Raw genomic sequence first — 144,179 nt, 5'->3', positions numbered from 1 at the left:
TGCGACGCCTCCACCTCCGACGTTGCTGTGAGGTGGAGGCCCTCAGTGGTGACGTCGGTGTACTACACCTCATCCCACTGCCTGTTGATCAATGTGGTGTCTGTCCCCGGTGGTTAAACTGCAGTATGACACTCTTCTAGCCTATAATGTATTACAAAGGGATGTGTTCTTACTATTACTGGCTATCAGCTTTTCGGATGTCCCCATGACCACAAGTCACCTCTAGGTTCATGAGTACATATAGCAAAGTAAGATCAGAGACACAAAGTACAATTATTTAAATACAAAAGCATATCAATAAGTGATATAAATAAAAATTCTATACATATATAGAATATATATAATATTTCTAAAAATATATATTACAGAGTTGCAGGTATTATCCATATTAAATAACACTAAATTATCAATGGGAATAATAATGATAAAATATATTGTTTTTTAAAAATTTCTAAAACAAATATTAAAAATATTAAAAATATTAAAAACTGGAAAAAGGTATTGCTTTGAAGCATGGACGGTAAATTACATGTGTATAGATATATATTAATTAAAAATATATATATTACTGTGCTGGTTCGAATTGAAGTGGGTGCCCTTCATTATGCATGAACCAATCCAAATCTATGATCATGACGGGTAGCCCAGTTGTTTGGCCACCTTTATAAAAACATAACTCATCATCATACTAAATATGTATATACACATGTCTCAAATATACTGCACATCATTTAAGCATTGCTAATGAAACAGTTCACGTCCAGTTCTATGTTCAAGCCCCTCGGAAACTGGCTTTTTAAGAGGAAGATCCATTGAGTTTCGCACTGCGATAGATCTCTCACCCTATTTGAGCCTCTCCATGAAGGGTGAACATAGTCAATACCACAGAATTGGGCTAGCGTGGGGTCTTGGTTATGTTTTTCCTTAAAGTGGACTGACACACTGTGGTAATCGAAGCCTTTCTTTATATTAGCCAAGTGTTCAGCCACGCGTATTCGCAGTAACCGCTTTGTTCTCCCCACATAAAGTAGCCCACAGGGGCACCAGATCAGGTACACTACGTGAGAGGAGTTACACGTGATGAATTCTTTAATAGAGAAAATCTTCCCATCACTACTCGTCACCTGTTGTTTCCCTCTATTGCTTATCTGCACAGTTCTACAACAGATACATTTCCTACACGAGTAGAACCCCTTAAAATCTATTCTGAGGCCCTGTTGTTCTGGGGGGTCTAAAATCTTACGGACCACCTTATCGCCAAAATTGGGAGCCCTCCTATAAATAAATTGAGGTTGACTCGGAAGTATTTCAGCAAAATGCCTATCCTTCCCTAAAATGTGCCAATGGTTTTTGAAAATGGCCTCTACCTCCCTGTATTGTGCATGGAATCCAGAGAGGAACCCCCATTGGTGTTGATTATTCTTTGGCTTTTCTAACTTCTTCTCCAAGCATTTTTCTCTAGGGATAGCAGCGATATCTTCAATCATGGTATCCAACGCTGGCTCATCATATCCCTTCTGTATAAATTTATTCTTCAGTATTTGTGCTTGCGAGAGGTAGTCAGTGGCATCTGAACAGTTTCGCCGAACCCTTAAAAATTGTCCCTTAGGGATATTTTTAATCCATGCTGGATGGTGTCCACTATTAATGGACAAATAACTGTTCCGATCCGTAGACTTAAAAAATACTTTAGTTTTTAGTTTATTTGTTTCTCTTTGAATGGTGACATCCAAGAAATTTACAGTATTTTCACTAATTGTATATTCCAATTTAATGTTGTTGGAATTATTATTGAGTTCTTCCAGAAACTGAAGTGCTTCTTGTTGTGATCCTTCCCATATAAATAGAATATCGTCTATAAATCTCCGATAAAATAGTAATTGGGGTCTCCGGTTATGAAAAACATGCCTGTCCTCCCACTCCGCCATGAACAGGTTGGCGAGGCTGGGGGCAAATTTAGCCCCCATAGCCACGCCAACCTGCTGGGAGAAGAAGGAGCCATCAAACCAGAAATAGTTATGGGACATGCAGAACTCTAAGGCCCCATACACACGAGAGGATTTATCCGCAGATACGGTCCAGCGGACCGTATCCGCGGATAAATCCTCTCGAGGATTTCAGAAGATTTCTATGCGATGGCGTGTACACACCATCGCATTGAAATCCGCGCTGAAATCCTCTGGCGATGACGTGTCGCGCCGTCGCCGCTATTATGACGCGGCGACGGCGCGACGCTGTCATATAAGGAATTCCACGCATGCGTCAAATCATTACGACGCGTGCGGGGAATCCCTTTAGACGGATGGATTCGGTGAGTCTGTACAGACGAGCGGATCCATCCGTTGGAATGGATTCCAGCAGATGGATTTGTTGTGCATGTCAGCAAATATCCGATCTGCTGGAATCCATCCCAGAGGAGATTTCTCCGCGGAAACAGATCCGCTGGCGTGTACACACCATAGGATCTATCCGCTGAAACCCATTTGCTGGGATTTATCTGCGGATGGATTCTATCGTGTGTATGGGGCCTCATACATGTCCCATAAATCTCTTCTGAGTGTGCGGTATGTCGTCCCTCCTGCTAAGTGCCCAATTCAACGCCAGAGCAGCATCATCATGCTGAATAATGGTATAAAGTGACGCTACGTCAGCTGTCACCAAATAGATTTCTCTTTTAGGCTTGATGCACACTTTATCCAGGGACTGTAGCAGGTCAGTAGTATCTTTCAGATACGCCTTGGTTGTACACACACTCAGTTGGAGAAATTTGTCAAGATATTCTCCCAATCTGGCTGTGACTGATCCAATCCCGTTAACTATTGGTCGGGCAGGTGGGATGGTTTCATTTTTATGGATCTTTGGCAAAGTATAGATCACCGGTATCCTACATGCTGAAGGTGCTAAGTACTTTTTCTCTTTAAGACTCAAAGCTCCAGTGTGATACCCCCAATCTACCAACGCATCCAGTTGTACCTTATAAGGTTCAGTGGGGTCTGATGGTAATTTTTTGTATGTAGAAGTATCACTCAACATATTGGACAATTGGGTACAGTAGAACTCCTTATCTAGGACTACCACCCCTCCCCCTTTGTCCGCTGGTCGGATCACAACATCCTTCTTATCCTCCAAAGATTCAATGCCTTCTTTAATATAGCGGGGGTTCACCCCCTTTTTCAGAGGTAATTCCTCAATATCTTTGAGTACCAGCTGTTTAAAAACCTCTATAAAATGATTATTGGAAATCTGGGGATTGAATAAGGATTTATTCTTAAGTCCACTGTCTACTTTCGTTGCCACAATGGTGCTATTCATAGAGGACGTTACAGGATGGCTCAGGAAGTATTTTTTTTAGATTTAGAGTCCTGATGAATTTATGTGTGTCTATATAGACATCAAATTTGTTCATTGTTCTTCTAGGAGCACATTTCAAACCCGTAGTGAGGACATTGAGCTCTTTCGGGTTCAGCGTTGCCTTACTCAGGTTGTATATTCCTATGTTTCCACTTCCCTCATTCGTTTTCTGGGATTGTTTTCTTCGGCCTGCCCTGCATCCACGTCTTCTCTTTGATACGTTTCTGGTTCTCTTTGTGGAAATTTTGGGATGACATGCTTGTCTCCTCCCTTGTTGTTCCTGGTCTGTGAGTTCCTCCTCGGAGTCCCTCCCCTCCATCCCCTCCCCCGATGTCCTAAAAAAGGCTGTTGAGAATAATAACCATTATTATAATCCTCTGCCAAGGGTTGGAATCTATTGCCCATATGTCCATATTCTGGTCCTGGGTAATATCCTAGAGGGGGCGGATGATGGGACCAATGTTGGTAATTCTGGTGTGGAGGATAATCATACTGATCTTTCCTTCCATAGAATTGTGGGGTCCGAGGGGACTGATACTGGTGACCATATTGTTGTCCATTTCTATCCTGTCTTGAAGGTCCAGGTGAAGCCTGCTGGGAGACATTATTGATCTTTTTTACCTATGTTCGTCCCACTTCCTCGAGCTTGATTAGATGAGCTCCGATCAAGCTTTGGTTTTTTATTATTATTGGTGCTCTGTTTAGTAGCATCCTTCTTGGGTATGACATCCAGGATTCTTGACGATTGTTGTGAATCCACAATGGCTTCCTCATCAATATCAGTATTAGTGATTCCTGTGCTTTGCCAAGCATATATTCTATTATTTTTGAAGTCCTCAGAATCCCGATTGAATTTTTTAACTTTCCTTTTCTGTGTTTCTCTATCAACTTTTTCCAGTTTCTTTTTCATATTGACATTAAAATCCTTTATTAAACTAGTCTCCTTGATTGGTTCCAATTTCTTTTGTAAAACCTGAATTTTTTCATTCAATAGAGATAGTTTAATTTCTTTCCTTTTAAGAACTAAATTCTGCAACTCTTTCCCTACCCTATTGAAAAAACTTAACCATTCGGTCATGTACTTAGGGCTCTTTCACACGTCCGTTCCGTTCGTCCGTTTTTTGGACGTCCGTTAACGGACCGCAATGCTTCCCTATGGGCTAGCGTCCGTTAGCGGATGAGCATCCGCTAACGTCCGTTAGCATCCGTCTGCGTTCAGTTCCGTTTTTTTGGACGGAAGAAAACCCTATTTTTCTTCCGTCTAAAAAACGGAACGGACGGAAAACGGACGTTAACGGATGATCCGTTTATCATCCGTTCCGCTAACACCCGTTTTTCTATGTAAAAAGCCCCCCAAAAAAAAAAAAAAAAAACGGATGGAAAAACTGATGCAAAAACGGATGGAAAAACTGACGCAAAAACTGATGAAAAACTGACGAAAAACTGATGGAAAAACGGATCAACTGTGGTGACACCCCAAGACGGTTTAACCGACACTAGTGTCGGTTAAACCGTCTTGGGGTGTCACCTCCCACCTCAAGCTTCTGAAAATAAGTCCCTCTTTGTTATAGTGCTCAAAAGTGAACACGTCCCACCAGGCTTTCACCTGTTTTTCTAACAGGTTCTCTAAACTTTTTAGAGTTCCTGGGTAGTCTTCCTCACACTCTGCCATTTCCTGGTTGGTGGAGAAGACTGATTCTGCATTAATCTGTCTATTCGACAGAAAATTAATGGCTTCCATAGCAGCAGTGAGTAAAAGATTATATATATGGAAAAAGGGGGTGGAGATAAAGGCCGTCTACTGTGGCCACCCTCACTGCGCGTAGCTGGAGAATAAATGTGAACTATAGTGATATTAATAAAATAAATGAATAAATTATTAAATATACAAGAGCTGCTGCTATAAAAGTATGAATTCAAAAAATTGTTAATATGCAAATACTACAAGAGATGTTAGAGACTGCAGATATACTACAGGAGACGTTAGAGACTGCAGATATACTACAAGAGATGTTAGAGACTGCAGATATACTACAAGAGATGTTAGAGACTGCAGATATACTACAGGAGACATTAGAGACTGCAGATATACTACAGGAGACATTAGAGACTGCAGATATACTACAGGAGACGTTAGAGACTGCAGACATACTACAGGAGACGTTAGAGACTGCAGATATACTACAAGAGATTTTAGAGACTGCAGATATACTACAAGAGACGTTAGAGACTGCAGATATACTACAAGAGATTTTAGAGACTGCAGATATACTACAAGAGATGTTAGAGACTGCAGACATAGTACAGGAGACGTTAGAGACTGCAGATATACTACAAGAGACGTTAGAGACTGCAGACATAGTACAGGAGACGTTAGAGACTGCAGATATACTACAGGAGACGTTAGAGACTGCAGATATACTACAGGAGATGTTAGAGACTGCAGATATACTACAGGAGACGTTAGAGACTGCAGATATACTACAAGAGACGTTAGAGACTGCAGACATAGTACAGGAGACGTTAGAGACTGCAGATATACTACAGGAGACGTTAGAGACTGCAGATATACTACAGGAGACGTTAGAGACTGCAGATATACTACAGGAGACGTTAGAGACTGCAGATATACTACAGGAGACGTTAGAGACTGCAGATATACTACAGGAGACGTTAGAGACTGCAGATATACTACAGGAGATGTTAGAGACTGCAGACATACTACAGGAGACGTTGGAGACTGCAGATATACTACAGGAGACGTTGGAGACTGCAGATATACTACAGGAGACGTTAGAGACTGCAGACATAGTACAGGAGACGTTAGAGACTGCAGATATACTACAGGAGACGTTAGAGACTGCAGATATACTACAGGAGACGTTAGAGACTGCAGATATACTACAGGAGATGTTAGAGACTGCAGATATACTACAGGAGATGTTAGAGACTGCAGATATACTACAGGAGACGTTAGAGACTGCAGATATACTACAGGAGATGTTAGAGACTGCAGACATACTACAGGAGATGTTAGAGACTGCAGACATACTACAGGAGATGTTAGAGACTGCAGATATACTACAGGAGACGTTAGAGACTGCAGATATTCTACAGGAGATGTTAGAGACTGCAGATATACTACAGGAGACGTTAGAGACTGCAGATATACTACAGGAGACGTTAGAGACTGCAGATATACTACAGGAGATGTTAGAGACTGCAGACATACTACAGGAGACGTTGGAGACTATTGGCATGCTAGAGGTCATCATAGGCTTAAAACCTACAGTACAGACCAAAAGTTTGGACACCCCTTCTCAATCAAAGAGTTTTCTTTATTTTCACGACTATGAAAATTGTAGAGTCACACTGAAGGCATGAAAACTATGAAGGAACACATGTGGAATTCTACAGAACAAAAAAGTGTGACACAACTGAAAATATATTTCATATTCTAGGTTCTTCCACCTTTTGCAGAAGACACATCTCTAGAACTGGTAAGAGGAGACTGTGTGAATCCGGCCTTCATGGTAACAAGCAGAAGAGACTTGTTTGGGCTAAAGAACACAAGGGATGGACACACCACGGCAAGAACAGAGGCAAATTTGTACACAATTCAACAGGTCTGGGCACAACTATTGGCCCAGACATCCCTTAACCACTTCGTTACTGAGCCTGTTTTTCAGATTCGGTGTTTACGAGACTAAAACAGTTTTTTTTGCTAGAAAATTACTTAAAACCCCCAAACATTATATATATATATATTTTTTTTTCTAACACCCTAGAGAATAAAATGGCAGTCATTCCAATACTTTTTGTCACACCGTATTTGCGCAGCGGTCTTACAAGCGCACTTTTTTTGGAAAAAAAACACTTTTTTGAATTAAAAAATAAGACAACAATACATTTTTCCCAATTTTTTTATATATTGTGAAAGATAATGTTACGCCGAGTAAAATGATACCCAACATGTCACGCTTAAAAATTGCGCCCGCTCGTGGCATGGCGTCAAACTTTCACCCTTAAAAATCTCGATAGTTTAAAAAATTCTAGAGGTTGCATTTTTTGAGCTACAGAGTAGGCCTAGGGCTAGAATTATTGCTCTTGCTCTAACGATCGCGGCGATACCTCACTTGTGTGATTTGAACACCGTTTTCATATGCGGGCGCTACTCACGTAAGCGTTCGCTTCTGCGCGCGAGCTCGTCGGGACGGGTCGCTTTAAAAAAATGTTTTGTTTGTTTTCTTATTTATTTTTATTTATTTTATTACTTTTTACACTGAAAAAAAAAATGTGATCACTTTTATTCCTATTATAAGGAATGTAAACATCCCTTGTAATAGAAAAAAGCATGACAGGTCCTCTTAAATATGAGATCTGGGGTCAAAAAGACCTCAGATCTCATATTTAGACTAAAATGCAAGAAAAAAAAAAAGAATTTGGAAATTTTTTCAAATGACAAAAAAAAAATGTTTCTTTAAGAGGCTGGGCGGGACTGACGTTTTGACGTCACTTCCGCCCAGCAGAGCTATAGGGACGGGCGAAGGAGATTTTTCCTTCACTCGTAACCCCGCTCAGCTGCTGAACGGTCCCGATCTCCTCCGCCGCTACCGACGGCTCCAGGAAGGGGCGGAGGGCGCGGGAGAGCGGCGGGAGGGGGGGGGGCCCTCTCCCGCCACCGATAACGGCGATCTCGCGGCGAATCCGCCGCGGAGACCGCCGTTATCGTGTACAGGACCGTCGGCACTAAAGATGGATACCTCAGTTGTGGCAGCAGCTGCTGCCGTTACCGAGATATCAATCTTTAAAAACAGGACGTCTTTTGACTATGGGCTGGAAACCAAGTGGTTCAATTTGAAACGGCGCCCCCCATCTTTGGGAGCAGGGCGCTACACGTGGTATTGGTTTTTGTTGTTGGTGATGCGAAGGGAAAGTTGGGTGTCATCAGCGTAGGAGTGGTAGAGCAGGTCCTGTTTTCTGATGGTTTTGAGGAGCGGGCGGAGGTAGATGTTGAAGAGCGCGGGCGACGGGGGTGATCCTTGAGGGACTCCGCATGTCATTTTACGTGCGTTCCCGAAGTGAGAGCTCCTAGTTTCACTTCCTGGGATCGGTTCTCTAGGAAGGAAGCGAACCAGGGTAGATCTGAGTCTCCGGCTACCTCTGCGAGACGACTGAGCGGAGTTTTGTGGTCTACTGGACCTCGAGTGTGAAACGCGTTACCAACTAGCATCCGAACGAGAGGAAGTCATCGGGCCTTCAGAAAAAAAACTCAAGACCCACCTCTTCTGAAGGCTAAAGAAGGAAATGGATACCAAGCAACTTGAGGCGATTCAGTTGGCATTTATAGCGCTATACAAGTTATTCACTCACTGAGGTCCAGCGGGACCAGGAGCCCCGATTCTCCGCCGTCTGCGGCGTCGAGGGCGTCATCCCAGATTTTCAGAACAATGCAAGTCAAAGTCTGTGTGAAGTCATTGGGCTGAATGGATGTCAACACGAGAGTCTTGTTCCCACCATATGATGTGCCACCATTAAGCCTCATACACGCGATCGCGCTTCCAACTGACTTTTCCGTGGATCTTGCTCCGAAAGGGCGTTGCCCGTGAACTTGATATACCGTATTTACCGAGGTATTGCGCGCTCCCGCGTATAGCGCTCACCCCTAAACTTGATCTTGTGAAAAAAAGATTTTTTGTACTTACAGTTTTGGTGTCTTGCGCAGCGTCCATCGGCGGCCTCGTCGGGTCCGGCGTCCGTCTGCGGCTTCGGGTGTCCTCTTCGTCGGGTCCGGCGTCCTTCTGCGGCGTCCTCGCGTCCTCCCCGCTCGTTTCCCGCGCCGAGTTTGAATACTGCGCCGACATATACCGAGCGCAGTACACTCGTGTATCGTCGGGCAGGCTCGGCTACTCTCGTGGTGACGTCCTGTACGTCCAGGACGTCAGCGCGAGAGGCGCCGGAACTGCCCGAAGATACACGAGTGTACTGCGCTCGGTATATGCCGGCGCAGTATTCAGATTCAGCGCGGGAAGGCGGGTATCGGCGTATACCGCGCACCCACGATTTTGCCCTGATTTTCAGGGCAAAATAGTGCGCGGTATACGCCGATAAATACGGTACACGGTTTTCAGCCAACGAACACGAACGTATTGACGTAATAGACGTACTTCGTGTTTTTTTCAGCTCTTTAGCGCCACCCTTTGGGCAACTTCTGGTATTGTTGTGTGATCTTTAGCATTGGTTCCGAGCATGCGTGTTTGGACTTCAGTCTGATGGATCGGATTTGTTGCCGCAACACACGGTCGGATTGTCCGCAAAAACAGGTCTGTCGGAGGTTTGTAGTCCAAAAGTCTGATCCTGTGTACGGGTATTTATTGATCCTGCAAGGAAATGGAGCCAATCAGATAATGTCTCCGGCCTCTTCCTCCTGGACTTGGCCCTATTCCAACAGTCCAGCTGAGGAGGATTAACAGAGTCATAGGGGGTATATAGGAGATGTATAGATATATTGATCAGGAGATCTGGGTAGGTGTATATAGGAGATGTATAGATATATTGATCAGGAGATCTGGGTGGGTGTATATAGGAGATGTATAGATATATTGATCAGATCTGGGTAGGTGTATATAGGAGATGTATAGATATATTGATCAGATCTGGGTAGGTGTATATAGGAGATGTATAGATATATTGATCAGTAGATCTGGGTGGGTGTATATAGGGGGTTTATAGGAGATTTATAGATATATTGATCAGTAGATCTGGGTAGGTGTATATAGGAGATGTATAGATATATTGATAAGTAGATCTGGATGGGTGTATAGGGAGTATATAAGGGTATATAGGAGATGTATAAATATATTGATCAGGAGATCTGGATGGGTGTATATAGGAGATTTATAGATATATTGATCAGGAGATCTGAGTGGGTGTATATAGGGGGTGTATAGGAGATGTATAGATATATTGATCAGTAGATCTGGGTGGATGTGTAGGTGTATATAGGAGATGTATAGATATATTGATCAGTAGATCTGGGTGGGTGTATATAGGGGGTATATAGGAAATTTATAGATATATTGATCAGGAGATCTGAGTGGGTGTATATAGGAGATTTATAGATATATTGATCAGTAGATCTGGATGGGTGTATAGGAGTATATAGGGGGTGTATAGGAGATGTATAGATATATTGATCAGGAGATCTGGGTAGGTGTATATAGGAGATGTATAGATATATTGATCAGATCTGGGTAGGTGTATATAGGAGATGTATAGATATATTGATCAGATCTGGGTAGGTGTATATAGGAGATGTATAGATATATTGATCAGGAGATCTGGGTAGGTGTATATAGGAGATGTATAGATATATTGATCAGGAGATCTGGGTAGGTGTATATAAGAGATGTATAGATATATTGATCAGGAGATCTGGGTAGGTGTATATAGGAGATGTATAGATATATTGGGGTAGATTCAGGTAGCTTTTACGGCGGCGTATCTCCAGATATGCCGCCGTAATTTCAAATCTGCGCCGGCGTATCGTTACGCCGATTCTCAAAGGCAGATACGCTAATAAAATAGGCTTCCTCCGCCGACATAACTTGAATGCGGCGGCGTAGAATTGTGTGCAATATTACGTTGGTCGCTAGGGGCGCCTCCGTTGTTTTCGGCGTAGAATATGCAAATTACCTAGATACGCCGATTCACAAGCGTGCGTACGGCCGGCGCAATTTATTTACGTAGTTTATGTTAGGCTTTTTCGGCGTAAGGTTGTTCCTGCTATTAGGAGGCGCAGCGTTCCCACTTCGAAATTTGAATTTTTTACGTCGTTTGCGTAAGTCGTTCGCCAATAGGGCTGGACGTAATTTACCCTCACGTCGATACCAATATGTCGTTGCGGCGTACTTGGGAGCAGTGCACACTGGGATATGTACACGGACGGCGCATGCGCCGTTCGTAAAAAAACACGTCAATCGCGTCAGGTCATCACATATTAGCATAAAACACGCCCCCCTTCCACATTTGAATTAGGCGGGCTTACGCCGGCCCCATTTACGCTACGCCGCCGCAACTTACGGAGCAAGTGCTTTGTGAATACTGCACTTGATCCTGTAAGTTACGCAGGCGTAGCGTAAATACGATACGCTGCGCCGCCGTAAGAAGAAGCGCAGGTACATGAATCTACCCAATTGATCAGGAGATCTGGGTGGGTGTATATAGCGGGTGTATAGGAGATGTATAGATATATTGATCAGGAGATCTGGGTAGGCAGGTGCAGAATGAAGTAACCCCCGGGAGAGATGTCGGCCGCTGGAGCGGTGTAGAAGGATGGCTGCGGGGGCTTTGATCTGAGGTGAAGTGTTACATAGTGAGCTAGTATGTTATGCATACTAGCTCATTATGCCTTTGTCTTGCAGGTGGTGTTTTTTTTTTTTTTTTGAAAAGTGGGTTTACAACCACTTTAATATATATTGTCATTTTTCTATACTGAGTATTATAATCCAAATACATATGGTTATGCAATTGTATTTGTATTATAATTCTATGCATAGTACTATATTGGCTACATATTATTATTATTAGTGGCCCGGATTCAAGAAGCAATTGCCCCTGCGTAACCATAGGTTACACAGCGCAATTGCTTACTTGCCCCGGCGTTACGAATGCTCCTGATTCAGGAACATCGTAACGCCGACTGCAGCCTAAAATCTGCGTGGCATAAGGCTCTTATGCCGCGCATATCTTAGGCTGCATTCTTGCGATGGCCGCTAGGTGGCGTTCCCGTTGTGCTCAGTGTATAGTATGCAAATTGCATACTAATGCCGATTCACAACGTTGCGCGAGCCCTGCGTACGCAATTTACGTAGTTTGCGTACGTCGGGTTTCGCGTAAGGTTGCACATCCTAATAGCACGCGCAGCCAATGCTAAAGGATACCCGTTGTTCCCGCGTCGCGATATTTGAAATCTACGTCGTTTGCGTAAGTGATTCGTGAATGGCGCTGGACGCCATTCACGTTCACTTTGAAGCAAATGACGCCCTTGCGACGTCATTTGCCGCAATGCACGTCGGGAAAGTTTCCCGACGGAGCATGCGCTCTACGCTCGGCGCGGGAGCGCGCCTAATTTAAATGATTCCTGCCCCCTACAGGATCATTTACATTAGGCGCCCTTACGCAGGGCAAGTTTACACAGCGCACCTGCAATTTACGGAGCTACTGCTCCGTGAATCGCGGGGTAGCGCAGTAAATTTGCGGGGGCGCAGGGCAAAAACGCTGCCCTGCGCCTCCGTAAATAAGGGGCAAATCTACCTGAATCCGGGCCATTGTTTTTTCCCCAGAACATGTTACATTTCTCCTGGCGAGGTTGGCGCCGTCCCGCATTGCGACGAGCAGTGTGAGTCCGGCGCTGTGGTAGGAACGGGTTAAACGTTCGCCGTGGACAAAAGACAAGAAATAGTTTGTTGGTGAAGACACTTCCTCCCCGCTGACAGCTGCCGCTGGAGATCCGTCTCCAGGATCTTCTATAATTATCCGGAACAGGCCGGGGCCTCACATTGTTCTCTGCCTGTGAATGGACGAGTCTGTCCCACCGTACATCCTCTGTACACCGCCAGATCCCCCATCCCCCCCATCACCGGGGACCGTACATCCTCTGTACACCGCCAGATCCCCCATCCCCCCCATCACCGGGGACCGTACATCCTCTGTACACCGCCAGATCCCCCATCCCCCCCATCACCGGGGACCGTACATCCTCTGTACACCGCCAGATCCCCCATCACCGGGGACCGTACATCCTCTGTACACCGCCAGATCCCCCATCACGGGGACCGTACATCCTCTGTACACCGCCAGATCCCCCCATCACCCCATCACCGGGGACCGTACATCCTCTGTACACCGCCAGATCCCCCATCACCGGGGACCGTACATCCTCTGTACACCGCCAGATCCCCCATCCCCCCATCACCGGGGACCGTACATCCTCTGTACACCGCCAGATCCCCCATCCCCCCCATCACCGGGGACTGTACATCCTCTGTACACCGCCAGATCCCCCATCCCCCCCATCACCGGGGACCGTACATCCTCTGTACACCGCCAGATCCCCCATCCCCCCATCACCCGGGACCGTACATCCTCTGTACACCGCCAGATCCCCCATCCCCCCATCACCCGGGACCGTACATCCTCTGTACACCGCCAGATCCCCCATCCCCCCATCACTGGGGACCGTACATCCTCTGTACACCGCCAGATCCCCCATCCCCCCCATCACCGGGGACCGTACATCCTCTGTACACCGCCAGATCCCCCATCCCCCCCATCACCGGGGACCGTACATCCTCTGTACACCGCCAGATCCCCCATCCCCCCCCATCACCGGGGACCGTACATCCTCTGTACACCGCCAGATCCCCCATCCCCCCCCATCACCGGGGACCGTACATCCTCTGTACACCGCCAGATCCCCCATCCCCCCATCACCGGGGACCGTACATCCTCTGTACACCGCCAGATCCCCCATCCCCCCCATCACCGGGGACCGTACATCCTCTGTACACCGCCAGATCTCCCATCCCCCCCATCACCGGGGACAGTACATCCTCTGTACACCGCCAGATCCCCCATCCCCCCCATCACCGGGGACCGTACATCCTCTGTACACCGCCAGATCCCCCATCCCCCCATCACCGGGGACCGTACATCCTATGTACACCACCAGATCCCCCATCCCCCCATCACCGGGGACCGTACATCCTCTGTACACCGCCAGATCCCCCATCCCCCCATCACCGGGGACCGTACATCCTCTGTACACCGCCAGATCCCCCATCCCCCCCATCACCGGGGACCGTACATCCTCTGTACACTGCCAGATCCCCCATCCCCCCCCATCACCGGGGACCGTACATCCTCTGTACACCGCCAGATCCCCCATCCCCCCCATCACCGGGGACCGTACATCCTCTGTACACCGCCAGATCCCCCATCCCCCCCATCACCGGGGACCGTACATCCTCTGTACACCACCAGATCCCCCATCACCGGGGATCGTACATCCTCTGTACACCGCCAGATCCCCCCATCACCGGGGACCGTACATCCTCTGTACACCGCCAGATCCCCCATCACCGGGGACCGTACATCCTCTGTACACCGCCAGATCCCCCATCCCCCCCATCACCGGGGACCGTACATCCTCTGTACACCACCAGATCCCCCATCACCGGGGATCGTACATCCTCTGTACACCGCCAGATCCCCCCATCACCGGGGACCGTACATCCTCTGTACACCGCCAGATCCCCCATCCCCCCCATCACCGGGGACCGTACATCCTCTGTACACCGCCAGATCCCCCATCCCCCCCATCACCGGGGACCATACATCCTCTGTACACCGCCAGATCCCCCATCACCGGGGACCGTACATCCTCTGTACACCGCCAGATCCCCCATCCCCCCCCATCACCGGGGACCGTACATCCTCTGTACACCGCCAGATCCCCCATCACCCCCATCACCGGGGACCGTACATCCTCTGTACACCGCCAGATCCCCCATCCCCCCATCACCGGGGACCGTACATCCTCTGTACACCGCCAGATCCCCCATCCCCCCCATCACCGGGGACCGTACATCCTCTGTACACCGCCAGATCCCCCATCCCCCCATCACCGGGGACCGTACATCCTCTGTACACCACCAGATCCCCCATCCCCCCCATCACCGGGGACCGTACATCCTCTGTACACCGCCAGATCTCCCATCCCCCCCATCACCGGGGACCGTACATCCTCTGTACACCGCCAGATCCCCCATCACCGGGGACCGTACATCCTCTGTACACCGCCAGATCCCCCCCATCACCGGGGACCGTACATCCTCTGTATACCGCCAGATCCCCCATCACCGGGGACCGTACATCCTCTGTACACCGCCAGATCCCCCATCCCCCCATCACCGGGGACCGTACATCCTCTGTACACCGCCAGATCCCCCATCCCCCCCATCACCGGGGACCGTACATCCTCTGTACACCGCCAGATCCCCCATCCCCCCCATCACCGGGGACCGTACATCCTCTGTACACCGCCAGATCCCCCATCCCCCCATCACCGGGGACCGTACATCCTCTGTACACCGCCAGATCCCCCATCCCCCCCATCACCGGGGACCGTACATCCTCTGTACACCGCCAGATCCCCCATCCCCCCCATCACCGGGGACCGTACATCCTCTGTACACCGCCAGATCCCCCATCCCCCCCATCACCGGGGACCGTACATCCTCTGTACACCGCCAGATCCCCCATCCCCCCATCACCGGGGACCGTACATCCTCTGTACACCGCCAGATCCCCCATCCCCCCATCACCGGGGACCGTACATCCTCTGTACACCGCCAGATCCCCCATCCCCCCATCACCGGGGACCGTACATCCTCTGTACACCGCCAGATCCCCCATCACCCCCATCACCGGGGACCGTACATCCTCTGTACACCGCCAGATCCCCCATCCCCCCATCACCGGGGACCGTACATCCTCTGTACACCGCCAGATCCCCCATCCCCCCCATCACCGGGGACCGTACATCCTCTGTACACCGCCAGATCCCCCATCCCCCCCCATCACCGGGGACCGTACATCCTCTGTACACCGCCAGATCCCCCATCCCCCCATCACCGGGGACCGTACATCCTCTGTACACCGCCAGATCCCCCATCCCCCCCATCACCGGGGACCGTACATCCTCTGTACACCACCAGATCCCCCATCACCGGGGATCGTACATCCTCTGTACACCGCCAGATCCCCCCATCACCGGGGACCGTACATCCTCTGTACACCGCCAGATCCCCCCATCACCGGGGACCGTACATCCTCTGTACACCGCCAGATCCCCCCATCACCGGGGACCGTACATCCTCTGTACACCGCCAGATCCCCCATCTCCCCATCACCGGGGACCGTACATCCTCTGTACACCGCCAGATCCCCCATCCCCCCATCACCGGGGACTGTACATCCTCTGTACACCGCCAGATCCCCCATCCCCCCCATCACCGGGGACCGTACATCCTCTGTACACAACATGCATGTATATAGCTCTGACATATACCGCAGTGCTGTACAGAGATCACTGAGCCAATCACATCAGTGGCCCGGATTCAGCTAGATTTGCGCATTTATTACGGAGGCGCAGAGCAACGTTTTTGCCCTGCGCCCCCGCAATTTTTTTTTGCGCTGCCCTCGATTCACGGAGCAGAAGCTCCGTAAATTGCGCGGGCGCGCTGGCAAAATGCCCGGCGCAAGCGCGCGCAATTTAAATGATCCCGTAGGGGGCGGGAATCATTTAAATTAGGCGCGTTCCCGCGCCGAGCGTAGGGCGCATGCTCCGTCGGGAGACTTTCCCGACGTGCATTGCGGCAAATGACGTCGCAAGGACGTCATTTGCTTCAAAGTGAACGTGTACGGCGTCCAGCGCCATTCACGAATCACTTACGCAAAGTACGTAAAATTCAAATTTCGCGACGCGGGAACGACGGGTATACGTAACATGGGCTGCCCCTGCTATTAGAAGGAGCAGCCTTACGCAAAAAACGACGTACGGAAACAACGTAAATTGCGTACGCAGGGCTCGCGCAACGTTGTGAATCGGCGTTAGTATGCAATTTGCATACTCTACGCTGACCACAACGGGAACGCCACCTAGCGGCCACTGCAAGAATGCAGCCTAAGATATGCGGGCATAAGAGCCTTATGCCGCGCATATCTTAGGCTGCAGTCGGCGTAACAAGGTTCCTGAATCAGGAGCATTCGTTACGCCGGCGCAACTAAGCAATTGCGCTGTGTAACTATGGTTACGCAGGCGCAATTGCTTCTTGAATCCAGCCCAGTGTCTATACCAGAGGAGCTTACACTCTAATGTCCCCTCCCCCCACAGTCACACACTATTATTATTATTATACTACATCTCTATAGCTCTGACATAGACTGTGGCGTTGTACAGAGAACACATGGAGAGACGTGTGGTAGCGGCGCCCTCTGGCGGAAGGAGATATACGTTGCACAGCGCTGTGTGTATTGGAGATAGAGGCGGGCGGGCGCCCTCTGGTGGAGGGAATGGGCGTTGCAGGGTGAGGGGCCCCCGGGCGCTGAGTCAGAGCTGGTTGTACAGGAATGAGAGAGGGGCGGGGCGACCCGTCCCTGCCCCGCCCCTCCCAACCCCGCCCCTCACCGGAGAGACACACCGACCGAGGAGAGGAGGAGAGGAGGAGGGGAGCGGAGAGGTCGGTGATCGGGGCGGATCTGTGAGGGGAGAGGAACCGGGACAGGTGAGAGAGAGAGGAGTACTACTCCCTCCACTCAACTACTACTACACCCACCATCTACCCAACTACTATCTACTCCACTGCTACTACACCCACCCAACTACTACTACACCTACTCCACTACCATCTACACTACTACTCCCATCATCTACTACTACCCACACCATCTACTCAACTACTACTACACCTACTATCTACTCCACTGCTACTACACCCACCCAACTACTACTACACCTACTCCACTACTACTACACCCACCATCTACCCAACTACTCCCCCCCCACTATCTATTCTACTACTCCCACTATATACTCCACTACTACTACTCCTTCCATTACTACTACACCTACTATCTACTCCACTACTACCATCTACCCAACTACTACTACCCCCACTACTACTACTCCCACCATCTACTCCTTACACTACTACTACCCCCCCCCCCCACTATCTACTCCACTACTCCTCACCAATATCTACTTCACTACTACTCCCACCATCTACCCAACTCCCCCCCCACTATCTACTCTACTACTCCCCCCCCCAATATCTATTCCACCACTACTTCTATTACTCCCACCAACTACCCCCACTATCTACTCCACTACTACTACTCCCTCATCTACTCCACTACTACTTCCCCCACCATCCCTCAACTACTCTACTACTACTACTATGCCTCCATAAACCTAACTATCCCACCACTACTACTCCACCATGCCTCTCATCACCCCTCTACTCCACGTCTCCACCTCTAACTAGCTGACCATAAAGGTAACCACCCTACACCGCCCTCTAACTATACCCCACTAGACCCATCTACTACCCCACCATACCCTTCACTACATCTACACCACCATACCCTCCACTAGCAATCTTCTAGCCCACTATACTCCCAACTACCCCTTCATATTTTCAGCTACCCCCTCTAACCCCAACTCTCCCTCCACCATCCTCCATATTCTCAACTACCCCTCCATACCCCTAACTATGCCAACTACCCCTCCATACCCCTAACTATTCCAACTGCCCCTCCCATACCCCTAACTACCCCTCCCATACCCCTAACTACCCCTCCCATACCCCTAACTACCCCTCCCATACCCCTAACTACCCCTCCCATACCCCTAACTACCCCTCCCATACCCCTAACTACCCCTCCATACCCCTAACTATTCCAACTACCCTTCCATACCCCTAACTATTCCAACTACCCCTCCATACCCCTAACTATTCCAACTACCCCTCCTTACCCCTAACTACCCCCTCCATACCCCTAACTATCCCAACTGCCCCTCCATACCCCTAACTATTCCAACTACCCCTCCTTACCCCTAACTATTCCAACTACCCCTCCTTACCCCTAACTATCCCTACTACCCCTCCATACCCCTAACTATTCCAACTACCCCTCCTTACCCCTAACTATTCCAACTACCCCTCCATACCCCTAACTATTCCAACTACCCCTCCTTACCCCTAACTATTCCAACTACCCCTCCTTACCCCTAACTATTCCAACTACCCCTCCATACCCCTAACTATTCCTACTACCCCTCCATACCCCTAACTACCCCCTCCATACCCCTAACTATCCCAACTGCCCCTCCATACCCCTAACTATCCCAACTGCCCCTCCATACCCCTAACTATCCCAACTGCCCCTCCATACCCCTAACTATTCCAACTACCCCATCCATACCCCTAACTATCCCTCCATACCCCTAACTATTCCAACTACCCCTAACTATTCCAACTACCCCTCCATACCCCTAACTATTCCAACTACCCCTCCATACCCCTAACTATTCCAACTACCCCTCCATCCCCCTAACTATTCCAACTACCCCTCCATCCCCCTAACTATTCCAACTACCCCTCCATCCCCCTAACTATTCCAACTACCCCTCCATCCCCCTAACTATTGCAACTGCCCCTCCATCCCCCTAACTATTCCAACTACCCCTCCATACCCCTAACTATTCCAACTACCCCTCCATCCCCCTAACTATTCCAACTACCCCTCCATCCCCCTAACTATTCCAACTACCCCTCCATCCCCCTAACTATTCCAACTACCCCTCCATCCCCCTAACTATTCCAACTGCCCCTCCATCCCCCTAACTATTCCAACTGCCCCTCCATCCCCCTAACTATTCCAACTACCCCTCCATACCCCTAACTATTCCAACTACCCCTCCATCCCCCTAACTATCCCATCATACCCCTAACTATCCCAACTACCCCTCCATACCCCTAACTATTCCAACTACCCCTCCATCCCCCTAACTATTCCAACTACCCCCTCCATCCCCCTAACTATTCCAACTACCCCTCCATCCCCCTAACTATTCCAACTGCCCCTCCATCCCCCTAACTATTCCAACTGCCCCTCCATCCCCCTAACTATTCCAACTACCCCTCCATCCCCCTAACTATCCCAACTACCCCACCATACCCCTAACTATCCCACCATACCCCTAACTACCCCATCATACCCCTAACTATCCCAACTACCCCTCCTTACCCCTAACTATTCCAACTACCCCTCCTTACCCCTAACTATTCCAACTACCCCTCCTTACCCCTAACTATTCCAACTACCCCTCCTTACCCCTAACTATTCCAACTACCCCTCCTTACCCCTAACTATTTCAACTGCCCCTCCTTACCCCTAACTATTCCAACTGCCCCTCCATACCCCTAACTATTCCTACTACCCCTCCATACCCCTAACTATTCCACCTGCCCCTCCATACCCCTAACTATTCCAACTGCCCCTCCATACCCCTAACTATTCCAACTGCCCCTCCATACCCCTAACTATTCCAACTGCCCCTCCATACCCCTAACTATTCCAACTACCCCTCCATACCCCTAACTATTCCAACTGCCCCTCCATACCCCTAACTATTCCAACTGCCCCTCCATACCCCTAACTATTCCAACTGCCCCTCCATACCCCTAACTATCCCAACTACCCCTCCATACCCCTAACTATTCCAACTACCCCTCCTTAACCCTAACTATTCCTACTACCCCTCCATGCCCCTAACTATGCCAACTACCCCTCCATGCCCCTAACTATGCCAACTACCCCTCCATGCCCCTAACTATGCCAACTACCCCTCCATCCCCCTAACTATTCCAACTACCCCTCCATCCCCCTAACTATTCCAACTACCCCTCCATCCCCCTAACTATTCCAACTACCCCTCCATCCCCCTAACTATTCCAACTGCCCCTCCTTACCCCTAACTATTCCAACTGCCCCTCCTTACCCCTAACTATTCCAACTACCCCTCCATACCCCTAACTATCCCAACTACCCCTCCATCCCCCTAACTATTCCAACTACCCCTCCATACTCCTAACTATTCCAATTACCCCACAATGCCTGCCTCTGTATAACTTCCCCATTAACCCCTTCCTTCCTTGTACCCCTCCACTACCTCTGTATATACCCCCCTCCCTTTCCTATATGCCCCTCTCTGAGGTCCCTTCCCTGTACTTCCTGTGTATGACGGTGTCAGTACTGAGGACTGTCTGTACCGATCAGGGTGAAGCCTGCCTCGGAATTTCTCTGTTAGAGAATGAAAGTGAATGTGATTGGCTGTTGAGCAGGACTGACAGTTCTCACTTCACATTCCTCTGAGCAGTCAGTCGTCCTCCTGTAGGCCTGGAATCCGCTGGTGGGTTCAGTGACCCCCGGGACAATGTGTTGTAACTCTGGTGACCCCGTCTATCTCTTGGTGTCACACCCTACACGCCCTTCCACGCCTCCTCCTCACCCTCTGGCCAAATGTCCTGACATGTGTCTGCAGGGACGGGTCTGGTCTTGTCTGCCGAGCGCTTCCTGCCATCCCTGCCGCCGCTGCTTCTTAACTGTGTGTGACCCCAGAGGTGACAAAAACATCTGCTGGGACCATAAAACCATAGATCAGCGTGGCATGCTGGCGTCACTGCGACGGCACAGACTTGCCAATCCCTGTACTTATCAATAGGTCACTCTGTGCCATCCAGGTCTCATGATCAATACTGATCCTGTACCTACACACCAATATATAATCAATAAGGTCACACTGTGCCATCCAGGTCTAATGATCAATACTGATCCTGTACCTACACACCGATATATAATCAATAAGGTCACTGTGCCATCCAGGTCTAATGATCAATACTGATCCTGTACCTACACACCAATATATAATCAATAAGGTCACTCTGTGCCATCCAGGTCTGATGATCAATACTGATCCTGTACCTACACGCCAATATATAATCAATAAGGTCACTCTGTGCCATCCAGGTCTAATGATCAATACTGATTCTGTACCTACACACCAATATATAATCAATAAGGTCACTCTGTGCCATCCAGGTCTGATGATCAATACTGATCCTGTACCTACACGCCAATATATAATCAATAAGGTCACTCTGTGCCATCCAGGTCTAATGATCAATACTGATCCTGTACCTACACACCAATATATAATCAATAAGGTCACTCTGCGCCATCCAGGTCTAATGATCAATACTGATCCTGTACCTACACACCAATATATAATCAATAAGGTCACTCTGTGCCATCCAGGTCTAATGATCAATATTGATCCTGTACCCCAATATATTATCAATAAGGTCACTCTGCGCCATCCAGGTCTAATGATCAATACTGATCCTGTACCTACACACCAATATATTATCAATAATCCTTCTCTACCTGCCCACCCAGATCTATCTATCCATAAATCATCTATGCATACCTACCTACACAGATCTACTAATCAATAGATCAATACCCCTTCTGTACCTACCCACCCAGATCTATCAATAGATCAATAATCCTACCTGCCTATCCAGACCTGTTGATCAGTGTACTAGTACCCCCTATACCTGCAAACCTAGATCTATCAATCAATACGTTTCCTATACCAGCCACCCAAATCTACTAATCAATACCCCTTCTCTACCTGCCCACCCAGATCAATCCATAAATCATCTATACATACCTACCTACTCAGATCTACTAATCAATATCCCTTCTGTACCTGCCCACCCAGCACCTCGATCTGTAGCACCCACTTAAATCTATCAATCATTAGATCAATATACCAACCACTGAGATCTGCTAATCAATACACCTTATTTACCACCCACCCAGATCTATCAATCAATACACCTCCTATACATGTACATACAGACCGATCAATACATCCCCAGACCATCAATATGTCAATACACCTCCTATGCCAGATCAATCAATCTATCAATACTCCTTGTATAAAACCTTCTCAGATCTACCAATTAGGGTATCAATATATTAATACTCCTCTACCTTCCAACCGATATGTACCCATCAATATATCAATACATTCCCAATACCGGCACATCCAGATCTATCAATACACTTCCTATACTGCACCGATCAATATATCCTTATACCCACCAATATAAATCTACTGATATCCGTGTACCACCTGAACCCACCTACCCACCAGATCTACCAACCAACTACCCTGTCTAGATCCACCTACCCACCCAGATCTACCAACCAATGTATGAGTACCCCACCTACCCACCCAGATCTACCAACCAACTACCCCACCTGAACCCACCTACCCACCCAGATCTACCAACCAATGTATGACTACCCCACCTGGATCCACCTACCCACCCAGATCTACCAACCAATGTATGAGTACTCCAGCTACCCACCCAGATCTACCAACCAATGTATTAGTACCCCACCTGAACCCACCTACCCACCCAGATCTACCAACCAACTACCCCGTCTAGATCCACCTACCCACCCAGATCTACCAACCAATGTATTATGAACCCACCCACTTACCCAGATCTACCAACCAATGTATGAGTACCCCACCTGGATCCACCTACCCACCCAGATCTACCAACCTGCCTAGACCCACCTACTTACCCAGATTTACCAACCAATGTATGACTACCCTACCTAAACCCACCTACCCATCCAGATCTACCAACCAATATATGAATGACCCACCTACTTACCTAGATCTACCAACCAATGTATGACTACCCCACCTAGACCCACCTACCCACCCAGATCTACCAACCAATGTATGAGTACCCCACCTGGATCCACCTACCCACCCAGATCTACCAACCAATGTATGAATACCCCACCTAGACCCACCTACCGACCAAGATCTACCAACCAATGTATGAATACTCCACCTAGACCCACCTACCCACCAAGATCTACCAACCAATGTATGAGTACCCTACCTAGATCCTCCTACCCATCCAGATCTACCAACCAATGTATGAATACTCCACCTAAACCCACCGACTTACCCAGATCTACCAACCAATGTATGAATACTCCACCTAGACCCACCTACCCACCCAGATCTACCAACCAATGTATAAGTACCCCACCTGAACCCACCTACCCACCCAGATCTACCAACCAACTACCCCGTCTAGATCCACCTACCCACCCAGATCTACCAACCAATGTATTATGAACCCACCCACTTACCCAGATCTACCAACCAATGTATGAGTACCCCACCTGGATCCACCTACCCACCCAGATCTACCAACCTGCCTAGACCCACCTACTTACCCAGATTTACCAACCAATGTATGACTACCCTACCTAAACCCACCTACCCATCCAGATCTACCAACCAATATATGAATGACCCACCTACTTACCTAGATCTACCAACCAATGTATGACTACCCCACCTAGACCCACCTACCCACCCAGATCTACCAACCAATGTATGAATACTCCACCTAGACTCACCTACCCACCAAGATCTACCAACCAATGTATGAGTACCCCACCTGGATCCACCTACCCACCCAGATCTACCAACCAATGTATGAATACCCCACCTAGACCCACCTACCGACCAAGATCTACCAACCAATGTATGAATACTCCACCTAGACCCACCTACCCACCAAGATCTACCAACCAATGTATGAGTACCCTACCTAGATCCTCCTACCCACCCAGATCTACCAACCAATGTATGAATACTCCACCTAGACTCACCTACCCACCAAGATCTACCAACCAATGTATGAGTACCCCACCTGGATCCACCTACCCACCCAGATCTACCAACCAATGTATGAATACCCCACCTAGACCCACCTACCGACCAAGATCTACCAACCAATGTATGAATACTCCACCTAGACCCACCTACCCACCAAGATCTACCAACCAATGTATGAGTACCCTACCTAGATCCTCCTACCCATCCAGATCTACCAACCAATGTATGAATACTCCACCTAAACCCACCGACTTACCCAGATCTACCAACCAATGTATGAATGCCTGGCCTAGGCCAACTAACCACCTAGATCTACCAACCAACGTATGAATACTTGGCCTAAGCCCACCTAGATCTACCAACCAACGTATGAATACCTGGCCTAAGCCCACCTAGATCTACCAACCAATGTATGAATGCCTGGCCTAAGCCTACCTAGATCTACCAACCAATGTATGAATACTTGGCCTAAGCCCACCTAGATCTACCAACCAATGTATGAATACTTGGTCTAAGCCCACCTACCCACCTAGATCTACCAACCAATGTATGAATACTTGGCCTAAGCCCACCTAGATCTACCAACCAACGTATGAATACCTGGCCTAAGCCCACCTAGATCTACCAACCAACGTATGAATACTTGGCCTAAGCCCACCTAGATCTACCAACCAACGTATGAATACCTGGCCTAAGCCCACCTAGATCTACCAACCAATGTATGAATACCTGGCCTAAGCCCACCTAGATCTACCAACCAATGTATGAATACCTGGCCTAAGCCCACCTAGATCTACCAACCAATGTATAAATATTCCACCTAGACTCACCTGCCCACCCAGAACTACGAAGTATAAATACTTTGCCAAGGCCCACCTACTTACCCAGATGTACCTACCAATAAGTGAATACCCCACCTAGATCCACCCACCTTTATCAATTTACATCTCCCATACCTGCAGAATCAGATCTATAGATCATGTAAAATATTAATAAACCCCTCCCATGAGGAAGCAGTGAGGGGCAGAACAATACCAGAATTTTATGTGTTTTTATGCCCTCCGTGTTCTTATATCGCGATCAGTGTTGGTCATGTGACTGATGCCTGTATTTTATATTCCCCTTTCCCAGGTCAGTCTGTATGCCGCCACCCACTGGACCCCATAATGTAGGCTTAGGACGCCGGCCCTACCTTCCCGTGATGCTCCATCCGCCAATGGCCTGTCACCATCTGCAGAGATGACGGCTAGTGATCTGCGGGGGCGTGCCTTCTACTGCCGAGAATGGGTCTTACAGAGGCTTCAGCACTGTCTGGAGGGGCTGGGGGGAGCGCAGGCCCCCGGTATCATAATCACAGGGGCCCCTGGCGCAGGGAAGACGGCCTTGTCTACCGAGATCCTCTGGCCGTCTTCGGAGGCAGGGAAGAACTCTCGCCTTGGCCCCCGTGTCCTGGCACACCACTTCTGTCAGGCGCACACGCATTCCAGCTTGGACCCGCTGCACTTTATACACAGCCTGGCGCGCCAACTGCGCCACAGCCCGCTCATCAAAGGCTACCGGGGAGAGGCCGACGCCGATGCGTGTAAGGGTGATCTGACCGAGCTATTCAAAAGGTGAGGAAATGGTGCTCCCACCCCCGAGGTTCTCTAGTATATCTGTTGTAGGCTTTGTATCCCCACCTTCATCTGATCTGTCTATGTCTCTGTTAGCTTCGGACTGTGTGGCCCCAAAGGTTTTTTTTTAAGTAATCTACAATTTGTACAAAGTTTGGCCTCCACCTTTTTAGAATCTGTAGTCTCTCTGCTGGTACCTGTGGGTATGAAGTGTATTTGTTGTAGACTTTTTGGCCTTGTACTGTAGGGTTGGTAGTGTATCTTCTACTAACCGACTATATGGCCCCCTGAAATCTGTAAATTGTGTGGCAACGCCCCTGAGGGTCAGTAACCGCTATTATGTTGTGCACTTGCTATCTGTAGGGGGTATGATCCCATCCCAAAGACATGTAGTGTTTCTTATTTCTGTACACCCCACCCCTGAGAATCTGTATCTGTAAATTGTGTGGCAACGCCCCTGAGGGTCAGTAATGAAATCTCTATATTGTTGTGTATCTGCGGGCTGTATGATCTTACCCCTTAGAAATGCAGTGCAGCTTATTTCTGTAACTCCACCCCTGATCTGTAGTGTGCCTGTAAATTGTGTGGCACCTCCCCTGAGGGTCTATCTGTAGGCTGTATGATCCCATCCCAAACACATGCAGTGTATCTTATTTCTGTACCCCCCACCCCTGAGAATCTGTATCTGTAAATTGTGTGGCAACGCCCCTGAGGGTCAGTAACCACTATAATGTTGTGCACTTGCCATCTGTAGGGGGTATGATCCCATCCCAAAGACATGTAGTGTTTCTTATTTCTGTGACCCCCTCCACCCCTGAGAATCTGTATCTGTAAATTGTGTGGCAACGCCCCTGAGGGTCAGTAACCGCTATAATGTTGTGCACTTGCTATCTGTAGGGTGTATGATCCCATCCCAAGGACATGCAGTGTATCTTATTTCTGTGACCCCCCCCACCCCTGAGAATCTGTAAATTGTGTGGCAACGCCCCTGAGGGTCAGTAACCGCTATAATGTTGTGCACTTGCTATCTGTAGGGTGTATGATCCCATCCCAAGGACATGCAGTGTATCTTATTTCTGTGACCCCCCCCCCCCCACCCCTGAGAATCTCTAAATTGTGTGGCAACGCTCCTGAGGGTCAGTAACCGCTATAATGTTGTGCACTTGCTATCTGTAGGGTGTATGATCACATCCCAAAGACATGCAGTGTATCTTATTTCTGTAAATCCTTTGTCCCATCCCTGAGGATCTGTAGTCTACCTGTGAATAGTGTGGCACCTCCCCTGAGGGTCTATACTGAATTCTCTATAATGGTGTATATCGGCAGGTTGTATGATCCCACCACACAGATGTAGTGTATCTTGATTCTGTAACTCTTTGGCCCCACCCCTGAGGATCTGTAGTGTACCTGTGATCTGTAAATTGTGTGGCACCGTTTCTGAGGGTCAGTAATGAAGCCTCTATAATGTGTGTCTGCTGACTGTATAATCTCACCCCATGGTGACCTATCAGTGCTCATCAATCAGTGTGTGCCACCTATCAGTGCTCATCAATCGGTGCCAGCCATCAGTGTGTGCCACCTATCAGTGCTCATCAATCGGTGCCAGCCATCAGTGTGTGCCACCTATTAGTGCTGCATAATCAGTGCCACCTATCAATGCTCATCAATCGGTGCCAGCCATCAGTGTGTGCCACCTATCAGTGCTCATCAATCAGTGCCAGCCATCAGTGTGTGCCACCTATCAGTGCCCATCCATCAGTGCCACTGCCAACCATCAGTCCCGACTCCCAACCATCAGTCAGTGCCATCTTTTAGTGGCAGCCATCAGTGTGTCACTGTCACATGACATTAAAAATAAATATCGGTATTCGGTATCGGCGAGTACTTGGGGAAAAAAAGTATCGGTACTTGTCTTGTACCCGGTCTTACAAAAGTGGTATCGGGACAACCCTAGTCGTGTTCTCGGGTGACTGATGTGGAGACTCGTTCAGGAGAACCTCTGAGGTGATGTTTTGTAGCCGGATGTCCTTGCTGACACGTTTTGCTTCATGAAATGCAGGTGGCAGATCTTCCTGACGGAGGGCCTCATAATGGCTGGACGAGTCTCCGGACGTAATTTCTTGTGCCAGGTGGTGTTCAGTTCCTGGCATTATATATTGTTTCCGAGACGCCTCTGGGTATTGGTTTTGTTTTTGCTGCAAGTTGTTCCTTTTGTGACCCGTCTTGTTGCAGGGTGACCTTACTTACTTGTGTTGCCTTAGAGGAGCCGTCTTCCCTGAAGAGATACTGACGTAGAGTCTACATTTCCTGACACGTGGCCTCTCATAGGTGTTTCCTTCCATTGCAGGCTGCTCTTCCTTTATGTATTGCTTAGTGATCATTTAGCTGCATGAGAACTCCTTGCTGGATGGAGCTCAATTTACTGACATATTTCCTCATTGTAGGATAGTCCTCCATTTAGTGATGTGGCTTCCTTACTGGTTGGTTGATAGGTGTCCTCGTGGTGGGTGGCTTCTTAATTTACAGAGGTGTCATTGTTGCAGGCTGATCCTCCATTTATTGACATGGCTCTTTTGTAGGCTGGGTGATGGGTCTCCTCGTAGGTGGGTTCTTCATTTTACTGACCTGTCTTCATTGCAGGCCGGTCCTCCATTTATTGACATGGCTTATTTTCAAGCTGGGTAATAGGTGTCCTCATAGTAGGTCCTCTATTGACATGGCTCTTTTGTAGGCTGGGTGATGGGTGCCCTCATGGTGGGCGGGTCCTCTATTGACATGGCTCTTTTGTAGGCTGGGTGATAGGTGTCCTCATGGTGGGTCCTCTATTGACATGGCTCTTTTGCAGGCTGGGTGATGGGTGCCCTCATGGTGGGCGGGTCCTCTATTGACATGGCTCTTTTGTGGGCTGGGTGATAGGTGTCCTCATGGGCGGGTCCTCTATTAACATGGCTCTTTTGTGGGATGGGTGATAGGTGTCCTCATGGTAGGTCCTCTATTGACATGGCTCTTTTGTGGGCTGGGTGATAGGTGTCCTCGTGGTGGGCGGGTCCTCTATTAACATGGCTCTTTTGTGGGCTGGGTGATAGGTGCCCTCATGGTGGGCGGGTCCTCTATTGACATGGCTCTTTTGTAGGCTGGGTGATAGGTGCCCTCATGGTGGGCGGGTCCTCTATTGACATGGCTCTTTTGTGGGCTGGGTGATGGGTGCCCTCATGGTGGGCGGGTCCTCTATTGACATGGCTCTTTTGTGGGCTGGGTGATAGGTGCCCTCATGGTGGGCGGGTCCTCTATTGACATGGCTCTTTTGTGGGCTGGGTGATAGGTGCCCTCATGGTGGGCGGGTCCTCTATTGACATGTCTCTTTTGTAGGCTGGGTGATAGGTGCCCTCATGGTGGGCGGGTCCTCTATTGACATGGCTCTTTTGTGGGCTGGGTGATAGGTGCCCTTATAATGGGCAGGTCCTCTATTGACATGGATCATTTGTGGGCTGGGTGATGGGTGCCCTCATAATGGGCAGGTCCTCTATTGACATGGCTCTTTTGTAGGCTGGGTGATAGGTGCCCTCATGGTGGGCGGGTCCTCTATTGACATGGCTCTTTTGTGGGCTGGGTGATAGGTGCCCTTATAATGGGCAGGTCCTCTATTGACATGGATCATTTGTAGGCTGGGTGATAGGTGCCCTCATGGTAGGTCCTCTATTGACATGGCTCTTTTGTGGGCTGGGTGATAGGTGTCCTCATGGTGGGTCCTCTATTGACATGGCTCTTTTGCAGGCTGGGTGATAGGTGTCCTCATGGTGGGCGGGTCCTCTATTGACATGGCTCTTTTGTAGGCTGGGTGATAGGTGCCCTCATGGTGGGTGGGTCCTCTATTGACATGGCTCTTTTGTAGGCTGGGTGATAGGTGTCCTCATGGTAGGTCCTCTATTGACATGGCTCTTTTGTAGGCTGGGTGATAGGTGCCCTCATGGTGGGTGGGTCCTCTATTGACATGGATCATTTGTAGGCTGAGTGATAGGTGCCCTCATGGTAGGTCCTCTATTGACATGGCTCTTTTGTGGGCTGGGTGATAGGTGTCCTCATGGTGGGTCCTCTATTGACATGGCTCTTTTGTGGGCTGGGTGATAGGTGCCCTCATGGTGGGTCCTCTATTGACATGGCTCTTTTGTAGGCTGGGTGATAGGTGCCCTCATGGTGGGTCCTCTATTGACATGGCTCTTTTGCAGGCTGGGTGATAGGTGCCCTCATGGTGGGTCCTCTATTGACATGGCTCTTTTGCAGGCTGGGTGATAGGTGCCCTCATGGTGGGTCCTCTATTGACATGGCTCTTTTGCAGGCTGGGTGATAGGTGCCCTCATGGTGGGCGGGTCCTCTATTGACATGGCTCTTTTGCAGGCTGGGTGATAGGTGCCCTCATGGTGGGCGGGTCCTCTATTGACATGGCTCTTTTGCAGGCTGGGTGATGGGTGCCCTCATGGTGGGCGGGTCCTCTATTGACATGGCTCTTTTGTAGGATGGGTGATAGGTGCCCGCATGGTTGGTCCTCTATTGGCATGGCTCTTTTGTAGGCTGGGTGATAGGTGTCCTCATGGTAGGTCCTCTATTGACATGGCTCTTTTGCAGGCTGGGTGATGGGTCTCCTCCTAGGTGGGTTCTTCATTTATTGACCTATCTTCATTGCAGGCTGGTTCCTAATTTATTGACATGGCTCTTTTGTGGGCTGGGTCATAGGTGTCCTCATGGTGGGCGGGTCCTCTATTGACATGGCTCTTTTGTAGGCTGGGTGATAGGTGCCCTCATGGTGGGTGGGTCCTCTATTGACATGGCTCTTTTGTGGGCTGGGTGATAGGTGCCCTCATGGTGGGCGGGTCCTCTATTGACATGGCTCTTTTGTGGGCTGGGTGATAGGTGCCCTTATAATGGGCAGGTCCTCTATTGACATGGATCATTTGTAGGCTGGGTGATAGGTGCCCTCATGGTGGGTGGGTCCTCTATTGACATGGCTCTTTTGTGGGCTGGGTGATAGGTGCCCTCATGGTGGGCGGGTCCTCTATTGACATGGCTCTTTTGTGGGCTGGGTGATAGGTGCCCTTATAATGGGCAGGTCCTCTATTGACATGGATCATTTGTAGGCTGGGTGATAGGTGCCCTCATGGTAGGTCCTCTATTGACATGGCTCTTTTGTGGGCTGGGTGATAGGTGTCCTCATGGTGGGTCCTCTATTGACATGGCTCTTTTGCAGGCTGGGTGATAGGTGCCCTCATGGTGGGTCCTCTATTGACATGGCTCTTTTGTAGGCTGGGTGATAGGTGCCCTCATGGTGGGTCCTCTATTGACATGGCTCTTTTGCAGGCTGGTTGATAGGTGCCCTCATGGTGGGTCCTCTATTGACATGGCTCTTTTGCAGGCTGGGTGATAGGTGCCCTCATGGTGGGCGGGTCCTCTATTGACATGGCTCTTTTGCAGGCTGGGTGATAGGTGCCCTCATGGTGGGCGGGTCCTCTATTGACATGGCTCTTTTGTAGGATGGGTGATAGGTGCCCGCATGGTAGGTCCTCTATTGGCATGGCTCTTTTGTAGGCTGGGTGATAGGTGTCCTCATGGTAGGTCCTCTATTGACATGGCTCTTTTGCAGGCTGGGTGATGGGTCTCCTCCTAGGTGGGTTCTTCATTTATTGACCTATCTTCATTGCAGGCTGGTTCCTAATTTATTGACATGGCTCTTTTGTGGGCTGGGTCATAGGTGTCCTCATGGTGGGCGGGTCCTCTATTGACATGGCTCTTTTGTAGGCTGGGTGATAGGTGCCCTCATGGTGGGCGGGTCCTCTATTGACATGGCTCTTTTGTGGGCTGGGTGATAGGTGCCCTCATGGTGGGTGGGTCCTCTATTGACATGGCTCTTTTGCAGGCTGGGTGATAGGTGTCCTCATGGTGGGCGGGTCCTCTATTGACATGGCTCTTTTGTAGGCTGGGTGATAGGTGCCCTCATGGTGGGTGGGTCCTCTATTGACATGGCTCTTTTGTAGGCTGGGTGATAGGTGTCCTCATGGTAGGTCCTCTATTGACATGGCTCTTTTGGAGGCTGGGTGCTAGGTGTCCTCATGGTGGGCGGGTCCTCTATTGACATGGCTCTTTTGTAGGCTGGGTGATGGGTCTTCTCGTAGGTGGGTTCTTCATTTACTGACCTGTCTTCATTGCAGGCCGGTCCTCCATTTATTGACATGGCTTATTTTCAAGCTGGGTGATAGGTGTCCTCATGGTGGGTCCTCTATTGACATGGCTGTTTTGTAGGTTGGTTGATAGGTGTCCTCATGGTGGGCTGGTCTATTTACTGACGTGTTCTCATTGCAGGCTGGTTGATAGGCGTTCTCGTGGTGGGCTGGTCTATTTACTGACATGTGCTCTCATTGCAGGCTGGTCCTCTTGCCCCTGGCAGAGCTTCCTCCTCCTTCCCAGAACCTCTTGCTGCTGGTGGATTCGGTGGATGAGACGTGCTGCTGTTGTCGTTCAGATGGATTTGGGGCGGAGTCCAGCTGTACCATCGCGGAATTGCTGGCCAATCACCATGAGCTGTTCCCGCCATGGCTGCTGCTGGTGTGTACGGCGCGGAGGCAAAACAAGACCGTCACCAGGATGTTTACAGGTGAGCGCGGGGGAAATGTATCCCTGATGTATGCAAATCTCCCCAGACCTGACACGTAGTTCTAATGGACACTCCCCCCAGACACGTAGTTCTAATGGACACTCCCCCCAGACACGTAGTTCGAATAGACACTCCCCCCAGACACGTAGTTCGAATAGACACTCCCCCCAGACACGTAGTTCGAATAGACACTCCCCCCAGACACGTAGTTCTAATAGACACTCCCCCTAGACACGTAGTTCTTATAGACGCTCCCCCCCAGACACGTAGTTCTAATAGACACTCCCCCAAGACACATAGTTCTAATAGACACTCCCCCCCAGACACGTAGTTCGAATAGACACTCCCCCCAGACACGTAGTTCGAATAGACACTCCCCCCAGACACGTAGTTCGAATAGACACTCCCCCCAGACACGTAGTTCTAATAGACACTCCCCCTAGACACGTAGTTCTTATAGACGCTCCCCCCCAGACACGTAGTTCTAATAGACACTCCCCCAAGACACATAGTTCTAATAGACACTCCCCCAAGACACATAGTTCTAATAGACACTCCCCCCCAGACACGTAGTTCGAATAGACACTCCTCCCAGACACGTAGTTCTAATAGACACTCCCCCCAGACACGTAGTTCTAATAGACACTCCCCCCAGACACGTAGTTCTAATAGACACTCCCCCCAGACACGTAGTTTGAATAGACACTCCCCCCAGACACGTAGTTCTAATAGACACTCCCCCCAGACACGTAGTTCTAATAGACACTCCCCCCCCAGACACATAGTTCTAATAGACACTCCCCCCCAGACACGTAGTTCTAATAGACACTCCCCCCCAGACACGTAGTTCTTATAGACACTCCCCCCCAGACACGTAGTTCTAATAGACACTCCCCCCAGACACGTAGTTCTAATAGACACTCCCCCCAGACACGTAGTTCTAATAGACACTCCCCCCAGACACATAGTTCTAATAGACACTCCCCCCCAGACACGTAGTTTGAATAGACACTCCCCCCAGACACGTAGTTTGAATAGACACTGCCCCCCAGACACGTAGTTCTAATAGACACTCCCCCTAGACATGTAGCCATAGTACATCTATGACCTGTACTAGAGTGACCACACCCACTCTTCATACTGTATATACAGTAAGGAGGAGCAGCGTAGTCCCCCTACATACTCATCTCAGTAACATGTCCTCCGCCGCTTACCGGAGCCGTCGGCACAGCAGTATGTTTTTTGTTTTTTTTTCTCCTTGAGACAGATGACATCTTAACATTTCCTGCTGCAGTTTATCGTCCAGCATAGCCAAAGTCTCCTTTCTTTATTGCATGTATAAAATATTAGATCCCATTGATTACAGGATGTACACATGTCAAGGGTCTCCAAACTGTGGCCCTTTGCTTGCCTTTATGTGGCCCTTTGCTTGCCTTTATGTGGCCCTTTGCTTGCCTTTATGTGGCCCTTTGCTTGCCTTTATGTGGCTCTTTGCTTGCCTTTATGTGGCCCTTGGGGCACTACTCCTCCAAGTGACACCGAGGATGGGGCATCGTTTTTTATTCAGCCATTTTCTGCTCTCGCTGGCCACAGCCTGGCCCCCGCTAAAGCCTGAAGGACAGTAAATTGGCCCTTTGCTCAAAGTTTGGAGACCCCTGGTATAGGTGATGTAGTTTGCAGACCCCGTTGGTAAATCTTATCCTTTTTTTTTTTTTCTGCAGGTTTCCGCAGACTGTGCCTGGACGACCTCCGCAAAGCGCACATCGTACGCGACGTTCAGCAGTACATCCTGTGCCGCCTGGACTGCGAGGAGACCCTGCGGCAGCACCTGACCCTGGACACCGCCGAGATGCTTAACCAGCTTCACATAAAGAGCAACGGCTGCTTCCTGTACCTGAAACGCGTACTGGACGGAGTGTCCGAGGGCACCATCCTCCTCCGAGAGGTCCGCCATATCCCCGGCACTCTGAACGGGCTATACCTGTGGCTGTGCCAACGCCTGTTCTCCGGGCGCCAGTTCTGCCAGGTGCGGACGCTGCTGAATGGCGTCCTGGCGTCGCCATCTCCGATCTCGCCTTCCCAGCTGCACAGAGCCGTGTGGACCAAACAAATGAAAGGCTGGAGCACCGAGGACTTTAACAAGGTCTTGGAGTCTATCTCCCCCCTGCTTGGCCCGGCAGGGGTCTCTCGAAGCGGGCTGGTGCTCTTCCATCACAGCTTCTCAGAGTGGCTGCTGGACGTCAAGTACTGCACACAGAAGTATCTCTGCAGCATACCCGAGGGCCACAGTATGCTGGCCATGAGCTTATCAACAAGGGCACCCGACCTGTCCCCCACCGAGGTCCAACAACTCGCCAGGCACCTCTTGCTGTCTGATCTCCGAGGGCTGGACCCATCTCACCTGGCTCTATGGCTTTTGTGGACCAGGGTGCCCGTGTCGGACTGCCTGGCCTCGGACATTCCTCTAGAACTAGAAGTTTTGCAACTGCTGCTCTTGGCAAAATCCACAGTAGATGGAGTTTCGGCTGTAGAAGACTCCGGGGCTCTGAGAAGGACCCTGGAGCGTGGCGGCTCTATGGAAATGTTATTGGACGGTGGAAGCAGCCTCAACAAACAGGATCGAGCGGGACGGACCTTGCTGGCTGCAGCTGCCCATGCTGGGAACCTGGAAGTCGTGACCCTAATGATTTCCAGAGGAGCTAGTCTAGAGTCCACGGATGAAGATGGCCAAACTCCTCTAGGCCTGGCAGCTCACCAGGGCTACCTCTGGGTGGTTGAGATCCTTCTGCAACACGGTGCCCGTCATGATCACACGGACAGTCGGGGGTGGACTCCCCTGCGAGCTGCCTCTTGGGGAGGCCACACAGAGGTGGTGGAAGCACTTCTTGCTGCTGGAGCTCAGCCTGACATCTCTGGCTGTGACGGACGCACCGCACTCAGGGCAGCGGCCTGGGGAGGGCATGAGGGGCCCGCAAAGGCCCTGCTAAGAGCTGGAGCTGGGATAGACCAGGCTGATGTGGAGGGCAGGACTCCCCTCATGGCTGCCGCATATATGGGCCATCGCTCAGTGGCAGAACTCTTGCTGGAATCTGGGGCTAATGTGAATACATGTGATTTAGAGGGCCGGACTGCCCTTGCCGTAGCCTGCCTGTGCATGCCCTCTGGGAACACCTATCCGGAGATGGTATCTCTGCTTCTGGAACATGGTGCAAATCCAGAGCTGGAAGATAAAGAAGGGGTCACACCACTACTGGTGGCTGCTTATGAGGGGAAAGAAGAGGTGGCGGAGCTTCTGCTTGAGGCGGGTGCTGACCCTGATAAACCTGGCAAAGGTCATATGACGCCGCTACTTGCCGCCGCCTTAGGGGGCCACGCTGAAGCGGTGCGGGTCCTGCTTCTATGGGGCGCTGCAACTGACATTATGGACACGGAGGGGAGGACGCCACTCCTCTTGGCATCTGCTGCTGCTGGAGGAGAAGAGGCCGCCAGGGTCTTGCTGGACAGGGGGCTTAACGAAAATCACCAAGACATACTGGGATGGACTGCACTTCACTGGGCCGCCTGTGAAGGACGGAAAAATGTGTGTCGCACCCTGATAGAAGGAGGAGCCAAGCTGGGCATGAGAGACAGCGAGGGGAACACCCCGCTCCTGCTGGCAGCTCAGGAAGGGCACACAGGCTGTGTAGATTTTTTGATTAACCGCGGGTCCCCGGTAGACCAGCGCGGCAGTGACCAAATGACGGCTTTATGCTTTGCTGCTCTCGGGGGCCACAAGGGCACCGTGAAATTACTACTGAAAAAAGAAGCAGACCCCGATGTTAAAGCCAGTCAAGGAAAGCCCCTCCTGTACCTGCTGGCCCTGCAAGGACTGACAGACGTGGTGGAAATTTTGCTTGACTATAGAGCCAACCCCGAGTTAAGAGACTCGGAGGAACGCACGGCTTTGCACGCCTCCTGCTGGCAAGGAGACTGGGAAATGGCACGGATTCTTCTACAAAAGGGTAAAGCCAACTGCAATGCCTTCGACAAGGAAAGGAGGACTCCGTTACACTGCGCCGCATGGAGAGGGCATGTCAATATCGCCCACCTTCTTCTAGAGAACGGGGCTTTTATCGATGCACAGTGTTCACAAGGTGCTACCCCTCTCTGTATCGCCGCCCAAGAGGGACATGAAGAGCTGGCCCGGGTGCTGCTGGAGGAGGGCAAGGCTAGCCCCTTCCATGCAGACCATTATGGCCGGACCCCAATAAGGGTTGCAGCCAAAGGAGGACACATGGCAATTGTAAATCTCTTGGAGAAACATGGCGTTCCACCATACCAAGGCTTGATAGGAAAGCGTCCCCAGAAAGACACTAATCACAAGGAAGTGGTGGAAGGGACTGTTGGTAGCTGGTCTACCCTATCTCCAGTGTCCACAGGTAGCCAATCACTGGACAACTCTCTAAAGAGCTCCAAAGGATCAATATTAACATCCTCCACCTACCACTCCCAGGCGACTGTGCCGGCAGACAGTCTAACTTTTACTCAGCAGGTTCAGCAGCACTCTCTTCCTCGCAGCCGTTCCCGTCAAGCCGTGGCCCTCACCGGCATGCTTAGTGGCCCGGTTCCTCAACTTAAGACCAGTCACATTTCAGGCTTGGATCAGACCCCCAACCTGCATCAAGATCTTTCCCGATCAGACGTGATTGGTGCTCCCTCTCAAAACCCAAGTTCCCCTGAGCGGGATTCAAAAAGGAACGGGATTCTCACCAACCCAAAATATGGAAGCCCCACCTATTCCCGTTTCAAGGCAGGAGATTATGCCCCTCCTCCAAACAGGAACTCCAGCGCCAGGTCTTGCAGCAGGACAGCAGACCCCGGGGATGACCAAAATAAGAGTTCTGGATATTCTTCAAGCCAAGCTGGCACCGAGAGGGAACTCTCCTTCCGAAAGACTGTGGACTCTGCCGAAAACACGAAAAATATTGTGCAATTTGCCGTTAAAAGCGGGAGACCGGTGCCTTCGCCCCAGATCATTGGGACTTCTATGTCTTCTCCAAAGAATAGTCCCACTTCTTTCACCCCCTCCAAGAAAACTGTGGAACCTGTTTATTCTCCAAATAAGTCCCCAAATCCTATGTCGCCCCCTTCAAGGTGCGAGGACCCAGTCTACTCTGCAAAAAAGCCTGTGGACTTTGTATACTCTCCTAAGAGAACTGCAGACGAGGCGTCCTCGCCCACCAGAACCACAAAGGACTCGCCGTTTTGTGGGACCAGGGACCAAACTGGCTCGCCGAGCCCATTGAACTCTCCAGTTATCTCCATGACCACTATGGACCCTCAACTCCACCTCAAACAAGCCATCAAGCTGCAATTCGAGGGTCGCACATGCGGGTTTAACTTCAGGAAGGAGACTCCGCTGTGAGGTAGGTACATTAACTGCATGTAGTTTATCACTTTCTTCTGTATGTGTTTAAATTTGTCAGCTGGCTTTAAATATTTTTTAACTATGGTTTAAACTAGGGATGCACCGATATTGGTATCAGTATCGGCGCTGATACTGGCCATTTTAGCGAGTATCGGTACTTGCGAAAATGCTCCGATTCTGTAAACCGGTACCGGAAGTGATGTCGCTTGGAAGAGGACCGCCTCCTCCTCCCCTCCGGACAGTGCCATCCCTGCCTCTTCCTACCCTTCGGACAGTGCCATCCCTGCCTCTTCCTACCCTCCGGACAGTGCCATCCCTGCCGCCTCCTCCCCTCCGGACAGTGCCATCCCTGCCTCCTCTTCCCCTCCGGACAGTGCCATCCCTGCCTCCTCTTCCCCTCCGGACAGTGCCATCCCTGCCTCCTCTTCCCCTCCGGACAGTGCCATCCCTGCCTCCTCTTCCCCTCCGGACAGTGCCATCCCTGCCTCCTCTTCCCCTCCGGACAGTGCCATCCCTGCCTCCTCTTCCCCTCCGGACAGTGCCATCCCTGCCTCCTCTTCCCCTCCGGACAGTGCCATCCCTGCCTCCTCTTCCCCTCCGGACAGTGCCATCCCTGCCTCCTCTTCCCCTCCGGACAGTGCCATCCCTGCCTCCTCTTCCCCTCCGGACAGTGCCATCCCTGCCTCCTCCTCCCCTCCGGACAGTGCCATCCCTGCCTCCTCTTCCCCTCTGGACAGTGCCATCCCTGCCTCCTCCTTCTCCTCCCCTCTGGACAGTGCCATCCCTGCCTCCTCCTTCTCCTCCCCTCCGGACAGTGCCATCCCTGCCTCCTCCTCCTCCCCTCTGGACAGTGCCATCCCTGCCTCCTCCTTCTCCTCCCCTCTGGACAGTGCCATCCCTGCCTCCTCCTCCTCCCCTCTGGACAGTGCCATCCCTGCCTCCTCCTTCTCCTCCCCTCCGGACAGTGCCATCCCTGCCTCCTCTTCCCCTCCGGACAGTGCCATCCCTGCCTCCTCCTCCTCCTCCCCTCCGGACAGTGCCATCCCTGCCTCCTCCGGACAGTGCCATCCCTGCCTCCTCCTCCCCTCCGGACAGTGCCATCCCTGCCGCCTCTTCCCCTCCGGACAGTGCCATCCCTGCCTCCTCTTCCCCTTCGAACAGTGCCATCCCTGCCTCCTCTTCCCCTCCGGACAGTGCCATCCCTGCCGCCTCTTCCCCTCCGGACAGTGCCATCCCTGCCGCCTCTTCCCCTCCGGACAGTGCCATCCCTGCCTCCTCTTCCCCTCCGGACAGTGCCATCCCTGCCTCCTCTTCCCCTCCGGACAGTGCCATCCCTGCCTCCTCTTCCCCTCTGGACAGTGCCATCCCTGCCTCCTCTTCCCCTCTGGACAGTGCCATCCCTGCCTCCTCCTCCTCCCCTCTGGACAGTGCCATCCCTGCCTCCTCCTTCTCCTCCCCTCCGGACAGTGCCATCCCTGCCTCCTCCTTCTCCTCCCCTCCGGACAGTGCCATCCCTGCCTCCTCCTCCTCCTCCCCTCCGGACAGTGCCATCCCTGCCTCCTCTTCCCCTCCGGACAGTGCCATCCCTGCCTCCTCCTCCTCCTCCCCTCCGGACAGTGCCATCCCTGCCTCCTCCGGACAGTGCCATCCCTGCCTCCTCCTCCCCTCCGGACAGTGCCATCCCTGCCGCCTCTTCCCCTCCGGACAGTGCCATCCCTGCCTCCTCTTCCCCTTCGAACAGTGCCATCCCTGCCTCCTCTTCCCCTCCGGACAGTGCCATCCCTGCCGCCTCTTCCCCTCCGGACAGTGCCATCCCTGCCGCCTCTTCCCCTCCGGACAGTGCCATCCCTGCCTCCTCTTCCCCTCCGGACAGTGCCATCCCTGCCTCCTCTTCCCCTCCGGACAGTGCCATCCCTGCCTCCTCTTCCCCTCCGGACAGTGCCATCCCTGCCTCCTCTTCCCCTCCGGACAGTGCCATCCCTGCCTCCTCCTCCTCCTCCCCTCCGGACAGTGCCATCCCTGCCTCCTCCTCCCCTCCGGACAGTGCCATCCCTGCCTCCTCTTCCCCTCTGGACAGTGCCATCCCTGCCTCCTCCTCCTCCCCTCTGGACAGTGCCATCCCTGCCTCCTCCTTCTCCTCCCCTCCGGACAGTGCCATCCCTGCCTCCTCCTTCTCCTCCCCTCCGGACAGTGCCATCCCTGCCTCCTCCTCCTCCTCCCCTCCGGACAGTGCCATCCCTGCCTCCTCTTCCCCTCCGGACAGTGCCATCCCTGCCTCCTCCTCCTCTTCCCCTCCGGACAGTGCCATCCCTGCCTCCTCCTCCTCCTCCCCTCCGGACAGTGCCATCCCTGCCGCCTCTTCCCCTCCGGACAGTGCCATCCCTGCCGCCTCTTCCCCTCCGGACAGTGCCATCCCTGCCGCCTCTTCCCCTCCGGACAGTGCCATCCCTGCCTCCTCTTCCCCTCCGGACAGTGCCATCCCTGCCTCCTCTTCCCCTCCGGACAGTGCCATCCCTGCCTCCTCTTCCCCTCCGGACAGTGCCATCCCTGCCTCCTCTTCCCCTCCGGACAGTGCCATCCCTGCCTCCTCCTTCTCCTCCCCTCCGGACAGTGCCATCCCTGCCTCCTCTTCCCCTCCGGACAGTGCCATCCCTGCCTCCTCCTCCTCCTCCCCTCCGGACAGTGCCATCCCTGCCTCCTCCTCCCCTCCGGACAGTGCCATCCCTGCCTCCTCTTCCCCTCTGGACAGTGCCATCCCTGCCTCCTCCTCCTCCCCTCTGGACAGTGCCATCCCTGCCTCCTCCTTCTCCTCCCCTCCGGACAGTGCCATCCCTGCCTCCTCTTCCCCTCCGGACAGTGCCATCCCTGCCTCCTCCTCCTCCTCCCCTCCGGACAGTGCCATCCCTGCCTCCTCCTCCCCTCCGGACAGTGCCATCCCTGCCTCCTCCTCCCCTCCGGACAGTGCCATCCCTGCCGCCTCTTCCCCTCCGGACAGTGCCATCCCTGCCTCCTCTTCCCCTTCGAACAGTGCCATCCCTGCCTCCTCTTCCCCTCCGGACAGTGCCATCCCTGCCGCCTCTTCCCCTCCGGACAGTGCCATCCCTGCCTCCTCTTCCCCTCCGGACAGTGCCATCCCTGCCTCCTCTTCCCCTCTGGACAGTGCCATCCCTGCCTCCTCTTCCCCTCTGGACAGTGCCATCCCTGCCTCCTCTTCCCCTCTGGACAGTGCCATCCCTGCCTCCTCTTCCCCTCTGGACAGTGCCATCCCTGCCTCCTCCTCTTCCCCTCTGGACAGTGCCATCCCTGCCTCCTCCTCCTCCCCTCTGGACAGTGCCATCCCTGCCTCCTCCTTCTCCTCCCCTCCGGACAGTGCCATCCCTGCCTCCTCCTCCTCCTCCCCTCCGGACAGTGCCATCCCTGCCGCCTCCTCCCCTCCGGACAGTGCCATCCCCGCCTCCACAGTGCCACCCCTGCCTCCTCCTCCCCTCTGGACAGTGCCATCCCTGCCTCCTCCTCCCCTCTGGACAGTGCCATCCCTGCCTCCTCCTCCCCTCTGGACAGTGCCATCCCTGCCTCCTCCTCTCCTCTGGACAGTGCCATCCCTGCCTCCTCCTCCCCTCCGGACAGTGCCATCCCTGCCTCCTCCTCCCCTCCGGACAGTGCCATCCCTGCCTCCTCCTCCCCTCCGGACAGTGCCATCCCTGCCTCCGGACAGTGCCATCCCTGCCTCCTCCTCCCCTCCGGACAGTGCCATCCCTGCCTCCTCCTCCCCTCCGGACAGTGCCATCTCTGCCTCCTCCTCCCCTCCGGACAGTGCCATCCCTGCCTCCTCCTCCTCCCCTCCAGACAGTGCCATCCCCGCCTCCACAGTGCCATCCCTGCCTCCACAGTGCCATCCCTGCCTCCTCCTCCTACCCTCCAGACAGTGCCATCCCCGCCTCCACAGTGCCATCCCTGCCTCCTCCTCCCCTCCGGACAGTGCCATCCCTGCCTCCTCCTCCTCCTCCCCTACAGACAGTGCCATCCACGCCTCCACAGTGCCATCCCTGCCTCCTCCTCCCCTCCGGACAGTGCCATCCCTGCCTCCTCCTCCCCTCCGGACAGTGCCATCCCTGCCTCCTCCTCCCCTCCGGACAGTGCCATCCCTGCCTCCTCCTCCCCTCCGGACAGTGCCATCCCTGCCTCCTCCTCCCCTCCGGACAGTGCCATCCCTGCCTCCTCCTCCCCTCCGGACAGTGCCATCCCTGCCTCCTCCTCCCCTCCGGACAGTGCCATCCCTGCCTCCTCCTCCCCTCCGGACAGTGCCATCCCTGCCTCCTCCTCCCCTCCGGACAGTGCCATCCCTGCCTCCTCCTCCCCTCCGGACAGTGCCATGCCTGCCTCCTCCTCCTCCCCTCCGGACAGTGCCATCCCCGCCTCCTCCTCCCCTCCGGACAGTGCCGTCCCTGCCTCCTCTTCCCCTTCGAACAGTGCCATCCCTGCCTCCTCTTCCCCTCCGGACAGTGCCATCCCTGCCTCCTCTTCCCCTCCGGACAGTGCCATCCCCGCCTCCACAGTGCCATCCCTGCCTCCTTCTCCCCTCCGGACAGTGCCATCCCCGCCTCCACAGTGCCATCCCTGCCTCCTCCCCTCCGGACAGTGCCATCCCTGCCTCCTCCTCCTCCCCTCCGGACAGTGCAATCCCTGCCTCCTCCTCCTCCTCCTCCCCTCCGGACAGTGCCATCCCTGCCTCCTCCTCCCCTCCAGGCAGTGCCATCCCTGCCTCCTCCTCCTCCTCCTCCCCTCCGGACAGTGCCATCCCTGCCTCCTCCTCCTCCTCCTCCTCCTCCTCCCCTCCGGACAGTGCCATCCCTGCCTCCTCCTCCCCTCCGGACAGTGCCATCCCTGCCTCCTCCTCCTCCTCCCCTCCGGACAGTGCCATCCCTGCCTCCTCCTCCTCCTCCCCTCCGGACAGTGCCATCCCTGCCTCCTCCTCCTCCCCTCCGGACAGTGCCATCCCTGCCTCCTCCTCCCCTCTGGACAGTGCCATCCCTGCCTCCTCCTCCCCTCTGGACAGTGCCATCCCTGCCTCCTCCTCCCCTCTGGACAGTGCCATCCCTGCCTCCTCCTCCCCTCCGGACAGTGCCATCCCTGCCTCCTCCTCCCCTCCGGACAGTGCCATCCCTGCCTCCGGACAGTGCCATCCCTGCCTCCTCCTCCCCTCCGGACAGTGCCATCCCTGCCTCCTCCTCCCCTCCGGACAGTGCCATCCTTGCCTCCTCCTCCCCTCCGGACAGTGCCATCCCTGCCTCCTCCTCCTCCCCTCCAGACAGTGCCACCCCCGCCTCCACAGTGCCATCCCTGCCTCCACAGTGCCATCCCTGCCTCCTCCTCCTACCCTCCAGACAGTGCCATCCCCGCCTCCACAGTGCCATCCCTGCCTCCTCCTCCCCTCCGGACAGTGCCATCCCTGCCTCCTCCTCCTCCCCTACAGACAGTGCCATCCACGCCTCCACAGTGCCATCCCTGCCTCCTCCTCCCCTCCGGACAGTGCCATCCCTGCCTCCTCCTCCCCTCCGGACAGTGCCATCCCTGCCTCCTCCTCCCCTCCGGACAGTGCCATCCCTGCCTCCTCCTCCCCTCCGGACAGTGCCATCCCTGCCTCCTCCTCCTCCCCTCCGGACAGTGCCACCCCTGCCTCCTCCTCCTCCCCTCCGGACAGTGCCACCCCTGCCTCCTCCTCCTCCCCTCCGGACAGTGCCATCCCCGCCTCCTCCTCCCCTCCGGACAGTGCCATCCCTGCCGCCTCTTCCCCTCCGGACAGTGCCATCCCTGCCTCCTCTTCCCCTCCGGACAGTGCCATCCCCGCCTCCACAGTGCCATCCCTGCCTCCTCCTCCCCTCCGGACAGTGCCATCCCTGCCTCCTCCTCCCCTCCGGACAGTGCCATCCCTGCCTCCTCCTCCCCTCCGGACAGTGCCATCCCTGCCTCCTCCTCCTCCCCTCCGGACAGTGCCATCCCTGCCTCCTCCTCCTCCCCTCCGGACAGTGCCATCCCTGCCTCCTCCTCCTCTTCCCCTCCGGACAGTGCCATCCCTGCCTCCTCCTCCTCTTCCCCCTCCGGACAGTGCCATCCCTGCCTCCTCCTCCTCCTCCCCTCCGGACAGTGCCATCCCTGCCTCCTCCTCCTCCTCCTCCCCTCCGGACAGTGCCATCCCTGCCTCCTCCTCCTCCTCCCCTCCGGACAGTGCCATCCCTGCCTCCTCCTCCTCCCCTCCGGACAGTGCCATCCCTGCCTCCTCCTCCGGACAGTGCCATCCCTGCCTCCTCCTCCCCTCCGGACAGTGCCATCCCCGCCTCCTCCTCCCCTCCGGACAGTGCCATCCCCGCCTCCTCCTCCCCTCCGGACAGTGCCATCCCTGCCTCCTCCTCCTCCCCTCCGGACAGTGCCATCCCTGCCTCCTCCTCCTCCCCTCCGGACAGTGCCATCCCTGCCTCCTCCTCCTCCCCTCCGGACAGTGCCGTCCCTGCCTCCTCCTCCCCTCCGGACAGTGCCGTCCCTGCCTCCTCCTCCCCTCCGGACAGTGCCATCCCTGCCTCCTCCTCCTCCCCTCCGGACAGTGCCATCCCTGCCTCCTCCTCCTCCCCTCCGGACAGTGCCATCCCTGCCTCCTCCTCCTCCCCTCCGGACAGTGCCATCCCTGCCTCCTCCTCCTCCCCTCCGGACAGTGCCATCCCTGCCTCCTCCTCCTCCCCTCCGGACAGTGCCATCCCTGCCTCCTCCTCCTCCCCTCCGGACAGTGCCGTCCCTGCCTCCTCCTCCCCTCCGGACAGTGCCGTCCCTGCCTCCTCCTCCCCTCCGGACAGTGCCGTCCCTGCCTCCTCCGGATAGTGCCGTCCCTGCCTCCTCCGGACAGTGCCGTCCCTGCCTCCTCCGGACAGTGCCGTCCCTGCCTCCTCCGGACAGTGCCGTCCCTGCCTCCTCCTCCTCCCCTCCGGACAGTGCCGTCCCTGCCTCCTCCTCCTCCCCTCCGGACAGTGCCATCCCTGCCTCCTCCTCCTCCTCCTCCTCCTCCTCCTCCTCCTCCTCCTCCTCCTCCTCCTCCTCCTCCTCCCCTTCGGACAGTGCCATCCCTGCCTCCTCCTCCTCCTCCTCCTCCTCCTCCCCTCCGGACAGTGCCATCCCTGCCTCCTCCTCCTCCTCCTCCTCCTCCCCTCCGGACAGTGCCGTCCCTGCCTCCTCCTCCTCCCCTCCGGACAGTGCCATCCCTGGCCGGATACTGAGGCAGAGAACAGGGGGGCTCTGTATGAAGACACTCGACAGGCGGTATCCTGTCGTACTGAGCAGCAGGGCTGTCTCCCCGCACTATGCCTGCAGTCTCTAGCTGTCTCCCCGCACTATGCCTGCAGTCTCTGGCTGTCTCCCCGCACCATGCCTGCAGTCTCTGGCTGTGTCCCTGTACCATGCCTGCAGTCTCTAGCTGTCTCCCCGCACTATGCCTGCAGTCTCTGGCTGTCTCCCCGTAGCATGCCTGCAGTCTCTGGCTGTCTCCCCGTAGCATGCCTGCAGTCTCTGGCTGTCTCCCCGTAGCATGCCTGCAGTCTCTAGCTGTCTCCCCGTAGCATGCCTGCAGTCTCTAGCTGTCTCCCCGTAGCATGCCTGCAGTCTCTAGCTGTCTCCCTGTAGCATGCCTGCAGTCTCTAGCTGTCTCCCTGTAGCATGCCTGCAGTCTCTAGCTGTCTCCCTGTAGCATTCCTGCAGTCTCTGGCTGTCTCCCTGTAGCATGCCTGCAGTCTCTGGCTGTCTCCCTGTAGCATGCCTGCAGTCTCTGGCTGTCTCCCCGCACTATGACTGCAGTCTCTAGCTGTCTCCCCGCACTATGCCTGCAGTCTCTAGCTGTCTCCCCGCACCATGCCTGCAGTCTCTGGCTGTCTCCCCGCACTATGCCTGCAGTCTCTGGCTGTCTCCCCGTAGCATGCCTGCAGTCTCTGGCTGTCTCCCCGTAGCATGCCTGCAGTCTCTGGCTGTCTCCCCGTAGCATGCCTGCAGTCTCTGGCTGTCTCCCCGTAGCATGCCTGCAGTCTCTGGCTGTCTCTCCGTAGCATGCCTGCAGTCTCTGGCTGTCTCCCCGTAGCATGCCTGCAGTCTCTAGCTGTCTCCCTGTAGCATGCCTGCAGTCTCTAGCTGTCTCCCTGTAGCATGCCTGCAGTCTCTAGCTGTCTCCCTGTAGCATGCCTGCAGTCTCTAGCTGTCTCCCTGTAGCATGCCTGCAGTCTCTGGCTGTCTCCCTGTAGCATGCCTGCAGTCTCTGGCTGTCTCCCTGTAGCATGCCTGCAGTCTCTGGCTGTCTCCCCGCACCATGCCTGCTGTCTCCCCGCACCATGCCTGCAGTCTCTGGCTGTCTCCCTGTAGCATGCCTGCAGTCACTTCTGCCTGTTGCCTCCTCCTTCCCTCTACCAGCTGTCACCTCTGCCCCCATGTCTTCCAATAATTCTCCTATACCCATTATCCCCATCCTCTTCTCCCCCCCCCCCCCCAGTGACCACAGCCTTTTCCATCCCAACACTCCCACCCCACAATCCCTATTTCACCCCACTCTCAACTACCCTGCCCTCACTTAGCCCTCCCACCCTGCCATCACCCAACTCAGGAACAACCCCCCGCCACCTCCCAAACCACCCCTCTTCCTAGGCGATAGGTATCAGTATCGGTGAGTACCTGCAAAAAAGTCTCGGTACTCGTAATCGGTGTTGAAAAAATGGTATCGGTGCATCCCTAGTTTAAACATTACTGTTTTATTTTTGCCTGTGATTCCTTTAGAGAGATTTTGCCTCATTTCCTGTCTCTGTGACTCATGTACAAAAACATGCTTGTCAACAAGGTCAGCAACAAAAATATTGGCCAACGTTTTAAAAATCCCAACTCGAGCCACAACGTTCTCTTGGGTTTTGATGGATTTGGGAAGGGTTAGAGTAGCCATTCTCAATGGGGGTTCATCCAGGGGTTGCTCGGGGACATTATTTGGCCAGCTGTGTGACACCAATGATCTTGTTGGCTGTCTAAAAGAGGGGGCATTCTTCCAGCTGACCCCCCCCCCCCCAGGGTTTCTGTGAAATCTGAAAATCATTGCAAGGTTTCCTCTGGGGCAGATATGGAGCCATAATTAGGTGATTTTTCAGGACAGGAAGTGAGGTGAACTCTCCTTAGTGTGAAACACAGTTGGCAATAAAAAAACATGGCAGAGGTTCTAATCCTTCCCCACACTAACCAACACCAACCACCTAAAATGTTTTGGCTGATGTTGAACTTTATAGGAAGACACAGAGCTTTTGTGTAGGGTCATTGTCAAGGAAACGGGGGTGACCTAGACCTACTTGGGTATCCCAATAGTACCCGGATCTACTTGGGTGTCCCAATTGGACCTGGATCTAAAGCTAGACCTGCTTGGGTGTCCCAATTGGACCTAGACCTGCTTGGGCATCCCAATTGGACCTAGACCTGCTTGGGCGTCCCAATTGGACCTAGACCTGCTTGGGCGTCCCAATTGGACCTAGACCTGCTTGGGCGTCCCAATTGGACCTAGACCTGCTTGGGCGTCCCAATTGGACCTAGACCTGCTTGGGCGTCCCAATTGGACCTAGACCTGCTTGGGCGTCCCAATTGGACCTAGACCTGCTTGGGCGTCCCAATTGGACCAAGACCTGCTTGGGCGTCCCAATTGGACCCAGACCTGCTTGGGCGTCCCAATTGGACCCAGACTTGCTTGGGTGTCCCAATTGGACCCAGACCTGCTTGGGTGTCCCAGTTAGACCAAGACCTGCTTGGGTGTCCCAGTTGGACCTAGACCTGCTTGGGTGTCCCAGTTGGACCTAGACCTGCTTGGGCGTCCCAGTTGGACCTAGACCTGCTTGGGCGTCCCAGTTGGACCTAGACCTGCTTGGGCGTCCCAGTTGGACCTAGACCTGCTTGGGCGTCCCAGTTGGACCTAGACCTGCTTGGGCGTCCCAGTTGGACCTAGACCTGCTTGGGCGTCCCAGTTGGACCTAGACCTGCTTGGGCGTCCCAATTGGACCTAGACCTGCTTGGGCGTCCCAGTTGGACCTAGACCTGCTTGGGCGTCCCAGTTGGACCTAGACCTGCTTGGGTGTCCCAGTTGGACCTAGACCTGCTTGGGCGTCCCAATTGGACCTAGACCTGCTTGGGTGTCCCAATTGGACCTAGACCTGCTTGGGTGTCCCAATTGGACCTAGACCTGCTTGGGTGTCCCAATTGGACCTAGACCTGCTTGGGTGTCCCAATTGGACCTAGACCTGCTTGGGTGTCCCAATTGGACCTAGACCTGCTTGGGTGTCCCAATTGGACCTAGACCTGCTTGGGTGTCCCAATTGGACCCAGACCTGCTTGGGTGTCCCAAACTAACCTAGACCTGCTTGGGTGTCCCAATTGGACCTAGACCTGCTTGGGTGTCCCAATTGGACCTAGACCTGCTTGGGTGTCCCAAACTAACCTAGACCTACTTGGGTGTCCCAATAGGACCTGGACCTACTTGGGTGTCCCAATAGGGCCTGGATTATATTTGCAAGCCGTTACAGGGAGCAGACGATCAGTGTCCTGTCACTAGGCAGAACAGGGAGATGCCTTGTTTACACAGGCATCTCCCCGTTCTGTTGATCCGTGACACGATCGCGGGACATCGAGGTCCGCGGGTCCCGCAGACACAGTCACGGAGCTCGCAGCAGGTATCATCATAGTATCATACAATGTCCATGTGATTAAAGAACCCGCAGTACCTCCTTGCTCTACATGTTTCGCCATACGATGGCTTCTTCAGGAGGTACCCTTGATGAGTACTGCATGTATAATCACTGAATGATAAGAAAAATCTTAAAATCAGCTGCTGCATGTTTATACAGAGCGTTTTGACAGCTTGGTAACACTCCTCTGGGAAGTTCATCTATATTAGATGTAAAAATGTGACAGAATCCTTAGTGCTCTATGTTGGTTTTCCAATAACTAAGTGACCCAATGGTATTGGATATACCCACAGGCATATTGTCTTGGAATCCCTTGGTCTGCCTCCTGTGGTTTCACCAAATATCTCGCCTACAAAAATATCCTCCTGACACTTGAGCCGTATTTTCAGATTTTTATAAGATATTTATCATCGCTCAGTGATTATACATGCAGTACTCTTCAAGGGTCCTCCTGAAGAAGCCATCGTATGGTGAAACATGTAGAGCAAGGAGGTACTGCGGGTTCTTTAATCACATGGACATTGTATGATGATACTATGATGATTTTAATCATGCTTAAATAATATTTTTTTTTATATATATATATATATATATATATATATATATATATATATATATATATATATATATATATATATATATATATATATATATATATATATATATATATTTTATAAACCCATGTTGTATTTTTTTGGCACCTTAAAAGTCTCATCCTTTCTTTTTACCAAATTCTTGTTAATTTAGGGGTGAGGTGCCTTTTGGCTTTCTAACATCCAGCAATTAATAACTTTATTAACATGTAGTTACCCTAACCAGCCCTAATTAAAGTAGACATTTTCTCAGTAAAGCCGCTTTTATTTTTTATTTTTTGCCCCCTCCTTACTCAAATGTAAAACATTTTTATTAACCATTTAATATTAATATTTATTATTATATATATATATATATATATAATATTATTATTATGTGTGTGTGTGTATATGTATATGTGTATATATATATATATATATATATATATATATATATATATATATATATATATATATATATATATATATATAATTATATATAATGTGTTAAATAGTTAATATTGTTTTACATTTATTTAATATATTTTTTTTATCTATTTAAGATATATAATAAACTATATTAAATAGTTAATATTTTTATTTATTTATTTAATATAGTTTATTATTAAACCTACATTAAATAAAAAAATGTTTAACTATTTAATATTAACTAGTTAATATTGCTAGATATATATATATATATATATATATATATATATATATATATATATATATATATATATATATATATATATATATATTAAATAGATTAATAAAAATATTAAATAAATTTAAAAAAATATTAACTACCATATTTTCCGGCGTATAAGACGACCCCCTAATTTTCCAGGAAAAATTTTGATTTTGGGATATACTCACCGTATAAGACTACCCCCTTCTTACTAGTCTTTCTGGAAGCTGAGGGGGAGCCAGAACCGCTGACAGGAACAGGCTTTTTCAAATCTCACTGTGCCATTACATTACATGCCCAGACTGTGCCATTACATTACATGCCCAGACTGTGCCATTACATTACTCACTGTGCCATTACATTACATGCCCAGACTGTGCCATTACATGCCCAGACTGTGCCATTACATTACTCACTGTGCCATTACATTACATGCCCAGACTGTGCCATTACATTACTCACTGTGCCATTACATTACATGCCCAGACTGTGCCATTACATTACTCACTGTGCCATTACATTACATGCCCAGACTGTGCCACTGTGCCATTACATGCCCCCACATTGCCATTGTGCCATTACATGCCATCACTTGCCCCCACTGTGCCTGAACTTGTTGCCCCCCCCCCCCCCCCAGTGCAATAACACTCACTTTTTTTCCCCAGCGCTGACAGTGTCCCATGCTGCGATCGCGATCGTGAAGGATTTCAAAGCCGCGCCTTCACTGCAGAGTGTTCTGTGATAGGATGAACAAAAATCTTCCCAGCAGCGCCTCTGTTATGTTTCCCGCCTATCACGGACGTCTTCTCATCTCGTCCGAGGATGAGAAGGCATCTGTGATAGGAGGAACAAAGAACAGAGGCGCTGCTGGGAAGATTTTTGTTCATCCTATCACAGAACACTCTGCAGTGAAGGCGCGGCTTTGAAATCCTTCACGATCGCGATCGCAGCATGGGACACTGTCAGCGCTGGGGAAAAAAAGTGAGTACTGAGACTGTACCCGGCGTATAAGACGACCCCCGACTTTGGATGCATTTTTTTGCATCCAGAAAGTCGTCTTATACGCTGGAAAATACGGTATTTTATATATAATCTATCTATCTATCTATCTATCTATCTATCTATCTATCTATCTCTATCTCTCTATCTATCTCTCTATCTCTCTATCTATCTATCTATCTATCTATCTATCTATCTATCTATCTATCTATCTATCTATCTATCTATCTATCTATCTATCTATCTATATATTCGTAAACTATATTAAATAGATTAAAAAAAATATTAACAATTTTATATATAATCTATCTATCCTATCTATCTACCGTGTTTCCCCGAAAATAAGCCCGGGTCTTATATTAATTATGCCGACAAAAGACACAGTAGGGCTTATTTCTTTATCGTACATCACGGGACACAGAGCGGCATTCATTACTATATGGGTTATATGGAGTACCTTCAGGTGTAGACACTGGCAATCTCAAACAGGAAATGCCCCTCCCTATATAACCCCCTCCCATAGGAGGAGTACCTCAGTTTTTACGCCAGTGTCTTAGGTGTTAGTCATGGTTTAGCTTGCCTCCGCATCCTTGGGATTAGGTGAGCTACCGGTTCTGTCCAAAAAAGCCTCAGCGCTAAAGTGGTCAGTAACCGGACCCCAAACCCTTGGGGTATAGCCCATAATGCTTTTCTTTTTAGAGAGCTGGACCCTGGGCCCAGAACTTAGAAACCTTTGGGTGCCTAATGTTTCTGTTGCCAGGGTGCTATATGGGCCCAGGACAGTGGATCCTTCATAGGAACCCAGGGCCTGAAGGTCTAGACATCCCCACGGAGATGGGGGAAGATTGGGCCTCTTGCTTGGCAAAGTCCTGCGGCATGGAGCAGGTAAGTGAGGGGAAAACTTGCGGAACTTGGTTCTTAGCAGGTTTTTTTCTGGGGGGTCACAGGGGACATGCCTAAAGTTATGCACTGCATCTGGCAAACTAGTCACATATCATAAAGATAGGATGGCTCTCTATGTATTATTCCCCATAAGATGTGACCTCCCTTGTAGTGTTGGAAAAGCATTGAGTGGGGCCTGTGTTATATAAAAATATATGTGTGTGTCAGAGAGCTTTGCTTACCTGCAAGCCTCCAGGCGATGCTCCATTCAGTCTTCCTCCTCAGAGCCTGCAAGCAGGCAAAACGCTGACCTCCTCATGGTTCCAGGCTGCAGGCTGCAGTTTGCTGGAACAGAGAGGTCCCTTCCTCCCAAATCCCCCCCCTCCCCCTGTCGGGAGGGGCATTTCCTGTTTGAGATTGCTGGGGGGGAAGGGCGGGTCAGTGGCTTAAAGGAAGGGGCGGCCCTTCCTTGTTTGTTCCATTCAATACTTTGGAACTGAGGAGAAAGACCAGAGCGGCAGCACGGGGCGCCGAGGACACACAGTGGCCAGAAAGGATATTGCAGTCTTCAGAGGACTGTTTTTCAAGCCTAGAAATAGGCTGTTTCTTTTCCATCTCATAGTTTTTCTTTGCAATACTACTCAGGGGGACAGAATGTTTTTTCTTTCCTGGATTTGAAACAAAAACGAAAAAAAAAAAAAAAAAGTCATCTAGGGGAGAGGAAGCATTTTTTATCCCCCAAACAGGTGTTTGGGCAATTAACTTTTATAGTTCCAAATACCAATAGGTAGCAGGTGTACCTCGGTATTGTACCATGGCATCCGGGTCAGAGGGTACAAGAGGTGGGGATTCCCCCAGAGAGTCTGAGGTCTCAGACAAAGCTATGCCGCTGCTTTCCCCACAGGGAGCCTTGGGGCCATCGGGATCTGGGGCTGGAGCTGACGCGGGTCAGTCCAACCCTAAGATGGTCACGGAGGAGGTATTACTCACCTCTTTAAAAGAGATGCAGAAAAGCATGGGTAAAATGATAGCCGCAGCTATGCGGGGCAGTAAGCGGAATAGATCTCCGTCGCCCGAGCGCGGACCCTCAGAAGAGGAGGTCCTTTCCTCAGGGGAATTGGACGACCTCTTGGACAAGGACCAAGTAGGTTCAGGGATCGAAGATCCGGATACAGAGGAGTCTGGGGCAGTCTCCCTGAGGGAGAGCTGGTGGATTCAAGGATTGTCGGACTTGGTCCATAGGGCATTCAACTTGCCAGTACCAGATCTCCAGGTATCGACGGTTTCAGCTTTGGGCTCACTGAGGGCGCCTCAAAGCAATGCTGTGTTTCCGATCCATCCTCTATTAGAGGGAATTTTGTTCCAAGATTGGAACAAGCCAGATAAGATCTTCTTACCACCTAAAAGGTTCTCTGTCCTATATCCTATGGAAGAAAATTTTTCCAAAAGATGGGCTACTCCTGCAGTGGACGCAGCCATCTCATGTGTTAACAGATCGTTAACATGCCCTGTAGAAAACATACAGGTGTTCAAGGATCCAGTTGATAAGCGCTTGGAAGCACTACTTAAGAACTCCTTCACTACTGCAGGGGCAGTAGTACAGCCAGCTGTGGCTGCGATTGGGGTCGCTCAAGCATTATCGGATCAATTTAAGCAGATGCTTAAACTTATTCCGGCCCAGCAGGCAGAAAAATTTTCGGATGTCCCTAAGGCCATATGTTTTACGGTAGACGCAATCAAGGATTCTATCCAGCAAGCGTCACGTTTATCGTTATCCCTTATCCATATGAGAAGACTCTTATGGTTAAAAAGCTGGGAGGCTGAGCCCCCATGCAAGAAGCTCCTGGTAGGGTTCCCCTTCCATGGAGGACGACTCTTCGGAGAAGACCTAGATAAATACATTCAGACCATTTCAAACGGCAAGAGTACTCTCTTGCCAACTAAGAAGAAGGTTCAGGGACCTGCGTTTAAACGACAGTATTCCCCTGGGCAGGGGCCCTCTAATGCCAAGCAGTATCGACGGCCTCCTGCAAAAGCAAACTTCGGCTTCAACAGCAGATCACAAGGACAGGCTGTTAGAGGCAAAAGGCAGTGGTTTCGCAAACCAGCAAAACCAGCCCCCAAGCCAACCTTATGAAGGGGCGCCCCCACCCACGAAGGTGGGGGGAAGGCTGCGACTCTTTTCAGAGATTTGGGAAGCCAGCATTCCCGACGAGTGGGTACGGTCTTCCGTGGCCACAGGCTACAAATTTAGATTTCCTAAGGTTTCCTCCTCCTCATTTCCAGAAGTCGAGGATTCCAAACGATCCGGAAAAGGGAGCCGCATTAAGATCGGCATTAGATCATCTACTTTCCCAGGAAGTAATAGTAGAGGTACCAGTCCTGGAACAGGGGCTGGGTTTCTACTCCAACCTATTCATCATCCCAAAATCCAATGGAGATGTCAGGCCAATTTTGGACCTAAAGATGGTAAATGCATATCTAAAGATCCGCTCATTTCGGATGGAATCCGTGCGGTCAGCAGCTGCCACACTCCAGAAGGACGACTTCATGGCGTCCATAGACATAAAGGATGCCTACCTTCATGTTCCAATTTATCAGCCACATCAAAGATATCTACGCTTCATGGTGGCTTCGCGTCACTTCCAATTCGTGGCGCTTCCCTTCGGGTTGGCTACGGCCCCCCGGGTGTTCACGAAGGTCCTAGCTCCAATCCTAGCCAAACTAAGGATCCAAGGGGTCACGATCCTAGCATACCTGGACGACCTCCTAGTCATAGATCACTCGTCTCCCGGCTTGGAGCGAGCAGTGGCCCTCACGGTCCAATACCTCGAGAGGTTCGGCTGGGTCCTAAATCGAGAAAAGTCAGCTTTCCAGCCCACAAGGCAGTTGGAATATCTCGGCATGAGATTAGACACAGAACAACAAGGAGTGTTCCTACCTCTGAGGAAGGTAAAAGCCATCAAGGAATTAATCCTACTGGTTCTAAGCAAGAAAGAACCGACTATTCGCCCATGTATGAGGTTACTAGGCAAGATGGTGGCCACATTCGAGGCGGTACCATACGCCCAGAGCCACACTCGCATCCTACAGGCAGCCATCCTGTCAGCATGGAGCAGAAGGCCACAGGCCTTGGATATCCCGTTGCCGCTCTCATCAAGAGTCCGACAAAGTCTGTGTTGGAGGTTAGACCCTCAGAATCTACTGAAGGGGAAGTCTTTCAGCCCAGTGGCTTGGAAGATAGTGACCACAGACGCCAGCCTGACGGGCTGGGGAGCAATTTTGGATGGTTGCACTCGCCAAGGTACTTGGGCAAAGCCAGAGAAGCAGTTGCCCATCAACATCTTGGAGCTCAGAGCTGCTCGACTAGCCCTCAGGGCTTGGACGTCAAAATTGCAGGGGTTCCCGGTGAGAATTCAATCAGACAATGCCACGGCCGTGGCATACATAAATCACCAAGGGGGAACCAGGAGTCAAGCCGCTCAGAGAGAGGTGAGCTTGATTCTTCTATGGGCAGAGGCTCATGTGCCCTGCATATCGGCAATATTTATTCCAGGAGTGGACAACTTTCAGGCGGACTTCTTAAGCCGCCAGACTCTATGGCCGGGGGAATGGTCTCTGCATCCACAAGTCTTTCAAGCACTCTGCCAAAGATGGGGAGTGCCGGACGTGGATATCATGGCATCGAGACTCAACAAGAAACTAGACGGGTTCATATCCCGTTCAAGGGATCCGATGGCCTGCGGAACCGATGCGTTGGTTTGCCCTTGGCATCAGTTCAAACTTCTTTATGCGTTTCCCCCGCTCCAGTTACTACCCCGCCTGCTGCGCAGGATCCGGGTGGAGCACATACCAGTCATCCTGGTAGCTCCAGCATGGCCCAGAAGAGCATGGTACTCACTAATCTTAAGGATGGTAGTGGGAGACCCGTGGACTCTTCCTCTACGGCCAGACCTGCTATCGCAAGGTCCGATCCTCCACCCTGCCTTACGGCATCTAAATTTGACGGCCTGGAAGCTGAATCCCTGATTCTCAGGGGTAGAGGTCTGTCTCAGAAAGTAATCTCTACCCTAATCAGAGCCAGGAAACCGGTCTCTAGGGTGATTTATTACAGGGTCTGGAAGGCCTATGTAGGCTGGTGTGAGTCCAAGCGATGGCTTTCTCGCAAATTTACCATCGATAGAGTATTAAGTTTTCTCCAGCTAGGAGTGGATAAAGGATTGGCATTAAGCACAATCAAAGGACAGATTTCTGCTCTGTCAGTGTGGTTTCAGCGGCCGCTGGCCACCCACTCGCTGGTTAAGACCTTCCTTCAAGGGGTCTTACGTATTAGACCTCCAGTTAAATCCCCGCTTTGTCCGTGGGATTTAAATCTTGTTCTGTCAAGTTTACAGAAACAACCGTTTGAGCCGTTGGCTGATATTCCTTTGGTTCTACTGACAAGGAAGTTAGTATTTTTGGTTGCCATAGTTTCCGCAAGAAGAGTTTCGGAGCTGGCAGCCTTATCCTGTAAGGAACCATATCTTGTTTTTCATAAGGACAGGGTCGTTCTCCGCCCTCATCCTTCCTTCCTACCGAAGGTCATATCCAGTTTTCATTTGAACCAGGATTTGGTATTACCATCCTTCTTCCCTAAACCTACTTCCAGAAAGGAAGGGTTGCTGCATACCTTGGATATTGTCAGGGCCATGAAGGCCTATCTTAAAGCTACAAAGAAGATCCGGAAGACAGATGTGCTGTTCATTCTACCGGATGGGCCCAAGAAGGGGCAGGCAGCTGCAAAGTCCACCATTTCTAGGTGGATTAAGCAATTAATCACTCAGGCCTACGGCTTGAAAGGGTTGCCTCCTCCAGTATCATTAAAGGCTCATTCTACTAGAGCCATGGGCGCCTCCTGGGCAGCACACCACCAGATCTCTATGGCTCAAGTTTGCAAGGCGGCAACCTGGTCTTCTGTCCACACGTTTACAAAATTCTACAAGTTGGACGTAAGAAGGAATACTGATACTGCCTTCGGGCAGGCAGTGCTGCAGGCTGCAGTTTGAGACCCTCGGATTCCGGGGGCTCCTCTTGTTTGAGTTAAATTTAAAATTTTATTTTTCTCAACTAAGTTGGATTTATTATGATTTGAGTATATCTCTAAATTAAATCCTTTTGTCTTGGAGATGTTCTCCCTCCCCTCATTGTAAGCATTGCTTTGGGACATCCCATATAGTAATGAATGCCGCTCTGTGTCCCGTGATGTACGATAAAGAAAAAGAGATTTTTAATACAGCTTACCTGTAAAATCTTTTTCTTGGAGTACATCACGGGACACAGAGCTCCCACCCCTCTTTTTTGAGGACCATTTTGGGAGGCATACTGCTTGCTACAAAACTGAGGTACTCCTCCTATGGGAGGGGGTTATATAGGGAGGGGCATTTCCTGTTTGAGATTGCCAGTGTCTACACCTGAAGGTACTCCATATAACCCATATAGTAATGAATGCCGCTCTGTGTCCCGTGATGTACTCCAAGAAAAAGATTTTACAGGTAAGCTGTATTAAAAATCTCTTTTTTCGGGGTAGGTCTTACCATGTAATGTGCTGTCTTCTCTCTCCCTCCCTGCCTGCCAGGAATCCCCAGTGTGATCTGAGTTAAAATGATTGTAAAATCCTACAATCCACTCTATTACAGTAGTATATAATGTACAATGTGCGTGTTCCTGTAATATAATTGTGCCAAATACCTTTGTTATAGCGCCGCTCTGCGCTTCTGTGACCCGCCGGAGCTCTCTTTCCCGCATTTATATTACAGAAACACACACATTGTACATCATATACTACTGTAATAGAGTAGATTATAGGATTTTACAAGCATTTTAAACTAGGGCTTATTTTCGGGGTAGGGCTTATATTGCAGCCCTCCTGGAAAATAACGATAGGTCTTATTTTCAGGGTAGGTCTTATTTTTGGGGAAACAGGGTATCTATCTATCGTAAACTATAATAAATAGATAAAAAAAAAATATTAAATAAATTAAAAAAAATATTAACTATTTAATATAATGTGTGTGTGTGTGTATGTATATGTGTATATATATATGTGTATATATATATATATATATATATATATATATATATATATATATATATATATATATGTATGTGTATATATATATATATATATATATATATATATATATATATATATATATATATATATATATATATATATATATATATATATATATATATATATAATTTAAACTATATTAAATAGATTAAAAAAAATATTAAATAAATAAAAAACATTTTTAATTATTATTATTCAGCCAGAAAATGTTTTAAATAGTCCCTTAACTGCCCAGACTAGGCCAGAAAGCGGGAATTCTATGAAAACATTTGTATATATTTATTTCATATAGATATATATATAAACTATATGAAATTATATATATATATATATATATATATATATATATATATATATATATATATATATATATATATATATATATATATATATATATAATCACACATTTTTTCATAGAATTCCCGCTTTCTGGCCTAGGCTGGGCAGTTAAGGGACTATTTAAAACATTTTCTGGCTGAATAATAATAATAATGTCAGAAACGTTTCCTCCAAGCGTAACAAACGTTTCTTTTTTCTTCTGTTTTTTTTTCCCCCGTAGAATAATTTCTCAATTATCAGCTCCATCTAGTGGCCAAACTCTGGTATATTTTCTCATTGAGGCATGTCGGAAAACTTTACCAGATTTTTGCCACTAGATTGAGCTAATGAGACGGGAATTATTCTATTAGGAAAAAATATGGTAACATTTTGGATCATGAATGTCTCTAGAGATCTATTACCATTCACCACCAAATGACAGTCCAGTTTGTCCTGAAAAAACCCCCAAAAAAACCCAAGGAATAATTCACTGAAATCCGCTGAGTAGTTGCGATTGTTGGCTGGTGCAGATGATGCAAAGAATAATCAGACATATATGGATGGCTGTAGTTTACTTGGATTCATTTGTATTGAAGAGACATACAGCAGAGAGCATGGTGCTCATGTTAGCACACAAGATATAGAAAAACAACAACCATAGATAACAGGAAAGATGCAGTAACAGATAGTTAACACAAAGAACATTATGATAGACTATCTGTGTATAGTGACATCTAGTGGACATACTCCAAATACACAGGGAAATAAACCAAGCAATGTATAACATAGCATGAAACAATGTTCAGTCTCCAACACCCCTTCTCATTGTGAAGTGCTTAATTAGACAAACCGATTCTTCTTGTAAGATCCATATGTCTCTTTGCAGGCAAAGGCTTAGTAAGGATGTCTGCTAACATTTCCTCAGTGGGACAGTATTGTAGATCCATCTGTCCTTGCTCTTGCAAGTCTCTTAAGAAGTGATATCTCACGTCTATGTGTTTGGTTCTCGGGTTTATCCGCTCTGTCTGTGCGAGTGCTATACATCCTTGGTTGTCCTCATAGATTGGCGTGGAATCTTTCTGGATCTGATCTAGATCTTCCAGCAATTGTCTCAACCAGATTACCTCTTGCCCTGCTTGTGATGCGGCCACGTATTCTGCTTCGGTGGAGGACAGTGTCACTGTGGACTGTTTTCTGGTGGTCCAGCTGATCAGACCGTCTTTAAATAGAAACAGGTGTCCACTGGTGGATTTCCGATCACTGGGGTCACCTGCCCAGTCTGCATCCACATATCCAGTCAGACCACTCTTCCCTGTAGATGAAAATTTCAGTTTAAAGTCTATTGTTCCCTTCAAATAGCGTATGATCCTTTTTGCTGCGTTCCAGTCCATCTGGGTTGGCTGGGATACTTTTCTGCATAAGAATCCCACTGCTGTAGCTATGTCAGGCCTTGCCACTGTAGCAATGTATAGTAACTTCCCCATTGCCCTTCTGAATTGTGAGTCATTTTGCAAGGGGTTAATTGAGTTGTTTAATTCTTTAAGATAATTTGTCTCCATAGGCGAGTTGACTGGTTTGGCATCATTGAGCCCAAAAGTTTCAATTACTTCCTGTATTTTGTGACTCTGGTTAATAAGAAAACTACCATCTTCTTCTCTTTCTATCTGCATGCCTAGGAAGTGTTTGACATCACCTAGATCTTTTGTTTCAAAGTCCATGTTTAAGACCTCCAGCAGTCTGGAACAATCCCCTTCTTGCTCATAACATACTAACAGATCATCTACATAAATGAGTACAAAGATCCACCTACCATTTAGTTTCTTGGTGTATAGGCAGGGATCGGCCTTGCTCCTCTGAAAGGATTCTCTCAAAAGCGCCTCATTAATCTTCATGTTCCATGCTCTGGCTGCTTGCTTGAGCCCGTAGATCCCCTTCTTAAGTTTACACACCTGTTCTGGCTTTTGTGGGTCTACAAAGCCCTCTGGTTGCTCCATGTAGATGTCTTCTGTTAAGTCACTGTGTAGGAAAGCGGTTTTTACATCAAAGTGCTTTACTAGCATTTGTTTTGTAGTTGCAACTGTGAGTAGAGCTCTGATTGTGGTATGTTTGACGACTGGGGCAAATGTCTCATCGTAGTCTTCTCCATATTTTTGGGAGTATCCTTTGGCTACGAGTCTCGCTTTATATCTCTCAACTGTGCCATCAGTGTTGTACTTGACCTTGAAAGTCCATTTACACCCAATTGCCCTCTTTTTGGCCGGCAGTTGCGTTAGTACCCAAGCCTGCGTGTCCTGTAGTGAGATGATTTCTTCCTCAGCTGCCTTTATCCATCTCTTGGCTTCCCTCTCTGGGAGTTGTGTTATGTCTTTCCAACAAGTGGGTTCTCTTACGCAGGATGTTTCTACTTTGTACGAGAGTCTGTTGGGGGGTTTACCTTTGTTTTCCCTCATTGAGCGTCTTGGTTCAGCGTCATTAGCTGGTTCAGTTTGTTCCAGTCTTTTCTGTGACACAGTATCACTTTCGGGGGTTCGTTCCATGGGAAAGAAAACCTGCTCAGCGTTATTTGGTTCTTCTGCTCTTGGCATGGCTGGCTCCGTTACTTCATTTCTCGGGTCCTCGATAAATGTTACGCTGCTGCTGATTGTCACTTTATCGGTCTTCGGGTCTATGATTCTATATCCTTTGGTGTTGTCGGCATAACCAACAAAGACACCTTCAATTGCTCGATTCTGGAGCTTGCTGCGCTTTTCTCCCGGAATGTAAGCAAAAGCTTTGCTTCCAAATACCTTGAGGTGTCCTATGCTTGGTTTTCGACTGTGCCATAGCTCGTATGGAGTTTTGGTTGTTGCCTTGGAGTGTAATCTGTTTTGTAAGTAGGTGGCCGTTTGTGCTGCTTCTCCCCAATATTTTTCAGGGAGTCCAGAATCAGTCAACATGCATCTGATCATTTCAGTCAGGGATCTGTTTTTCCTCTCTGCTACCCTGTTCTGCTCTGGAGTATATGGGACAGTCTTTTGATGTTCTATTCCTAGTTCCCTGAGTGTATTCTCAACTTGAAACCCGGTGTACTCCCCACCATTATCACTTCTGAGTACTAATGGTTTTCTGTGAAATTTATTGCTTACTTTGGTAACATAGTCCTTCAGCTTGTCGAATACTTCTGACTTATTCTTCATTAGGTATGTCACTGTAAACCTTGAGTAGTCGTCTATAAAAGTTAATATGTATTTATTTCCTCCTGGGGTGGTTGTTCTCATAGGCCCGCATACATCTGTGTGTATTAGGTCGATCGGTCTTGTTGCTCTGCTTTCACTTGCCTTTGGTGGGGTTACTCTGGTGGCTTTGGCCTTGATGCAGCATTCACACCTTAGCGTGTTTGGGCAGCCTGTTAACTTGAAGCCTTTCGTTAAATCCCGTCTGGCCAGCTCCTGTATGCTGTCAGGGTGCCTGTGGCCCAGACGTCTGTGCCATAAATGAATACAGTTCTTGTGTTTATGTGTGCAGAGCTTTGTTTCTTGCTCAACAACATCAAGTTCATAAAGGTGCTTGCCCGCTTTAGCTGTTGCTATCACTCTTTCCCCATCTTGGATAGTGCATTGGTCACCTTTAAACGTTGTGGTTAGTCCTTTGCTTGCCAGTCGCCTGACTGATATAAGGCCGCCATTGAGTCCGGGAACATACAATACATCCGTCATTGGTATTTTTAACACTTGTCCATCCTCATTTTTACAAGTGACTATTCCATGTCCTGTTCCTTCAGCAGTTGTGCAACTCCCGTCTGCAAGATATATGGCTTCTTTCTTGTCTGGATTGAGCTCTACAAAGAATTCTCTGTCGTTAGTCATGTGACTTGTTGCTCCAGAATCTATATACCATTTATGGTTGGTGACGGCATCTGTCACTTTAAAAGTTCCGTGCCACGCTGCTTGGTCGTTGTTTTTCATCATGGTTATGAGTGCCTGATTGGGATCTTTTTCCCTCTGCTCATTCCTCCACAATGGACAGTCGCGCTTGAAATGCCCAGCCCTGTTACACCGGAAACATAGTTTGGCCTTCCAGTTTGGCATCTTAGTGTCTGTTGCTTTAAGTGCTGCTCCTGTATCGCTCTCTTGCCTGTGAGAAGCTTGCTCCTTTCTGCGCTTGTATTCATCTGAAAGTCGAGATTTCACTAACTGTAATGTGAGTTCTGCTTCAGATCTTGTCTCTAATGCATTAATCAGAGGGTTGTATGACTCTGGCAGGCTGCATAAAAGTATTGCTGTCACATGGTTATCTTTGATCTCCTCTCCGAGGTCCCTGAGTTGTGCAACAATCTCCAGCACGCTTCTTATATGTTCTTGCATATCCCCTTCTGGAGTCAGTTTGGACTGGTACAGCTTCCTTAGTAAATATAACTTGTTGTTTAAGCTAGAGCTCTCATGTAATCTACGGAGTGCAATCCACATACCTTTGGCAGTATCTTCCCCTTTTATGTGGATAAGCTGTTCATCTTCTACCAGTAGGGCTATTGTGGCTCTTGCCTGTCTGTTTTTCTTATCCCACTCCTGGTTGTCTACATCCGGCCTGTCTGTGGTGAGGACATCCCATGTGTCATCTTTGCTCAGCAACATCTCCATCTTGAACTTCCACATCTGGTAGTTGTCACTATTTAGCTTAGTGATCCCCAGTTTAAGATCCCCGCTGCTAGCCATGATTAATGTACCTTGCTCGTATTCCAAACACCTGGATACCTCAGAGCAGATTTCCTCCGCAGCTTGATCAAAGATGGTGTGCAGATGAAGACTAGGCCTCTGTTCCAGCTGTCTGATGATTCACGTTGTCTGGGCCCATAACCTTTGTTGGCTGGTGCAGATGATGCAAAGAATAATCAGACATATATGGATGGCTGTAGTTTACTTGGATTCATTTGTATTGAAGAGACATACAGCAGAGAGCATGGTGCTCATGTTAGCACACAAGATATAGAAAAACAACAACCATAGATAACAGGAAAGATGCAGTAACAGATAGTTAACACAAAGAACATTATGATAGACTATCTGTGTATAGTGACATCTAGTGGACATACTCCAAATACACAGGGAAATAAACCAAGCAATGTATAACATAGCATGAAACAATGTTCAGTCTCCAACAGCGATGACGTGTACAGATTTACACATAAAGCTAAAGTTGCAAAACTGGTTTCAGGCAGTAACTTTTTTTTTTTTACCTTCAGGCATGAGGAGGTTAACAAATATTTTCCTGGTATTTTTTTTCTAGCTATGAATATTAAACTTTTTTCATTTTTTCTTTTGGTTTGATGGTTTATTTTTTCTATATTGAAAAAGTTCAAAATTGAAGAAAAAAAAATAACCTTTTATTTAATACTTGTAATTCTTAGTGGTGCACTGAAATGATTATTCCGGTGCCAAAACCAAAAATTCAGATTGCACTAGGGAGGGGTAGTGGTGACGGTGGTGGGTTGCGTGGTTGGAGAGGGGTGGGTTGAAATGTTGGGGAGGGGTGGCATTCATGGTTGGTGGTGGGTGGGTGGGTGGGAGGCTCGGGGAGGGGTGATGGTGGTGGATTAAGTAGTTGGGGAGGGGTGGTGGTCATGGTTGGTGGTGGGTGGGAGGCTCGGGGAGGGGTGGCGGTGGGTTGAGTGGTTGGGGAGGTGGTGGTGATATTGGTCGGTTGAGTGGTTGGGGAGGTGGTGGTGATGGTGGTGGGTTGAGTGGTTGGGGAGAGATAGTGTTGGGTTGAGTGGTTTGAGAGGGGTGGTGGTCATGGTTGCTGGTGGGTGGGAGGCTCGGGGGGGGTGGTGGTGGTTGAGAGGGGTGGTGGTCATGGTTGCTGGTGGGTGGGAGGCTCGGGGAGTGGGGGGGTGCTGGGTGGGAGACTCGGGGAGGGATGGTGGTGCTTTGAGTGGTTGGGGAGGGGTAATAGTCATAGTTGGTGGTGGGTGGGAGACTCAGGGAGAGGTGGTGGTGGATGGGAGGCTTAGGGAGGGGTGGTGGTAACGGTGGTGGGTTAAAAGGTTGGGGAGGGGTAGTGGTCATGGTTGCTGGTGGGTGGGAGACTCTGGGAGGGATGGTGGTGCGTTGAGTGGTTGGGGAGGGGTTGTGGTCATGGTTGGTGGTGGGTGGGAGACTCGGGGAGGGATGGTGGTGCGTTAAGTGGTTGGGGAGGGGTAGTGGTCATGGTTGGTGGGAGGCTGGGGGGGGGGTCATGGTGGTGGGTTGAGTGGTTGGGGAGGGGTGGTAGTCATGGTTGGTGGGTGGGAGACTGGGGGGGGGGGGTGGTGGTGGGTTGAGTGGTTGGGGAGGGGTAGTGGTCATGGTTGGTGGAGGGTGGGAGGTTTGGGGAGGGGGGGGGGGGTTTTGTTTGTCCGGTGGTGGTGGTCATGGTTGTTGGGGGGGGGGGGGGGTGGTTGTGGGTTGAGTGGTTGGGGAGGGGTGGTGGTCATGGTTGCTGGTGGGTGGGAGACTCGGGGAGGGATGGTGGTGGGTTGAATGGTTGGGGAGGGGTAGTGGTCATGGTTGGTGGAGGGTGGGAGGTTCGGGGAGGGGGTTGGTGGTGGGTTAAGTGGTTGGGGATGGGTAGTGGTCATGGTGGGAGGTTCAGGGAGGGGTTGGTGGTGGGTTGAGTGGTTGGGGGGGGTAGTGGTCATGGTTGGTGGTGGGTAAGAGGCTCGGGGAGGGGTGGTGGTGATGGTGGTGGGTTGAGTCGTTGGGGAGGGGTAGTGGTCATGGTGAGGGGTGGTGGTGGGTTGAGTCGTTGGGGAGGGGTAGTGGTCATGGTGAGGGGTGGTGGTGGGTTGAGTGGTTGGGGAGGGGTAGTGGTCATGGTGAGGGGTGGTGGTGGGTTGAGTGGTTGGGGAGGGGTAGTGGTCATGGTGAGGGGTGGTGGTGGGTTGAGTGGTTGGGGAGGGGTAGTGGTCATGGTGAGGGGTGGTGGTGGGTTGAGTGGTTGGGGAGGGGTAGTGGTCATGGTGAGGGGTGGTGGTGGGTTGAGTCGTTGGGGAGGGGTAGTGGTCATGGTGAGGGGTGGTGGTGGGTTGAGTCGTTGGGGAGGGGTAGTGGTCATGGTGAGGGGTGGTGGTGGGTTGAGTGGTTGGGGAGGGGTAGTGGTCATGGTGAGGGGTGGTGGTGGGTTGAGTCGTTGGGGAGGGGTAGTGGTCATGGTGAGGGGGTTGGCTGGTAAGTTTCATAACACAGTGAGGACAGTTTTTATTGATATCAGACTCACCAATATCTGTATTTCCAGGTCCTGAACCAGAATCGGCATGGCGGAGAGCCGTGGTGTGACCTCGGGGATGGTGCGGCATCATGGAAGAAGGATAGCTTGTATCCGAGGAGCAGAGACTTCCAGCCTGACGAGGTGGTGCCATGTATGGCTAGGGCAAGCTTTGCCAAGCGCTCCCCCTCCCCCCATGACTACTAATGGAACTTTGGAAATTGTACTTTTTTTTACTGACCACCTCGAGTATTTCAGAACTTCTGTCACCGTTTTATACGTCATCATCAGAATGCGAAAGTTCTATAAATACCACCAATAAAAGTGCCTTCTGTTATTAATGAAAACTCAAGAGGGTGACGCTGTTCCTTTAATGCGCCGCACGCTCCCGCCGCCGTCCTTCCTCCTTGGAGAAGTATCACTACGAGGTCCCTCCGAGGCGCATGTTGTGTTTTGTCCCGTGTTGATGAACTGGTGTGGGTGGTACCTTCCCTCCCCGGGGGGGGGGTGGGTTTAGTCGGGGGGTGGCCTGTCTTTGTGGAACCCACACACTGGACCATCTAATACTCATACAAGGTGCTGAAGTCATGCATGCCAGGCTGGGTGGGTGTAAAGGACAGAATGGGACAGCAGGGCAGGTATCGCATGACATTGTTTATGCCTAATGATTGGCTGCTAGACCCCCAGCAATGTCACATGGGAGGAGGTCACATGATCGCCCACGTGTGGAAGCATGGGGTATTGTTGGTGCATGCGGAGCAGGAAGGTATTAGATGGACAGTTGGACCTTTTTGGGGACTGCATTGTAACCGGCAACTGGAATTACTTTGGAAAATAATGTATTGTACAGAACAGCATATAGGAGGCACAGAGTGTATGACTCGGTCCCGTCATTGGATCTGCTTGACAGCAGCGGGAGCCAATGGCTGCGCTGCTATCAATCTATCCAATCAACGCCGAGACTCCGTGGAGAAGAGGATTCCGGGGACGACCCGAGCAAGTAAAATGGGGCGGCTGGGGGGCTACAGGCATCATTCAGATATCGGCATTTTCAGCTGGGGATTGCTCTACACCAGTGATGGGGAACCTCGGCACCCCAGATGTGTTGGAACTACATTTCCCATGATGCTCCAATACACTGCAGAGTGCTGAGCATCATGGGAAATGTAGTTCCAAAACATCTGGGGGTGCCGAGGTTCCCCATTACTGCTCTACACCATAAGAAACATCACAGCGGCTGTTCCGCCGCTACGGGAGGCGAAAGGGGATGTCCTCCCGCTGCCCGCCGGTGCTTCTACCGACTCACCTGTGCGATCGGTAAACTGGAAAACGGATCCGCTGGCCCCCGGATGCTGATCATAGAGATTTAGAGAGTGGGGGCGCAATGTTATGATGTCACTAGCAAAAAAATGATGATTCTTACATGTAGGGGAGAAGTGTCAGAATTGTCCAGGGCCTAAAGTGGTTAATATTGGATACCGCAGTGGCTCCTCAACTTTTTGGAGGTGTTTTAAGGGGTTTGGGGGCACTGTTAGAGGTAAGTGGCCCTATGGGAGCTGAGTGAATAGAAATCTATGCGTAACTGATTCTACGAATCAGCCGCATAGATACGACCGGCCGGACTCAGAGATACAACGGCGTATCCGGAGATACGCCGTCGTATCTCCTCTGAGAATCTGGCCCAGGGTCTGCAGGTGAGTCATCTGTACACAACAATAGGGCAGAGCTGGGCAGCATTAGTAGCAGCACTTCACACTGAGATACCAGGACACAGCAAAGAACTAATGCCGCGTACACACAATCGGAAATTCCGACCGTGGATTTTTTTTCCCCGACGGAATTCTGGCTCAGACTTGTGTTCCGCACACGCGGTCACACAAATATGGTCTGAAATTCCGGCCGTCAAGAACGCGGTGACGTACAACACTACGACAATCCGAGAAAAATGAAGTTCAATGATTCCGAGCATGCGTCGAATTGATTCAGAGCATAGATCTTTTTTTTTTTTGCGTCGAAATTGCATAGGGACGATTGGAATTTCCGCCAAGAACTTGTCCCATCGGAAAAATTGAGAACCAGCTCTCAAATTTTTGCTGTTGGAATTTCCGATCGTGTGTACGCGGCATTAAAAAAAACGTCAAGGGTTGAGGGAATTTAAACTGGGATAGTTGGCAAGTATGGGGCAGCGGCTTTGGGCCCCACAACAATGACAGGGCCCAGGATCGCGGCGAGCTGCGGGCAGGATTTTTTAGGCGAGGCCGCGGCTTCGGCCTAGTCCGCGGCCTTTTCCCTGCCTTAAAGACGGCCCTGCTGCCAGGGTAGGTTGTTCAACATCTAATAATCACCTAGTAAATAACTGGTACCCAACCCGTACCCTCGCTTCTAGAATGGTGATTGGATGCACAGTATCTGAAGACCATACAATCAGTGGCCCAGATTCAAGTAGAATCGCGCAATATTTGCGTGGGCAAAGAGCAAATTTTTTTCTCTGCGCCCACGCAAATATTGCGCTTTGCCCGCGATTCACGGAGCAGTTGCTCCGTAAATTGCGCGGGCAATATGCTAAGCAGCCGGGCGCAAGGCTGCCTAATGTAAATGATCCCGCCGGGGGCGGGAATCATTTAAATTAGGCGCGCTCCCGCGCCGAGCGAACAGCGCATGCTCCGTCGGGAAACTTTCCCGACGTGCATTGCGGCAAATGACGTCGCAAGGACGTCATTTGCTTGTAAGTGAACGTGAATGGCGTCCAGCGCCATTCACGGTTCACTTACGTAAACGACGTTAAATTTGAACGTCGCGAGCGGGAGTAGCAGCTATACTTTAGCATTGGCTGCGCCTGCTATAGCAGGAGCAACCTTATGCTAAAGGCGCCGTACGGAAACTCCGTACCTTGCGTGAGAAGGGCCCACACAACTTTTGTGAATCGGTGGTAGTATGCAATTTGCATACTACACGCCGATCACAAAGGCCGCGCCCCCTAGCGGCCAACGCAAGAATGCAGCCTGAGATATGAAGGCATAAGGAGGCTTATGTTTGTCACATCCTAGGCTGCATTCGGTGTAACGAGGTTCCTGAATCAGGAGCACTCGTTACACCGGAGCAAGTAAGCACTTGTGCCGCGCAACCTAGTGCTTCTTGAATCTGGGCCACTGGCTTGTCAATGGTCCTATCATAGGAGCTCGGCAGGGGTGTATTTAGGTTTTGTGCTGCCCTAGGCCTGACTAAACTCTTAATATGACCCACCCCTTCCTGTCGAGGCCACACCCTTTCCTATTTAAGACCCACCCTGAGGTTTTCCAGTGGGGACACTAGTTCTGAGGGTCTTCAGGGGGCAATGTTTTCCCTTAATTTGCAGAGATTTCCTCTCACTTCCTGTTTGGCTATGGGGCAGGAAGTGAAGGGAAATCTTTGCAACGGGACAGGGATGGCAAAAAATAAACTGACAGTGGTTATAACCCTCTCTTACTCTATCCAAAAATGGAGGAAAAAAACTAGAAGCCCCCCCCCCCCACAGTTTGCGGAATACTAGTCACCTGCACAACTCATTGGTCGGGTCTGCTGCCTGGGCCCCTCAGGATGCCCGGGCCCCCTACATATGTAGGGGCTGCCCCCCCCCCCCCCCCCCCACTGATGGCAGCCCTGCTGGTATTATCATAATGGTAGCAGTGCAGCTACTTTATGGGGTCGCTAGCCCGATTTTGCCTCCCGGCCCAGTTTGCCCCCCATAAGACTGGTGCTACACTAAAAGTGTAGCGCAATCAGGTGGGGACTCTTTTCGCGCCGCCCACCCTTGCGAGGTGCTGCCCTAGGCCTGGGCTAGTGATTAGAGTTGCCACCTCATCCCTTTAAAAAGGAACACATATGAATTACACAGGTTCTGAGGTTAATTTAATGCAGGTAAGGCACCAAATGAGTCTAATTACCACCTTAATTAGCCACAGAACCTGTGTAATTAATATGTGTTCCTTTTTAAAGGGATGAGGTGGCAACCCTACTAGTGATGGAGAACCTTGGCACCCCGGATGTTTTGGAACTACATATCCCATGATGCTCAACTCCACTGCAGAGTGCATGAGCATCATGGGAAATGTAGTTCCAAAACATCTGGGGTGCCAAGGTTCCCCATCACTGGCCTAGGCCAAGATACAGCGTTCGGCCCGGTCAACCCAACGTCCAGGTCTTAGAGATTTGGCCACGCGAGGCGGTCAGATCCTTCATTTAGACCTGAATGTGTCCAGGTTCGGTTTAGTGCCTAACTCCAGCCAAACTTCAGTTTTGCATGGATGAAATGAGGGAAGAAATAGCGTCCTGCTCTATCAGAACAGAATACAGTGGGACCTCGGATTGCGAGTAACGCGGTTAACGAGCGTTTTCGCATCACGAGCGCTGTATTTTAATAAATCGTAACTCTGGTTTGCGAGTGTTGTCTTGCAACACGAGCAGGATTCAGGCCAAAGTGGTGTGCAGTACCGCTTTTGGCCTGAGGTGGGGGGGGGGGCGCCGCAGCCAAGCGGATGATCGAGAAAATTCTGATTTATGGAGCTGCCCTTAGGGGGGGGGGGTCACTGGTATATTTAGCCAATCGTATTGAAAGGGTGACTCCTAGAAGGGTTCAAGGAGCAGCTGCCTGATTGGACAGTGGCCCTACACTACAAAACATGTTATCAAAGTAAAGCTAAACCCAAGAGGAGAAATATAATACTGTAATTTACAGCTTACCATGCCTTAGATGCGGTGGCTGCATTAGCTTTCCTTTTTTTTTTCAGGTTAACTGCTTGCCGACCGCCGCACGCAGATATACGTCGGCAGAATGGCACGGGCAGGCAAAAGGACGTATATATATACATCCCCTTTAAGAAGCAGACTCCGACTGCTGGTCCCGCGGACTCGATGTCCACGGGCATACCCGCGGCCGTGTCACGGAGAGGAAAGAATGGGGAAATGCTGATGTAAACAAGCTGATGTCTTCCTAGTGACAGGACACCGATCACTGCTCCCTGTAATCGGAAGTGGTGATCAGTGTCATGTCACACACAGCCCATCCCCCCTACAGTTAGAATCACTCCCTAGGGCACACTTAACCCCTTCAGCGCCACCTAGTGGTTAACCCCTTCACTGCCAGTGTCATTTTCACAGTAATCAGTGCATTTTTCTAGCACTGATCGCTGTAAAAATGACAATGGTCCCAAAAATGTGTCAAAAGTGTCCGATGTGTCCGTCGTAATGTCACAGTCACGATAAAAATCGCTGATCGTCGCCATTACTAGTAAAAAAATATAATAAAAATGCCCTAATTCTATCCCCTATTTTGTAGACACGATACATTTTGTGCAAACCAACCGATAAACGCTTATTGCGCTTTTTTTTTTACCAAAAATATGTAGGAGAATACGTATCGCCCTAAACTGAGGGGGAAAATTTTTTTGGGGGGGATATTTATTATAGCAAAAAGTTAAAAAAATTTTTTTTAAAAATTGTCGCTCTATTTTTGTTTATAGCGCAACAAATAAAAACCGCAGAGATGATCAAATACCACCAAAAGAACCACCCAAGCCCTAGTCCCAATACACCCCCTAGCTCCCCTGGAGTGTTTGCAGGGGGACCCAATTGACCTGCTGGATGTTGTGACCACTGCTAGCAGGGCCGCCATCAGGGGGGTACAGGCATTACACCTGTAAGGGGGCCTGGTTGTCCCCAGGGGCCCGGCCCCCCCGTTTTTTTTTACTTTTGAACCCCCCCCCCGCTTTAGCAACTCGTGACAGGGGCCTGGGCCCGCCCCCACCCGTTTTTTTTTTTTCCCTCTGACTTTAGCAACTCGCGTCAGGAGAGAGAAGAGAAGACTTGACTTGACTTTGTTTAGTTCGTCAGCACCAACCCCCCCCCCCCCCCGTCCCGCTTATCATCTCGGCAAGAGAGAGAAGAGATAACACTTTTGTTACCACAACCCCCCCCACCCGCTTATTATCTTGCGGCAAAAGAGAGAGGAGGAACCCCCCCCCCCCGGTTCTCTGCGGCATGGTTAGCTCCGGAACATTAGGAAAGGCCGTGGCTTCGGCCTAGCTCCGGAGCCGCGGCCATCTTGGTACACCCGGCTCTCTGTTTACACCCACAGAGGAGGAGGAGCTCGTACTCGTGGGACACACCGCTGGGAGTCATACTACTGGGGGTGTCAGTCTGTACTACCTGGGGGGTGTCGTACCTGGGGGGTCTGTCTGTACTACCTGGGGGGGGGGGGTCTGTCTGTACTACCTGGGGGGGGGGGGTCTGTCTGTACTACCTGGGGGGGGAAGTCTGTCTGTACTACCTGGTGGGGAAGTCTGTCTGTACTACCTGGGGGGGAAGTCTGTCTCTACTACCTGGGGGGGAAGTCTGTCTCTACTACCTGGGGGGGAAGTCTGTCTCTACTACCTGGGGGGGGTCTGTACTAGTGTTGCTCACGAATATTCGCATTTAGAATATTCATTACGAATATGGCATATTCGAATATTCGCAAATAACTCGAATTTCGCAGCCAAAATTCGCTATTCCGAATATTCGTATTTTTTCAAATTTATTTTTAAAACAGATCACATCCTATCGACGTCTAAAAGCATTGCTGGTATGATTAGAGACCCTGGGCCGAGTAGCTAAGCTGAGGCGATCCTTTTATGTTGCCGAATATTCGCAATCGCGAATATTCGATTTCCGAATATTCGCGAATACTTTCTCCGCCCTTCTTTTGCATCAGAGCCAATCAGAGTTCTCCTACCACAGTTGTCAAAATCTCGCAATCAATTTCGCATTCGCATTAGCGAAATTTCGATAAAATATCACCAATATTCGATTTCCGAATATTCGCGAACACTTTCTCCGCCCTTCTTTTGCATCAGAGCCAATCAGAGTTCTCCTACCACAGTTGTCAAAATTTCGCAATCAATTTCGCATTCGCATTAGCGAAATTTCGCAATTTTTTTTTATATAAAATATCACGAATATTCGATTTTAGCGAATATTTCACGAATATTCGTCTATATATTCGTGATATATCGCGAAATCGAATATGGCGTATTCCGCTCAACACTAGTCTGTACTTAGAGGGGGGTGTCTGTACCGAGAGGGGGGTGTGTCTGCACCGAGGGGGTTCTTTACTGAGGGGGGGACAATCGTTGGTGGGAGGTGACACCATTTTTTTCTGCACCGGGTGACACCAACCCTAGTGACGCCGCTGCAGTGGGGGAGATGTGGATATTACAGCGGGGGAGATCCGAACCGTGAGTTTTTTGATCCGTTGCACCCCTGGTTATGCACAGGAAGGGATCGGTCTGTATAGAGAGGCCGATGTCAGATACTTCCGAACACAATACTGGCAAGAGACGGGTACAATCGCCAGTCTCTCCTGGCTCTGCGCCATGTGTACCGATACCGTGCCATGTGTACCTAGACCGCGCCATGTGTACCTAGACCGGATCCGGCTTCCTCCGAGGGAATCCTCCTATAATTGTAGCAGCTGTTTATCCCTCGGCTCGTGTAATGGAATACTGTTATTAAATTAAACTATAGCCGGCATCTACAGTGAGGGGAAAAAGTATGTGACCCCCCCTGCTGATTTTGTACGTTTTCCCCACTGACAAAGCAACGATCCGTCTATAATTTTATTGGTCGGTTTAGTATAACAGTGAGAGACAAAATGACAACAAAAATATCTAGAAAAACACATCTCAAAAAAGCTATAAATTGATTTGCATTTTAATGAGTGAAATAAGTATTTGATCCCCTATCAGCAAGAATTCTGGCTCCCGGGGGGTGTCTTCTATACAGGTAATGAGCTGAGATTAGGAGCACTCTCTTAAAGGGAGTGCTCCTAATCTCAGCTTGTTACCTGTATAGAAGACACCTGTCCACAGAAACAATCAGATTCCAATCCAAGATTACATCACCAGTGCCTCACTCTCAACCAGGAAGTGGGAAAATGATTTTGTGTCCTCTGCAGTGTGCACCTAAAGCTATGTGGTGTGTACTGCCCGTGTCCTCTGCACAGTGTGCACCTAAAGCTACATGGTGTGTACTGTCCGTGTCCTCTGCAATGTGCACCTAAAGTTACGTGGTGTGTACTGCCTGTGTCCTCTGCAGTGTGCACCTAAAGCTACGTTGTGTGTACTGCCTGTGTCCTCTGCAGTGTGCACCTAAAGCTACGTGGTGTGTACTGCCTGTGTCCTCTGCAGTGTGCACCTAAAGCTATGTGGTGTGTACTGCCTGTGTCCTCTGCAGTGTGCACCTAAAGCTACGTGGTGTGTGTACTGCCTGTGTCCTCTGCAGTGTGCACCTAAAGCTACGTGGTGTGTACTGCCTGTGTCCTCTGCAGTGTGCACCTAAAGCTATGTGGTGTGTACTGCCTGTGTCCTCTGCAGTGTGCACCTAAAGCTATGTGGTGTGTACTGCCCGTGTCCTCTGCAGTGTGCACCGAAAGCTACGTGGTGTGTACTGCCTGTGTCCTCTGCAGTGTGCACCTAAAGCTACGTGGTGTGTACTGCCTGTGTCCTCTGCAGTGTGCACCTAAAGCTATGTGGTGTGTACTGCCTGTGTCCTCTGCAGTGTGCACCTAAAGCTACGTGGTGTGTACTGCCTGTGTCCTCTGCAGTGTGCACCTAAAGCTACGTGGTGTGTACTGCCCCCTTTGTGCAGGGACAGTTCTAAACATGTGCCACTTCACAGGCATACTATAGACACCCAGCAGGTATGATATTATATTTAAAGGAATTTTTCATATTTTTTTTCTCACTTTAAGCATCATTAAAATCGCTGCTCCCGAAAAAACGACCGTTTTTTAAAACTTTTTTTTCCATTGATACATGTTCTCTGAGGCAAGACCCGGGTTCTCAAAGACGTTTTTCGACAATAACTTCAATATTGGGCTTTAAAATTAGCACTTTTGAATTCGAACGTTCGAGTCCCATAGACGTCAATGGGGTTCTAAATGTTCGCTCGAACGGTCGGTCCGTTCGAAGGTTCTGGTGCGAACCGAACGGGGGGGGGGGGAGTTTCGGCTCATCCCTAGCCAAGGCCAGGGGTCTCCAAAGTTTCTAAACAAAGGGCCAGTTTACTGTCCTTTAGACATTACGGGGCCGGACTTATAGTCTGTTTCAGTGCCTCATCATTGGTGTCAGTGGGGGGGTTGTGCCCCATTCTTGGTGTCAGTGGGAAGAATTGTGCCCCATCATTTGTGTCAATGGGGCCAATTGTTTGTGTCATTGGGAGAAATTGGGCCCCGTTGTTGGTTTAATTGGGAGTAATAGTGTCCTATTATTGAGTGTCATTGGGCCCCATTGGGAGGAATTGTGCTCCATTATTGGCTGTCATTGGGCCCCATTGGGAGGAATTGTGCTCCATTATTGGATGTCATTGGGCCCCATTGGGAGGAATTGTGCTCCATTATTGGATGTCATTGGGAGGAATTGTGCTCCATTATTGGATGTCATTGGGTCCCATTGGGAGGAATAGTGCTCCATTATTGGGTGTCATTGGGCCCCATTGGGAGGAATTGTGCTCCATTATTGGGTGTCATTGGGCCCCATTGGGAGGAATTGTGCTCCAATATTGGATGTCATTGGGCCCCATTGTTGGTCTTGTTGGGATGAATTGTGCCCCATTATTGGATGTCATTGGGCCCCATTGGGAGGAATTGTGCTCCATTATTGGATGTCATTGGGCCCCATTGTTGGGATGAATTGTGCTCCATTATTGGATGTCATTGGGCCCCATTGGGAGGAATTGTGCTCCATCATTGGATGTCATTGGGCCCCATTGGGAGGAATTGTGCTCCATTATTGGATGTCATTGGGCCCCATTGGGAGGAATTGTGCTCCATTATTGGATGTCATTGGGCCCCATTGGGAGGAATTGTGCTCCATCATTGGATGTCATTGTGCCCCATTGGGAGGAATGGTGCTCCATTATTGGATGTCATTGGGCCCCATTGGGAGGAATTGTGCTCCATCATTGGATGTCATTGGGCCCCATTGGGAGGAATTGTGCTCCATTATTGGATGTCATTGGGCCCCATTGGGAGGAATTGTGCTCCATTATTGGATGTCATTGGGCCCCATTGGGAGGAATTGTGCTCCAATATTGGATGTCATTGGGCCCCATTGTTGGTCTTGTTGGGATGAATTGTGCCCCATTATTGGATATCATTGGGCCCCATTGGGAGGAATTGTGCTCCATTATTGGATGTCATTGGGCCCCATTGGGAGGAATTGTGCTCCATTATTGAGTGTCATTGGGCCCCATTGGGAGGGGAATTGTGCTCCATTATTGGATGTCATTGGGCCCCATTGGGAGGAATTGTGCTCCATTATTGGATGTCATCGGGCCCCATTGTTGGGATGAATTGTGCTCCATTATTGGATGTCATTGGGCCCCATCGGGAGGAATTGTGCTCCATTATTGGGTGTCATTGGGCCCCATTGGGAGGAATTGTGCTCCATTATTGGATGTCATTGGGCCCCATTGTTGGTCTCGTTGGGATGAATTGTGCCCCATTATTAGATCTCCCCAGCGGGGCTCAATGATATTGAGGTCAGTAGACTGAGATGGCCACTCCAGAACCTTCACTTTATTCTGCTGTAGCCAATGACAGGTGGACTTGACCTTGTGTTTTGGATCTTTGTCATGTTGGAATGTCCGTCCCGTGCGCAGCTTCCTGGCTGATGAATGAAATGTTCCTCAATTATTTTTTGATAACATTCTGCATTCATCTTGCCATCAATTTTGACCAAATTACCTGAGCCTTTGTAGCTCACACATCCCCAAAACATCAGCGATTCACCTCCGTGTTTCACAGTAGGGATGGTGGACCTTTCATCAGCAACCCACCTCCATGTTTCACAGTAGGGATGGTGGACCTTTCATCAGCAATTCACCTCCGTGTTTCAAAGTAGGGATGGTGGACCTTTCATCAGCGATCCACCTCCGTGTTTCACAGTAGGGATGGTGGACCTTTCATCATAGGCCTCGTTGTCTCCTCTCCAAATGTAGAGTTTATGGTTGTGGCCAAAAAGCAAAATTCTGGTCTCATCTCTCCAAATGACTTTGTGGCAGAAGGTTTGAGTCTTGTCTCTGTGCTGTTTGGTATATTGTAAGTGGGATACTTTGTGGAATTTGTGTAGTAATGGCTTTCTTCTGGCGACTCGACCATGCAGCCCATCTTTCTTCAAGTGTCCCCTAATTGTGCCTCTTGTACAACCACACCCCATGTTTTCAGAGAGTCTTGTATTTCACCTGAAGTTATTTGTGGCTTTTTCTTTGCACCCCGAGCAATTTTCCTGGCAGTTGTGGCTGAAATTTTAGTCGGTCTACCTGACCGTGGTTTGGTTTCACCAGAACCCCTCATTTTCCACTTCTTGATTAGAGTTTGGACACTGCTTATTGGCTTTCTCAATTCCTTGGATATCTTTTTATACCCCTTTCCTGTTTTATACAGTTCAGCTACCTTTTCCCCCAATTCTTTTGCTTTCCCCCATGACTCAGAATCCAGAAACCTCAGTGCAGCACTGGATGGAAGATGCAAGGGTCTGTCAGGAGTCCAGAAACTCATTGACCTTTTATACACACACACTAATTACAAGCAAACAGATCACAGGTGAGGATGGTTACCTTTAATAGCCAATCAAACCCCTTTGTGTCAACTTGTGTGCATGTTATCAGGCCAAAATCACCACCAGGGTATGTAAACTTTTGATCTGGGTCTTTTGGGGAGTTTCTGTTGTGATTATAATATAAAAAGAATAAACACAGTTGATTGATAACAAACGGCTTCAGCCAAACACCAACCACAAGTGAGAGAAACATTTTTGTGTTATCATTCATATTCTCTGAAAAATGGCCAAAAAAAATCATAAATTCTGCCAGGGTATGCAAACTTATGAGCACAACTGTGTGTATATATATATATATATAATGTAACTGCTTAACCACTTAAGGACCGCCGCATGACTATATACGGCGACAGAATTGCATGGCTGGGCACATGGACGTGTATATATATGTCCTCTTTAAGAGCCCAGCCGTGGGTCGCGAGCGTGTTGCCGGGGGGTGCGCTCGCGACCCAGTCCGTGGTGCGCCCGCAGGACCCGATCGCCGCCGGTGTCCCGCGATCGGTCACAGGAGCTGAAGAACGGGGAGGGGTGAGTGTAAACACACCTTCCCCGTTCTTCTCTGTGGCAGTGTCAGTGATCGTCTGTTCCCTGATATAGAGAACGACGATCAGTGACGTCACACGTCCAGCCCCCCCCCTACAGTAAGAAACACACTTAACCCCTTCAGCGCCCCCTAGTGGTTAACCCCTTCACTGCCATTGTCATTTTCACAGTTATCAGTGCATTTTTATAGCACTGATCGCTGTGAAAATGACAACGGTCCCAAAAATGTGTCAAAATTGTCCGATGTGTCCGCCGCAATGTCACGAAAAAAATCGCTGATCGCCGCCATTACTAGTAAAAAAAAAAAATAATAATAAAAATGCCATAAAACTATCTCTTATTTTGTAAACGCTATAACTTTTGCGCAAACCAATCGATAAACGCTTATTGCGATTTTTATTTTTTTTTACCAAAAATAGGTAGAAGAATACGTATCGGCCTGAGGAAAAAATATGTTTTTATATATTTTTTTGGGGGGATTTTTATTATAGCAAAAAGTAAACAATGGCCCAGATTCAGGTAGAATTGCGCGATATTTGAAGGGGAGCAGGGCAACGATTTTGCCCTGCGCCCCCGCAAATATTTTGCGCTGCCCTCGATTCACGGAGCAGTAGCTCCGTGAATTGCGAGGGCGCGCCGGCAAATTTGCCCGGCGTAAGCGCGCGCAAGTTAAATGATCCCGCCGGGGGCGGGAATCATTTAAATTAGGCGCGCTCCCGCGCCGAGCGTACAGCGCATGCTCCGTCGGGAAACTTTCCCGACGTGCATTGCGGCAAATGACGTTGCAAGGACGTCATTTGCTTCTAAGTGAACGTGAATGGCGTCCAGCGCCATTCACGTTTCACTTACGCAAACGCCGTGAAATTCAAATTTCACGGCGCGGGAGCGGCGGCTATACTTTAGCATTGGCTGCCCTTACTATTAGAAGGGGCAGCCTTGCGCTAAAAGTAGCCATACGGAAACTCCGTACCTGGCTTGCGCGGGGCCCACGCAAGCTTGTGAATCAGTGGTAGTATGCAATTTGCATACTACACGCTGATACACAATGGGAGCGCCCCCTAGCGGCCCCCGCAAGGATGCAGCCTAAAATCTGCGAGGCATAAGAGCCTTATGCCGGGCAGATTTTAGCCTGCAGTCGGTGTAACGAGGTTCCTGAATCAGGAGCACTCGTTACACCGGAGCAAGTAAGCACTTGCGCTGCGTAACCTATGGTTGCGCGGGCGCAAGTGCTTCTTGAATCTGGGCCAATATTTGCATTTTTTTTCAAAATTGTCGCAAAAAATAAAAACCGCAGAGGTGATCAAATACCACCAAAAGAAAGCTCTATTTGTGGGGGAAAAAGGACGCCAATTTTGTTTGGGAGCCACGTCGCGTGACCGCGCAATTGTCCGTTAAAGCGACGCAGTGCCGAATTGCAAAAAGGGGCCCGGTCCTTAACCTGCATAATGGTCCGGGGCTTAACCGGTTAAAGAGTATTAACTGGAGTTGGATTTGCTTGCCCCTGGCTTACAACGCATTTAAACCTCCATCTGGACTGGACTTGCCCGAGACCACCCTGACCCATTTAGTGACAACTCTGCTGTGTAATTTCACTGACAGAACACACAGTGTTGTCACTAGGGATGAGCTTCGAGTTTGAGTCAAACTCATGTTCGACTGGAACATTGCCTGTTCGAACAACGAACAATTTGGGATGTTTGCGGCAAATTTTAAAAGCCGCAGAACACCCTGTTAAAGTCTATGGGAGAAATCTAAAGTGTTAATTTTAAAGACTAATATGCAAGTTATTGTCCTAAAAAGTGTTTGGGGACCCGGGTCCTGTCCCAGGGGAGTGTTTGGGGACCCGGGTCCTGTCCCAGGGGAGTGTTTGGGGACCCGGGTCCTGTCCCAGGGGAGTGTTTGGGGACCTGGGTCCTGTCCCAGGGGAGTGTTTGGGGACCCGGGTCCTGTCCCAGGGGAGTGTTTGGGGACCCGGGTCCTGTCCCAGGGGAGTGTTTGGGGACCCGGGTCCTGTCCCAGGGGACATGTATCAATGCAAAAAAAAGTTTTAAAAACTGATGTTTTTTCGGGAGCAGTGAATTTAATAATGCTAAAAGTGAAACAATAAAAGTGAAATATTACTTTAAATTTCATACCTGGGGGGGGGGGGGGGTGTAAAGTCAGCATGTGAAATAGCGCATGTTTCCCGTACATAGAACTGTCCCTGCACAAAGTGTCATTTCTGAAAGAAAAAAAGTCATTTAAAACCGGACTATAATGAACAGGGCCGGCGCAACCACCAGGCGGACCAAGCGGCCGCTTGGGGCGGGCAGGTCCGCAGCCTGGGATGGGGCGGAAAAATTACTTTTTTTTTTTTTTTTATACTTTATTGTCCGGAGTTGCCGGCGCCCGGTGTCCCGCTCCGGTGTGCTAATGCGCCGCAGCGCCTGTCAGCTGCTGACTGGATGTGGCCCGGGCCGGGCGCAGCCAGTGCAGTTACTGCCTGGTGATGGATGACGCCGGGTCCAGGCCTGCTGATAGATCCCTCCCCCGGCTCCCACAGCGGCAGAGTTGTTCGGCGGCTCAGGGCTCTAAAGCCGAAGAGCTGGGCCGCCTCCTTCACAGTCACTGGTCGGGACTCGTGAGTGGGTGTGGCCAGCCAAGGGATGATCCCGCCTGTCACTGGGGGACGGAGAACGGAGTGGGCGGCCTCAGGGATGTTCGCAGGTCTTTCTGGGCAGAGCAGCAGGTAAAAAAGAATGGTTCTAAAAATGCTGTTTTGTTTTTGATGAAGCCACTGGACTAGGAGAAATTGAGTTGAAAATTGCTCAGTCAGGACAGGGCTACAGGAAAACACAGATATCATCTTGGTCTTTGTCAACTGTATGACTTATATCTCTAGACTTTTACATAGAAGTAAAAAGTGCTATTAGCTGACAAAGATCAAGATGGTATCTGGTATCTACTGACTGAGCAATTTTCAACTCAATTTCTCCCAGTCCTCCGCCCTGCTGTCACCCAGTCCTCTGCCATGCTGTCACCCGTCCTCTCCTCTGCCCTGCTGTCACCCAGTCCTCTGCCCTGCTGTCACCCAGTCCTCTCCTCCGCCCTGCTGTCACCCAGTCCTCTGCCCTGCTGTCACCCAGTCCTCTGCCATGCTGTCACCCGTCCTCTCCTCTGCCCTGCTGTCACCCAGTCCTCTGCCCTGCTGTCACCCAGTCCTCTCCTCCGCCCTGCTGTCACCCAGTCCTCTGCCCTGCTGTCACCCAGTCCTCTGCCATGCTGTCACCCAGTCCTCTGCCCTGCTGTCACCCAGTCCTCTGCCATGCTGTCACCCGTCCTCTCCTCTGCCCTGCTGTCACCCAGTCCTCTCCTCCGCCCTGCTGTCACCCAGTCCTCTGCCCTGCTGTCACCCAGTCCTCTGCCCTGCTGTCACCCAGTCCTCTCCTCTGCCCTGCTGTCATCCAGTCCTCAGCCTTGCTGTCACCCAGTCCTCCGCCCTGCTGTCACCCAGTTCTCTGCTCTGCTGTCACCCAGTCCTCCGCCTTGCTGTCACCCACTCCTCCGCCTTGCTGTCACCCACTCCTCTGCCCTGCTGTCACCCACTCCTCCGCCCTGCTGTCACCCAGTCCTCAGCCATGCTGTCACCTAGTCCTCAGCCATGCTGTCACCCAGTCCTCTCCTCTGCCCTGCTGTCACCCAGTCCTCAGCCTTGCTGTCACCCAGTCCTCCGCCCTGCTGTCACCCAGTTCTCTGCCCTGCTGTCACCCAGTCCTCCGCCTTGCTGTCACCCACTCCTCCACCTTGCTGTCACCCACTCCTCTGCCATGCTGTCACCCAGTCCTCCGCCATGCTGTCACCCAGTCCTCAGCCATGCTGTCACCTAGTCCTCAGCCATGCTATCACCCAGTCCTCTCCTCTGCCCTGCTGTCACCCAGTCCTCAGCCTTGTGTTCACCCAGTCCTCCGCCCTGCTGTCACCCAGTCCTCTGCCCTGCTGTCACCCAGTCCTCTCCTCCGCCCTGCTGTCACCCAGTCCTCTGCCCTGCTGTCACCCAGTCCTCTCCTCTGCCCTGCTGTCATCCAGTCCTCAGCCTTGCTGTCACCCAGTCCTCCGCCCTGCTGTCACCCAGTTCTCTGCCCTGCTGTCACCCAGTCCTCCGCCTTGCTGTCACCCACTCCTCCGCCTTGCTGTCACCCACTCCTCTGCCCTGCTGTCACCCACTCCTCTGCCCTGCTGTCACCCAGTCCTCAGCCATGCTGTCACCTAGTCCTCAGCCATACTGTCACCCAGTCCTCTTCTCTGCCCTGCTGTCACCCAGTCCTCAGCCTTGCTGTCACCCAGTCCTCCGCCCTGCTGTCACCCAGTTCTCTGCCCTGCTTTCACCCACTCCTCCGCCTTGCTGTCACCCACTCCTCCGCCTTGCTGTCACCCACTCCTCTGCCCTGCTGTCACCCAGTCCTCCGCCATGCTGTCACCCAGTCCTCAGCCATGCTGTCACCTAGTCCTCAGCCATGCTGTCACCCAGTCCTCTCCTCTGCCCTGCTGTCACCCAGTCCTCAGCCTTGCTGTCACCCAGTCCTCCGCCCTGCTGTCACCCAGTTCTCTGCCCTGCTGTCACCCGTCCTCTCCTCTGCCCTGCTGTCACCCAGTCCTCTGCCCTGCTGTCACCCAGTCCTCTCCTCCGCCCTGCTGTCACCCAGTCCTCTGCCCTGCTGTCACCCAGTCCTCTGCCATGCTGTCACCCGTCCTCTCCTCTGCCCTGCTGTCACCCAGTCCTCTGCCCTGCTGTCACCCAGTCCTCTCCTCCGCCCTGCTGTCACCCAGTCCTCTGCCCTGCTGTCACCCAGTCCTCTGCCCTGCTGTCACCCAGTCCTCTCCTCTGCCCTGCTGTCATCCAGTCCTCAGCCTTGCTGTCACCCAGTCCTCCGCCCTGCTGTCACCCAGTTCTCTGCTCTGCTGTCACCCAGTCCTCCGCCTTGCTGTCACCCACTCCTCCGCCTTGCTGTCACCCACTCCTCTGCCCTGCTGTCACCCACTCCTCCGCCCTGCTGTCACCCAGTCCTCAGCCATGCTGTCACCTAGTCCTCAGCCATGCTGTCACCCAGTCCTCTCCTCTGCCCTGCTGTCACCCAGTCCTCAGCCTTGCTGTCACCCAGTCCTCCGCCCTGCTGTCACCCAGTTCTCTGCCCTGCTGTCACCCAGTCCTCCGCCTTGCTGTCACCCACTCCTCCGCCTTGCTGTCACCCACTCCTCTGCCATGCTGTCACCCAGTCCTCCGCCATGCTGTCACCCAGTCCTCAGCCATGCTGTCACCTAGTCCTCAGCCATGCTATCACCCAGTCCTCTCCTCTGCCCTGCTGTCACCCAGTCCTCAGCCTTGTGTTCACCCAGTCCTCCGCCCTGCTGTCACCCAGTCCTCTGCCCTGCTGTCACCCAGTCCTCTCCTCCGCCCTGCTGTCACCCAGTCCTCTGCCCTGCTGTCACCCAGTCCTCTCCTCTGCCCTGCTGTCATCCAGTCCTCAGCCTTGCTGTCACCCAGTCCTCCGCCCTGCTGTCACCCAGTTCTCTGCCCTGCTGTCACCCAGTCCTCCGCCTTGCTGTCACCCACTCCTCCGCCTTGCTGTCACCCACTCCTCTGCCCTGCTGTCACCCACTCCTCTGCCCTGCTGTCACCCAGTCCTCAGCCATGCTGTCACCTAGTCCTCAGCCATACTGTCACCCAGTCCTCTTCTCTGCCCTGCTGTCACCCAGTCCTCAGCCTTGCTGTCACCCAGTCCTCCGCCCTGCTGTCACCCAGTTCTCTGCCCTGCTTTCACCCACTCCTCCGCCTTGCTGTCACCCACTCCTCCGCCTTGCTGTCACCCACTCCTCTGCCCTGCTGTCACCCAGTCCTCCGCCATGCTGTCACCCAGTCCTCAGCCATGCTGTCACCTAGTCCTCAGCCATGCTGTCACCCAGTCCTCTCCTCTGCCCTGCTGTCACCCAGTCCTCAGCCTTGCTGTCACCCAGTCCTCCGCCCTGCTGTCACCCAGTTCTCTGCCCTGCTGTCACCCAGTCCTCCGCCTTGCTGTCACCCACTCCTCCGCCCTGCTGTCACCCACTCCTCCGCCATGCTGTCACCCAGTCCTCAGCCATGCTGTCACCCAGTCCTCCGCCATGCTGTCACCCAGTTCTCTGCCCTGCTGTCACCCAGTCCTCCACCTTGCTGTCACCCACTCCTCCTCCTTGCTGTCACCCACTCCTCTGCCCTGCTGTCACCCACTCCTCCGCCCTGCTGTCACCCAGTATTCAGCCATGCTGTCACCCAGTCCTCAGCCATGCTGTCACCCAGTCCTCTCCTCTGCCCTGCTGTCACCCAGTCCTCTGCCCTGCTGTCACCCAGTCCTCTCCTCTGCCCTGCTGTCACCCACTCCTCCGCCCTGCTGTCACCCAGTACTCAGCCATGCTGTCACCCAGTCCTCAGCCATGCTGTCACCCAGTCCTCTCCTCTGCCCTGCTGTCACCCAGTCCTCAGCCTTGCTGTCACCCAGTCCTCCGCCCTGCTGTCACCCAGTTCTCTGCCCTGCTGTCACCCACTCCTCCGCCCTGCTGTCACCCACTCCTCCGCCCTGCTGTCACCCAGTCCTCAGCCATGCTGTCACCCAGTCCTCAGCCATGCTGTCACCCAGTCCTCTGCCCTGCTGTCACCCAGTCCTCTGCCCTGCTGTCACCCAGTCCTCTGCCCTGCTGTCACACAGTCCTCTGCCATGCTGTCACACAGTCCTCTGCCATGCTGTCACACAGTCCTCTGCCATTCTGTCACCCAGCCCTCTGCTGTCATCCTGTCCCCTGCTGTCACCCAGCCCTCTGCTGTCATCCTGTCCCCTGCTGTCACCCAGTTCTCTCTAAAAAAAAAAAAAAAAAATTGTTGGCAACTATGCTCGCTGTGTACGGCAGTTCAATGAGGGTCAATAAACATCACAGGGGGTATAGACAGGGCCGGTGCTAGACGTTTGCGCCCTTTCTATACCTTATAGAGATATAGAAATTATATTTTAGCAGTATAGAAGTTTTTTTTTTTGTTGGGAGGGGGGCGCAAGTAGCTGGTCTCGCCTAGGGCGCAAAAAAGTCTAGCACCGGCCCTGATAATGAAGTGTCGGCTATGGCAATTCAGAGAGAATTCATTCATAAAAAATAAAAAAAAATAGCGCGGGGGTCCCCCCAAATTCCATTAACAGGCCCTTCAGGTCTGGAATGGATATTAAGGGGAACCCCGCTGTCAATTTAAAAAAAAATTACGGGTTCCCCCCAAATATCCATTCCAGACCCTTCAGGTCTGGTGTGGATTTTAAGGGGAACTCCACCCCAAATTTAAAAAAAAAATGGCGTGGAGTTCCCCCAAAAATCCACACCAGACCCCTTATCCGAGCACGTTAACCTGGCCGACCGCAGAAAAGAGGGGGGGGACAGAGTGCGGCCCCCCCTCTCCTGAATCGTACCAGGCCACATGCCCTCAACATGGGGAGGATGTCCCCATGTTGATGGGGACAAGGGCCTCATCCCCACAACCCTTGCCCGGTGGTTGTGGGGGTCTGCGGGCGGGGGGCTTATCAGAATCTGGAAGACCCCTTTAACAAAGGGGACCCCCAGATCCTGGCCCTCCCTATGTGAATTGGTAATGGGGTACATTGTACCCCTACCATTTCACAAAGGAAGTGTAAATAGTTTGAAAAAACACACATACACCGTAGAAAAAAATCCTTTATTAATAAAAAAAAAATAAAAAAAATCCAGCGGTGATAATCGTTCCTGGGTTCCTGCTCCAATGTTGTCTGTATCCAGCGACGGGTGCGGGTGATCTCCGCTCCAGCGATGAGAAGATCCATCCAGAGCGCAGCATCGCCGACCTCCTCTCACCACTGGACACAGCCCATCGAATGACGCGACTGAAGCTGTGACATTTCTTATATAGGGGAGGCGGGGCCATCCGTCACATGACCCCGCCCCCTCTGACGCACCCTCTGCTATGTCACTGGGTAAGCCCAGTCTTCCCCCTTCCTGGGCTTCCCCAGTAACGTAGCAGAGGGTGCGTCAGAGGGTGCGGGGTCACATGATGGGTGGCCCCCCGCCTCCCCTATATAAGAAATGTCACAGCTTCACCCGCTCATTCGCTGGGCTGTGTCCAGCGGTGAGAGGAGGTCGGCGATGCTGCGCTCTGGATGGATCTTCTCATCGCTGGACTGGAGATTACCCGCACCCGTCGCTGGATACAGACAACGTTGGAGCAGGAAGCCCGGAACGAGAGTGGATTTTCACCGCTGGATTTTTTTTATTTATTTTTTATTAATAAAGGTCTTTTTTCTACGGTGTGTGTTACATAGTTACATAGTTACATAGTTACATAGTTAGTCAGGTTGAAAAAAGACACAAGTCCATCCAGTTCAACCACAAAAAATAAAAAAAACAAAATGAAAAACACAGTACAATCCCATACACCCAACTCCATACCCACAGTTGATCCAGAGGAAGGCAAAAAAAAACCCCAGCAGAGCATGATCCAATTTGCTACAGCAGGGGAAAAAATTCCTTCCTGATCCCCCGAGAGGCAATCGGATTTACCCTGGATCAACTTTACCTACAAATCTTAGTACTCAGTTATATTCTGTACATTTAGGAAAGAATCCAGACCTTTCTTAAAGCAATCTACTGATCTGGCCAGAACCACCTCTGGAGGGAGTCTGTTCCACATTTTCACAGCTCTTACTGTGAAGAAACCTTTCCGTATTTGGAGGTGAAATCTCTTTTCCTCTAGACGTAAAGAGTGCCCCCTTGTCCTCAGTGTTGACCTTAAAGTGAATAACTCAACACCAAGTTCACTGTATGAACCTCTTATATATTTGTACATGTTGATCATATCCCCCCTTATTCTCCTCTTCTCAGGAGAGAATACATTTAGTTCCTCTAATCTTTCCTCATAGCTGAGCTCCTCCATGCCTCTTATCAGTTTGGTTGCCCTTCTCTGCACTTTCTCCAGTTCTCCTATATCCTTTTTGAGAACTGGTGCCCAAAACTGAACTGCATATTCCAGATGAGGTCTTACTAATGATTTGTACAGGGGCAAAATTATATCTCTGTCTCTGGAGTCCATCCCTCTCTTATACAAGAAAGGACTTTGCTCGCTTTGGAAACCGCAGCTTGGCATTGCATGTTATTATTGAGCTTATGATCTACCAAAACCCCCAGATCCTTCTCCACTACAGATCCCCCCAGATCCTTCTCCACTACGGATCCCCCCAAATCCTTCTCCACTACGGATCCCCCCAGATCCTTCTCCACTACGGATCCCCCCCAGATCCTTCTCCACTACGGATCCCCCCAGATCCTTCACTACGGATCCCCCCAGATCCTTCTCCACTACGGATCCCCCCAGATCCTTCTCCACTACAGATCCCCCCAGTTGTACTCCCCCTAGTATGTATGATGCATATTCTTAGCCCCTAAGTGCATAACTTTACATTTATCTACATTAAACCTCATCTGCCACTTAGTCGCCCAATCAGACAGAGCATTGAGGTCGGCTTGTAAATTGGAGACATCCTGCAAGGACGTTATTCCACTGCATAGCTTGGTGTCATCTGCAAAGACAGAAATGTTACTTTTGATCTCAGACCCAATATCATTTATAAAGATATTGAAAAGTAAGGGTCCCAGCACTGAACCTTGGGGTACACCACTGATAACATTGGACCATTCAGAGTAAGAATCATTAACCACAACTCTCTGAATTCTGTCTTTCAGCCAGTTTTCTATCCATTTACAAACTGATATATCCAATCCTGTAGACCTTACCTTACACATGAGCCGTGTGTGCGGAACTGTATCCAACGCTTTTGCAAAATCCAAATATATCACGTCCACAGCCACGCCTCTGTCCAGGGTTTTCAAACTATTTACACATGCTTCGTGAAATGGTAGGGGTACAATGTACCCCATTACCAATTCACATAGGGGGGGGCCAGGATCTGGGGGTCCCCTTTGTTAAAGGGGTCTTCCAGATTCTGATAAGCCCCCCGTCCGCAGACCCCCACAACCACCGGGCAAGGGTTGTGGGGATGAGGCCCTTGTCCCCATCAAAATGGGGACATCCTCCCCATGTTGAGGGCATGTGGCCTGGTACGGTTCAGGAGAGGGGGGGGGGGGCCGCACTCTGTCCCCCACCTCTTTTCTGCGGCCGGCCAGGTTAACGTGCTCGGATAAGGGGTCTGGTGTAAATTTTTGGGGGAACTCCACACCATTTTTTTTAAATTTGGGGTGGAGTTCCCCTTAAAATCCACACCAGACCTGAAGGGTCTGGAATGGATATTTGGGGGGAACCACACGTCATTTTTTTTAAAATTGACGGCGGGGTTCCCCTTAATATCAATTCCAGACCTGAAGGGCCTGGTAATGGAATTTGGGGGGACCCCCACGCTATTTTTTTTTTTTTTATGAATAAATTCTCTCTGAATTGCCAGAGCCGACAATTCATTACAGCCGCAGGTCCGGTTTTAAAAGACTTTTTTTCCTTTCAGAAATGACACTTTGTGCAGGGACAGTTCTATGTATGGGAAACATGCGCTTTTTCACATGCTAACTTTACACCCCCCCCCCAGGTACGAAATTTAAAGTAATATTACACTTTTATTGTTTTACTTTTAGCATTATTAAAATCACTGCTCCCGAAAAAACAGCAGTTTTTAAAACCTTTTTTTGCATTGATACATGTCCCCTGGGGCAGGACCCGGGTCCCCAAACAGTTTTTAGGACAATAACTTGCATATTAGCCTTTAAAATTAGCACTTTAGATTTCAAATGTTCGAGTCCCATAGACTTTAATAGGGTTCTAAAGTTCACACGAACGTTTGGTGTGTTCGCAAGTTCTGGTGCGAACCGAACATGGGGGTGTTCGGCTCATCCCTAGTTGTCACCCATTGGAAGGGGGTTGTGATCAGCGGGTTAATAAAGCTTTGTGACCGAGGGGGGTCCAGAAAGAAACAAAGTGCAGTTCTAATGCTACTGACAGTCTGCGGTATACAAGTCAAATTTTAGGGTTCATCTTTATGCAGGCTCTCCCCTCACTTCCTGTGTGGTCACCAGGACAGGAAGTAAAGGGTAATCTCCCCCATTGGGGACACAGAAACTTGTCTAATGAAAACGCAGCATCCATATCACATTAGATGAAGCGTTAGGTAGCTCCTAATCAGGGGAGGGGCTGGCAGCCTTAGGCCTGGGGGGCAAGTTCAGTCAATTGGCCCATTGAACCGCCGAATCAGCTCACCATCCATGGCCCCATGGGTGTCCGCTCCATAGGGCAAGGGGGGGCAATTAACCCCCCTGGAAAATTCGAGAAGGTGTTGAAGAGTCTCGTGGTCACGTGCTGTCTGAGCAGTCCTGGGCCGGATGTCACACAGGCACAGTGAGCAGAGTGAAGCCGCCTCCCCCTCCAGTGTTTATGTGTACGGGGGGGGGGGGTGGCTTAACCTGCTGCCTGTGCCACGCTGATCTGAGGTACTGAATAAGATGGGAGAGGGGGGTCCGTCTGTGCTGAAGAGGGGGGGGTTTGTGCTGAAAGGGGGGTCCATCTGTGCTGAAGGGGGGTCTGTACTGAAGGGGGGGTATGTGCTGAAGGGGGGGTCCATCTGTGCTGAAGGGGGGTCTGTACCGAAGGGGGGTATGTGCTAAAGGGGGTCTGTGCTAAAAGGGGGAGGTCTATCTGTGCTGAAGGGGGGTTCATCTGTGCTGAAGGGGGGTCTGTACATTCTCTAGGCTATATTTATATGGGCATGGAGTGAAGCTGAATTATCTCAAGAGCTATTTCACACTGCCAGCTGGCCGCGTTATCGGGGTGTTTTTAACCCCCGCTAGCGTTTGAAAAAAGGGTTAAATGTGACTGTGTATTGCCTCTGCCAAAGCACCCCTCCCTGAAAAAATTTCAGCGGACGCCCATGCATGGCCCATCTGTTTTTTCAATGCAGCCTCACCAGTGCATCCAATTCCAGTGCCCATCAATGCAGCCTGATCACTGGGGCAGGTTACATGGGGGGGGGGGTGGTGGGGTCAGCTATTGGTGTCGGTCTCTCACAGTGATCTCAGCAGGTCCTCCTGGGGGGGGGGGGGGGAATGCTCCTGGTCCTGGGGTCAAGTTGCAGCCAGCACCCAGCCCTGCGTCGCGACTCCCTGGCACACCCTGCTTCCAAGAATCCGGTCTCCGGGAGTTGTAGTTTCCTCTGCCCCGCTCTGTTTTCCGCCCACCGGGAGCTTGAGCGTGGACTACAACTCCCGGAATGCAACAGCTAGCGGTCGGCCGCCGTGGCCATGCCCCCCCCCCCACCCAACTTCCTAGACCAGAATAAAAAAGAAAATGGTAGCGGGCAGGCCATAAGTCAGCCTGGGAGGCAATTGCCCCCCTGCCCCCCGGCCCAGCCCTCCCCTGCCACTAATATATAATCAGACTCTCTTTCCCAAAGCGTACCCAGACAAGGCGCCGTACTGCGGAGACACTGACCCCCATACAGACTGATGAAATGAAATAGAATATTAGATTCAATGAAGTAACACTTGGAACGTTCACTCACCAAATATATACTTTTTATTTCTTTAGGACAATTTTTGTTTTTTTTGGGGGGGGGGGGGGCTCTGGATCTTTGTGAGAATGTGAAGACAATAAATTAGCTGGTAGTTATAAGTCACATATAACTGGACTCCTCCATTACTGGCCTCCTGAAGAAAATGCTTATTGCCTGGCTGCGTCAGACTCCAATAATAATAATAAAAAAAATAGTTAAAATCTAAACAGGAAAAAAAAAAAAATTGCTGCAACATCCATCTTCAATCCAAAGCTGCATCCGCCATACATTTTCCCAACACTAGATGTCCTCAGTCTTCCAGATTGAATACCAACCGGCATTTTTTTTTTTATCCCACTTCCTCTGAGCCCAGGTTGTCATGGACCTGTACCCCCCCCCCCCCCAGCTCAGCACAGATGGCAATGGCAGCCTCCGTGATTCTTGAAGAGTATCTAACCCCAAGAACAAAAAAGGTAACATATGTTCAGCTCTGCAGCACTAGTTTTCTTTTTATCAGTTTCTTTTCCTTTTATTTTCACCTGGTGATCCTGCCAGTAACACACATCCTGTCCTAGGGTGACGACGCTCACTTCCAGGACCGTGTCTATGGATCTGGACTACTAACCCCCCCCCTCCTACACTCCTCTGGAGGCACTCTTCTGTAGTTCACAGACGATAGTTAGGAAAACGAATAACATTGGTTGATATATATATAGGGTTAGGTGTGCCCAGGAAATTCCAAGGACACTAGAATTTCGGGCAGGATCAATGATCATTATTCCGTGTTCACAGAGAATGTAGTTAACCTGAAAATAAAGAAAAGGAATGCAGCCACCCCACATCTAAGGAACAAGGAGCTGCAATATGTCACATTTTGGTTTTTGGGTTTAAACAAGTCTGTGGGATGGGGCTGTTACTCAGTGTATCGTGACCTAGATCAGGGGGTCTCCAAATTAGGGTCAACGGGGGGCCACTACAAGATTTTATCCGGTCCACAGCGAGGGTCCATGGAGGGTCCTCAATGTGCGCTGACTGAGGATGAAGGTCAGCAGAGGCTGCCTATGGTCTCTAATTCTGATGTATGGAGGGGGCTCTGATGGGGACCTTAATGTAAGAGGGGACTAGGATGGGAACCCTGATGTAAGCGGGGGTCTGATGGGAACCCTGATGGGGATCCTGATCTAAGGTGGGGACTCTGGTCAGGAACCTGATATAAGGGGGACCATGATGTAAGGGGAGACTCTGTTTGGAAATCTGATGTAAGAGGGGACTCTGATGGGGAACCTGATATAAGGGCGACCATGATGTAAGGTGGGGCTCTGTTGGGAAATCTGATGTAAGAGGGGGCCATGATGGGAACCTTGATTGGGATCCTGATGTAAGAGTGGACTCTGATGATGATCCTGATATAAGGGGGAGTCTGATGTAAGTGGAGACTCTGATGGGAAAGCTGATGTAATGGGGACTCAAATGGGGAACCTGATGTGAGGGGGCTCTGATGAGGAACCTCTTGTATGGAGGGAACTCTGATGAGGAACCTGATGTATGGAGGGAACTCTGATGAGGAACCTGATGTATGGAGGGAACTCTGATGAGGAACCTGATGTATGGAGGGAACTCTGATGGGGAACCTGATGTATGGAGGGAACTCTGATGGGGAACCTGATGTATGGAGGGAACTCTGATGAGGAAACTGATGTATGGAGGGAACTCTGATGGGGAACGTGATGTATGGAGGGAACTCTGATGGGGAACGTGATGTATGGAGGGAACTCTGATGAGGAAACTGATGTATGGAGGGAACTCTGATGGGGAACCTGATGTATGGAGGGAACTCTGATGGGGAACGTGATGTATGGAGGGAACTCTGATGGGGAACCCGATGTATGGAGGGAACTCTGATGAGGAACCTGATGTATGGAAGGGAACTCTGATGAGGAACCTAATGTATGGAGGGAACTCTGATGGGGAACGTGATGTATGGAGGGAACTCTGATGGGGCACCTGATGTATGGAGGGAACTCTGATGGGGAACGTGATGTATGGAGGGAACTCTGATGGGGAACCCGATGTATGGAGGGAACTCTGATGAGGAACCTGATGTATGGAAGGGAACTCTGATGAGGAACCTAATGTATGGAGGGAACTCTGATGGGGAACGTGATGTATGGAGGGAACTCTGATGGGGCACCTGATGTATGGAGGGAACTCTGATGGGGCACCTGATGTATGGAGGGAACTCTGATGGGGTACCCGATGTATGGAGGGAACTCTGATGAGGAACCTGATGTATGGAGGGAACTCTGATGGGGAACGTGATGTATGGAGGGAACTCTGATGGGGAACCCAATTTATGGAGGGAACTCTGATGGGGCACCTGATGTATGGAGGGAACTCTGATGGGGCACCTGATGTATGGAGGGAACTCTGATGGAGAACCTGATGTATGGAGGGATCTCTGATGGGGAACCTGATGTATGGAGGGAACTCTGATGAGGAACCTGATGTATGGAGGGATCTCTGATGGGGAACCTGATGCATGAAAAGAATTCGGATGGGGAACCTGATGTATGGAGGGAACTCTGATGGGGAACCTGATGTATGGAGGGAACTCTGATGAGGAACCTGATGTATGGAGGGAAATCTGATGGGGAACCTGATGTATGGAGGGAACTCTGATGAGGAACCTGATGTATGGAGGGAACTCTGATGAGGAACCTTGGGAAAACTTTTAGGAGAGATAGTGAGAGAGTCAACAGTAAATGGCTTCAAACATGCTTGGGACAAACATTGATCTATACTACTAAAAGTTAACAGAAAAAAAAAATGGGCAGACTCGATGGACTATTCAGTCTTTTTTCTGTCGTCACCTTTCTATGTTTTTAACCTGATGTAAGAGGGGACTCTAATGGGAACCCTGATTGGGATCCTGATGTAAGGGAGGACTCTGATGGGGATCCTGATGAATGAGGCTCTCTGATAGGGACCATAACAGGTATTTTTTTTCGGTCTGCGAATATTTGTAAAATCTTATAATACTGAATATGACCTTCCTTTGTTCTGAAAAATTTGGAGACCCCTGACTTAGCTGAACATTTTCACAAACCATCCGTTGCTCTAAAGTGTCTTCAGTGTCATTATAAATGCAAGGTCCAAAAAAAGTTCTTCACCTTTCCCATAAGTTCTGTACCATGGGGAAGGGGGAGGATCACTATTCTTCCAGTGAGATCTCGGGGAATGCTGAGTAGTCTAGGATTCACCCTCACCCAGGCACCTATGTAAAGTAGGTATATTGAATAACTTTTTTCCCTGAAGATTTTTTAAAATTCTTTGTGGCCCTCTGACATGGGTGGAAGTGGTGGGAGTGGGCGGGAAATAAATAAACAAACAGACCTTATACTTTTAGTGTAAGGTCAACTTCAAAGTTCTTAATCATCCTCTTGGTATTTGAACACCTTGATGCAGTTGTGCATGCTATCAGCCACCAGTAGTAGACCGTCTTGCAACAGAGCTAGGCCCCTGGGGCTACTGAGACCTTCCGTGACCAGAACTTGTGTCCGCTTGCTGGCTGGATAGTAAATAATGGAGTGTTTCTGTCCCCAGTCTGCCACCAAAACCCCTCCTTCACTGTCAACACAGACGCCCCATGGGTTACACAGACTGGGCCCGGGGGATCCCTTGAGGCCTAGAACCTTGAGAAGTTGCCAGTCTTCCCTGAGCACCTTGACACAACAGCCTCCATCTAAACCCCTTTCTGATATAGCTAGAAGACCTTGACTGTTGGTACTGACAAGGTAAGGTTTGTTGAACCCAGGTACCACAGTGCTTTCTTTCTGCCGCCCAGTGGTAGAGTCCAGCATAATAGCACAGACAGTCCCCAGTTTCATGTCTGCCACGATAAATTCATCTTTGTAGTTGGCGGTAATGCCACGTGGAGCACCAAAGTTTCTGGAAATGACTTGCAGGAGACGACCGTGCTTGCTGTACACATCCAAGGTGCGGTCAGTTGAGTTGGTCAATGCCACAAGCCCTCGGTTGTTCACAGCCACGTCAAAATAGTTCTTTGCTTCAAGAGAAAACTGTTGGAGGATCTTACCCTTGCTGTCCATCACTTGGAGCCTTCGGTTTCCGTAATCCACAATATATACAGAACCTGTGCTTGTGGCATGAATCCCGTGGGGCAGGTTTAACTCAGCTCTGCCAGATCCAAACTTGCCAAACTGTCGAACTAATTTGGTTGTGCCATCACCATTTCCAAGAGGGCTGTCAGTAAGGTTGGACTCACTCTTGCTTAAACATTTTCGAGGTGGAATTTGTTGGGAATATTTAGAAACCTTCCTATTGTATTGTGCTGACTTAACTCGCCCCTTGATTTCACGAAGAGCACCAGGTGGGGCAGCTGCGCCCAGGCTTCTGGGGTTGGACCAAGAACTTGATGAACTGGATACAGAATCACGTCTTTCCTTAGCTGAAGTTGGCCTGTGGAATCTAGAAGGAGCAGTGCGTGGCCTTGATATCTTCTCGATGTAAGGCATGGAAGAGGACCTCGGTACCGGTTTCCAGGAGGAGGAAGCCTGCGACTGCTTATTTCTGAGTTTTGATACAATTCTGTGCCTTGCGTTTGCTAGTGCTTGTTGCCTTTGATTTACTTCTGAACTTTCGGATTCTAAGATAATAGGGTGAGCCTTTCCAGATTCATTAGGCTGGATGTTTGAAGATGGAACTTTAAATGTACCAGATTTGCAAACCCCTTTGCTTTTTGGCTTCTCTATTATAAAGGTGCATGTTGACTTCACGCTGTCCGCGGGAGAAGTCGGTCTTGGAACGCTCAGAAGTTCGCTGTTGAGGCTATCTGACATCTCATCAGACATTCGAAGATAGTCAACGCCCAGTTGTGTTCTATGCAATGATTGAGGATGGACGCTTTCTAGATTTTGTCTATTTAAATACGATGTAGGTGAGTTCTCACCACCAGTCCTGTCTATCTGGCCATGTGACTCCATAGTCATCCACAACGTCCGTTGGTCTCCACCAATCATTTTCTTAGCAGATGGTACACGACTTTCCCTAAGAGCCACTTGCCGACAAGACATTGGATCCCTTATTGTATCTGTTTCTATTTCTTCTAAAATTTCTTCCGAGCTTTCTGAGTCACCTTCAGATATATAAGCAGTGGTTGCTCTGAACAAAGAATTGTTTTCAGATGTTCTGCTAACTTTATCGTTGCTGATATGTCTCAGTTCATTATCTCTGCTATTCCTAGCGTCAACTGTGGTGCCCGTCTCTTTTGAGTTTATCACTGTCTTCTGTTGACGACCAGCGGGATCTTTTATGAAACCAGAGCTGCCTCTTTTTGAATCTTGCTGTTTCCCTGCTGTGAAATGATTTACTTGTTGGTTGACATTTTTGTTGACTAGTGTTGAGTCTTTTGAGAGCTGCTTACTTACTAAAGGCTGCTGCCTGGTTAATTTGTTGCCTTCCTCAGCCTGGTTCATTGATATTGGCCCATGTTGCTTCCCTTGCTTTAAAGGACTTTGCTTAATGTCAGATATCCATTTCTTGGTGGCCGTTCGGGGGCTTAGAGCTGCACTGTCAGCTTCCACCACTGCTTTATCTCTTAAAGAAACCCCCAGTTTCTGATCAGCAAAATCTCCTTTGTTCTGTTCTAAAGATGATGACTGGGTGCTGGACCCACAGTCTCCATCGCTGTCATCTTCCAACAAAATTTTCACACCCACAAAGCCAAAATCATCTGGGTTATGTGATCTGACATCCCATGGTGGTCTTTCATCAATCAGAAGTGTTGGTTGGATAGTTGAGTTCCTTACCAAAGGTACCAGAGTTTTTCTGTTACAATGCGGCGTGGAGAAGCCTAGGGATTGTTCCTCACATTGTATCACCCCAAGTGTGGTAGATGGAAGAGATTGCGGAATGAAATACACCCTCTTTAAATTAATACAGATGTTATTTTTTCTTGCGAATAGATTTGATATTCGTTGCTGGATCTCCTTCATGACGAGTTGGCTGTCACTTGAGGTCACCAGTGCTTGCTTGAGCTGGGAGGACACGGTAGAAATCTCTTGCACCATGTTATTAATCTCACAAACCCCATTTTGTAGGACCAATTCGTTGCTTTGCTGGATGGATGACAACTGGTCTTTCAGTCTTCCATGCTCTTCTTCCACACGGTTAAGAATGGTCTGTTCCTGCTTTAGAATGGAGAGTAAAGTCTTCTCAAATGACTTGGACACTCTCTCATGATCTTTAGCCTGGTCTGCTTTAATCTGTTCTAGCTCTCGGCAGGTCTGAGCGAGGTCATTCAGCAGAGTAGTGAAATCCATCATCTTCATTTGTTGCATGAATACCATCTGGTACGAGGCTTGTTGGGGATGTCGAAGACTGTAGACAAAGTAAGAAGAGATCAATAAGAGTTTTTGTAAAGTGTTCAATGTATTACAGTGAGATTATAATTATGTTAAACCCCCTGAGGTCTATTTCATATAGTTCAAGGCTTTTGTGATAGCATGTGTAACGGGAGGGCCCGTGGAACCCAGAATCTCTTGGAAAGTATGGGATACCCTTGCTTCGGCTCCCCATGCAGCTCTTATGTCTAAATCACCCTGTGTCTATTAGGGGCATAGGATGACTGAGAAATTATATCTTGGACTACTTAAAATGGGACAGTAATATTTATCCACAATATCTCCCAGGATAGATGTAAAAGACTATTCTTGATTTGTTTGATTCTGAACTCAACAGGTTAATTGAAAGAGGCTGATGTGGTCAACTTCAGCCACCTGTCTATCTGTTATGATGTAAATGAGTCCAGGTTAACTTCTAAGAATCTTTTTATTGTGGCTTGTGCTAATTGACCCTGTATTGTACGAAGGAGTCCTTTGATAATGTGTATTGTAGTTTAGGAGACAGCCAGGGTGCTTAAAGGGATTAGTTAATTAGCTCATGTTAATTAGGTCTGGTCACATGTGTATTTTCAGAGTAATATGAGCAGAATATGGATGCACCTCCTCTTTTGACTGTGTATAAAACTTGTAGTCTTTTCAGTAAAGATTGTGATTCCTGCTTGAACCTCGTACAGAGCGTCGTCTCGTATTTGGGGGAGAATTATTCGTATGGGGTCTTATTCAGCTGGTTGGAGGGTCTGGTGTTCAGGAATGGAATATCCTAAACTACTTTAACCCCTTTCATACACGGGGTGTTGTTACAGATTGTTAATTACCCATGTGCCCTCAATCCCTAAAGTGTAGCTACTGCCCATAAATACTCAGCCCCTGAGCATTCAAAGTGTAAACACAACTACTGCCTTCCTTGTAACTTCCAAGATAAAGTGTCAAAAATACCTTTGTTCAAGTGCAAAGTGCCAAACCAATTAAATTATTTGCAAAATAGTTAAACCACTATACAGTACAAAAGAAATGTTATATAGATTCACATGTAATATCATGGAAATTCAGATATACCTGCCCAATTTAAGTGGGTACTAGACCCCCAAAAAGTTTAATATTATAAAAGATTCAAATAGAGCACAGTGCTGTTATCAAGTAGTACAATGCTGTTATCTTAATTCCCATATAAAAATGTTTACTTAATAATTTATTAGTAGTAGAAAAAGTGGTAATGCAAATCTCTACAAACTATTATGCCTCGTACACACGATCGGAATTTCTGCTGGAAAAAGTCAGACGGAATTTTTTCATCGGACATTCCAACCGCGTGTCTGCCCCATCTGACTTTTTTCCGTCGGAATTTAGAAAGAGAACATGTTCTCTTTTTTTCGGCCGGAAAAAAATTCTATCGGAATTTTTTTTTACAAAGTGCGTTGCAAACACTTTAAAGTGGTTCTCAGAATGCCACCCTCACAAACAGATAAAAAGATCATTGGTGTTATGCAGCTGGCTCGGTCACGTGGGATTGACCATTAACAATGAAGCCCCCATCAAATGGAAGGTCAGTCAGCCAAAGCTCAAGGAACCCAACTCAAACAACCTCTGGGGGAACCCCATCGTTCCACAGAACCCTGGTTGAAAATGGCTGCTCCAGAAGGGTGTCTCTAAAAGAATCCATTCTGTGGTCACCTCTTCTCACTAGACTAAATCTCTAGAAGAATCCATATTATGGTCACTTCATCTCAGTAGTCTGATGGCGCTAACCTCTACCCCTGAACAACATGACTATTAATGTCCCCTATTCCAGGAACATACCTCCCAACATTTAGAAAATCCAATGCGGGACATCTTGTTGAGCAGGGGGGGGGGGGGGCAGGTGCCGGGGATCAAAGTTGTTGAGCGCGCGGGGGGGGGGGCCGGGGATCAAAGTTGTTGAGCGGGGGGGGGGTTCTCCTACCTGTGCATATTCCTCTGTCCCGACACCACACCTGCGCCATTCGACTGTAGCCCGTATTTCCCGTCTCACTGTGATTGGGCGTATATCGGTCATGTGCGGAGGCGGGACTTCTAGACGATCAATGACAGGCCAGCCCCACGCCACACATGACCCCCATACACCCAATCACAGGGAACCGGACACCAAACATGGAGGTGGAACGCAAACATGGAGGCACGGAATGTCGCGCCCGAGCCCTGTTTTCCGGGATCCTCGTCTAGTCCGCGGGACCCCGGGACAGACTTTGAATTGCGGGACGATCCCGCGGAATCCGGGACAGTTGGGAGGTATGCAGGAAGCACATGGAAGTTATATAGGTTGGCAGACGAAATTGTCTTTGCTACATTTGCCTCATGCATTCCTTGTCTGTTCTACCTGCAGCTTTATGGTAAGTGGGGGCAGGGCAGCCATCACAAATTGTGGGGCCCCTTACGCAGCTTTAGGCAGGGTCCCCCTGCCGCAAGATGATAAGCGGGGGGGGGGGTTGTGGTTGTGTGATCTCTTCCCTCTCCTGCCGCGAGATAATAATAAGCGGGGCGGGGGGGTTGGGTTCGCCTGGGAACCTGGGGACCATCGGGGGCCCCTTACAGGTGTAATGTCTGTACCCCCTGAGTGGGGGTGAAAGGCCTGGAAGGCAAATCAGATGGCCTCGGGCAATTCTGTCACTGACCATGGATAACCAATATGTATTTTCTGCCGATTGGCTTCTCAGTACTCATTGTTCAATTAATATATGATCCATTTCTTTTGTCAATGCGAAACCGGCTTCTGGTTGGTTTCTCTTTGGCCTACATTTCTCAGACTGCATGTGGTTATTGTAGTTTTATGAAAGGGAATATATTTTACTTCTACACATCTGCCCCTGGCTTTATAGCATAACTATGCAAATAAGAGCCGGCCGAGTAGCACTGTGTCATAATATCCTCTGTACATTTATACAAATCAGATCTACAGTGGCATCTAAAAAGAGTCGTACGCCAAACAAAATATCTTGGGCTAGAGTCAGGTAGCTGCGCCCCTTCTTACGGCGGCGCAGCGTATCGTATTTACGCTACGCCGCCGTAACTTACAGGAGCAAGTGCAGTATTCACAAAGCACTTGCTCCGTAAGTTGCGGCGGCGTAGCCTAAATGGGGCCGGCGTAAGCCCGCCTAATTCAAATGTGGAAGGGGGGGGGCGTGTTTTATGCTAATATGTGATGACCTGACGTGATTGACGTGTTTTACGAACGGCGCATGCGCCGTCCGTGTACATATCCCAGTGTGCATTGCTTCAAATGACGTCGCAAGGACGTCATTGGTTTCGACGTGAACGTAAATTACGTCCAGCCCTATTCGCGAACGACTTACGCAAACGACGCAAAAAATTCAAATTTCGAAGGCGGGAACGACGTCCATACTTAACATTGGCTGCGCCACCTAATAGCAGGAGCAACGTTACGCCGAAAAAGCCTTACGCAAACGACGTAAAAAACTACCGCCGGGCGCACGTGCGTTTGTGAATCGGCGTAACTAGGTAATTTGCATACTCTACGCCGAAAACAACGGAAGCGCCACCTAGCGGCCAGCGTGAGAATGCACCCTAAGATACGACGGCGTAAGAGACTTATGCCAGTCGTATCTTAGGCTAATGTCGGCGTATCTTGCTTTCTGAATACAGAAAGAAGATACGCCGGCGCAGCTTTGAATTTACGCGGCGTATCTATGGATACGCCGGCGTAAATCGTTGCTGAATCTAGCCCCTTTTTTTTCATTTTTATTTTTTTATGGCAATTGTTAGAATCTCTCTTTTGGGTTGTATTGTTACCAGTGACCACTACCATCTGGACTGGAAATGAAGACAAACCTTCCCAATGGGGATATCCAGCCCAAACAGGGCAGAACAGTGTCTTAGTGGTTAGCAGTGCTGTAATCCTGGATTCAGGGCCGATCCCAGGCAGGGTGCACAGGGTGCTTTGCACCCAGGCGCCTGCAGAGGTGGGGGGGCGCCAAAGTGGCAGAGTTCTCCCCTCCCTCCTTCTCTCCTTGTTTGTCTCCGTCCAGAACTATTGTTCTGAGCATAGGTGTGTGTCTGTCCAGAACTGATGTGTGAGCATAGGGCAGCCGTCCAGCCTGGCAGTGCTCGGGGGAGGGGCAGTAAAGGTACTGAGAAGGTACTGGAGAGGCGGGGCAGCTATAATCTTGGGATTTAAAAAAAAAACACCTATTTTTACATACTGTCCCTGGCTATACTGAGGCTGGCAACCCTGATGGATCCCCCTAGTGGCATGGGGCCCTCGGGCAGTGCCCAAGTGCCCGAATGGTCAGTCCGCCCCTGGCCACTGTTCAATCAGTCAGTCCTGACCAGAAGACTAGAACTGATAGAGAGGAACACTACAGCGAATTCAATCTTCAGGAAGCACAGTCTGCATATGTTTTGAACAAACATTGCTGCCACGGCTACACACAGAAGCGCAAGGTATGCAAAGAAACAAGATCTGTAAAACAGTACCTAATAAATAACAAAGGATTTTTTTTAATTGCTGTCCCCTTCCTTAGGTACGGCTCTGTCAGTAACTTACGGACAAGGCTGAATAGCGTTTAAAAATAATCCCCGTTCAAAACAGGACAATCAGCCCGTCTGGAATGTCACAGTAATCAGATAGCGGAGGAGTCATCGATTATACATGAGAGGAAGAAGAAGATCAGACCACAGCCATACAAAGGAGTATGATAATATTCATTGAGATACACGGAAGCGTGAGAGAGAGAAACTGGCAATGTCCACCGACCAGAGAGACCGAGAGAGACAAACTGCCAACCATCCACTCACCAGGGAGACCAAGGGACACAAACCGTCAACCATCCACTCACCAGGGAGACCAAGGGACACAAACCTTCAACCATCCACTCACCAGGGAGACCAAGGGACACAAACCTTCAACCATCCACTCACCAGGGAGACCAAGGGACACAAACCGTCAACCATCCACTTACCAGGGAGACCAAGGGATACAAACCGTCAACTGTACACTCACCAGGGAGACCAAGGGACAAAAAACGTCAACCATCCACTCACCAGGGAGACCAGGGGACACAAACCGTCAACCATCCACTCACCAGGGAGACCAAGGGACACAAACCATCAACCATCCACTCACCAGGGAGACCAAGGGTAACAAACCATCAACCATCCACTCACCAGAGAGACCAAGGGACACAAACCATCAACCATCCACTCACCAGGGAGACCAAGGGACACAAACCATCAACCATCCACTCACCAGGGAGACCAAGGGACACAAACCATCAACCATCCACTCACCAGGGAGACCAAGGGACACAAACCGTCAACCATCCACTCACCAGGGAGACCAAGGGACACAAACCATCAACCATCCACTCACCAGGGAGACCAAGGGACACAAACCATCAACCATCCACTCACCAGGGAGACCAAGGGACACAAACCATCAACCATCCACTCACCAGGGAGACCAAGGGACACAAACCATCAACCATCCACTCACCAGGGAGACCAAGGGACACAAACCATCAACCATCCACTCACCAGGGAGACCAAGGGACACAAACCGTCAACCATCCACTCACCAGGGAGACCAATGGACACAAACCGTCAACCATCCACTCACCAGCAGGGCTGGACTGGAACAAAAATTTGGCCCTGGACTTCATCCAGACTGGCCCACTTTGACAAGTCTCTCCCATGGCGGCCGGACAACTCCCCCCAAGCCCCCTCTCCCCCTTCACTAGCCACTAGCCGTTCTACTTTATTAGAGTAGAGCGGCTGGTACTGGTACTCTTATAGGCAGTACCAGTGGGGAAGCTAGACATTATTTCACCCATGGAAAAGAATCAGTTCGGTGCCCCCCCTTATGGGACAAGATTAGGCAGAAGTGAGAAACTCCCAGGCCATAGCTATTGAATCAACTGTCTGTCCCCTCCCCCATGCTCCTCTGTCGTCGTCCCTGCTCCTCTGGTCCTCCCCCTGCTTCTCTGTTCCCCCCAGGTGAGCGCTACGGGGAGGGAGAGGAGGTGAGCGCTGTGGGAAGGGAGAGACAGAGGAGCGGAGGAAGCGGCAGTCTGCTGTCACTGAAGCCGGCCCACTGAGCCATCGGCCCACCGGGAAACTCCCTGTAGTCCCAATGGCCAGTCCATCCCTGCTCACCAGGGAGACCAAGGGACACAAACCGTCAACTGTACACTCACTAGGAGACCAAGGGACACAAACCGTCAACCATCCACTCACCAGGGAGACCAAGGGACACAAACCATCAACCATCCACTCACCAGGGAGACCAAGGGACACAAACCTTCAACCATCCACTCACCAGGGAGACCAAGGGACACAAACCGTCAACCATCCACTTACCAGGGAGACCAAGGGACACAAACCGTCAACCATCCACTCACCAGGGAGACCAAGGGACAAAAAACGTCAACCATCCACTCACCAGGGAGACTAAGGGACACAAACCGTCAACCATCCACTCACCAGGGAGACCTAGGGACACAAACCGTCAACCATCCACTCACCAGGGAGACCAAGGGACACAAACCGTCAACCATCCACTCACCAGGGAGACCAAGGGACACAAACCGTCAACCATCCACTCACCAGGGAGACCAAGGGACACAAACCGTCAACCATCCACTCACCAGGGAGACCAAGGGACACAAACCGTCAACCATCCACTCACCAGGGAGACCAAGGGACACAAACCGTCAACCATCCACTCACCAGGGAGACCAAGGGACACAAACCGTCAACCATCCACTCACCAGGGAGACCAAGGGATACAACCCGTCAACCATCCACTCACCAGGGAGACCAAGGGACACAAACCGTCAACCATCCACTCACCAGGGAGACCAAGGGACACAAACCGTCAACCATCTACTCACCAGGGAGACCAAGGGACACAAACCGTCAACCATCCACTCACCAGGGAGACCAAGGGACACAAACCATCAACTGTACATTCACTAGGAGACCAAGAGACACAAACTGCCAACGGTTTATTCACCATAGAGATCAGAAGAGGCAAATTGCCAATTGTCTATTTAATAGAGACTATGAGACACCAACCACCAATTGTGTACTCACCAGAATGACTGAGAGAGTCAAACGACCAATTCTGTACTCACCAGAATGACTGAGAGACACCAACCACCAATTGTGTACTCACCAGAATGACTGAGAGAGTCAAACGACCAATTTTGTACTCACCAGAATGACTGAGAGACACCAACCACCAATTGTGTACTCACCAGAATGACTGAGAGAGTCAAACGACCAATTCTGCATTCACCAGGGAGACCGAGAGAGTCAAACCACCAACCATCTATTCATCAGGATGACCAAATAAACAAACCACCCACCGTTCACTCGCCATAGAGACCAAGAGATGCAAACCGCCAACTGTCAATTTAACTGAGAGACCAAGAGACACAAACTGACAACAGTCTACGGACCAGTGAGACCAAGAGAGACAAGCCGCCAACCATCTACTCACCCGCAAGACAGAGAGAAACCAACCACTTACATTCCAGCAACTAGGGAGACTGACAGAGACAAGCCACCACTCACCAGGAAGGACGAGAGACACAACCCAACCACTGTCCGCTCACTTGGAAGACCAAGAGAAACAAACCGCGAGCCATACATTCACCACAGAGACTAATAGTGACAAACCACTAACCATTCACTCACTAGAGAGGCCAAGAGAAACAAAGCACCAACTGTGAACTCACCATAGGGACAGAGACACACAAACCATCAATTATCCACTCACCAACTAGATTGAGAGAGACAAACAACCAACTGTCCACTCGCCAGCAAGACTGAGAGACAAATAGCCAACTGTCCACTCGCCAGCAAGAGTGAGAGACAAATAACCAACTGTCCACTCGCCAGCAAGACTGAGAGACAAACAGCCAACTGTCCACTCGCCAGCAAGACTGAGAGACAAATAGCCAACTATCCATTTGCCAGCAAGACTGAGAGAGACAAACTGCCCACCATCCATTCACCACAGAGACTAATAGTGACAAACCACTAACCATTCACTCACTAGAGAGGCCAAGAGAAACAAAGCACCAACTGTGAACTCACCAGAGGGACAGAGACACACAAACCACCAATTATCCACTCAACAAATAGATTGAGAGAGACAAACAACCAACTATCCACTCAACAGCAAGACTGAGAGACAAATAGCCAACTGTCCACTCAACAGCAAGACTGAGAGACAAATAGCCAACTGTCCACTCGCCAGCAAGAGTGAGAGACAAATAGCCAACTGTCCACTCGCCAGCAAGACTGAGAGACAAATAGCCAACTGTCCACTCGCCAGCAAGACTGAGAGACAAATAGCCAACTGTCCACTCGCCAGCAAGACTGATAGAGACAAATAGCCAACTGTCCACTTACCAGTAGTGTTGCTCACGAATATTCGCATTGCGAATATTCGACTCGAATATAGCATATTCGAGAAATCGCGCTATATTTCGAATTTCGCGGTGAATATTCGCAATTCCGAATATTCGCATTTTTTCAATTTGATTTTTAAAACAGATCACATCCTATCGACGTCTAAAAGCATTGCTGGTATGATTAGAGACCCTGGGCCGAGTAGCTAAGCTGAGGCGATCCTATTATGTTGCCAAATTGAAAAAAAAAAAATTGCGATTTTTCGCTATTGCGAATGCGAAAATGATTGCGAATTTTCGATAACTGTGGTAGGAGAACTCTGATTGTCTCTGATGCAAAAGGGGGGGGCTTTGTGTATGTGTATGTGTATGTTATGAATATTTGTATGTTTGATATTATTATTTTTTGTAAGAAGGAAAAAATTGCGCATACCTTAAAAAAGGGGAGAATACAGCAGCAACTCAAAAATGTTATACAACATAAATTAATACAAGACAGAAAATGGAGTCGCTCTACAAGAATAAAAAATATGTCTAGTGACAAGACATGTGGGCAAATTATAAAATAAGCAAGCGCAAATAACTTGTGAAATACACAGTGAAACAAATATATAAAGAAATATAGTCCCAATAATAGAAAAATAATCTTTCATAAAAATGTCTTTGATATGTGAAGTGAAAAAAAGTCCAAAGCATGCAGCATGAACGTGTTCAATCTTCAAGGTGTTTGATTGACAAACGGCTGTGACAGATGGATAGAGTAAAGAATCACCACCAATGCAAAACACTTTTTATTTTCTATTGTAAAATATCAAGAATATTCTGAGCCAATCAGAGTGCTCCTTCCGCATTTGCCGAATATTCGCAATTATTTTGTATTGTAAAATATCAAGAATATTCTGAGCCAATCAGAGTGCTCCTTCTGCATTTGCCGAATATTCGCAATTATTTTGTATTGTAAAATATCAAGAATATTCTGAGCCAATCAGAGTGCTCCTTCTGCATTTGCCGAATATTCGCAATTATTTTGTATTGTAAAATATCAAGAATATTCTGAGCCAATCAGAGTGCTCCTTCCGCATTTGCCGAATATTCGCAATTATTTTGTATTGTAAAATATCACGAATATTCTGAGCCAATCAGAGTGCTCCTACAGCATTTCTCGAAATTGCGCAATAAATATCGCATTCGCATGTTGCGATATTTCGATAAAATATCACGAATATTCTGAGCCAATCAGAGCGCTCCTCCAGCATTTCTCGAAATTGCGCAATAAATATCGCATTCGCATGTTGCGATATTTCGATAAAATATCACGAATATTCTGAGCCAATCAGAGTGCTCCTACCGCAGTTATCAAAAAATCGCAATTATTTTCGCATTCGCAATAGCGAAAAATCGCAATCATTTACTTTCGATAAAATATCACGAATATTCGAATTTAGCGAATATATCTCGAATATTCGAATATATATTCGAGATATATCGCGAAATCGAATATGGCATATTCTGCTCAACACTACTTACCAGCAAGACTGAGAGAGACAAATAGCCAACTGTCCACTTACCAGCAAGACTGAGAGAGGCAAACTGCCCACCATCCATTCACCACAGAGACTAATAGTGACAAATCACTAACCATTCACTCACTAGAGAGTCCGAGGGAAAAAACACCAACTGTTAACGCACCAGGGAGACCGAGAGACACAAACCAACAATTATCCACTCACCAGCTAGCCTGTGAGAGACGCATTGCCTACCGTCCACTTAGCTGGGAGACTGAGAAAGACTGCCAAATGTCCTCTCACCAGGAACACATAGAAACAAACAGCCTACTGTCCACTCACCATCAAGACTGATAGAGGCAAGCTGTCCACCATCCATCCCCCAGGGAAAGTGAGAAGAAAAACCATCCACTCACCAGGGAGAATGAGAAAGACAAACCGCCAACTGTCCATTCACCACAGAGACAAATGCCGCGTACACACGACCGTTTTTCATGTCATGGAAAAAAACTATTTTTTTTCCGACATGATTCTTCTCAAGCCTTGCATACACACGACCGTGATAAAAAATGGTGGAGCAAAGCGCGGTGACGTGCAACATGTACGACGGCACTATAAAGGGGAAGTTCCGTTCGATTGGTGCCACCCTTTGGGCTGTTGGGCTGATTATGCTCATTTCCCATCTCATAACTTGCTTCTGAGCAAGCGTGTTTTTTCCCCGTCGTTAAAGCGTACACACGATCGTTTTTCACAAAGAGAAATACGACGACGTGAAAAACGACGAGAAAAAATAGAGCAGGTTCTACATTTTTAATGGCTATTTTTCTCAGGCTGGACTTCTCCTTTAACTTACCAGGGAGACCGAGAGACGCAAACCACCAATTATCCACTCACCAGCTAGCCTGAGAGAGACAAACTGTCTACTGTCTACTTAGCAGGGAAACTGAGAAAGATATACTCCCAACCATACACTCACCAGAGTGACCAGGAGAGACAAACCACCAACTCTCCTCTCACCAGGAACACAGAGAGACAAACCACTCACCAGAGTGACCAGGAGAGACAAACCACCAACTCTCCTCTCACCAGGAACACAGAGAGACAAACCACTTACCAGAGTGACCAGGAGAGACAAACCACCAACTCTCCTCTCACCAGGAACACAGAGAGACAAACCACACGCCAGGGGAGAGTGGAAAAGTCAAACCCCCAACCGTCCACTCATCAGAGAAGCTAAAAGAGACAAACCACCCGCCATCCACCTGTAGGCAGATTGAATATATGTACCGTGTTTCCCCGGAAATACACCCTACTCTGAAAATAAGCCCTACCTGGATTATCGGGGTGGGCTGCAATATAAGCCCTACCCCGATAATAAGCCCTAGTAACACTCATTAAAAAAATGGTTAAACTGGTAAAAGTGTGCGTCTCCGTTTGTAACTGTATTTAATATTTCCATACGGTATTTACAGCCACCGCTCTGCCGGAGGTTTCTTTCTCTCCTCCCGGCTGACATCTGCAGCCCTTTGCTCTTCAGAGCTCGGAGCAGACTGACGTCAGCAGGATCTTTCCTCCTCCCGGCGACGTCTGCGGACCCTCCCTATTCAGAGCTCAGAGCGGGCTGACGGAGATCTCGGCTCTTCCCTCCATCTGGCTGACGTCTGGGGCCCCTCCCTTTTCAGAGCTCGGAGCGGGTTGACGTCAGCAGGGATCTCGAAGCGGAGAAGAGCAGATCACGTGCGGGCCCAGGGGATCTGTTAGAAAGGTACCGTACCGTATTTCTGATAAAACTGCCAGTATATACACTTATACCAGTATAATCCTTTTATTAAAACTGATTACATAATTTTAAGCAAGATGTTTTTTTTTAAATAATGTCAAAATACTGACCTGACTGGGGGAGACGGAGACAAGACAGGGGACACAGGAATATTTTATTGATTTAGGGGTAAATGACACAGCATCAAGCACAAGCACTGCTTTAAAAGAACAGGATATATAATTTTTTTCTTTTAGGGTTACAACCACTTTTAGATTATCATTTTATTTCCCGTAAATAAATAAGCCCTACCCTGAAAATAAGCCCTAGTGTGTTTTTTAAGACTAAAATTAATATAAGACCCGGTCTTATTTTCAGGGAAACACGGTATATACACTTATACCAGTATAATCCTTTTATTAAAACTGATTACATAATTTTAAGCAAGATGTTTTTTTTTTAAATGATGTCAAAATACTGACCTGACTGGGGGAGACGGAGAGAAGACAGGGGACACAGGAATATTTTATTGATTTAGGGGTAAATGACACAGCATCAAGCACAAGCACTGCTTTAAAAGAACAGGATATATAATTTTTTTCTTTTAGGGTTACAACCACTTTTAGATCATCATTTTATTTCCCGTAAATAAATAAGCCCTACCCTGAAAATAAGCCCTAGTGTGTTTTTTGAGACTAAAATTAATATAAGACCCGGTCTTATTTTTGGGGAAACACGGTATAGTCCAGTTAGGCCAGCAGCCAGCCCAGGCTGGAGAAAGGGTTCATTGTTTTTAGCTCAGTTTCCAGGCTTTTGGTCCTGGCCAGCCCACCTGTGCTATAAAAAGGGTCTGGAGAGTGAGAACCCGGGTACTGGTGGGTCCAGGATTTACAGACTCATCTGTAAGCGCAATCATGGCACTGCTGAAGAAACCAAGTCATGGGCAATGCCATTATGGACTCTTACCTCATGGAGGTATACCTGGGTTTCCACACTATTCTAGTTAGGATTAGGAAAACGACAATGTTTATATTGAACTGGTATGCTGCATCTTTCCAGTAAAGTTATGTAGCGCTACCCCCTCAGGAGCCGCTGGTTGTTGTTGGGATCGGCATATTAAGTTACCTCTCAGTGTTGTCTAGGGGTGTATTTGATGAGTAGAGTAGTGAGCGAATGTCCAGTCAATCAAAGAAGGTTTTCAAATGCTTCATTTTCGGCCCAACATAGCCAACATCAACGTGAGGTAGAGAGGAAAGGTTGATGAAGCGATAGAGAACTTTGCAGTATCAGGCCTGGATAGGAAAGGAGCAATCCTGCTCTCAACAGCACAGTAGTAGTAGTTACAGTTCGTCGCCACTCCAGCCAGAGTGGGTGAAGTGCCCCCGGACAGACTCCTGCCACGAGCCTGGCAGTCAAAGTGTCACTTTAGGTTGCTGGGAGGAACAGGCCTCTGCCACAGGCCCGGCTCTAGGGACCTCTGCCACAGGCCCGGCTCTAGGGACCTCTGCCACAGACCCGGCTCTAGGGACCTCTGCCACAGGCCCGGCTCTAGGGACCTCTGCCACAGGCCCGGCTCTAGGGACCTCTGCCACAGGCCCGGCTCTAGGGACCTCTGCCACAGGCCCGGCTCTAGGGACCTCTGCCACAGGTCTAATACTTAGATGAGGTGAACGGATTGAGCGAATCCTCCCAGTAGATTAAATAAGGGTCACCGGGTGACAGCTGAAGTGTACCTATCAACGTCCCGGTCACCAGATCCCCGATGGTTCGTTCAAGCCCTGTTGGACAACCTGCCTCCGGGTTCTCCTCAAGCCAACCCCTCATCGAACTGCACCCAGCCTGGGATCTCTTCAATAGAGCTGGGGACCCAGTAAGTCACTGGGGCCCCTTTCAGCAACATCGAGCTCCGCGTAACGAACGACCCCGGCCTGGTAGGCCCTCGCCGGGGTCCGTTGGATGCGCACACAGGGCCGGATTCCAGACAAGGCCAACAAGGCCAGGCCTTGGGGCGGCAGTGGGTGCAGGGGCGGCACTGTGGCTGAGAGGAGAGGACACTTTCACCACTTTTACTTTAATTTCGGGAGTTCCCACCTGTCATGTCACGGATGGTGAGAGGAGAGAAAACTGAGGGAAGAGGTGGTGAGCACCCCCCCCCCAGTTCTCAATGTCATATTTGGCTATTCGGAAGCAGCACTCCTCCCTCCCCCGCTTCTCAGTGTCTTGCCGAAAAAGTCCCCCGGCAGATAATGTCCCCCCTGTACTGCGCAGGCGGGGGCGGCATTGAAGGACCCGGCCTTGGGGAGGCAAAGGGAGTAAATCCGGGCCTGTGCGTACACCCTAAAGGTGGGAGCCGCACCTGAAACCTGGAACCCGCGAAGAACCACACAAAATGGCGTCTGCCACAGATATACTCTCCCCCAGCATGCCCCGCGAGGGAAAACTCCTCTAATTGGCTGCTGGGGAAAAGTGGCTCTGCCAGAACCCCTCTAGCGCCAACTGTCGCCCAGGGGTGGAAACGACACACCTGGAGCGCAGACTGACCCACAGGACAGTCCAAGAATGACAGCAGCCCAAATTTAGCAAATTGTGAATGGGAGCAAAGTAACTCTCCCATTCCCCACTAACTTTAGCATAGTGCCCATACTGAAAGTAAGGGGGCGCTACAGTTACATTCCACGTTTTGAGCTTGGTCTGAAGTTATTCAAAGGGGTGCCCAATGGTTCTGGCACATCAAAAGAAATTGGGTCTGTAAATGCACAAAGTTGTATGAAGTAACACGGTTGCAAAAGGGTTAACACAGCAAGACACAGTGTAGAGGAATGTGGTTGCTATGGGTAACCAAGAATGGAACAAGCTACAGTAAAGCGTGGTACCAGGAAAGGTGACAGGTCCTCCAAAAGGGGCCAATGTTCTGGCTCCCTCTCTAGCAGTCGGTATCAAATGGCAACCAGATCCGAGCTCAAGTTACGGAGGTCTATGGCCCGGTCACGAGGTATGGGAAGGGAAGGAGTTAAGTGAACGCACGCATGAGGTCCACGTTAGGTGTTCAGTGGGACCCCATTCTGTTACTGGGAGTGAGGGAAAAATGTAGCGAATTTGCGGGAACCGCAGGGAAATCGCATGGTTATCTCGCAGGCCGAGTTTTGAAAAAGGTGGAAAACGCAGGGACGGCAGCCCATCTTCAATCACGGCGCAGACGGTCCTGAAACCCCCCCAAAAAAACTCTGACTCTATGGGAGGCGTCCCTGCGACAGTCGTCTTTTTGCTTTGACAGATCTTATATAGCCAAGGGTGAGGCCACCCGCTGATGTAACCGAGTGACTCCGCCCCCTTCTGAAGTCCTGTGCCGTCACAGGGGGTGGGGTCATCCATCTATGTCTGTCACGGGGACACCTCCCATGCAGGTGCAGAGTTTTTTTTCCACATTCAGATAGTGGGGGCCGGGATCTGGGGGCCCCCTTGTTAAATTTAAGATTCAGATAAGCCCCCTGCCCACAGACCCCCACAACCACCGGGCAATGGTTGTGGGGATGAGGCCCTTGTCCCCATCAACATGGGGACAAGGTGCTTTGGGGGGGACCCCAAAGCACCCTCCCCATGTTGAGGGCACGTGGCCTGGTACGTTTCATTAGGAGTGGGGGGAGCTCTCTCGTCCTCCCCTTTACCCTTAAAATCCATATCAGACCTGAAGGTCCTGGTATGGATTTTGGGGGGGACCCCCACAGCATCAAGTACTGGAACTGCCGCCATGATCGTTCTTATCGTGCACAAAATCGCCGGCATCAAAGAATGATATCCGAATGATGCCTGTAGCTGCACCCATCATAGAGTTGCCACCTCATCCCTTTAAAACAGAACACATATGAATTACACAGGTTCTGGGGCTAATTTAATGCAAATAAGGCACCAAGTGAGTCTAATTACCTCCTTAACCACTTCCCGACGGCCGTACGAATATGTGCGGCCGCAGGGTGGTTCTAAATCTCTGACAGGACGCCCTCCGCTCTTCCATGCCACTAGAGGGCGCGCGCGTGCCCGCCGCATTCCTGAGATACCGATGCGCGTGCCTGGCGGCCGCGATGTCCGCCAGGCACTCGCGATCGGCGGCTACAGGGACAAGACGTGGAGCTCTGTGTGTAATGATGGGGTGTAAACACAGAGCTCCACGTCCTGTCAGGGAGAGAGGAGACCGATCTGTGTCTCTTGTACATAGGGACACAGCATCGGTCACCTCCCCCAGTCACCCCCCTCCCCCCACACAGTTAGAACACACCCAGGGAATACATTTAACCCCTTCCATGCCCCCCCTAGTGTTAACCCCTTCACTGCCTGTCACATTTATACAGTAATCGGTGCATTTTTATAGCACTGATCGCAGTATAAATGTGAATGGCGCCAAAAATGGGTCAAAAGTGTCCGATGTGTCCGCCATAACGTCGCAGTCCCAATAAAAATCGCAGATCGCCGCCATTACTAGTAAAAAAAATGAATAATAAAAATTAATAATAATTCTGTCCCCTATTTTGTAAGCGCTATAACTTTTGCGCAAACCAGTCGCTTATTGTGATTTTCTTTTTTTTACCAAAAATATGTAGAAGAATACGTATCGGCCTAAACTGAGGAAAAAAATGTTTGTTTTTTTTTTAAAAATGGGATATTTATTATAGTAACAAGTAAAAAATATTGACTTTTTTTCAAAATTGTCGCTCTTTTTTTGTTTATGGCGCAAAAAATAAAAACCGCAGACGTGATCAAATACCACCAAAAGAAATCTCTATTTGTGGGGAAAAAAGGATATCAATTTTGTTTGGGAGCCACGTCGCACGACCGCGCAATTGTCAGTTAAAGCGACGCAGTGCCAGAAGCTGAAATTAAACCTGGTCAGGAAGGGGTATACGTGCCCAGTAAGGAAGTGGTTAATCAGCCACAGAACCTGTGTAATGAATATGTGTTCTGTTTTAAAGGGATGAGTTGGCAACCCTAGGTATCCCCCCGAAAATCCAGGACGTCATATGACGGCACGCGGTAGGGAAGTGGATAATAACGAACCTCCCAACACAAAATAAATAAATACTCAGTCCTTTACACATGGGCTCTAAATGGGCCATAAAGGTCTTGTCACTTTTTAGAGGACACTCTGGGATTCTTCAGCCCCGGGAATACTGGGGTGGATTCAGGCGCGCACTACTACGGAGGCGCAGCGTACCGTTTTTACGCTACGCCTACATAAATTACCTGCGCTGCGCTTCATTCACGAAGCAGTAGCTCCGTAATTTGCGTGTGCGCTCCGGAAAACTGCCCGGCGTAAGCGCGCGTAATTTAAATGATCCCGTAGGGGGCGTGGATCATTTAAATTAGGCACGTTCCCGCGCCGAACGTAGTGCGCATGCTCCGTCGGGAAACTTTCCCGACGTGCATTGCGGTAAATGACGTCGCAAGGACGTCATTTGCTTCAACGTGAACGTAAATGGCGTCCAGCGCCATTCACGATTCACTTACACAAACAACGTAATTTTCAAATTTCGCGACGCGGGAACGACGGGTAGACTTAGCATTGGCTGCCCCTGCTAATAGCAGGAGCAGCCTTACGCAAAACCCGACGAACGCAAACGACGTAAAATGCGAACGCAGGGCGCGCGTAGGGTTGTGAATCGGCGTGAGTATGCAATTTGCATACTCTACGCTGACCACTATGGGAACGCCACCTAGCGGCCATTGTAAGAATGCAGCCTACGATACGACGGCATAAGAGCCTTATGCCACGCATATCTTAGGCTGCAGTCGACGTATCGACCTTTCTGAATCAGGAGCAGTCGGTACGCCGGCGCAACTAAGCAATTGCGCTGCGTATCTATGGATACGCAGACGCAATTGCTTACTGAATCTACCCCACTGTGTAAAGTCGGTCACACACCAGCAGACTTTCATTCAATTGCAGCAACAAATCTACTCACCAATGGTGTGAGGGCATCGGAGGTCTGTGACTAGCATGATCCTACACATCCAACGCCTGCTCATTGTCTATGGAGACATCCGTCTAAGCGGGGGCCATTTCCCCTCCTCTGGGGCCCCAAGCAGCTGCTTAGCCTATAGCTACACCACTGATCAGATTGTATGGTGTATGGCCAGCTTTAGGGGGGATCTGACACTTTGCCCCCGGGTTCAGAGCTCCTAGAAGAAGGTCAGAGTACACTTTGCGCTGGTCCCCGATACTCTGACTCTGTATTCTGACTTGGCAGGGAGGATGGAAAGCGTCTTCCTGGTTGCCGTGGAAACAGTGCAAAGTTTGCATTCCATTCATTGTGTGCAAATGACCGTCCCTCCGGCAATTAGCTTATTAAGGACGATAATTAAAAGAATGGACAATGAGGTGTACAAGACGGAACACGCAGCTGCCTTCACACCCGAGAACAACCATTCTCGAGTAGGGTTCTGTGGAATCTTGGGGTTCCTCCAAAAGTTGCTCGGGGTTCCTTGAGCTGTGGTAATTGACTCCTCATCTAATATTTCAAGGCTCATCACAACTTGCAAGAGCTAGTAGCACGATACCACCGATCCTTTTAGGTAACTGTAAGGGTGGCACAGTGGCGTCACTAGGGTTGGTGTCACCCGGTGCGGTAAAACATGGTGTCACCCCCCCCCCCCTCTGTCTAGGCTGCCCAAAACCAAGCAGGCAGCGCACGGGGCGCACCCCAAACCAGCCCCTGTTAATGATAGTATAGTGGCAGGTTAGGGTAGTATAGAGTGGTATAGTGGCAGGTTGGTGTAGTGGGGTGGTATAGGACAGGTTAAGGTGGTATAGGGCATGTTGTGGTGATATAGGGTAGTTTGGGGTGGTATAGGGCAAGTTAGGGTTGCATAGGGCAGGTTGGGGTGGTATAGGGCAAGTTAAGTTGGTACAGGGCAGGTTGGGGTGGTATAGTGCAAGTTAGGGTGACATAGGGCAAGTTGGGATGGCATGGGAAAGGTTGGGGTGGTACAGGGCAAGTTAGGGTGGCATTGGGCAGGTTGGGGTAGTATAGGGCAAGTTATGGTGCCATAGGGCAGATTGTGGTGGTACGGGGCAAGTTAGGGTGGCACAGGGCAAGTTGGGGTGGCATGGGAAAGTTTGGGGTGACACAGGGCAGGCTGGGGTGGCACAGAGCATGCTGGGTGGTACAGGGCAGGCTGGGGTTGTACAGGGCAGGCTGGGGTGGTACAGGGCTGTTTGGGGGGGGGGGGTACAGGGCAGGCTGGGGTGGTATAGGACTGTTTGGGGTGGTACAGTGCAGGCTGGGTGGTACAGGGCTGTGTGGGGGGGGGTACAGGGCAGGCTGGGGTGGTATAGGGCTGTTTGGGGTGATACAGGGCAGGCTGGGGTGGTACAGGGCAGGCTGGGGTGGTACAGGGCAGGCTGGGATTGCACAGGGCTGTTTGGGGGGGTACAGGGCAGGCTGGGGTGGTATAGGGCTGTTTGGGGTGGTACAGGGCAGGCTGGGGTGGTACAGGGCAGGCTGGGTGATACAGGGCAGGCTGGGGTGGTACAGGGCAGGTTGGGATTGCACAGGACAGGCTGGGCATGTCAGCTAAAAAAAAAAAAAAAGGGATGGTGTCACCCCTCTAGCGGGTGTCACCCGGTGCAGACCGCATCCCCCGCACCCCCTAGCAACGCCTCTGGGGTGGCATCCTTGCAAGGGACCACCAATGTAAGGGGCATTTTCCTAATGACCCATGATGGAGTAGGCTTAGTAGGTATCCCTGTGGCCTGAAAATTATTTCAAGGGTTCCTTTGGGGTAAAAAGGCAGAGAAAGGCTGCCCACAGATGTGTGATGAGCATCATCCAACCTAATGTAGCACCCTGCTCCCAAAGATGGGGGCGCTATTTCAAATTTAAGGGATGTCTGGGCTAGTAGTTGGACCAGTGGCGGTTGGTCCATAGAGGGCGCTGGAGCGCCGCCCCCTCTGGCTCCCGCACTGACATTGCATGAATCGATGTTATTGTCGTCGCTGGTCTATTCAGATGGCCGGACATGATCCGACCACCTGAATAACGGCAGCTGGTTGGCTGTACGGAAGTGCCTATCAGAGCCAGCGGCTCTTTCCGAGGACAGCCCTCAGCCTTCCGGATGCTTATCCAGGGACCGTACCGGGGTGCGTTCCTTGGATAAGACTGACAGGCGTCTCAGCCAATCAGGTTGACCGGTTCTGGCTATCGGTAACCTGATTGGCTGAAGCGTCATCGAGGGCGGGAGAAGACATCGAGGGATGTGGATGGCTGACTCCAGTAAAGGTAAGTGCCGGGCGGGGGGAAAGGGGCATTTTACAGGGCACAGCGGCGACGAAGGGCACAGTAACATCAATGGGCACAGTGGCGACAATAGGCACAATGGGCACAGTGGGGACAATTGGCACAGCGGCATGAATGGGTACAGTAGCGACAATTAAAGGGCACAGTCACAGTGACATCAATGGGCACAGTGGCGAAAAATTAAAGGGCACAGTGGTGACAATTGGCACAGTGGCGACAATTAATGGCACAGTGGCTGCGTTTGATGGCATGGCACAGTGGCTGCGTTTGATGGCATGGCACAGTGGCTGCGTTTGATGGCATGGCACAGTGGTGACAATTGATGGCACAGTGGCTGCGTTTGATGGCATGGCACAGTGGCTGCGTTTGATGGCATGGCACAGTGACTGCGTTTGATGGCATGGCACAGTGACTGCGTTTGATGGCATGGCACAGTGGTGCGAATTGATGATGGCATGGCACAGTGGTGAGAATTGATGATGGCATGGCATCATCAAGAACCCATCCTGGGGTAGGTCTCTTATGTGACCCAGTACCTGGCGCCCAATGAGTTGGGGAAACATGGGGGACATGACAAACAATCACCCACCTACCTTTACAATCTAATTGTCTACAAATCAACAAGGACGGCCATGGCTTCTGGGGGAAATGGCCACAATCTTTCTATAAAATATCCATTAACAAGGACGGCCAAGGCTTCTGGGGGAAATGGACACAATCTGTCTATAAAATATACCCGTCAACAAGGATGGCCAAGGCTTCTGGGGGAAATGGACACCACCTGTCTATAAAATATACCCGTCAACAAGGATGGCCAAGGCTTCTGGGGGAAATGGACACAATCTGTCTATAAAATATACCCGTCAACAAGGACGGCCAAGGCTTCTGGGGGAAATGGCCACAATATGTCTATAAAATATACATCAACAAGGACGGCCAAGGCTTCTGGGGGAAATGGCCACAATATGTCTATAAAATATCCATCAACACGGACGGCCAAGACTTCTGGGGGAAATGGCCACAATCTGTCTATAAAATATACCCGTCAACAAGGATGACCAGGGCTTCTGGGGGAAATGGACACAATCTGTCTATAAAATATACCCGTCAACAAGGATGGCCAAGGCTTTTGGGGGAAATGGCCACAATCTGTCTATAAAATATACCCATCAACAAGGACGGCCAAGGCTTCTGGGGGAAATGGCCACAATATGTCTATAAAATATCCATCAACAAGGACGGCCAAGGCTTCTGGGGGAAATGGCCACAATATGTCTATAAAATATCCATCAACAAGGACGGCCAAGGCTTCTGGGGGGAAATGGCCAGAATCTGTCTATAAAATATCCGTCAACACGGACGGCCAAGACTTCTGGGGGAAATTGCCACAATATGTCTATAAAATATCCATCAACAAGGACGGCCAAGGCTTCTGGGGGAAATGGCCACAATATGTCTATAAAATATCCATCAACAAGGACGGCCAAGGCTTCTGGGGGGAAATGGCCAGAATCTGTCTATAAAATATCCGTCAACACGGACGGCCAAGACTTCTGGGGGAAATTGCCACAATCTGTCTATAAAATATACCCGTCAACAAGGATGACCAAGGCTTCTGGGGGAAATGGCCACAATCTGTCTATATAATATCCATCAACAAGGACGGCCAAGGCTTCTGGGGGAAATGGCCACAATCTGTCTATAAAATATACCCGTCAACAAGGATGGCCAAGGCTTCTGGGGGAAATGGCCACAATCTGTCTATATAATATCCATCAACAAGGACGGCCAAGGCTTCTGGGGGAAATGGCCACAATCTGTCTATATAATATCCATCAACAAGGACGGCCAAGGCTTCTGGGGGAAATGGACACAATGGGCCAGATCCACAAAAACCCGGCGCAACAAAACTTTTTCAATTTAAGTTACACGGCCGGAAAATTTCTACCTAAGTGCCCGATCCACAAAGCACTTACCTAGAAATTTTCGGCTGTGTAACTTAAATCCGGCCGGCGCAAGGCGTTCCTATTCAAATGGGGCGAGTCCCATTTAAATTAGGCGCGCTCCCGCGCCAGCTGTACTGCGCATGCTCACGACGTCATTTTCCCGACGTGCTTAGCGCGGTTTTACGTTGCGCCGGGTTTTGAGAATCACGACGGGCGTAAAAAAAAAAATACGAGTTGCGGCGGAAAAAAAAAAAAATTTCAAAAAAAAAGACGGCGACGCGGGATAGAAGGGTCTACTTTTACAAGGCCTAAACAGTTTAGGCCTTGTAAAAGCAGCCCTAATTTTACGATTGCAAACTAATACTTACGGAGAAAAAACGAAGCTGAAAAGCTTCATGGATCTCCGTAAGTGCTAATTTGCATACCCGAAGCGGCATTTTGACTCGAATTGCCCCCAGCGGCAGGTGCGGTACTGCATCCTAAGATCCGACAGTGTAAGTCCCTTACACATGTCGGATCTTCTCCCTATCTTTTGGAAACTGATTCTGTGGATCAGTTCCAAAGATAGAAACAGGGATACGACGGCGTATCAGTAGATACGCCGTCGTATCCCTTTTGTGGATCTGGCCCTAAATGTCTATAAAATATCCATCAACAAGGACGGCCAAGACTTCTGGGGGAAATGGCCACAATCTGTCTATAAAATATCCGTCAACAAGGACGGCCAAGGCTTCTGGGGGAAATGGCCACATCCTGTCTATAAAATATACCCGTCAACAAGGACGGCCAAGGCTTCTGGGGGAAATGGCCACAATCTGTCTATAAAATATCCATCAACAAGGACGGCCAAGACTTCTGGGGGAAATGGCCACATTCTGTCTATAAAATATACCCGTCAACAAGGACAGCCAAGGCTTCTGGGGGAAATGGCCACAATCTGTCTATAAAATATACCCGTCAACAAGGACAGCCAAGGCTTCTGGGGGAAATGGCCACAATCTGTCTATAAAATATCCGTCAACAAGGACGGCCAAGGCTTCTGGGGGAAATGGACACAATATGTCTATAAAATATCCATCAACAAGGACGGCCAAGGCTTCTGGGGGAAATGGCCACAATCTGTCTATAAAATATACCCGTCAACAAGGACGGCCAAGGCTTCTGGGGGGAAATGGCCACAATCTGTCTATAAAATATACCCGTCAACAAGGACGACCAAGGCTTCTGGGGGAAATGGCCACGATCTGTCTATAAAATATACCCGTCAACAAGGACGGCCAAGGCTTCTGGGGGAAATGGACTCAATCTGTCTATAAAATATACCCGTCAACAAGGACGGCCAAGGCTTCTGGGGGAAGTGGCCACAGTCTAACTGTCTATGAAATATCCATCAACAAGGACGGCCAAGACTTCTGGGGAAATGGCCACAATCTGTCTATAAAATATACCCGTCAACAAGGACGGCCAAGGCTTTTGGGGGAAATGGCCACAATCTGTCTATAAAATATACCCGTCAACAAGGACGGCCAAGACTTCTGGGGGAAATGGACATTAATTTATGAAATATCCATCAGCAAGGATAGCCAAGGTTTCTGGGGGAAGTGGCCAAAATCTGTCTATAAAATGCCCATCAATAGGAACGATCAAGGCTTCTGGGGGAAGTGGCCACAGTCTATCTAACTGTCTATGAAATATCCATCAACAAGGATAGCCAAGGCTTCTGGGGGAAATGGCCACAATCTGTCTATAAAATATTAGACACGTGCATTCATTTTCGTTAGAATGCATTTTCGTCCGAAAATCGTGTTTTTTCGTTATCGTTTTAACAAATGATAACGAAAGTGCAATAAACGAAAACCGAAAGATCCGACATAAAAAATGCTTTATTTTCGTTTTCGTTGCGGTAAAAATTCGATATAGAGAGATTCGACATTATAGGGAAAAGATTTGACATCATAGAGAAAAGATTCGACATTATAGAAATAATTGATTCGACATTACAGAGAATAGATTTCGATCTATGAGAAAATAGATTCGACATTATAGAGAATAGATTCGACATTATTACTAGTCATACAACATTAGAATTCTTGTAGGCGGAATATTCGAACGGAAATGTACGATTCGACGTAAAGATTTGACGTTCCGTCAAATGTTTTTTGGCCATTAGACAGAACCCAACAAACATTCGACGTTCCGGCGAATATTTTTTTTGACCATTCGACAGAAACCAAGTATTATTGGATTTTCGGACGAAAGCTATTCCCCAACGAAAAACGAAATAAATCAAAACGATTTTCGGGAATAACTAAATAAATTTATTTTCCAAACGAAAACGAAATGAAATATTCCAGTCTGCACATGTCTATAAAATATACCCGTCAACAAGGATGGCCAAGGCTTCTGGGGGAAATGGACATAATTTATGAAATATCCATCAGCAAGGACAGCCAAGGTTTCTGGGGGAAGTGGCCAAAATCTGTCTATAAAATGCCCATCAATAAGAACGATCAAGGCTTCTGGGGGAAGTGGAAGTGGCCACAGTCTAACTGTCTATGAAATAGCTAAGGCTTCTGGGGGGAAATGATGATAATCTAATCATCTTAGAAATGCCAATCAACAAGGACGGCCAAGCTTCTCACAATACCACATGCAGGAGAGAAATCTCAGTAATTTAGATTGTACGGTGATTGTTCCATCGGCGTGGAGGACACATCGGCACTGATTCATCGCGCTTCGCTTCGGGCATGCTAAAGTGGCCTTTCATTCGATGTTGTCATATGTCACTTTTGCATGCCTAATTAGGTTTCTGCAATTAATAATTTATCAATAGGCTCGTGTTTTCCATAACCTCCTCCAGTCCATGGATCTAGGAAGGGGGTTGGGGGGTACCATCTGGTTGGAATTTTTCGGCTGTGATACTATTGTTCACAGTTGTGTGCTGTCCATACAGACATGGACCTGAAGGCTGTTCACTTCTCCTCTAGCATTGTGGACGGATTGTAGATATAAAATACAATGTGTAGACATCTTCTGCTACTTATTTGGAGAAAAATAGACCTCTGCAATGTAAAAGTCTCAGTGTCTGTGCCAAAGAGCTAACAGTCTAATTATGGAGAGTAAAGAGGCACAAAGTGTGATACATAGACCCCCCCCCCCCCCAGACTCCCCTCTGCACCCCAACCCCACTCTGCAGGCAAGAAGAGACCCCTAGGGTCTCCCTCACTCACCTGAGCAGCCACCCGAGGACATGTCAGCTTCCTCCGCAGCCTGTGTACACTGCTGGTTACTAACAACAACCTGCACCGCCGTCTCCGGCTACCTGTTACTGCCAGGATGTCACCAGACGGGGGAGGGGCTGCTGACAGGTGCAAGGCTGGAAGAACACAAAGGAGAGTGAGAGAGAAAGAGACAGAGAGAGAGAGAGAGAGAGAGAGAGAGAGAGAGAAGAGAGAGGAGACAGGGGGGGGGGGAGAGAGAGAGAGAGAGAAGAGAGAGGAGACGGGGGGGGGGGAGAGACAAGGAGAGAGACAGAGAGAGAGGAGACAGGGGGGAGAGAGAGAAAGAGAGAGAGAGAAGAGACAGAGAGAGAAGAGAGAGAGAGAGCAAGAGAGAGAGAGAGAGAGAGAAGAGAGAGGAGACAGGGAGAGAGAGACAGAGAGAGAGAGACAGAGAGAGAGAGAGAGAGAGAAAGAGAGAGAGAGGAGACAGGGAGAGAGAGACAGAGAGAGAGAGACAGAGAGAGAGAGAGAGAGAGAAGAGAGAGGAGACAGGGGGGGGGGAGAGAGAGAGAAGAGAGAGATAAGAGGGAAAAGGAGAGAGCAAGAGAGAGAGAAAGAGAGAGAGAGAGAAGGAGAGAGAGGAGACAGGGGGAGAGAGAGACAGAGAGAGAAGAGACAGGGGGAGAGAGAGAGCAAGAGAGAGAGAAGAGAGACAAGGAGAGAGAGAGAGAAGAGAGACAGAGAGAGAGAGGAGACAGGGGGGGGGGAGAGAGACAAGGAGAGAGCAAGAGAGAGAGAGGGAGAGAGAGAAGAGAGCAAGAGAGAGAGAGAGAGAAGAGACAGAGAGAAGAGACAGAGAGAAGAGACAGACAGAGAGAGAGAGAGAGGAGAGAGCGAGAGAGACAGAGAGAGAGAGAGAGAGAGAGACAGGGAGAGAGAGAGAGAGAGAGAGACAGGGAGAGAGAAGAGAAGAGAAGATAAGAGAGACAAGGAGAGAGAGAGAGAGAAGAGAGACAGAGAGAGAGAGACAGAGAGAGAAGAGACAGGGGGGGAGAGAGAGAGACAGAGAGAGAAGAGACAGGGGGGGAGAGAGAGAAAGACAGAGAGAGAAGAGACAGGGGGGGAGAGAGAGAGAGACAGAGAGAGAAGAGACAGGGGGGGAGAGAGAGAGAGAGCAAAAGAGAGAGAAGAGACAGGGAGAGTGAGAGAGAAAGAGACAGGGAGAGAGAGGGAGAGACAAGGAGAGAGCAAGAGAGAGAAAGAGATACACACGGGGAGAGAGAGAGAGAGAGACAAGGAGAGAGAAAGTAAGAGAGCAAGAGAGAGAGAGAAGAGACAGGGAGAAAAAGAGAGAGAGAGAAGAGACAGGTGTGAGAGAGAGAAAGAAGAGACAGGGAGAGATAGAGAAGAGATGAGACAGGGAGAGAGAGGAGAGATGAGACAGGGGGAGAGAGAAGAGATGAGACAGGGGGAGAGGGAGAGAAAGAGAGCGAGAGAGAGAGACAAGGAAGGAGAGAGGGAGAGGAGAGAGAGCGGGGAGTATAGAGAGAGAGACAAAGAGAGAGGAGAGTGAGACAAAGAGAGAGAGAGAGACAAAGAGAGAGACAGAGAGAGAGGGGCAGGGAGAGAAGAGACAGGGAAAGAGAGAGATGAGAGAGAGAGGGGGAGGTGAGAGAGACAAAGAGAGACAGGGAGAGAGAGAGACAAACAGAGACTGAGAGAGACAAAGAGAGACAGAGAGCAAAGAGATAGACAGAGAGAGAAACAGAGATCTAGAGGCAGAGGGACAAAGACAGACAGACAGACAGAGAGGGAGAGACAGAGAGAACAAGACAAAGATACATAGAGAGAGAGGGGGAGAGAGACAGGGAAGGAGAGAGAGAAGAGACAGGGAAAGAGAGAGAGGCAAGAGAGGGGGAGAGAGAGACAAAGAGAGACAGAGAGAGAAAGAAAACAGAGACACAGAGAGAGAGAGAGAGACATGGGGTGAGCCAGAGAGAAAGAGACAAAGAGAGACAGAGAGAGAGAGACAGAGATATAGAGGCAGAGGGACACAGACAGACACAGAGAGAGAGACAGAGAGAGATACCGAGAGGGGGGAGAGAGAGAGCCAGAGAGAGAGACCGGGATGGAGAGAGAGACAGGGAAGGAGAGAGAGAGACAGGGAAGGAGAGAGAGAGAGAGAGAGAGAGAGACAGGGAAGGAGAGAGAGGCAGGAAAGAAGAGAGAGGGGGAAAATGTTGGAGAATGGAGACACGAAATAACAAACTCCAAAAAACTAACGATTTACCAGTCACTGCAGAGAGACTACAAACTGGCCCCGTACCTGGAGGTGCTACAAGACCCCAAAGAAAGACAAACAATGAGCTTGTACAGACTGAGCGCCCACAGCCTGGAAATACAGACAGACCTACAAGCCCAGGGAGAGGAGACTGTGCCAGCAATGTGACCAGGGGGTCCCGGAGGATGACAAACACTTCCTGCTACAATGTGACCAGGGGGTCCCCGGAGGATGAGGAACACTTCCTGCTACAATGTGACCAGGGGGTCCCCGGAGGATGAGGAACACTTCCTGCTACAATGTGACCAGGGGGTCCCGGAGGATGAGGAACACTTCCTGCTACAATGTGACCAGGGGGTCCCGGAGGATGAGGAACACTTCCTGCTACAATGTGACCAGGGGGTCCCGGAGGATGAGGAACACTTCCTGCTACAATGTGACCAGGGGGTCCCGGAGGATGAGGAACACTTCCCGCTACAATGTGACCAGGGGGTCCCGGAGGATGAGGAACACTTCCTGCTACAATGTGACCAGGGGGTCCCGGAGGATGAGGAACACTTCCTGCTACAATGTGACCAGGGGGTCCCGGAGGATGAGGAACACTTCCTGCTACAATGTGACCAGGGGGTCCCGGAGGATGAGGAACACTTCCTGCTACAATGTGACCAGGCGGTCCCGGAGGATGAGGAACACTTCCCGCTACAATGTGACCAGGGGGTCCCGGAGGATGAGGAACACTTCCTGCTACAATGTGACCAGGGGGTCCCGGAGGATGAGGAACACTTCCTGCTACAATGTGACCAGGGGGTCCCGGAGGATGAGGAACACTTCCTGCTACAATGTGACCAGGGGGTCCCGGAGGATGAGGAACACTTCCTGCTACAATGTGACCAGGGGGTCCCGGAGGATGAGGAACACTTCCCGCTACAATGTGACCAGGGGGTCCCGGAGGATGAGGAACACTTCCCGCTACAATGTGACCAGGGGGTCCCGGAGGATGAGGAACACTTCCTGCTACAATGTGACCAGGGGGTCCCCGGAGGATGAGGAACACTTCCTGCTACAATGTGACCAGGGGGTCCCGGAGGATGAGGAACACTTCCTGCTACAATGTGACCAGGGGGTCCCGGAGGATGAGGAACACTTCCTGCTACAATGTGACCAGGGGGTCCTGGAGGATGAGGAACACTTCCTGCTACAATGTGACCAGGGGGTCCCGGAGGATGAGGAACACTTCCCGCTACAATGTGACCAGGGGGTCCCGGAGGATGAGGAACACTTCCCGCTACAATGTGACCAGGGGGTCCCGGAGGATGAGGAACACTTCCCGCTACAATGTGACCAGGGGGTCCCGGAGGATGAGGAACACTTCCTGCTACAATGTGACCAGGGGGTCCCGGAGGATGAGGAACACTTCCTGCTACAATGTGACCAGGGGGTCCCGGAGGATGAGGAACACTTCCTGCTACATTGCCCCAAGTACTCATCAGTGAGGGACACTCACTTCCAGAGACTCTCCGCTCTCATCCCGGACTTCAATTCTACAGAAGAGAAGAGGAAACTCCAATTTCTACTGGGAGAAGAGGAGCCAATGGTGAAGAGAGCTGCCCAATATGTGACAGCGTGTCACAGACTGAGAGGGACATGAGAAAATGAGGACTTTATCCTTTCACAGACTTATGTCCATCCCCCGTCATATTACCCCCCTTCCCCTTTTCCTATACAAACTCAACTGCTTTGGCAATGCTAACATGTATTTGGTCCTGCCAATAAAGCTTATTTGAATTGAATTGAATTTAATTGGAGGAGAGACGGGAAAGAGAGAAGAGGAGGGAGGGAGAGAAAGAGAGAGAGAGGGGGGAGGGAAGAAGAGAGACAGAGAGGGGGAAGGGAGACCGAGAGAGCAAATCAAAAGAACATTTGGAAAACTAGGGGGCAGATCCTCAAAGAAATGACGCCGGCGTATCTGTTGATACGACGCGTAATTTCAAATTTTGCGCGTCATATCTTTGTTTTGGTATCCACCAAACAATATACGACGGTATCTGTGTTAGATCCGACAGGCGTACGCCTTAGTACGCCGTCGGATCTAAGATGCAATTTTCCGGCGGCCGCTGGGTGGCCTTCACTTTGTAACCCGCGACGAGTATGCAAATTAGCTATTTCCGACGATCCACGAACGTACGAGCGGCCGTCGCATTCTTTTACGTCGTTTCCGTTCGGCTTTTTCCGGCGTATAGTTAAAGCTGCTATCTGGTGGCATACTCAATGTTAAGTATGGCCTTCGTTCCCGCGTATAATTTTGAAATTCTTTCTTCGTTTGCGTAAGTCGTCCGTGAATGGGGCTGGACGCCATTTACGTTCACGCCGAAAACAACGTCCTTGAATTTAAATGGAGCAGTCAGTACTGCTCTGTTTAGTACCAATTTGTAACTCGTCGCCACTTAGGGTGACCACGTGTCCCGGATTGCCCGGGACAGTCCCGCATTCTGCAGGTCTGTCCCGGGCACCTTCACTCTGGGACAATACAGTGTCCCGGAATGAAACTGACACAGGTCCCAGCATGAACCCCTCAGAGCTTAAGATGTGACACCCCCCTAAACTAGTGAAGAACTACAGGTCCCAGCATAGATCTGTGAAATCTATGGGGTCACACCCTTAGATCTCAGGGGTTCATGCTGGGATTGGTAGTCCTTTACTTGGGGGGGTGTGGCCTCCCCAAAGTTAAGGACTACAGGTTCCAGCATGAACCCCTCAGAGCTTAAGATGTGACACCCCCTAAACTAGTGAAGAACTACAGGTCCCAGCATAGATCTGTGAAATCTATGGGGTCACACCCTTAGATCTCATGGGTTCATGCTGGGAGTTTCAAAATTTAGGGGGGGGGGGGTCACATCTTTAGATATCATCGGTTCATGCTGGGATTGGTAGTCCTTTACTTGGGGGGTGTGACCTCCCCAAAGTTAAGGACTACAGGTTGCAGCATGAACCCCCCCCCAGAGCTGAAGATGTGAGACCCCCTTCCCCCCAAATAGTGAGGAACTACAGGTCCCAGCATAAACCTGTGAAATCTATGGGGTCACACCCTTAGATCTCAGGGGTTTCATGCTGGGTGTTGTATTCCTTCAAATTGGGGGGGGGGGGGGTCATATCTTTAGATATTAGGAGTTTATGCTGAGACTTGTAGTCCTTCACTTTTGGGGGGAATGTGACCCCCAAAAGTGAAGGACTACAGGTCCCACCATGAACCCCTCAGAGCTGAAGATGCAACCCCCCCCCCCAACTAGTGAAGAACTACAGGTCCCAGGATGAACCAGTGAAAACTATGGGGGGGGGGGGTCACAATTTTTTTTTTTATAAAAAGTTATCTATTTTTAGGAAGGGGGGGGGGGTGTCCCTGAATGGCAGTTTGGAAATGTGGTCACTCTATCGCCACTCCATCTGAGTGGGTAAAGTGCCCCCGGACTGACCCCTTTGTATAAGTCTGGCAGCCGAGGTGTCACTTAGGATTGCTGGGAGGATGCAGCCTGTCTCACGGGCCAATTACAATAACGGAGCTAGGTAGATAGATGGAGCGAATCCTCCCAGTAGATTTCTGCGTTGGTCACCAGATGACAGCAACATACCTGTCAGTATTCTGGTCACCGGATCCCCGATTGGTTTGTTCAGGCTCTGTTGGACGACCTGCCTCCGGGTTCCCCTCAAACCGACTCCCCAATCGTACGGCACCCAGCCTGGGATCCTTTCAGTAGAACCGGGCACCCAGCGAGTGACTGGGGTCCCCTTGTACCTCCGGATGAGGGTTTTCGTAGACTGCAAATTTGGACAGGTGGGCCACGCCGGCGGGATCCATGGATGCGCGCACCCTGAAGGTGGATGCCGCACCTGGAACGGGCACCCCGCAAAGATTTTAGAACACATGACACCTGTCACAGATATACCCTTCCCCAGCATGCCCTGCGAGGAAGAAACTTCTCTAATTGGCTGCTGGGAAAAACTTGCTCTGCCAGAATCCCTCTGGCACCAACTGCTGGCCAGGGATGATATTGCATCCCTGGACCACAGACTGACCCAGCGGACATTTCTGGAATGACAGGAGTCCCAGAAATGTAAACAAATATAGGTAGATTCAGAAAGAGTTAGGCCGGCTTATCTACAGATAAGCCAACCTAACTCAGAATCTACGCCGACCTATGTTTAAGTGTATTCTCAAACAGAGATACGCTTAAACATATCTAAGATACGACGGCTTGCGCCGTCCTATCTTAGGTTGCAATATTGAGGCTGGCCGCTAGGTGGCGCTTCCATTGCGGTCGGCGTAGAATATGCAAATTAGTAGATACGCCGATTCACGAACGTACGCCCGGCCGACGCAGTACATTCACGCCGTTTACGTAAGAGACAGGCCGCGTAAAGTTAGAGCTAGGCCCTAGTTGGCCTAGTCAATGTTAAGTATGGCTGCCGTTCCCGCGTCAAAATTTTTACGTCGTTTGCGTAAGTCGTCCGTGAATAGGGATTTACGTTGTTTACGTCCATGTCGAAATCAATAGGCCCGTGCGGCGTACTTAGCCGCAATGCACACTGGGAAATGTAGGCGCCCGGGGCATGCGCTGTCTAAAAAAAACGTAAGTTCAAGCCCCATTAACATAAAACACGCCCCCTCAGACACATTTGAATTAGGCGTCCTTACGCCCGCCCGCTTTAGGCTACGCCGCCGTAACTTAGCAGGCAAGTACTTTGAGAATGAAGTACTTGCCTCGCTAACTTACGGCGGCGTAGCTTAAACACGCTAAGCTACACCGCTGCAAAGTTGCGGCCATCTTGCTGAATCTAGCTAATACCGTGTTTCCCCGAAAATAAGACACCGTCTTATATTTATTTTTCCTCCAGAAATCACACTATGGCTTATTTTCGGGGGACGTCTTATTTTTTTTACCAGCAAGTATGGTACAACAGTATGGAGCCGACCTTACCGTATTTATGGGGCTGCCGACACCTCTCCGGTCACTTAGAGATACCGTGGAGCAGATAAGAAGGGCTGCACGACTTCTTTACAGCTCCTGAGCTCCGCACCAGTACAGTACGCCTATCACGTCTTGTTTTCCCGCCCGCGCCGCTACGCATACGACACGCCATCGCTACGTCTTATTTTCGGGGATTCGACACGCCATCGCTACGTCTTATTTTCGGGGGGGATGTCTTATATTTCGATCTTGCGTCGAAATCCCGCTACGGCTTATTTTCGGAGTACGTCTTATTTTCGGGGAAACACGGTAGTGAATGGGAGCAAGGTAACTCTCCGAATTCCCCACTAACTTTAGCGTAGTGCCCATACTGAAAGTAAGGGGGCGCTACATTTGAACAAAATGTTACCAGTATAAAACCAGCTTAAAGTGATAATAAAAAATGTTTTTCTATATTAGATGCTCATGGTACTTCCATTTCTTTCTTCTGCCCATCCTATTCACTCTCTCTCCCGACGTCAAATGTAAGGGCGGCTCCTTGACTTGCAGGGCCAGTGGAGTCCTACCAGAGTGGGGGTCCTAAGATAACATCATGGCGCTTCCTGCGTCTACAAGCATGGGCACTGGTATTCCAGAGGAAGGGGAATCGGTGCCAAGGGAACTGGAGGGCGTGTGTGGGCAACGTCGTTTTAATGATGGAGTTGGAAAAACTTTGTTTTTTCTACATGCCGAAAAACATCGTTTTTTTTCATGCCGTTTTTTTTTCACTAAAAGATAAATGCTTCTGGACATGACACCATCAACCCTTAGGCTGCATTCACACCTAAGCGACAGCCACGTTCGCGTGTAGCGGCAGATTTGCCGCGATTACAAATGTTTCATTTTTTTTTATTTTTTTCCTAAAGTATTCCCATTGCTGTCTATGGGAAAACGCGCCTGTCGTGTGAAAAAAAGGGTCCGGGACTTTTTTTCAGGCGACAGGCGTTGCGCGTCTATGAGATGTGAACCATCTCCATAGACGGCAATGGGAATTCTCCCCTCTAGCGACAGAAGCGTCCCGCGTCGGGCGTTTTGTCGCTTAGGTGTGAATGGGGTCTTAAAGTGGTGCCAGGCAGATGTCAGTAATGTAGGAAACCATCTCTGCAAGGGACACTAAGACCACCATGGAGCTGAGCCACAGAGAGGGTAATGCAGCGTACACACGATCATTTTTCGGCATTAAAAAAACTTCGTTTTTAAAAAATTTCATTTAAAATAATGGTGTGTGGGCTTCACATCATTTTTCGGCTTCTGAAAAACGACAAAAAAAACATGCTGCATTTTTTAACGACGTTTTAAAGTATGTCGTTTTTCGGTTTGTAAAAAATTATTGGGAGCGCTCGTTCTGGTAAAACTCGTAATGGAGACAGACAGACAGAAAAGCGCGAATCGTCTTTTACTAACACGAAATCAACTAAAAGCAGCCCAAAGGGTGGCGCCATCCGCATGGAACCTCCCCTTTATAGTGCCGTCGCATGTGTTGTACGTCACCGCGCTTTGCTAGAGCATTTTTTTAAAAACGTGTGTGGACAACGTCATTTTAACCACCTCAGCCCCGGACCTTTAGGCAGCTAAATGCCCAGGCCAGGTTTTGCGATTCGGCACTGCGTCGCTTTAACAGACAATTGCGCGGTCGTGCGACGTGGCTCCCAAACAAAATTGGCGTCCTTTTTTCCCCACAAATAGAGCTTTCTTTTGGTGGTATTTGATCACCTCTGCGGTTTTTATTTTTTGCGCTATAAACAAAAATAGAGCGACAATTTTGAAAAAAATGCAATATTTTTTACTTTTTGCTACAATAAATATCCCCCAAAAACATATATAAATTTTTTTTTTCCTCAGTTTAGGCCGATACGTATTCTTCTACCTATTTTTGGTAAAAAAAAATCGCAATAAGCGTTTATCGATTGGTTTGCGCAAAATTTATAGCGTTTACAAAATAGGGGATAGTTGTATTGCATTTTTATAATTTTTTTTTTTTACTACTAATGGCGGCGATTAGCGATTTTTATCGTGACTGCGGCATTATGGCGGACACTTCGGACAATTTTGACACATTTTTGGGACCATTGTCATTTTCACAGCAAAAAATGCATTTAAATTGCATTGTTTATTGTGAAAATGACAGTTGCAGTTTGGGAGTTAACCACAGGGGGCGCGCTGTAGGAGTTAGGGTTCACCTAGTGTGTGTTTACAACTGTAGGGGGGTGTGGCTGTAGGACTGACGTCATCGATCGAGTCTCCCTTATAAAAGGGATCACTCGATCGATACGCCGCCACAGTGAAACACGGGGAAGCCGTGTTTACATACGGCTCTCCCCGTTCTTTAGCTCCGGGGAGCGATCGCGATGGAGCGGCTATAAACGAATAGCCGCGCCGTCGTCCCGGATCGCTCCCCAAGGGAAATCCGCCCGCCGCACGCAGCGGGGGGGGGGGGGTTGTCGCGATCGGACCCCCACCCGCTAGAAGGCAACAACGTATATATACGCCCTTCTGCCTGTCCGTGCCATTTTGCGGACGTAAATAGTTGTGCGTCGGGCGTTAAGGGGTTAACGACGTTTTAAACTATGTAGTTTTTCGGGTTGTAAAAAATGATCGCGTGTGGGCTAAAACGACGTTAAAAACCCGCGCATGCTCAGAAGCAAGTTATGAGACGGGAGCGCTCGTTCTGGTAAAACTACCGTTCATAATGGAGTAAGCACATTCATCACGCTGTAGCAGACAGAAAAGCGCGAATCGTCTTTTCCTAACAAGGAATCAGCTAAAGCAGCCCCAAGGGTGGCGCCATCCGCATGGAACTTCCCCTTTATAGTGCCGTCGTACGTGTTGTACGTCACTGCGCTTCGCTAGAGCATTTTTTTTTTAAAAACGTGTGTGGGCAACGTCGTTTTAATGATGAAGTTGGAAAAACTTCGTTTTTTTTACATGCCGAAAAACATCGTTTTTTTTTTTCATGCCGAAAAATGATGGTGTGTACGCGGCATCAGGTCCTATACATGATGGTCTGGCTCCAGCACTGGAATTGCCCTCAGCACCAGGACTGATCCTCCATGACACCGACGTCCCCTTTATATTACATGGCCTCCTATTGTGGTCACCATCAGAGGGAGGGTCGCAAGACTGCGCTAGCCAGGCCCAGGAATCCAAACAGAGGAAAACCACAAAACAAACCGAGTCACTGCTTTATATTTATTAACCACAGGCTTCATAAATCCATATTCTACACATCCTGTTATTACATCCTGCTCGGAGGAAAAACTTCCCTCCTCCCTATCCCTTACCCCTGATAATGTCCCCGGACTCCCCTCCCATCCCCTTTATATTACCCCTTACCCCTGATAATGTCCCCGGACTCCCCTCCTATCCCCTTTATATTACCCCTTACCCCTGATAATGTCCCCGGACCCCCCTCCCATCCCCTTTATATTACCCCTTACCCCTGATAATGTCCCCGGACCCCCCTCCTATCCCCTTTATATTACCCCTTACCCCTGATAATGTCCCCGGACTCCCCTCCTATCCCCTTTATATTACCCCTTACCCCTGATAATGTCCCCGGACTCCCCTCCTATCCCCTTTATATTATCCCTTACCCCTGATAATGTCCCCGGACTCCCCTCCCATCCCCTTTATATTATCCCTTACCCCTGATAATGTCCCCGGACCCCCTCCTATCCCCTTTATATTACCCCTTACCCCTGATAATGTCCCCGGACTCCCCTCCCATCCCCTTTATATTACCCCTTACCCCTGATAATGTCCCCGGACTCCCCTCCCATCCCCTTTATATTACCCCTTACCCCTGATAATGTCCCCGGACCCCCCTCCTATCCCCTTTATATTACCCCTTACCCCTGATAATGTCCCCGGACTCCCCTCCTATCCCCTTTATATTACCCCTTACCCCTGATAATGTCCCCGGACCCCCCTCCTATCCCCTTTATATTATCCCTTACCCCTGATAATGTCCCCGGACCCCCTCCCATCCCCTTTATATTATCCCTTACCCCTGATAATGTCCCCGGACTCCCCTCCTATCCCCTTTATATTACCCCTTACCCCTGATAATGTCCCCGGACCCCCCTCCTATCCCCTTTATATTACCCCTTACCCCTGATAATGTCCCCGGACTCCCCTCCTATCCCCTTTATATTATCCCTTACCCCTGATAATGTCCCCGGACTCCCCTCCTATCCCCTTTATATTACCCCTTACCCCTGATAATGTCCCCGGACTCCCCTCCTATCCCCTTTATATTATCCCTTACCCCTGATAATGTCCCCGGACCCCCCTCCTATCCCCTTTATATTATCCCTTACCCCTGATAATGTCCCCGGACCCCCCTCCTATCCCCTTTATATTACCCCTTACCCCTGATAATGTCCCCGGACCCCCCTCCCATCCCCTTTATATTATCCCTTACCCCTGATAATGTCCCCGGACCCCCCTCCCATCCCCTTTATATTACCCCTTACCCCTGATAATGTCCCCGGACCCCCTCCCATCCCCTTTATATTATCCCTTACCCCTGATAATGTCCCCGGACTCCCCTCCCATCCCCTTTATATTACCCCTTACCCCTGATAATGTCCCCGGACCCCCCTCCCATCCCCTTTATATTACCCTTACCCCTGATAATGTCCCCGGACTCCCCTCCCATCCCCTTTATATTACCCCTTACCCCTGATAATGTCCCCGGACCCCCCTCCATCCCCTTTATATTACCCCTTACCCCTGATAATGTCCCCGGACCCCCCTCCCATCCCCTTTATATTACCCCTTACCCCTGATAATGTCCCCGGACCCCCCTCCCATCCCCTTTATATTATCCCTTACCCCTGATAATGTCCCCGGACTCCCCTCCTATCCCCTTTATATTATCCCTTACCCCTGATAATGTCCCCGGACTCCCCTCCCATCCCCTTTATATTATCCCTTACCCCTGATAATGTCCCCGGACTCCCCTCCTATCCCCTTTATATTATCCCTTACCCCTGATAATGTCCCCGGACCCCCTCCCATCCCCTTTATATTATCCCTTACCCCTGATAATGTCCCCGGACCCCCCTCCTATCCCCTTTATATTACCCCTTACCCCTGATAATGTCCCCGGACTCCCCTCCCATCCCCTTTATATTATCCCTTACCCCTGATAATGTCCCCGGACTCCCCTCCTATCCCCTTTATATTACCCCTTACCCCTGATAATGTCCCCGGACCCCCCTCCTATCCCCTTTATATTACCCCTTACCCCTGATAATGTCCCCGGACCCCCCTCCTATCCCCTTTATATTATCCCTTACCCCTGATAATGTCCCCGGACTCCCCTCCTATCCCCTTTATATTACCCCTTACCCCTGATAATGTCCCCGGACTCCCCTCCTATCCCCTTTATATTATCCCTTACCCCTGATAATGTCCCCGGACCCCCCTCCCATCCCCTTTATATTATCCCTTACCCCTGATAATGTCCCCGGACTCCCCTCCTATCCCCTTTATATTACCCCTTACCCCTGATAATGTCCCCGGACTCCCCTCCCATCCCCTTTATATTATCCCTTACCCCTGATAATGCCCCCCGGACTCCCCTCCTATCCCCTTTATATTATCCCTTACCCCTGATAATGTCCCCGGACCCCCCTCCCATCCCCTTTATATTACCCCTTACCCCTGATAATGTCCCCGGACCCCCTCCCATCCCCTTTATATTATCCCTTACCCCTGATAATGTCCCCGGACCCCCCTCCTATCCCCTTTATATTACCCCTTACCCCTGATAATGTCCCCGGACTCCCCTCCCATCCCCTTTATATTATCCCTTACCCCTGATAATGTCCCCGGACTCCCCTCCTATCCCCTTTATATTACCCCTTACCCCTGATAATGTCCCCGGACTCCCCTCCCATCCCCTTTATATTACCCCTTACCCCTGATAATGTCCCCGGACTCCCCTCCCATCCCCTTTATATTATCCCTTACCCCTGATAATGTCCCCGGACCCCCCTCCCATCCCCTTTATATTACCCCTTACCCCTGATAATGTCCCCGGACTCCCCTCCTATCCCCTTTATATTACCCCTTACCCCTGATAATGTCCCCGGACTCCCCTCCTATCCCCTTTATATTACCCCTTACCCCTGATAATGTCCCCGGACCCCCTCCCATCCCCTTTATATTACTCCTTACCCCTGATAATGTCCCCGGACCCCCTCCTATCCCCTTTATATTATCCCTTACCCCTGATAATGTCCCCGGACTCCCCTCCCATCCCCTTTATATTACCCCTTACCCCTGATAATGTCCCCGGACCCCCCTCCTATCCCCTTTATATTACCCCTTACCCCTGATAATGTCCCCGGACCCCCCTCCCATCCCCTTTATATTATCCCTTACCCCTGATAATGTCCCCGGACCCCCCTCCTATCCCCTTTATATTACCCCTTACCCCTGATAATGTCCCGGGCCCCCCTCCTATCCCCTTTATATTATCCCTTACCCCTGATAATGTCCCCGGACTCCCCTCCTATCCCCTTTATATTACTCCTTACCCCTGATAATGTCCCCGGACTCCCCTCCCATCCCCTTTATATTACCCCTTACCCCTGATAATGTCCCCGGACTCCCCTCCTATCCCCTTTATATTACCCCTTACCCCTGATAATGTCCCCGGACTCCCCTCCTATCCCCTTTATATTATCCCTTACCCCTGATAATGTCCCCGGACTCCCCTCCCATCCCCTTTATATTACCCCTTACCCCTGATAATGTCCCCGGACCCCCCTCCTATCCCCTTTATATTACCCCTTACCCCTGATAATGTCCCCGGACCCCCTCCCATCCCCTTTATATTATCCCTTACCCCTGATAATGTCCCCGGACCCCCCTCCTATCCCCTTTATATTACCCCTTACCCCTGATAATGTCCCCGGACTCCCCTCCTATCCCCTTTATATTATCCCTTACCCCTGATAATGTCCCCGGACTCCCCTCCTATCCCCTTTATATTACCCCTTACCCCTGATAATGTCCCCGGACTCCCCTCCCATCCCCTTTATATTACCCCTTACCCCTGATAATGTCCCCGACTCCCCTCCCATCCCCTTTATATTACCCCTTACCCCTGATAATGTCCCCGGACTCCCCTCCTATCCCCTTTATATTATCCCTTACCCCTGATAATGTCCCCGGACTCCCCTCCCATCCCCTTTATATTACCCCTTACCCCTGATAATGTCCCCGGACTCCCCTCCTATCCCCTTTATATTACCCCTTACCCCTGATAATGTCCCCGGACTCCCCTCCTATCCCCTTTATATTACCCCTTACCCCTGATAATGTCCCCGGACTCCCCTCCTATCCCCTTTATATTACCCCTTACCCCTGATAATGCCCCCGGACCCCCTCCTATCCCCTTTATATTACCCCTTACCCCTGATAATGTCCCCGGACCCCCTCCTATCCCCTTTATATTACCCCTTACCCCTGATAATGCCCCCGGACTCCCCTCCCATCCCCTTTATATTATCCCTTACCCCTGATAATGTCCCCGGACCCCCTCCTATCCCCTTTATATTATCCCTTACCCCTGATAATGTCCCCGGACCCCCCTCCCATCCCCTTTATATTACCCCTTACCCCTGATAATGCCCCCGGACTCCACTCCTATCCCCTTTATATTATCCCTTACCCCTGATAATGTCCCCGGACTCCCCTCCCATCCCCTTTATATTATCCCTTACCCCTGATAATGTCCCCGGACTCCCCTCCTATCCCCTTTATATTACCCCTTACCCCTGATAATGTCCCCGGACCCCCCTCCTATCCCCTTTATATTACCCCTTACCCCTGATAATGTCCCCGGACTCCCCTCCTATCCCCTTTATATTATCCCTTACCCCTGATAATGTCCCCGGACTCCCCTCCTATCCCCTTTATATTATCCCTTACCCCTGATAATGTCCCCGGACTCCCCTCCTATCCCCTTTATATTATCCCTTACCCCTGATAATGTCCCCGGACCCCCCTCCTATCCCCTTTATATTATCCCTTACCCCTGATAATGTCCCCGGACCCCCTCCTATCCCCTTTATATTATCCCTTACCCCTGATAATGTCCCCGGACTCCCCTCCCATCCCCTTTATATTATCCCTTACCCCTGATAATGTCCCCGGACTCCCCTCCTATCCCCTTTATATTACCCCTTACCCCTGATAATGTCCCCGGACCCCCTCCTATCCCCTTTATATTACCCCTTACCCCTGATAATGTCCCCGGACTCCCCTCCTATCCCCTTTATATTACCCCTTACCCCTGATAATGTCCCCGGACTCCCCTCCCATCCCCTTTATATTATCCCTTACCCCTGATAATGTCCCCGGACCCCCTCCTATCCCCTTTATATTATCCCTTACCCCTGATAATGTCCCCGGACCCCCCTCCCATCCCCTTTATATTATCCCTTACCCCTGATAATGTCCCCGGACTCCCCTCCCATCCCCTTTATATTACCCCTTACCCCTGATAATGTCCCCGGACCCCCCTCCTATCCCCTTTATATTACCCCTTACCCCTGATAATGTCCCCGGACTCCCCTCCCATCCCCTTTATATTATCCCTTACCCCTGATAATGTCCCCGGACTCCCCTCCTATCCCCTTTATATTACCCCTTACCCCTGATAATGTCCCCGGACTCCCCTCCTATCCCCTTTATATTACCCCTTACCCCTGATAATGTCCCCGGACTCCCCTCCTATCCCCTTTATATTACCCTTACCCCTGATAATGTCCCCGGACCCCCCTCCTATCCCCTTTATATTACCCCTTACCCCTGATAATGTCCCCGGACCCCCCTCCATCCCCTTTATATTATCCCTTACCCCTGATAATGTCCCCGGACCCCCCTCCCATCCCCTTTATATTACCCCTTACCCCTGATAATGTCCCCGGACCCCCCTCCCATCCCCTTTATATTATCCCTTACCCCTGATAATGTCCCCGGACTCCCCTCCCATCCCCTTTATATTACCCCTTACCCCTGATAATGTCCCCGGACCCCCCTCCCATCCCCTTTATATTACCCCTTACCCCTGATAATGTCCCCGGACCCCCCTCCCATCCCCTTTATATTACCCCTTACCCCTGATAATGTCCCCGGACCCCCCTCCCATCCCCTTTATATTATCCCTTACCCCTGATAATGTCCCCGGACTCCCCTCCTATCCCCTTTATATTATCCCTTACCCCTGATAATGCCCCCGGACTCCCCTCCCATCCCCTTTATATTATCCCTTACCCCTGATAATGTCCCCGGACTCCCCTCCTATCCCCTTTATATTATCCCTTACCCCTGATAATGTCCCCGGACCCCCCTCCCATCCCCTTTATATTACCCCTTACCCCTGATAATGTCCCCGGACCCCCTCCTATCCCCTTTATATTACCCCTTACCCCTGATAATGTCCCCGGACTCCCCTCCCATCCCCTTTATATTATCCCTTACCCCTGATAATGTCCCCGGACTCCCCTCCTATCCCCTTTATATTATCCCTTACCCCTGATAATGTCCCCGGACCCCCCTCCTATCCCCTTTATATTACCCCTTACCCCTGATAATGTCCCCGGACCCCCCTCCTATCCCCTTTATATTATCCCTTACCCCTGATAATGTCCCCGGACTCCCCTCCTATCCCCTTTATATTACCCCTTACCCCTGATAATGTCCCCGGACTCCCCTCCTATCCCCTTTATATTATCCCTTACCCCTGATAATGTCCCCGGACCCCCCTCCATCCCCTTTATATTATCCCTTACCCCTGATAATGCCCCCGGACTCCCCTCCTATCCCCTTTATATTATCCCTTACCCCTGATAATGTCCCCGGACTCCCCTCCCATCCCCTTTATATTATCCCTTACCCCTGATAATGCCCCCGGACTCCCCTCCTATCCCCTTTATATTATCCCTTACCCCTGATAATGTCCCCGGACCCCCCTCCTATCCCCTTTATATTATCCCTTACCCCTGATAATGTCCCCGGACCCCCCTCCTATCCCCTTTATATTACCCCTTACCCCTGATAATGTCCCCGGACTCCCCTCCCATCCCCTTTATATTATCCCTTACCCCTGATAATGCCCCCGGACTCCCCTCCTATCCCCTTTATATTACCCCTTACCCCTGATAATGTCCCCGGACTCCCCTCCCATCCCCTTTATATTACCCCTTACCCCTGATAATGTCCCCGGACTCCCCTCCCATCCCCTTTATATTATCCCTTACCCCTGATAATGTCCCCGGACCCCCCTCCATCCCCTTTATATTACCCCTTACCCCTGATAATGTCCCCGGACTCCCCTCCTATCCCCTTTATATTACCCCTTACCCCTGATAATGTCCCCGGACTCCCCTCCTATCCCCTTTATATTACCCCTTACCCCTGATAATGTCCCCGGACCCCCCTCCCATCCCCTTTATATTACTCCTTACCCCTGATAATGTCCCCGGACTCCCCTCCTATCCCCTTTATATTATCCCTTACCCCTGATAATGTCCCCGGACTCCCCTCCCATCCCCTTTATATTACCCCTTACCCCTGATAATGTCCCCGGACCCCCCTCCTATCCCCTTTATATTACCCCTTACCCCTGATAATGTCCCCGGACCCCCCTCCCATCCCCTTTATATTATCCCTTACCCCTGATAATGTCCCCGGACCCCCTCCTATCCCCTTTATATTACCCCTTACCCCTGATAATGTCCCCGGACCCCCTCCTATCCCCTTTATATTATCCCTTACCCCTGATAATGTCCCCGGACTCCCCTCCTATCCCCTTTATATTACCCTTACCCCTGATAATGTCCCCGGACTCCCCTCCCATCCCCTTTATATTACCCCTTACCCCTGATAATGTCCCCGGACTCCCCTCCCATCCCCTTTATATTACCCCTTACCCCTGATAATGTCCCCGGACTCCCCTCCTATCCCCTTTATATTATCCCTTACCCCTGATAATGTCCCCGGACTCCCCTCCATCCCCTTTATATTACCCCTTACCCCTGATAATGTCCCCGGACTCCCCTCCTATCCCCTTTATATTACCCCTTACCCCTGATAATGTCCCCGGACTCCCCTCCTATCCCCTTTATATTACCCCTTACCCCTGATAATGTCCCCGGACTCCCCTCCTATCCCCTTTATATTACCCCTTACCCCTGATAATGTCCCCGGACCCCCTCCTATCCCCTTTATATTACCCCTTACCCCTGATAATGTCCCCGGACCCCCTCCTATCCCCTTTATATTACCCCTTACCCCTGATAATGTCCCCGGACTCCCCTCCCATCCCCTTTATATTATCCCCTTACCCCTGATAATGTCCCCGGACCCCCCTCCTATCCCCTTTATATTATCCCTTACCCCTGATAATGTCCCCGGACCCCCCTCCCATCCCCTTTATATTATCCCCTTACCCCTGATAATGTCCCCGGACTCCCCTCCTATCCCCTTTATATTATCCCTTACCCCTGATAATGTCCCCGGACTCCCCTCCCATCCCCTTTATATTATCCCTTACCCCTGATAATGTCCCCGGACTCCCCTCCTATCCCCTTTATATTACCCCTTACCCCTGATAATGTCCCCGGACCCCCCTCCTATCCCCTTTATATTATCCCTTACCCCTGATAATGTCCCCGGACTCCCCTCCTATCCCCTTTATATTATCCCTTACCCCTGATAATGTCCCCCGGACTCCCCTCCCATCCCCTTTATATTATCCCTTACCCCTGATAATGTCCCCGGACCCCCTCCCATCCCCTTTATATTACCCCTTACCCCTGATAATGTCCCCGGACTCCCCTCCTATCCCCTTTATATTATCCCTTACCCCTGATAATGTCCCCGGACTCCCCTCCCATCCCCTTTATATTATCCCTTACCCCTGATAATGTCCCCGGACCCCCCTCCCATCCCCTTTATATTACCCCTTACCCCTGATAATGTCCCCGGACCAGGGCCGGACTGGCCAACCGGGATAGCGGGAAAATTCCCGGTAGGCCGCCTGCTTTTGCCTGCTGTCACTGCCTGTCAGTCAAATATAATCAGCGGCGGGCCGCAGCCGCGATCGCCGCGGCCGCCGCTGTTTTCAATTGTGCAGAGGTGACGGCTGCACTGAGTTTCCTGGGGCTGCTTTTTCATACCTGCAGACTGCGGTAGTTAAAAGCAGCCACAGGCCGGCAGGTTGCGGCCGCCATGCTCGTCGCCTCACTTCCCTGACTTGAACTAGTCCTGACGTTTTTTTTTCTCCTGCTCGGCTCCTCCCCGTAGACACATGATCAGTGCTGCTGCTCACTGATTAGCTAGGTAAGAACTTACCTAGCTAATCAGTGAGCAGCATCACTGATCATGTGTCTACGGGGAGGAGCCGAGCAGGAGAAAAAAAAACGTCAGGACTAGTTCTATCGTCCCGTGCGGCGCCAACACCAGCTCCTAGTACAATGTCTCTGCAGTGTCTGCCCGGTCACGAGTGAGGGGAGAAGTGAACGGCGTCGCCACCCCTCAAGGTGAAGAAATACATTTAAATTCAATAAAAACGATTCTCTATCTTACCATATCTGCACCCCCCCAGCCCCCCCCCCTTCTCTCTCTGTCACCTATCTTTGCTGCCCCTGCAATAAGATTAAAATCTGTATAATAATCTCAGAGAGGAGGGGGGGGGGGGTGCACTGTGCAATGCCTCATGAGAGAGATTATTATACAGGTTTAGGTTACAATTTGCACCCCCCCCCCTCCTCTCTGTCACCTTGCTGCCCCTGCAAATTGTAATAAAAAAAAACGCCCAAAAAATTCCCACCTGTCCTCCTGCGGCTGCCTCCCGCACTATAGCCCCGGCGGTACGGCACTTTACCTGAAAAATTTGGTTACTTAAAGTGGAGGTTCCCCCTAAAAAAATTCTAACAATACATTGAGAAGACTGATTACACTGCGGGTATGCTGTTGTTTTTTTTTCTCGTACATACCTCGTTATTGGCGTTTCATCTCTCGGCTTCCGGGTATGATTCTAGTGGGGCTGGGCGTTCCTAGTTGATTGACGTTCCTCCGACCGACGCATACTTGACGTCACGACTTTCCGAAAGAAGTCGAACGTCGCTGCGCAGGCGCCGTATAGAGCTGACTCTATACGGCGCCTGCGCAATGACGTTCGGCTTCTGTCGGAAAGTCGTGACGCGCAGTATGCGCCGGTCGGAGGAACGTCAATCAACTAGGTCTTCTCAATGTATTGTTAGATTTTTTTTTAGGGGGAACCTCCACTTTAACTGTTGGCAGTATGGAGGAGTGTGACAGGCACTCCCCATGCTCATTTACGAGTGTGACCGGCCACTCAGCCAGATTGTCATTTGTTTGACTGGAGGAGGCTCCACCTAAAGTGTCAGTATTTTAGCAGCGCTTTACTGTCATTTTTGCGGCGCTATTCAGCCGCTAGCGGGGCGCCTCATAGACTTTGAGCGTCCTGCCAGCACAATGCTAGCGACCCAAAAGGATAAAAAAAAACGTCCGCAAAGCGCCGCTGCAGCAGCGCTTTGCTGGCGGTTCAGCACCGCTGCCCATTGATTTCAATGGGCAGGGGCGCTTTAGAAGCAGTGTATACACCGTTCCTACAGGGCCTCAAAGATGCGGCTAGCAGGACTTTTTTGAGCATCCTGCCAGCGCACTACTCCAGTGTAAAAGCTTTCGCATTGGAGTGAGAAGAGAGGCTCTTTCAGGGCATTTTGCAGGCGCTATTTTGTAGCGCCTGCAAAGCGCCTCAGTGTGAAAGCAGTCTAAGACCCCTTTCACACTGAGGCGCTTTGCAGGCGCTATAACGCAAAAAATAGCGTCTGCAGAGCGCCCTGAAAGAGTGGTTCCACTCCAGTGTGAAAGCCCAAGTGCTTTCACACTGGAGCGGTGCGCTGGCAGGACATTAAAAAATTTCCTGCAAGCAGCATCTTTAAGGCGCAATAGGAGCGGCTCCTAAAGCGCCCCTGCCCATTGGAATCAAAGTGACACTTTGCGGCCATTAAAAGCACCCCGCTAGCGGCTGAATAGTGCCACTAAAAATAGCGGCGCTTTACTGCTGATGCCCCAACCGCCCCAGTGTGAAAGAGGCCTTAAAGTCATTATCATGTGCGATTGTGCGTGTGTGCTAAGCAGACAGAGCCGCTGGTGATCCTACACCCTCTCTCCCCCTGTACAGTGTCAGAGGCACTGGCGCAGCATTGGCAGAGGACTGTATCCCTGCACTGCTGCGTGTCCCTGACCATCACAGTGCCAGTGAGTGTGACCTGTATGTGTACCACTGCCTGATGTTCCATTCCACTCTGCCTTTCTGCCCAGTGCTGTGCCCATGATACACCGCACGATTCCTCTGCATTTAAGGGTGCTGATATTACTGCATTTATGGGTGCTGATATTGCTGCATTTATGGCTGATATTGCTGAATTTTTGGGTGCTGATATTGCTGCATTTATGGCTGATATTGCTGAATTTAAGGGTGCTGGTAAGGCCATATTTATGGGTAATGGTAAGGCCGCAATTATGGGTGCTGATATCACTGCAATTATGGGTGTTTTTTTTGTTATGGTTATCTGAAAGATGGGTTTCAAATGTTTTGACAGGG

General features: G+C 50.2%; 3 protein-coding genes across 3 annotated transcripts; 2 read left to right on the top strand and 1 right to left on the bottom strand.

Annotated features, from left to right (window-relative positions):
- Nucleotides 1–17,610: 17,610 nt before the first annotated feature.
- Nucleotides 17,611–66,295, top strand: LOC120921597 (ankyrin repeat domain-containing protein 50-like). The gene is made up of 5 exons (XM_040334103.1): nt 17,611–17,699; nt 25,892–26,373; nt 32,787–33,016; nt 34,738–38,421; nt 65,979–66,295. The coding sequence occupies exons 2-4, from the start codon at nt 26,000–26,002 to the stop codon at nt 38,418–38,420; spliced, it is 4,287 nt and encodes a 1,428-aa protein (XP_040190037.1). The 5' UTR covers nt 17,611–17,699; nt 25,892–25,999; the 3' UTR covers nt 38,421; nt 65,979–66,295.
- On the top strand, nt 42,213–44,636 carry LOC120921613 (uncharacterized proline-rich protein-like; the record flags this gene model as incomplete). The annotated part of the gene is made up of 2 exons (XM_040334119.1): nt 42,213–42,272; nt 44,586–44,636. Coding segments are annotated over 2 exons (111 nt in total), but the record flags the coding sequence as incomplete, so codon positions are not given.
- A 27,747-nt stretch (nt 66,296–94,042) lies between the features above and the next one.
- On the bottom strand, nt 94,043–122,346 carry LOC120921599. The gene is made up of 2 exons (XM_040334106.1): nt 122,249–122,346; nt 94,043–97,089 (listed from the first exon to the last, which is right to left on the bottom strand). The coding sequence occupies exon 2, from the start codon at nt 97,056–97,058 to the stop codon at nt 94,119–94,121; it is 2,940 nt and encodes a 979-aa protein (XP_040190040.1). The 5' UTR covers nt 97,059–97,089; nt 122,249–122,346; the 3' UTR covers nt 94,043–94,118.
- Nucleotides 122,347–144,179: the final 21,833 nt, after the last annotated feature.

This window comes from Rana temporaria, assembly GCF_905171775.1.
Source record: "Rana temporaria chromosome 2 unlocalized genomic scaffold, aRanTem1.1 chr2h, whole genome shotgun sequence".
Lineage (NCBI taxonomy): Eukaryota > Metazoa > Chordata > Amphibia > Anura > Ranidae > Rana > Rana temporaria.
This window is presented reverse-complemented; position numbering and strand designations above follow the sequence as displayed.

What these genes read in the sequence shown, in the direction of transcription:
- LOC120921597 (XM_040334103.1), top strand. Translation starts at nt 26,000, where the DNA reads ATGACGGCTAGTGATCTGCGGGGGCGTGCCTTCTACTGCCGAGAATGG. An exon ending in CTGACCGAGCTATTCAAAAG is followed by an intron (nt 26,374 to 32,786) that starts GTGAGGAAATGG and finishes CTCTCATTGCAG; the next exon opens with GCTGGTCCTCTTGCCCCTGG. An exon ending in CGTCACCAGGATGTTTACAG is followed by an intron (nt 33,017 to 34,737) that starts GTGAGCGCGGGG and finishes TTTTTTCTGCAG; the next exon opens with GTTTCCGCAGACTGTGCCTG.
- LOC120921599 (XM_040334106.1), bottom strand. Translation starts at nt 97,058, where the DNA reads ATGGTATTCATGCAACAAATGAAGATGATGGATTTCACTACTCTGCTG.